At 53.2% G+C, this 122846-nt stretch overlaps 3 protein-coding genes across 19 annotated transcripts; all 3 read left to right on the top strand.

The window, feature by feature from the left end:
* The first annotated feature begins 20196 nt into the window (after positions 1 to 20196).
* Positions 20197 to 27498, top strand: AADAC (arylacetamide deacetylase). The gene is made up of 5 exons (XM_058812371.1): positions 20197 to 20367; positions 23627 to 23849; positions 24064 to 24133; positions 24457 to 24628; positions 25692 to 27498. The coding sequence occupies exons 1-5, from the start codon at positions 20230 to 20232 to the stop codon at positions 26298 to 26300; spliced, it is 1212 nt and encodes a 403-aa protein (XP_058668354.1). The 5' UTR covers positions 20197 to 20229; the 3' UTR covers positions 26301 to 27498.
* A 1270-nt stretch (positions 27499 to 28768) lies between these two features.
* SUCNR1 (succinate receptor 1) lies at positions 28769 to 32615 on the top strand. Its single transcript, XM_058811873.1, has 3 exons — positions 28769 to 28895; positions 31444 to 31511; positions 31668 to 32615. The coding sequence occupies exons 1-3, from the start codon at positions 28769 to 28771 to the stop codon at positions 32613 to 32615; spliced, it is 1143 nt and encodes a 380-aa protein (XP_058667856.1).
* Positions 32616 to 43906: 11291 nt separating this feature from the next.
* On the top strand, positions 43907 to 108342 carry MBNL1 (muscleblind like splicing regulator 1). 17 transcript variants are annotated; one of them, XM_058812107.1, is made up of 11 exons: positions 48107 to 48278; positions 63442 to 64331; positions 86732 to 86902; positions 89186 to 89386; positions 94017 to 94274; positions 95142 to 95195; positions 95995 to 96148; positions 101537 to 101572; positions 102262 to 102356; positions 105218 to 105292; positions 106078 to 108342. In XM_058812107.1, exons 2-10 carry the CDS (start codon positions 64158 to 64160, stop codon positions 105272 to 105274), a joined length of 1200 nt encoding a protein of 399 aa, XP_058668090.1. In that variant the 5' UTR covers positions 48107 to 48278; positions 63442 to 64157; the 3' UTR covers positions 105275 to 105292; positions 106078 to 108342. The 17 variants fall into 17 exon arrangements, with proteins under 17 accessions (XP_058668101.1, XP_058668105.1, XP_058668090.1 ...); XM_058812109.1 differs by lacking the exon at positions 48107 to 48278 and adding an exon at positions 48403 to 48511; XM_058812120.1 differs by lacking the exons at positions 48107 to 48278; positions 63442 to 64331 and adding exons at positions 52793 to 52907; positions 54388 to 54492.
* The last annotated feature ends 14504 nt before the right edge of the window (positions 108343 to 122846 follow it).

Raw genomic sequence — 122846 nt, 5'->3', positions numbered from 1 at the left:
TGAGCTCAAAATCAAATGTGAGCAGTGGGAGTTCAGCAGGGTTGGCAGGAACGGGGTGTTCTGTGTAGGGCAGTTAGAGCTTCACTGGTGGGATTTGCTGGCTGGTGTTTGCTGTCTCAGGGTTGGATGGTCTCACCTTGACCCAGCACGGGAGCTGGGCAGGAAACACTGCCCCACTCGTGTCACCGCACTGGGGGTCCCAGAAAAACGAACAACACCTCAACTGAGCCCTGCACTGAATCCTGAGGCGGCATCTTCAGGTGCCACCCTAAGAACAGGGGAATGTTAACAGCTCACGCTGAATTCTGTTCCCCTGGGTGCCAGAGAGGGTGAGAAGGCTGGTGTTATGTGCCTTTTCTCCATCCTAATTGCTGTCTGAAAAGCAAAGCATCAATTGCTCTCTTTCAGCTCATCAATTTTTTTCTTCTGGGAGACTGAGGTCAAGGCTTCTGCAGTGACACATTCCAATGCTGTGCTTCTGTGAGTTTAAACTCAAGGTAAAAGACATTTTTAAATTATTTGTACCAGTCTCCATAATTTGTAGACATGGTAGACAAGGAACTGAAGCCACTTCTGAGAATATTTTCCAAAATCACGTTTCTGAAAATCTGCATTAAAATAAAAACAAATGTTTTAAATGTACGTGGACCTTGTTGATATTTTAAGAGCAGAGTTTTCATCTCAGGATGTGCTGTCTGTTGTCATTAAGCTGCAGCTCCCACTGCTGAGAGGCAGAGCATTGCATTACAAGAGACACAGAGCTCTCCCTCCGGAAGGTGGCTGGGGAACATGTGGAATATTTTATTGTGATGTGGCTGGGATCTCCGGGGCAGCCTTACAGGGAGCACAGTGGTTGTACAAACCCCGGCTGAGCTCGCTGCTTTGCTGGCAATCCTGGCCCGTGTCTGACTGTGAGACATTGGTTTAGCTGGAATTCATTACAAGGGAGAATGAAGGGAGCTTTTTGTGAAGTGAAACTATATTTTGGCGAGAAAGTGTGACTGAGTGTGAGCTCAGGAGGGCTGGGAAGGGGAAAGCTGAGTGAGGGAGCTGTTTGTGAACTGCATCTGTATAGCAAATTGTATGCATCAAAAACGGAATTTCACAATTTCAGCTCATTTTTCAGCAGTTCAGTTCCTAATGTACCTTTCTGTGGAATAACCTGGCTTTGTCTGAGCCAGGAGGGCAGGCAGAGCTGCTCCACAGCTCATCTGTGAGGTTTGTGTGCTCCTGGGGCACTGTGGGCAGGGACAGTGGGCAGGTCAATAGAAATGCAATTAAAGGGGCAGCTTTGGAGAATGCCACCCTGGTGTGTTTCATGCATCAGTGTCGGCAAACGGGTTTTTTATGCAATTCTAATCTTAATTAGGTGCCTGAATTATGTACCTGGGTTTTGTTTGGTGATGTTTGGTGTTACATTGGTTGTTCCATTGCAGGCATGGGCTGGTCCCTCCCCGTGCCCCTGTTCCCCTGTGATGCTGTCCCTGCTGTTTCCCAGGCCAGCCCTGCAGGTGCCTCTGTTCCTGCATTCCCACTCTGCCTCCGTTTGTCCCTCCTCGCGCTCTCTCTTCTCTCCTCATTGCGCCAATTCTCCTCAAAGGCTCTGTGCAAAGTTTTCATGCTGTTCTTCTCCTTCGCAGCTTCTTGCTGGCCCAGCTCTCCCAATGCCTGGTGGGTGGCTGGATCCTCGGAAAGGAGGACAGGACCCTCCGAGCGCCGTGCTGGGCATTTTCACAATAGCACACCTAGGTACAGCTCTCCTGGGGCTAAGGCCACAGCCAGACCTTCCAGCTCCGCTGTAATGAGCTGGACAGGCTCCCAGCCAAGCAGCCAGTGCCTCTGGAGGCAGGGTCGGTGCTTGGAGCTGCTGGTGCTTTGTGCTAGCATTGCTGTGGGACAGTGCTGCTGTCTGCGCGGGCAGGGGGTGCTGAGCTCAGGGCACCAGTGCTGCCCTCCAGGAAGCCAGGCAGCCCTCAGAGGAGTGCAGGCTGTGAAGGGGCCTGGGCCGTGGCTGCCTTCCTGTGCCCTCCTGTCCCCAGCAGATTCCTTCTGTCAGCAGACTCCTCCTGTCCCCCCTGTGCTCCCGATTCCTCCTGTCCCCCTGTACCTCAGGTTCCTCCTGTCCCCCTGTGCTCCAGGTTCCTCCTGTCCCCCCTGTACCCCAGACTCGATTCCTTCTGTCTCCCTGTGCTCCAGGTTCGTTCTGTCCCCCTGTACCCCAGATTCCTCCTGTCAGCAGACTCCTCCTGTCCCCCCTGCACTCCAGGTGCCTCCTGCCCCTCTGTGCTCCCGATTCCTTCTGTCTCCCCTTTACCCCAGACTCCTTCTGCCCCCCTGTACCCCAGACCCCTCCTGTCCCCCCGTGCTCCCCCCGCCCCCGGGCTGGAGACAATCCCTCCTCTTGGGGAGGGATGGGCTGTCCTTGATGTCCACACCGGCTGTGAGGGGCCAGGGACCCCCGTGCTGGTGCTTTTGAACCCCCTGCAGCAGGGATGACCCGGGGCTGGGTGAATCCCCCACGGGTGGGCAGCCACAGCAGCTCCTCTGGCTGCCTCACCCAGCACGGCCAGCACCTGTGGAGTGGAGAGGGGTTCCTGCATTTTGTGTCTGGGACGCTGTGACCCCTCTCTGTGTCCTGGGCAGCAGGGAGGGGCTCTCTGTCCCTGCAGTCAGAGGAAAAGCCTGTTTGACCCTCGGTGTGCCCGAGGAAGGTCTGCTCTCCTCATTACTGAGCAGCTGGGTAATTCCATGTTTGATCTGCTCCCCCAGGGGTTCCTGTGCTCTCGGGGAGATCTTTAATCTGCTGTCAGGCACCTGCAGATCCACTCCAGGCCCTCCTGCCAAAGCACTTCTGCAGGTGCAGCCTGGATGCTTTCAACACTCGTCTTTTACATTAGTGGAGTGGTATTTCACGGTTGGAATTGCAAAAGCAGCACTGAACCAGATTTTGGAGGTCTCTGTCTTGCTCTCTGCAGTTGTTTCCTGAGGGTGATTAATCAGGCATGTTCCTGTTTCTGGATGGCCACTATGCATCATGGATTTACATCCACAGGATAAGGCAGCAAGCCTACAAATCCATAACCTATGGGTCTAATGCAGTAATTAAAGGAAAGTGTTCTGCAGTTCATTAACAAGAACCTGAACATCTCCCAGCAAACCAAAAGCTGATCTTTGCTGCGCAAGTTTTGCTTGTTCTGGAATAACAATTTGTCATCTGCTGAAGATAGCCCTGCACATTGGTCTTTAATTCAGCTTTTAAATTGTTGAAAAAACAAACAGAAACACCTAACAAAAACCCAACCAACCCCTGCCCTCACCCAAAGAAGCCAAGAGAAACCTCTGGGTAAGGGAGATGAGGCATGGCTGTTTATTGCCAAGTTACAGGTCACAGTGTGTTTCTGGATTCTGTTTTATTTCCCCGTGACAATGAAAGGAACAGTTTCACGGCAGAGCCCAGGTGTGAGCTGCAGCCTCCCCTGCCCATCAGCCTGTCCCAGCCCTGCTCGGGCAGGAGCTGCTCTGCTCTCAGGTGCCAGCAGGGTGGGGCACAGGTGCCCTATTTAGGTGCTATTTAGGGCAGGCACAGGGGCAGAGCCTGTTTGGCTGGGCAGGGCAGGGGCTCTCTGTGTCCCTGGTTGGAGGCTTGGGACTGAAAACCAGCAATGGCAGGGTGTGAGAAGCCTCATGGATGTAGGAATTACTGCATGAGCCTGTAAAAGTCAAGACTAGAAAATGAGAGCTCTTCTGTGCTGAACTCTGTTGAGAAAGGAGGCAAAGGTGCCTGTTCTGCAGGTAAGGAAGCCTCAGTGCCACCCTGGGGTCTTCATGCTGGCAGCACAGGGGGGAGGAGTGGTTTTCACCTGGGGAATGTGGTTTGCTGGCTGAGCTCCCCGTGGTGGGTCACACAGAACTGGATTTACTCTCCTCGCACTGGTAGACTTTCCTGCTGTGGCTGTGCCAGCAAACAGTCAATGTGGGCTCTGGGGCTGTGTGTGCCAAATGAGCACTGCTGGGCTGGTGGAGAACTGGCACTGGTAAGCTGATGAGGGCAGAGGGGATGCTCACTTGCTGGGCCATTTTAAAACCCTTGGTTCTAAGTGATGGAATAGCTTTTCTCTGGAAGAGCATGTGAGGAATTGTTTGGGAGGAGAAGGCATGGAAACTGTGATATGGATTGAAAAGTGGAGAGCTCAAACTTGTCACTTTCTCCTTTTTCTCCATTTGTATGCCCAGCAGAGTAGTTCTCCACCACTTTCAAGTAGCTGAGAATACCTAATTTAAAATCCTTTAAAAATTGTAATTCTCCTAATTGAAACAATGAGGTCATAGCTGGACAATGATCTCCCACTGTCTCTTCTGCCACTTTAGTCTAACAATATTTTCCTATGGCTCCTTGAATGGCTCACGGGGACTGCTGTGTGGCTGTTGGCTTCCCAAAGCTCTGGAAGTGGCTGTGCCCTATGGCAGATTAAGTGCTCATGAGCTGCTCTGCTTTGAGCTCTGGATGTGGGGTGGTTCAACATTTAAACCACGCTGGAGCTGTGGTGTCACTTATTAGACTTAATAAGCTTATTTGTGTTGTGGTTTAACGTGGATCACCCCAGGCAAAATCGAGATCTGGTCAAAAAGCCACTTCACAAACGTCTGCAGGTGAGGTTCTGAATCTGTGTTGGCCAGTTCTGCTCCAGCCCGAGTGAGGCTGTGCAGTGTCTGTCTGTGCTCTGCACTCTGGTTCTCAGGCTGAGTTTGACCTCAAACCCCTGCAGAGAAGTCTCTGAGCTGTCACACAGAGCAATGTGACTCAGTGGTTTAAAATGGGTGTTTTTAGGTGTAATGCTGAAAATGTCTGGAGCCTGCTGGAGCACAGGAGGAAGTTCAGTGTGGCACATTTGCACATTTGATGGCACAAAGGTGCCACATTTGATGGCTTCACGCCCCGAGTGAGGGGCATGAGCAGGAGCAGCCCTGCTGGACTGGAGGGGCCACCTGTGCCATTCCCAGTAACCCAGTAAAGGTGCTGGCCAGGGGCCTGGGCTACTGCCTCCCTGACTGCAAGGGAAGGGGCAATTCTGAATTAATTACATCACTAAAGGGATCTCTAGAGCATCTTGGGCTTTGTCTTGTTGTGGTAGCTCTGAGCTATGGATGTATTGGTAGTGGCACAAATCCAGGTCCCCTGGGCCCAGAGGCTCAAACAAACTTTTTTATCAGTGAAGTGAATTCCACTCCAATTACAGGAAACCAGGGCCAATCTCACACACCAAGGAAGTGTATAGATGTCTATTTGTGAGAGCATTTATTTACCTGTGGAATGCCTTTTGGTGCCATTGCAGTGCCAGGTGTGGGAGTGCCCTGGGAGGCGGTGCCAGCATTGCCCAGCGCTGCCCTGGCACCTGGCTCCAGGTGTGGGAGTGCCCTGGGGGAGATGCCACCCCTGCCCAGCCCTGCTGGCACGTCCCTGGTGGCGCTGGGCACCCTCAGCAGGGCTGGATGGAACAAAAGCTCTCTCTCTCTGTCAGGGGCAGTGTAAAGCAGGAGGGGGCTGGCGGGGGCACAGCCTTTCCTGCCTTGTTCCCTGGGGCTGCTCTCGTGCTCCCTTTGGTCTGGAGTGGGTTTCAGACTCCTCTGTGTGTTGGTTTGTGTCGGGGCTGTCGGTTGGATCAAATGTCCTTTCCATTATGAATGTAAGAGACTCTCCAGGGATGAATGCTGCAGACTATTCCAGAGCACTGTTTTCTTCCAGCAGGCCTCCTATGGCATATCCAGCTGCGGTGCTGGAGTCAGGAAATCCGATGCTTTTGTACATATCGAAGTGCAGCAAGCCTCCACTGCCTCACCCCACAGCTTGCTCTGGTTCCTCGCCTCCCTGTTGCTGTTGGCACAGCCCTCAATGCAAATTCCATCATTTGGGGGCTCGGGGAAGGGGCAGAGTGTGGGGCAAGCCCTGGTGCCAGGCTGGGGGGCACTGTGCTCCTCTCCTGGCGTTTCAGGGCTGGGGGCACTGTGCTGCTACCCTGGCACTTCAGGGCTGGAGGTGCTGCAGGGACCCTCGGGGACCCCCAGGCGAGCAGGGACCCTCAGGGACCCCTGAGCAAGCAGGGATCCTCAGGGCTCTGGGACCCTCAGGGACCCCCGGGCGAGCAGGGATCTCCAGGCTCTGGGGTTTGGGACCCTCAGGGACCCCCGGGCAAGCAGGGATCTCCAGGCTCTGGGGTTTGGGATCCCTTGTGCTCAGCCCAGCGTGATCTGGTTTTATTTATCCTGTCAGGGATGTGGGATAGAGAGCACTTGGAAGCGACTCGACAGCCGCTAAAATAAATGTTCTTTTCTGTTTATTCCTTGGCTTGCATCTGGAAATTAAATGTGCTGCATTAGGAATCTCAAACTCTGACTGTCTTCCTGAGTCCTTAATTGAAGACAGGTCAAGCCCAAAAGCATGACTGACTTCTGTTGCTGCACTGGGACAAATCACTGATTTTGGAGAGGCTGTGGGTGCAAGGCATTGCTGCTGTAGGTACAATCCATCACTGCTGTACAGAAAAGCTTTGCTTTGATCGGGACATGGCAATGACTCTGGTTTGGAATGGCTGAACCTCACAATAGGAAATAGATCAAGAAAGACTTTAATGCTGGTCTTGGTAAAACTACAGCAAGATGTGAATGCAGGCTGAGGGCTTTCTGTTTAAAGCTGGTATGTCTCTGCTAAAAACCGGTGAATTTTCCACAACAGTCAGCTTAATGCTGCATTGTTTTACATAAAGAAAATTGTTGAATCAAGCTGAAAGGAATGTGTCCTTAATTCTTTCAGCAGTTCTTGAGCCACACGTTCAGCAGCTCTGCTCACAAGCCCCAGCAATGTTGTTCTTATTTCTACAACATTTGCCTCAATTTCCTGAGTGGAACAGAGAACGGCTCTTTGCTCCGTGGTGTCATGTGGGTGCAGCAGTGATTTCCCCGGGGAGCTGAGCCCTGCAGGTGCTGGAGCCCAGGCTGGTGCTGTGCTGAGGCTGCTCTGGGTCCACTCCAGGGGTTTGTCCTGCTGATCTGCCCCTGCCAGCGGGGACTTGTGCAATTAAACAGCTTCTAAACCTCTGCCAGCGTGTTAATAAACCTTGTTTATGTGCAAAGACCTTGGACAACAACTCTAAACACCGGATTTATTTGCAGTAAATGTTGGACTTGATCGCAGGAGATTTTCTGCGTTTGCAAACCCGACGCACATTTGTGCTGTGTTTCACTGCACAGCACCAGGTTCCCTGCTGGCAGGGGTCGGTGGTGGCTCTGGAGCTGCTCCCTGCCCCTCCTGTGTTCCCTGTGCCTGGCACTCCCTGGGGAGCAGCCCTGGGCAGGGCTGGCAGCGCTGGGGCAGCCGCTCAAAGCCACCCCGACCCTTCCAGCAGGGCTGTGCCCCAGGCAGTGCCCACAGGTGGGAGAGCCCAAAGCTTACCTGGGCAAAACTACTGCTTTCCCAGCATTTGAACGACATGCAGCCTTTCCTTTCCTAGAAAAGGACTTTCAAAATTCCCTTTTCAGTACAAGAATGAAAAAGGACAGCTTGGCTTCCTTCCCTTTCTGAAAGACTCAGCTCATTTCTGAGTCCTTCCTGGAAAAACATTTTCTGATGTTGAAATTAGCCAAGACCAGAGTTGCTGCCTGGGAGTAGTTAGCTGTAAATTCACATGCTCTTGGCCTCTGGTTCGCTTTATCTCCTTGTGTTTAGCAGAAAGCCTTTGGCTTTGTTCTGGTTTTGCTGACAATGTGAGGTCCAAAGCGACTGCCCTAGAAGGATGCTACAGTCCTGCGATTACCATCGTGTGTGTTGGGCAAAGCTGGCAGCCTCTGTGCCCCACTGGTCATGGGATGGCATGATGCGCGAGTGAAAACTGGATTTTATTCCAGTTTGTGTCGGTCTCACTGCAGCACCAAGGGTCTGTGAGATCCCCTCTGGGAGCTGCAATTCCTGCACAGGGGAGCAGGGACAGGGTGGGGGGCTGCTGCAGACCCCAGGCCCAGCAGGGCTGGTGCTGCTGCTCAGGCAGCCCTGGGTGCCAGGCTCCCTCGTGCCACGCCGTGCCTGTGTGTGCTCATGGGGCTGGGTGTTGGCACATCCCAGCAGTGCCTCACAGGAGCACCCTGGGCCCCTGGTGCTGCTTTCCAGGCGCTGGGACGGCGCCTTTGGTGGGGCTGGGAGGAGCACTGGGGGTGCTGGGGGTCCAGGCCGTGCCAGGCTGTGCCAGGCTCCCAGCCCAGGCTGTCTCCAAAGGGCTGCTCTGGCCCAGGAGCTGCACTCTGCTCCCTCCATCCATCTCTGGTCTCAGAAGAAAAGGAAACATCTGGCGGAGAGGCCACGTAGCTGGAATCTTTGAAGTGCAGATGCTTGGGAGAGTTGTGTACAAACATGGAGCTGGGGTTTCCTTGCTGTTGAAACCTCTGGCACTTTCCCTGCGCTGAGCCCTGCTCTGCCTGGCATTCTCCTGGGCAGGGTCTCCTGCTGGCTTCCCCTCTCCCTGGTAATGCTGGCTCAAGTACAAGCCAAGCCCAGGGTGCCCAGGGCTCACTCTGTCCTGCTGGCAGCTTTCCCTCGTGACTCCCTGCAGAAAATACCTGGTTGGGTGTGCCTGAGCTGGATTCCATCTCTGGGTCGTGGTGAGCAGGGATGGGGGGCCAAATTCTGATCCAGTGATGACATGGGTAAACTCCCCCTGATTTCCAGAGCTGAGTTGGCTGTGGAGGGCTGGCTTTGCAAATCCAAGTGCCTCTGACAAACACATTTGGCTCCCTTTCTGCCAGCACTCCATTATTTTTTCCCCAGCTCAGATGTTTATGTGAGCGCTTGCTGGCTCGAGAGGCTGGATGTGTCTGGTTGTATTTGAGGAGATAAATGGAACTAAACACATCTGGCAAATGCCAGCAGCCCTGCTCAGCTGGAGGAGGCCTGCAGGGCCCTGGCACCCTGGTCTCAGCTCTGCTCCTCTGGTTCTCCTGGCTGGGAGGATGCAGGTTTGTTGTAGAGTTCCCACTGATGTGCACAAGGGCTTAACCCCCCTGAAGTGGTGTCCAGGGGAGCCTGAAATCCAACCAGGCTGTGGGAATGACACTGAGATTGTGGTGGGCAGAAATGCTCAGAGACAAACCCCTCGTGTCACGTGGATAAATGATTTTTTGCAGCATGAGAAGTACTGGTATTAGTGGCACATGTCTGTAATAAGAACAGATCTGGGGCCAGCACCTCTCCTGCAGTGCAGCATTGAGCCAGTGTGATTTGTTTATCCTGATTCTGAGATAAGCAGCTGCTGTGGTTTAAGCCCAGCCAAAGCCAGCGCAGCAGTGTGTGTGACAGATTTTACCATTTTATTCCATGTATTAAGAAGACAATAAATTTTATCTGTACGGCCATGAGAGGAGCAGCCACCTCAGTGAAATGTGCTTTCAGCAGCAGGAGTGCAGGAGGGGCACAGGGTGGGAGAACATAAAACTGAGCACAAACACCTTCCCAGAGCAGGCTGTGCAGGAGCTGCCTGACTGTGCAGGGCTCCGTGGGCCAGAGCAGCCCCGGAACGGGGCAGGGCTGGGAGGGCTTTCACCCCAAGCCTCCCCTGCCATGGGGTGCTCAGCAGCTCTGGGGCTGCACGCAGGGATGGAGAGCTTCACCTCCATTGCTGCGTTCCTCTCCTTCCCGGCCTGCCTGGGCAGGGCATGAGGAGCTTCTCTCTGTCCTCCTGGATGGACACGCTGCTCTTGGCTGATGTATTCACCAGCATTATGAGCTGTAACTTTGTGTTAAAACCAAAGCACTGCGTGGAAACAGCAGCCAGCAGGGAGTCAAGGAATGCTGGATGTAACAGCTCTCACAGTTGTTAAGCCATTGCACTGAGCACTTTGACTCATTGGTGTTCCTCCTCTCTGCTTCCTTGGACATCAAATGCTGTCCTGGTTTTTCTCGCAGTTCCTTTTCTTGCAGGAGGTTTTTCTTCCTTTTCCTCCTCTTCCAGAAAAACCTTTTCTGGTTTTTCTCCCTTTCCTCTTTTCTTGCAGGAGGTTTTTAGCTGCAGTTCCTTCCTGTGGTCACTGCCCCAAATGCAGCATTCTGGGGGTGCCAGCGGGCATCAGGTGCCCTTTGCATGGGCATCGGGTGCCCTTTGTGTGGGCATCTCCTGGGGCTCTGTCCCTGCCCCTCTGCCCTCCTCTGTGCTCTGGAGCAAAGCCCAGAATACCAGGAAGATTTTCCTTCCTGATCTGCTGGGCCTGGATGGAAGGAGGGAGCCTTTTCCACCTGCAGCAGCAGATTGTGTTTGAATTGTTCATCCGAGTCATTAGGAGGCTGTGACGCATTTCCAGGTGTAGTTTTTGAAATAGTTTTATTTCAAGACCAAGACAAGCCAGAGAGCCTGAGTAACTGGATGACATGCCTGACTTTTCCCTAATGCAGCTCTGGCTGGGGAATTCGGGAATTCTGCCCCATTTCCCAAGGCTGCTCTGGCTGGGGAATTCGGGAATTCTGCCCCATTTCCCAAGGCTGCTCTGCTGGGGAATTTGGAAATTCTGCCCCTTTTCCCGAGGCTGAGCAGCCAGGCTGCTCCTGGGCTGTCAGCTTGGGAACACCTCGGGATGAGCTGGCTCTGGCAGCGAGAGCCTGAATTTGTTCCTGGCCAGAAAGAATGCAGCCCATGGAAAAACCATAAACGTTTCTGGTTGTGGCAGGATTACAGCAGGGCTGACAGTGAAAGTTCCTGCTTGGAGCAGCATTACAGCAGGAATGAAATTGCTCAGGAACTCAGAGTTTCCACTCAAATGCAGACATTGATAATTTTATATTTGCCTCTTTGTGGCTTGAAGTCAACCTCCTCCTGAAGTTGATTTTTCTGTTTATAGAAGCTAAATTTTCTGTAATGCATTTTATAATTTTAAAAATCCTTTAGTTGTAAAATTGTCCTGCTGCCTGGGTGGGCGTGCAGCTCCTGCAGCACCTGCAGCACTCTGGGCAGAGCTGCACTCAGTTAAATGCCACAGGAAGGGTGCCCAGGCTGTCAGGGGCTGGGGCAAGAAACACTGATTGCTGATTGCTGGGGTTGTTTAAAAAGCAGGGGCTGTGGGGGTTTAGTCTGACGCCATTCACATCCTGAGGCTGTTTCTATGAATTTTGGTCAACCCTCTTGGCCAGTCCTTGGTAAAGTCCCAGCAGAAATCTCAGTCCTGTTAATATTCTGATATTGTTTTCCTCGGCTCTGTTGGCTATTGGCACAGGTTGTGGATTCTCTTGCAGCATTTTAATGGTTTTACACATGACACAGTGATGGGATGCACTTTCCAAAGTGCTTTTGTAAGTGATGGGGCCACAAAGGGAGGCTTTTCCAGGAGCCTGCAGGCACCGGCAGTCAGGTTTGCCTCTGTCCCCTGGACTGTGCAAAGCCAGGAGTCCATTTCCATCCCTGCTTCACCGTCCCACAGGCGAAACACAGTCTTGGAGCTGATTTAATATTTGCAGAAGTGGTTTGAGAGCTATTTGCTTAGCTTGCACTATTATTATTAAAGACAGAAATGGGTTTTTAGAGGTTTTAGTGAGTTATAATTGTAGATGGTTTTCACTTCAAATCACCCAGTGGGAGCCCTGGGCCTTGCTCTGCAAATGGGGAACCTGAGCAGCAGCAGTGATGGCCTCAGGGACGTGGGTGCAATGCCTGGCTGGGCGCTGCCCCACGGCAGGGAAACGGCCCCAGAGCATTTCCATCCCTGCACATTCCATCATTCCATCCCTGCACAAGGGCAATGCCTGGCTGGGTGCTGCCCCACGGCAGGGAAACAGCCCCAGAGTGTGGGAATCCACAAAATCAGAGGGTTTGGGAAAGCTGCAAAAGGCAGGCCCCAGAGACAGCAGAACTGTGATTGGAGCTAAAACAGCAGCCATGAGATTGGTCAGCAGAAAAATCATTTAAACTGTAGAAAAGCAAGGACAAATAGAACAATGGTCTGTGTATTAACGCTTGTCTAGAATAACTCTCTAAGCTGCAGAAAAGTTTATCTAGCAAGGTATTAGGAAGGTTGAAGCTTAATAATGGAGCTCTGTGCATTGTGCTTTAAGGATTACAAGCAGGTATTTTATTCAAAATAAGCAAGCATTGTTTAACCAAAGGTACGTGTGCTTATGTGATTGGATAGAACTACTGTCAATATAGAATATATACTATACAGATATAAATACTGTTAATGTGCTTTTGCTCCGTGTCATTGGTCAAGAAGCTTATAAAGTAAGTTGTAATATTAAGTTCTTGGTCTGCTGCTTGGAATGTGAGCTGCTGGCATCTTCCCATTGTCACAGCCATGTAATGAGACTGATGCTGGAAAATAGCTCAAGGCATGTGCTGAGCCCCCAGTTTCCAGTGGGAATAGGAGCAGTTAAGATCCATTTTCCTGGCCCTGCTGCAGGGATGGCCCCAGGGGATGGCACCTGGTGGCACAAGGGTTTTGGTTTAACCTTTCTCTCACAAATACACAGCCAAGTGTCTGTGGCCCTTTGGCCAAACCTCCTCTTGCATGAAGAAACATCCCTGGGGTCTTTTGTGTTGGTGTTTCCAGCAGCTGGTGAGAATTACTGCTGCTTGTTTCCTTTCCCTCTCCTATTCACAAAAGGAACAAATTAAGAAAGTCAAGGTTTTCTGCTTACAAAACAAAAGAAAAATCTTTGTAGAAATAAGGTCTGGGCAGCAGGACCTGCTTCTGCAAGGGAGAGCCTTTGGCAGGGCCCTGCAGGGAGGTGGGCCCGGGGCAGCTTTGGGAGAAACAAGCAGCAGATGAGAGACCTGTGGAGGGGGAAACGTGAAATGCACCTGGGGGGCACGCTGTGTCCCAGGAGCCCACGCTTTCCCCAGGACACTGAGCTCACTCAGCACAAGCCATGTGGTTATCTCCTAGCCAGTGGAAGTCCCAGTACTGCTGCATATTTGGTTTATTGAATGTGAGATCCAGTGCAAATGGGCACTTTCTGCTAGTGCTGTGGCTCTATCTGCTCAGCAGCAATATCAGAGTGTTCCCAGCACGTGGGAATCCCCGTCGCTGCTTTCCTTTTTCCTGATTTTGGAGGAGGGAACGTGAGCAGGGCCAGCCCAGCCGGGCAGGAGCGGGGCCGGGCTGTGCCCAGCAGCACGGGCTGTGTCTGGGCAGTCCCACACCCTCCCATCCCATTGCATCCCATTGCATCCCCATTGCATCCCCATTGCATCCCATTGCATCCCATTGCATCCCATTGCATCCCCATTGCATCCCATTGCATCCCATTGCATCCCATTGCATCCCCATTGCATCCCCATTGCATCCCATTGCATCCCATTGCACCCCATTGCATCCCCATTGCATCCCATTGCATCCCATTGCATCCCATTGCATCCCATTGCATCCCATTGCATCCCCATTGCATCCCATTGCATCCCATTGCATCCCCATTGCATCCCATTGCATCCCATTGCATCCCATTGCATCCCCATTGCATCCCCATTGCATCCCATTGCATCCCATTGCATCCCATTGCATCCCATTGCATCCCCATTGCATCCCCATTGCATCCCATTGCATCCCATTGCATCCCCATTGCATCCCCATTGCATCCCATTGCATCCCCATTGCATCCCCATTGCATCCCCATTGCATCCCCATTGCATCCCATTGCATCCCCATTGCATCCCCATTGCATCCCATTGCATCCCATTGCATCCCCATTGCATCCCCATTGCATCCCCATTGCATCCCCATTGCATCCCATTGCATCCCATTGCATCCCATTGCATCCCCATTGCATCCCATTGCATCCCCATTGCATCCCATTGCATCCCATTGCATCCCATTGCATCCCATTGCATCCCCATTGCATCCCCATTGCATCCCATTGCATCCCCATTGCATCCCATTGCATCCCCATTGCATCCCACTGCATCCCCATTGCATCCCCATTGCATCCCATTGCATCCCACTGCATCCCATTGCATCCCATTGCATCCCATTGCATCCCCATTGCATCCCACTGCATCCCCATTGCATCCCCATTGCATCCCATTGCATCCCCATTGCATCCCCATTGCATCCCATTGCATCCCATTGCATCCCCATTGCATCCCATTGCATCCCCATTGCATCCCCATTGCATCCCCATTGCATCCCATTGCATCCCATTGCATCCCATTGCATCCCATTGCATCCCATTGCATCCCCATTGCATCCCCATTGCATCCCATTGCATCCCATTGCATCCCCATTGCATCCCATTGCATCCCACTGCATCCCATTGCATCCCATTGCATCCCCATTGCATCCCATTGCATCCCATTGCATCCCCATTGCATCCCCATTGCATCCCCATTGCATCCCCATTGCATCCCCATTGCATCCCCATTGCATCCCATTGCATCCCCATTGCATCCCATTGCATCCCATTGCATCCCATTGCATCCCATTGCATCCCCATTGCATCCCATTGCATCCCATTGCATCCCATTGCATCCCATTGCATCCCCATTGCATCCCATTGCATCCCATTGCATCCCCATTGCATCCCATTGCATCCCATTGCATCCCATTGCATCCCCATTGCATCCCCATTGCATCCCATTGCATCCCATTGCATCCCATTGCATCCCATTGCATCCCCATTGCATCCCCATTGCATCCCCATTGCATCCCCATTGCATCCCCATTGCATCCCATTGCATCCCCATTGCATCCCCATTGCATCCCATTGCATCCCCATTGCATCCCCATTGCATCCCATTGCATCCCATTGCATCCCCATTGCATCCCCATTGCATCCCCATTGCATCCCATTGCATCCCATTGCATCCCATTGCATCCCCATTGCATCCCATTGCATCCCCATTGCATCCCATTGCATCCCATTGCATCCCATTGCATCCCCATTGCATCCCCATTGCATCCCATTGCATCCCCATTGCATCCCATTGCATCCCCATTGCATCCCACTGCATCCCCATTGCATCCCCATTGCATCCCATTGCATCCCACTGCATCCCATTGCATCCCATTGCATCCCCATTGCATCCCACTGCATCCCCATTGCATCCCCATTGCATCCCATTGCATCCCCATTGCATCCCCATTGCATCCCATTGCATCCCATTGCATCCCCATTGCATCCCATTGCATCCCCATTGCATCCCCATTGCATCCCATTGCATCCCATTGCATCCCATTGCATCCCATTGCATCCCCATTGCATCCCCATTGCATCCCATTGCATCCCATTGCATCCCCATTGCATCCCATTGCATCCCACTGCATCCCATTGCATCCCATTGCATCCCACCCCATCCCAGCGCGCCCCGGGGGTGCCCCTCAGCCTGGGCAGCCCCCGGGCCCTGGAGCTGTGCAGGGAGGAGCTGCCCTCCCTCATTCTGCGCCCTCTGCCCTCAGGCACAGACCTGCAGCGCCCGCCCTGGCCCCAGGGACAGTGGGGCTGCCCTGGAGCCGTGGGGTGGAGCTCTGCATAACCTTGTGTGTACCCTTCAGAAGCATCCCAAAGTGTTCATTTGGTGAGGTAAACAGCAAAGTAACCAAATCCTGGGCTTTGCTGTGCTTTTTCCTCATTTGCTATTGCAGTTCCATTTCAGAGTTCAATCCCCCAGTGCCGTGGCAGCTCAGCTGGAGAAGCTGTGAACCTCTGGTGTGGATAATGTCCCTCCTGTTCCTCATCCTTGGCCTGCCTGGTGGCCCTGCAGTTCCAAAATGTCGCTAATTTCAGAATTCAGCCTCCAACACGTGCTCCTGCTGGTGCACATCTGTGCATTCACAGAGCCAGAGACATGTTTGGGCAAACAGATCCAAGCCCCCTCTTGAGGCAAACATTTCCCAAATGGTCCCTTTCCTGTTCGTGGTATTTTGGATGGCCATTCCCCTTCCCAAGTGACTGCCTTGGGCTTCAATTTATCGACTATTTTTTAAAATTTACTGCTTTAACTGTGTGTAAGATTCCTGCTGATTGTCCCTCAGGTTCTTCTCTGCCTTATCTGTTCCCCCAGCATGGCAAATCCGACTCCAGCGAGCTGCTGCTGGTCCAGAGTTCAGGAATTGTGCTTGTTTTTGTAAAATGGGAAACTATATGAGAACCAGAACTAGATGGACAGTGAGAAGGTGGCACTGGGAGGTGTGAGCTAGACAAAATCCTTATATAAGTTTGGGTTCCATCATTTACTTTGAACCACAACCTTTAGAGTGAGGAGAAGCTCAGGGAGTGTTTGGGAGCGTGCAGTCCTGGCTCTGTGTAGGCTCCCTGAGGGTTTCTGTCCTCACCTGGCAGAGCAGCTGCTGTGCTGGTGCAGAGCAGGATCTGCACTCCCAGGAGCAGCTCTGAGCTGCTGCTTCGCCTGGAACAGAGAGAGTGGAAAGCAAAAGTGCTGCTGCCTTCCTGCCAAACAGTAAAAGCTGCATGTTTAAAAGCAAGATTTCAGTCTGAAAGCATCAAAGCAAAACACTGACTTATTTGAGATCCCCTGTTGCCTTATCCTGATAATAATGTTCTTTTTAGATGGAGTTGGAAGGTGTTTTATTGGCTGCTTTAATGCCTTCATGAACACAGTGTGTTTCTGGAGCTGCTGCTGTGTCTTGTATTCAGAAATACTGCATGTGCCATACTTCTGCTTACTGAGTTTCAGAGAATTGCTTTTTTCGGTTCAGGGTATGAACGCATTGTCAAATAAGACATTTGTTTCCATTTACACAACTTGCAATTTGGTAATAAGCAACAGATGAAACAGCAGTGTCCAAATTCTCTTGTATAAAATTTCTTGTGGATGCCATCCCTCCATTCCCCAGAAACAGGCCAGTTTGCAGTCCTGTGAGCAGCATTAAAAGTACAGATACCAACAAAGAAGAAAGCGGGGCTGCACTGCCGCCCGGCGGCCTCTCCCTCCCTCTCCTGAAAGCGTCCTTCGCACGGGAGCCCAGCGCTGCCGTGGGCACTGCGGTGCTGGCACCAAAGCGTTTCTGCCTCTCCTTCACCTGTGCGGGCACGCCTGTGCCTGGGCATGTCGGCATACCTGTGCGGGCACGGCTGTGCAGGCACACCTGTGTGGGTCCCCCCACCTGTGCGAGCCTGGGCATGTTGGCATACCTGTGCGTGCACACCTGTGCGAGCCCGGACAATGTGGGCACACCTGTGCGTGCACACCTGTGTGAGCCCGGACAATGTGGGCACACCTGTGCGGGCACACCTGTGTGAGCCCGGACAATGTGGGCACACCTGTGTGAGCCCGGACAATGTGGGCACACCTGTGCGGGCACACCTGTGTGAGCCCGGGCAGTGCGGGCACAGCTGTGTGAGCCCAGGCGGTGTTGACACACCTGTACAGGCAACCTGTGTGAGCCCGGACAATGTGGGCACACCTGTGCAGGCACACCACTGCCAGGAGCACCCCGGGCACAGCCAGGGCCACAGCAGGGACATGCCCGGGGTGCCACCCCTGCCAGGAGCACCCCGGGCACAGCCGGGGCCACAGCAGCGCTGTACCTGCACTCGAGGCAGTGCTGACACCTGCACCGCAGGGCAGGCTGAGGTGGCACAGTGGGAATCGATGCCCGCAGGCTGCCCGTGGCTGTGCTGGCGTCCCCAGCCTGGAGAGGCCGTGTGGAGGTGGCACCTGGGGACAGGGGCTGGTGGTGCCCTGGGCAGTGCTGAGGGCATGGCTGCACTCGATGGTCCTGGGGGGATTTTCCAGCCTGAATGACTCCGTGGCTGACAGACAAACAAGGGCCTGCGATGCTCTGGGGGTGCACTGGGGTGCCGGGGGGTGAAGAGGGACTGCTTTACAAACAGGCGTTGGGCTGTAAGCCTGGATTGCTGTTACAAACAAGGTGCAAGGTTATAAACTTACGCATATCTCCTTTCCAAACCACAGTCTGAAAGCTCAGCCTGATGTTGCAACACTTATTGTTTGCTGGTTTATTGAGGGGGCAGGTCAGTGCCTGACTGAGTCCCTGCCACTCTGCACGGCTGAGCACACCCAGGCAATCCTGGCTCGGATTGTCCGTGTTGTGGAGCACAGGGATGCAGGGAATGCTGGCTCTGAGCAGGGGCACACGCTGCCTGCTGCTCTTCCTACTGCAGCTTTTACCCTGGCTTTAGCCTGCTTAACGTTGCACTCGTGTTTTTCTGAAACATCGGCAGCCTGGACTGCATGGGAATGCAGGGGGTGGGAAGCAGGGCATGCTTCATGGCTCTTGGTACACTGCGTGCAGGAAAAGCAGCAATGTGACATTTCATCCTTGTATAACTACAGAATGGTTTGAGTTGGGGAAGTGGCTTAAAATTCTCTCATTCCTCCCACATGCCATGGGCAGGGATACCTTCCACTAGACCAGGTGCTCCAAGCTCCATTCATTTTATTGAATGAAATAAATAAGGAGGGAAAGGACTAAACGGAATGTTTGCTTTAGAAAGCTGTGAGTGGTGGGGAGCAGGTGGTGCACAGCAAGCCAGCAGTGCTGGTGTGGGCTCTGGAGAGCACTGGCAGTGCAGGGCTGGTGCTGGGGTATGAAGGGTAAGCACTGCGTGGGATGGATCTGGATTTTAACATCCATGTGCTCCATTTGGCACCCATCCCCTGTCTCACAGAGGTCTTGTGCTGTCCCTTTGACTGAAAGGGCTCTGACAAAATTGGTCCCTTTGACTGAAAGGGCGCTGACAAAATTGGCATAGGGGCATTTCCATATTGCACCTGGTGCTGCAGCTGGTGCTGCACGGTTCCTTTGGGTGCATCAGTTTATGATTTCCTCCATCTGGGAGTGCTGTGGGTTCAGGGAGGTTGCTGGGGTGGTTCACTGGAGGGCAGGGGAGTGGCTCTGCCATGGGATGAGACAGTGGGTCTTTCAAGGTTAAGCACTGTGAGCTCCTGCCCTAAGGCAAGGGTGACCTCGGGGCAGGAGCAGAGCCCCGGCTGTCGCTGCACAGCCACGCTTCCACCTGGAGACCAGCCTGGAAGGAGAGTGGGAAACCTTCCTTAAGTGCAGCAAAATAAAACACCAGTTTTGTGGTGGTTCCAGTCTGGCCTCCTCTTCCTCCAGTGCCGTCCTGGGGGCTCCTGTTCTCCTGGGAGGGACAGGGCAGGAGAGGACTTTGTCCTGCATGCCCCATCATCAGCTGTGCCTCATCTTCCCGTGCCACCTGAGATCTGCCTTCTTTACCTGTGTTTTACCTCTCAGCCCCTGACAAGAGACCTGAGCTGTGCAAAAGAGGACATGGGTTTGCTGCTCTGCGCCCAGCCCTGCGTGTCCACGTGTCACTGCTGGGACCCAGGCCACCCTCACCTGGGCCAGAGTGAGCTCACCTGTGCCCTGGCCGGCACCTGGCACGGCAGGCTGGGTGGAGTGGCCATGGAGCTGTGTTCTCTCTCGGTTTTGTGGGAGTGGGGTCAGGAACATTGGGCTTTCACTGGCTGTTGTGCTGCAGAAGTGCTGAGGACAGAGAGCAGGGATGGATTTTTAAAATACTTGAATAGTTTAGAGGCGCTCAGAACTTAAATGTCTGAAAGTCTGACTAAGGGCCAATCTTCATTTGTGTTTGGGCAGGTGGCACAAGGCTCGGCTCTCAGCTTTCTGTGATGTTCCTGCTCTGTCTGCTCCTCCAAAGGCTGCTCGGCCGGAGAGCGCGAGGCTGCGCCGATTTGCTGCTGGTAGAATTTAGCCAAAGAAATCGCCTACATTTTAATGCGAAAAGGTAAAACCGCTGTGTCGCAGGCTCTGCTCGAGCTCCTGCCTTGCAGAGCGGCAGCTCCGTGCCCCGGGACACCCGGCACGGCTGTGGGCACCTGGGTGTCACCGTGCGGCCCCGCCGCTCCCGTCCCGCTCCCTCCGCCGCCTGTCCCGGGGGGCTCGGAGCGGGGCTCGGTGCGGGGCTCGGTGCGAGGCTGGGGCAGGGACGGGGCGAGGTTCGGGGTTCCGTGCGAGGTTCACTGCGGAGCCCGGTGCGGGGTTCGGTGCGAGGTTCGGTGCGGGGCTCGGAGCCGGACCGGCCGGCTCGGCGGCTCCCGGCTGCTGCACAGGGAATCTGCTGGTGAAACCTGTTGTTTTGGAAGCTGCACAGCGGAGTAACCTCTGCCCCGGGTGGTAACACAAGAAATCACCTCCTGGCCGGGACCCAAGCAAAACACGGGATTAACTTTGCCCTGCGCTGGCTCGCTGGGAGGCGGTGGGTGGGTGAGAGCGGCTCCGGAGCGCGGAGAGGATCGTGCGAGGATGGGGGCCCGGCTGCTGTGCCTGTGCCTCCTCACCGCCCTGCTCGCCTACTACATCTACAGCCCGCTGCCCCCGGAGCTGGCCCAGCCCGGCACCGTGATGCTCCTCTCGGCTGCCATCAGGGCCCTGGGGCACCTGGTGAGCTCTGGGGCCGGGCAGGGGGGTTCTGTGGGCTCGGGGATATGGCACGGGGTGCGTGTGTGTGTGTGTGTGTGTGCGCTGCGTGTGTCACACGGACCCGAGGGCAGAATGGAACGCTGAACTGTGACTGTGATAGAAGGAAACGTAGGAAAGGTTTGGTCCTGCAGCCTTAGAAAGGGCCGTTCAGAGTAGCGAATGGGACATGGGACCGACAGGCACAGACAGGCTTGTCCTGCCGTGCAGGGCTGTGCAGCTCAAGCCCTGCTGCCCGAATCATCCCTGGCTCCTCTGCCCGGCTCCCCCGGCTGTCCGGGGAGGGGACGCTGCAGCAGCTCTCACATTCTATTGATTTCTGTGGTTTCATGGCAATCCACTGGCCAAAAGGCTTGAAAACCGCACAAAACAACATCTCTGTGTGAGACAGCCCTTGTTGGCGGGGGTACTCTCCAGGGCTCTCCTGCCTGCAGGAGCAGGGAGGATGAGGAGGTTTTTGTGCGTCAGGGACTCGTGTTTTGGTCTCGGGGCTGAGTGGTGGAAGATGAGAGCGGCGAGAAGGAAAGCAGCCGTGTTCAGCAGTGCTGGTGCGCTGCCTGCCCTGCTGAATGCCCTGCTGGAGGCGGGCACGGGCAGCCCCTTGCCCTGGCACGCCCGGTGCTGCCCGGCCACCCTGTCCCTCTGCAGGGAGGCCCTGCTGGCCGCAGCAGTGCTGCGATCGCCTGCAAGGTGGGGCTGCGCCTGCTGCTGCTCTCCTGCCTGCCTGGGCACGGCGGGGCTGTGGGCACGCCTTTTGTAACTGCGCTCTCATCTCCTGTGAATCCATAATCCCAAGGGGTGGGCAGAGCCACAGCCTCCTGGAGCTGCACTGGTGCAAATTAGAGTGAGGTGGCCCTAAATCGTCCCAAGCATATCCTGAGTGGCCGTGCAGTTGGAGGGCAGTGACTCGAGCTCACTGGGGCAGGGCTGGGTTTCAGAGGGGACCTGGTGCAGTCTCTCTGACTCCCTGGTGCAGGTTTGAGCACAGGGACACAGTGCCACCCTCGAGCACTCCTGGGCAGTAGAATCCTCTCTGGGCTCCCAAAGGGGGTGCCAAGAGCCCCATGCCACGGCACATGTCCATGCCCTGTTGTGGTGGCTCCTGGGGAGCCCCCAGCCCTGCTGGGTGAGCTCAGGGGCTCTGGGTGCCCCCTCTTTTAGCAGGGAGGCTGGGAACTCTCCCTGGCCTGTTGGTGCTTGTGTCCTGGCCCCATGTGCTGCCAAGCTGGGGAGCAGCCTCTGAGAGCAAACCTGCTCCACTTGCTGTGGAGTCTGAGCCCCAAATCCCTCAGGCATTCCAGGAAGGGCCCTGTGCCCTTGGGGAAGGTACAAAACACAGCAGGAGGGTTTTGCTGTCGCTGTGTGCCATCCCTCCAGAGCTCCCCCCTCCTCAGCCCAGCTCTGGAAAAGCACAGACCCAGCCTGGGCCCTGCTCATGGGCTGCCCCCCGAGGGTCCCCATCCCAATCCCTGCCCCTCTGGAGCCCTGGGCCGCTGCCCCTGCCCGGGCACAGCCAGGATCCCTTCCCCTGCACAGGGTGTGGGTCTGTCCTTGCCGTAGGGACTGGGGAAATGCCTTGCAAAGCACAAGGAAAGCACTCGTGCACAAGGAAAGTGCTTTCCAAAGCACACGGATCCCAGCCCCAAAGTGGCTGGCTTTCCTGCCGCTCCATAACACCCCATGATCTCACACTGGGACAATGAGGATTTTCAGATGAGGGCACCATTTCCTTTTATTGATATGGCCTGGAAACCGCAGGCAGCAGCCCAGTGGTTTTCCACAATGTAAATTGTCCACTTGTGGAAAACAGCCCTGAGAGCTCTGGAAACCCTCAGTGCTGGGGCTCAGGGAATTCCTCCCACCATGGGCTTTCACAGGCTCATTGGAGTCACAGCAGGACTCACTCTGACTGAGACATTTGTTTTTCCAAGATGTTAATCCTTGGGGGAAAAGCAACAACTGAGACATGTTTATGTAAACGGTGTCAATGTGGTGGCTAAAACAGCAATTCTGGCAGGGGCATGTGTGTTTGCTTGTTTTCATGGAGCTGATGGCAAGGACCTGTGCTTCCCTTTGCCGTGTGCCAGGGCCTGCCCACTCATCTCCCTCCCAGTTCCAGCACGCTGGGATTGGCAGGGCTCCCCTGGCATCACCCGCTCCAAGCCTGGAGAGAGGTGGCTCAAAAATGTGCTGACAATCCCTGTCAAGGGCTGCCAGCAGGGGCTGAGCTCTGTGCTATTCCAGCTCCTGAAAAAGAAGGTTATAGCATGGAATCCCAGAATCCCAGACTGCTTTGGGTTGGAAAAGATCTTAAATTTCATCTCATTCCACCCTCCCGCCAAGGTCAGGGACACCTTCCACTAGACTAGGTTGCTCAAAACCTGGTAATATATAGATGTTGATAAAGCAGTTGATTTAAATACAATTTGAAGGAAAAAACTGCACCAGGCAGGGTCAGACTGTATGGCTTCCACTATCAGAGTGGGAAGGCCAGAGGTTACACCTGTCAGCAGATAACCACTCAGTGTGGGGGTTCCACAATCTCCCTGGGGACTATAAAGCTTCTCTGCGAAGCCAAACTCCAAACAGGTTCTGCACCAGGCTTGGCTGTTTTCTTCCTTTTAAAACCCCAACCTGCTCTGAATTTCATCTGTTTTCACCTTCAGATAACATGTAAGAGCTTGGCTTTATTTCTTATTGTTTCAGCTGTGATGTGGTGAGGCTGGGGTGGGAAGAGGGTCACGTCCCATTGCCGGGGTGCTGGTGGAGGAGCCCAGGTGCTGGTGCCAGCAGCAGTGCAGGGGCTCTGGGTGGCTCTGCAGTGCTCCCTGGGCTGTCCCCACACCACGCTGGTGCCAGCAGCAGGCCAGGGGCTGTGGTGGCTCTCTGTGGGACAATGCTGGTGCTGGTGGCTCACTGAGCTGACACTGGGCTGCAGAGGTGACCCGCATGAACGCCGAGCACAAGTCTGGGTGTGGCACGGAGCAGTAGCCCTGGCTCTGGCCGGGCTCTGGCCTTGCTGGGCAGCTGGTGGCAGTGTGGGTGCATGCCATGAGTGCTCCTGGCACTGCCAGGCTCAGGTGGGGGCACTCTGCTCCGGCCTGTTTGTGTGACTGCCACAGTGACTTCACACACCGGCACAGAGCATCAAAAGGCTGCAGGGAATTCTATCTGGGAGTGAATAGGCTGCCCTGGAATCAGCTTGCCCTGTCTTGTGCTGCAGTCGGAGCTGGGGGAGCTGCTGGGGCTGATGCACTACATGGAGGGGCTGAGGCTGATCTCCACGGTGGAGCTGGTGGCTCCCACGTCCGACGAGAACGTCACGGTGACGGACACGGAGCTCAGCGGGGTCCCCGTGCGCCTGTTCCTGCCCCAGAGGCCGCCTGCGGGGCTCAGGAGAGCCGTGCTCTTCTTCCACGGCGGCGGCTGGTGCCTGGGAGACGCAGGTGAGCCCTGCACATCGCGGCTGGGTCTGTGCCCACGCCTCACTGCCCTGCCTTTGGTTTCGTGGCACTTGGCACAGGAGGAGCAGGGCACGGGGGTCTCACCAGCTGAAAACAGGGGAGGTTCGGGAAAGTCAGCTCCAAGTGCTGCCAAGGGGAACAGACTGGGCTCTGTGTGTGTGTGCCCGTTCTCACATGCACTGGGCTTCCATTGCAGGCATGCATGGCTACGATCTCATGTCTCGGCGGATTTCAAACGAGCTGAATGCTGTCGTGGTGTCAGTCAAGTAAGAGATATTCTCCTTCCAGATGGGATGAGGGTTTGGAGTAAATTAATCTGTTTCAATTAATCTGATTTTTCAATGTTCCTGTGTTTGATTGCGTGCTTTCCTGCTGACTTACACACATGTGTGAGCAGAGGCTGCCAGGGTGACAGGGGAATTGTGGCTGGTGGCTATTTTGGCTTTAGGGAGATGGGTGGGTAATAAAGCTGGGACAGACAGTTCCCACTTCTCAGAGCACAGAAACAAACATCCCCCAACAGGGAGATGGAGCAAACCCTTCTCTTTATTAACAGCAGGTGCTAACACCCTGCTCTTGCCTCCCCCAGCTACAGGCTGGCCCCTCCGCACCGTTTCCCCGCCCAGTTTGAGGACGTGTACTCGGTGACCAAGTTCTTCCTGCAGGACAAGGTGCTGTCCCAGTATGGGGTGGACCCTGCGCGGGTCTGCGTGGCCGGGGACAGCGCCGGGGGCAACCTGGCTGCAGCCGTGGCACAGCAGGTACAGCACCGACAGTTTGCAGCTCAAAGAGGGTTTGTGCAGCCTCACCACCACTGAGGAAAGCTGCTCTCATGGTCTGTCAGGGTGTCACAGCCTGCGGGATTGTCACAGGGCTCTGGGGACCAGGCAGCTGTGCCTGAGCCACTCAGTGCCATCACAGGAGCTTTATGCCATCCAGACACCTGTCCCCTAAAAAGGCTCCCTGCCCTCCAGAGTCAGGCCTTACATCACTCCAACCTTAAGCTCGTGTTGTCTGGTTTAGGCATGATGTTTGCAAAGGGAATTTTAACTATGTGACTCATAAAGATGCAAATAGCAGGGAAAACAAGCAAACAAAAAAAAACCCTCACTAAATTTTGCGGTGTCTGAGCATACAGTCTGGTGCCTTTTGCACTTCTCCTTCAGCTTTATTAAATAAAGTCAGCACCATGTTGTTGCTCTCTTGAGAAGCTGTTTGGGCTGCAACGAAACCCTGGGAATGGTGGTGAATTTACTGTGGATGCTGAAGGCAGAAGATGAAGGAGAAAATGGAAAATTTATTAGTGAAGAGGGGAAAAGATTGACATGTAAGAAATGTCAATGTTCAATTCGTCACATTTTGTTACATCTCTAAAATGCACAGAATTGCAATTGCTTGAGTTGTAACATCTCAGGGTTAAAAGCCAAACTGATGAACATGCTATAAATTGTGAGAAATGATAAAGAGACCCAGAAACATGAAAGCTTTATGATGTAATAGAAATTTTCAGTAGCTATAGAAAATTTTCTGTCAATACTTCAGAAAGCATCAAAATTTCAGAAAGAATATTCCCCCAAAATCATTATCCTTCAATATAAGAAATAAAATAAAATTATATTTGATGTTTGAGAATTTTTTATTACAGCACGCTGTTCTAGATAACCTGCCTATAGATTCGGAATTTCTTTATCCTGGTTTTATTGATAATCTTATTTTGCTCACGTTGCAAAACGTGCGTTTTCATTCTTCACCTCGGACGATCTGTCCGTGCGGGAGAATCGACACCTTTCCCGATTCTTTGCAACGGGTTCTGTTTTCCTGCAGCTGTCGGAGGACCCTGAAGTGAAAACCAAGCTGAAAGCTCAGGTTCTGATCTACCCCGCGCTGCAGGCGCTGGACCTGGACCTGCCGTCGTACCGGGACAACGCGCAGAAGCCGCTGCTGCCGCGGGCGCTGATGGTGCGCTTCTGGAGCGAGTACCTGAGCCCGGAGCCGGCCCTGCGCGCCGCCATGGCCCGCGGCCGCCACGTGCCGCCCGAGGCCGCGCCGCTGCTGCCGCTGCTCAACTGGAGCCGCTGGCTGCCCGCCGACATGCGGGGCGCCCACGCCTACGAGGGCCCGGCCCTGGCTGCCGCGGGGCCGGCGCGGCGCGTCCCGGGGCTGCTGGACCCGCGAGCGTGCCCGCTGCTGGCCCCCGAGGCGCGGCTGCGCCGCCTGCCCCCGGCCCTGGTGCTGACCTGCGAGCACGACGTGCTGCGCGACGACGGCGCCATGTACGCGGCCCGGCTGCGCGCCGCCGGCGTGCCCGTCACGCACCACCACGCCAAGGACGCCTTCCACGGCGCCGTGACCTTCCTGGCCTGGCCGCTGGAGCTGGCCGTGGGCCGGCGGCTCTTCGACACCTGCGTGCGCTGGCTGAAGGAGAGCCTGTGAGCCGAAGTCAGCCCCTCGCGTGCCCAGGCGGGACTGGAGCTCCGCTGCATTTTGGCCGCGATCGCCGTCCCCCTTTGCGATCCTCGCGGTGCTGGGGCTGGAGCGTTTCCCACCCTGTCTGGCAGGAAATCAGCCTGATCCCAACCCAACGTTCCTCCAGTGCTACCATCCGAACCTCAAACCCCCAGAGTGCCGGGACTGCCCCGGGTTCCTCCTCTGGCCCCGCAGCCTCTGGGATCTGCTGCCCGCTCTCTGCTGCTGCTTCTCTCTCCTGTCGCACCTTCAGTCCGTGGTGTGTGCCCGAGGCCAGGTGCCTGCGGGCACACGGGACGTGCTCGGGGCCGTTCCTTCTGTCCCCTCTGGCTCTGTGGGATGTGGCAGCGGGGCCCCGCTGCTGCCAGGGCTGCAGGGAAGCACCGGGAGCTGCAGGAGGCTCGGGGCAGCTGCAGGGACCTGCCCCATCACAGGCTGCTCCTGCTCTGCACAGCTTGAGGGAGGTGCTTGGAAACCCAGTGGGATGGCTAAAAATTGTGCAAGTGTTTTGGGCTTTGCTTGTTTGTTTCTTTTGGGGGGTTTGTTTATTTGGGGTTTTTTGTTGTGTTGGGTTTTTTGCTTTTTTTTTTTTTAAAGCACATATCTTACTCCTACTTCCTTTCTTTAATCCTTGCACTAGCAGGAATTAGTGAATCACACCAGCACTGGATATTCACTGGAAAAAGGAAGCTGTGAAGGTCCCAGACTTAGGATAACACTGCTGCGTGGTCTGTGCTCTACTTATCTGTTCAGTCTTGTACTGGGTATTCTAATTGTCCTTGAAATTTTTTATCAGATTTCACATATGATTTCTTAAAAGTAGAATTAGCTTAGAAATTTTATAGGCTTGGAAAAGAAACATAGTTCAGCTGGCTATGTGGAACAAATAACTTCTATGCAAATGTTTTGTGTGTTAAATATAAACCCTAAAACTTTTGACTGAAGCATGAATACAAGGGTTGGCTGTTGATTTAAGTAAATGAACCACTGGTCAGGTACTTCACGTATCCTCCTTTTCTTTTGCATAAAAGATACTGAATCTTCAATAATTCTGGGTTATTTTCCTGAGTGCGTGCAGCCTGTTCAGATGGCATGTGTAGGGGATGATTGCTGTTTTCCATCTTCATTCAGATGAATATAAACATTAAACTGGTTTTTGATTGCAGAGCAGTGTTCTGTCCCTTGGTGTCCCGTGCATCGGGAGCAGTGGCAGCCCAGGGGTGGCTGCTGCAGACAGCCCCAGTTCCAGCTCTGCCCCCAGCCCGGCTGGGCTGGGCTGGGCTGTGCTCGAGGGAAGCAGCCGTGCTCGGGTGGGTCTGTCCTGGCCCCTTTGCACACCCCCTGGGTGCACACCTGTGCTCCTGTGCTCAGTCCCAGAGGGTTTGGGGGCTATTCCTCAGGTCCCCCTGCAGCACTGCCAGCACAGCCCAGTGCCCACCACAGCCTGGGCTCCTCTGCTGCCAGACACAGCTCCACTGCCGTTTTATTCCTCCCACATTTGGGATTAATTAACAGCCTCTTAGTGCTCCTGAGGAAGTTGGGCTTGGGGGTTTTGCTCATTAACACCTTTGGTTTGATTTTCTGTACAGTTTTAGGGTCACTTCCACAAGAGTGCTCCCTGGGATGGGCATTTCTGGGTTGTAAATGCCAACGGAATGAGCCCAGCTGGGGTTTCCAGGAGACAACCTTGCTGAAGAGGCTGCTCAGGGGGATGGCTGTGGCTTTGGTTTGGAGGGGACGTGCCCACATCCCATCCCTCAGCAGGCTGCCCTGCTGTGAGCCAGAGGGGCGTTGGTGCTCTCCTGCCCGCAGCGCTGGGACGTTGCTGTTAGGGCAGCACTGGGCTGAGGTGTTGGCCTCAGGTGGCTTTGCCTCCCCTCAGGGCTGCTGGAGGAGCCTGTGCCAGCCCAGCTGGAGCACACCTGGGCCATCCTCCCCATCTACACTGCCACCTGTGACACTGCGCTTCCTCCATCGTGGCTCGGGCATCAGCGCTGCCAGGCACACTGCCTGTAAGGCAGGAGAGAAATTTGTGTTCTAAGGAACAATGCCAGCCAAAGATTGCCAACCTTCCCTTGTGTGTTTTTATAGGATGCTCTTGGAACCAGAAGTAAATGGCTTTTAAGCACCAACACCTAAATATGGGCTCATGATTGATTGGGCTGTGTGTTTTTGTTTAGGTTCCTAAAATAGGTTTTGGGATTGGAAGTGCCTGGTGAGGCACAAAACGAGGCAGTGAAAGCTGCACTATTGATGTTGCTGGCAGGAGAGGCTGGAGCTGCAGTAAGTTTATCCACACCAAAAACAAGACAAACCACCAGAAGGGAAGGCTCTGGTACATCTCCACAAGCCTTCCCTTGAAGGGAGGATGGGGTTTGGTGGTTGACAGTCAAGGACAAAGCTCAGCCTCGCCATGGTGGGTCCACAACCCCGTTATGAGCCAGCTCTGGGTGCAGAGATCAAACCCTCCAAGGACGCCCAAGCACAGGGACACTGGTCACAGATGCTCCTGCCACAGGGTGCAGTGGGAGCTGCATGAACAGAGGGGCTTCATGCTTGCAGGTGAGTCAAGGAGGAAATGAAGCATCCTCAAAATATCCCCACCAATCTGGGCTTCCCCATCACCCTTTTCTTAAGAATCCTTAACTTTTTGTTGCAGTACTACACCGGTTAAAAAACCCAAAAAATCCCCAACAAACCACCCCCGAAACCCCAAACCCCAGAACTGGACAGTGCTCTTGTGTTTCTGGTGGTTTTGGCAGTGTTGGTTGATTGCTCCTGGTGTGCTCAGCCGGGCCCTTGTTCCTGAGGAGGGCTCGGGGAGGGTCCCAAGGCTGCCACCACTGCTCACCCCATGGAGATCTGGGGTCCCTGCTGGTTCCTGGGCTGGAGCCTGGGCTGGAGCCCCATCAGAGCCCAGCAGCACCCAACCTGCCCTGGCAGGAGCACTGGGAGCTGCAGGCCTGCAGTGCCAGCCAGCACAGAGCCCGTGCTGAGCCCAGCTCAGGTGATCCTGATGGACAGGGCTGCTGAAAGGCAATGGAATGCCAGCGTGTGTGACTGGGACAGCCCCAAAATAACCAGGGGATAGAAAACTGCTTAGAAGTACAACCAACTGAGGCAATGGTTGCAGAGCTGTAAAGCAGGGACCAATCTAAGCCTACTGAAATGAGCATTTCTTGCTCCCTCACCAGTTTTCTGAGGAGTTACTGCAGCAGGAAGGAAGAAATGCTCCATTTCTTCAGCCCTATTTTATCCTTCAGCGCAACAGCAGTTGCCTGAATGAACAAGATATTTAAAAGGTGGTAAATGAGAAGCCAGTGTTGGTTATTAGCCATGGGGGAAATTTCAAATCAGCTTTGGTAATGCCTAAATATGAGCTGATTTATTGGCCTTGTCCACAGAGAAAAGCTACAATAACTTTTTATATATATTAATGAGGTTAATATTTGCTAACTGTGAAGTACATCACAAAAAAAGGGGAGGGAAAGGTGGAGAAGCTGTGGCTGCCCCATACCTGGGGATGCTCAAGGCCAGGTGGAATGGGGCTTGAAGCAGCCTGCTCTAGTGGGAGCGTCCCTGCCCACGGCAGAGGGGTGCAATTATTGGCTGTGGGGTGTGGTCACTCCGCATTAGCAGCATTATTGTATTTTTATCTTTGCCAGTAGTTTCTACAGCAATGCCAGTAGAGCAGGGAGCTGTGTGAGGAGCTGGTGCTGCTGTGTGAGGAGCTGGTGCTGCTGTGTGAGGAGCTGCTGCTCCTCCTGCCCCGGCCTGCCCTCCTGCAGCCCCGGCTGTCCCAGGGCATGGGATGGGAGCAGGGGGTGCCTCCCCCCGGCTGGTTCCCCACGGGTTCCTGCCAAGGGGAAGTGCTGTTGGCATCAGATCCGCCTTGCCCTGGTCGTTAATGATTGAGTGAGAGGCGGCGGCGCCGCGCGGACCACAGAGCTGCGCTGGACCCGCGGCGAGGCAGCACGGCCCGGCCATGGTAAGGCTCCACCATGGGCACCCTGCATGGCACCCACGCTTCTGGGGGGGCTCCAACTGCTCTTCCTTCTCGCCTTAAACTGATCCATTTCCTAACAACTTCTGAATTAATGCATCTGTCCATACCGAACTTTCAATTACTGCATCTGTCCATACCGAACTTTCTATTACTGTCGCTATTGAAATTGCTGATGTCTGGGATGTGCTTTCTAGACTAGAATCTCGCTAAGGTGTTGAGTTTCTCCTCAAGAACCGAGCAGACAGGGCTCAGCAGGTGAGGTCTGAGCAGAGTAAAGGCTCTCTGTAGCATTTCTGTCTCCTGGGGGGCACACAGTAAGTGTAGAGAGTTGATGGAAATGGCTTGATGGAGTTTTTGCTCTGCCTCATCATCTCCCTTCGAAATGAAATACAGCTGATCTCTGCTTTGAGGACAAAGACCTGTGAGCAAGTTCTTGACACCAAAACAGCTTTGGAAATGCTTAACCTTAGCTTGAGTTCAGTTTTGATCTATATCCCAGTTTCTGGCATTTGGTTTTCCCTGCTTTCCAGTTGTTTGCTGACACTTTATCCAAGGCTGTCACCAAAAGCTGTCTGTGTCCTGTGGCAGGGACAGGTGGCTTTGCTGAGGAGGGAGGGAGTAAACACTTGAGATGCTGCTCTGTTTCCTTCCCTGGAGATGAAAGCATTTTTTAACCAGCCTTTAGAAAGAAAGCAAGCTCATGTGTGGTGCAGCTTTGAAGGAAGCTTTGGCAGAAGGCACAGGAGATGTGCTCCATCCTCCGTGCAATTCTGGTACCCAGTTTGCAGCACAGCTCACAAAGCGCTCGATTAAGGGCTGGGTTAATTTAACAAACACATCTCTCCTGGCTCCCCAGCCAGTTCTGAGCAGCGCTGCTGCCTTCATCCCTCACCGGCCCCGTCAGCAAACCCCTCAGTGATGAGGCAGGACCCACGGGACTGGAGTTGGGTAACAGGGGCAGATGACTCCACGAGGCTCTGACAGGGCACCCACGGGCTGGTTTCACTTTCCTGGCCCCGGTACTGCCCTGGCTTTGGCCAAGCTGGCACACTGTGACTGATGCCTTCATTCAGGTGATGCTCCCACTTTGAGTTCCTCACACAGGTCTTTGCTCGGGTGAGTTTTCATCTCCTTCTGTAACTCTGATCAGCGTCTGCAAGTACCAGTCCCGTGTGGGAGAGATATTTGAGGTCACTTATCTACTTACCCTGTAGGCTGGAAGGAAATTGCAGGCTGCATTCACTGATTACAGCAATGATATAACAATAACTGTGCTATGGTCTTTTACTTGGGTTTGGTGTTTATTTCTTTTTCTTGTGATTTTCCAGGCTGTGAACGAGACCAGTGGCCATCTTCTGACAAACAGAGTACTGGAAAAGTATTATCTCTCCACCATGTACAGCCTTGAGTTCATTATAGGTGCCCTTGGAAACATCATCGTGGTGTTTGGCTATGTTTTCTGCCTGAAAAAATGGAAAAGCGGCAACGTCTACCTGTTCAATTTATCCATATCAGATTTGCTATTTCTGTGCACTCTGCCAAATCTGGTGAACAGCTACTCCAAAGATCAGTGGGCAGAGAGCACCCTGTGCCACAGCAACAGATTCCTGCTGCACGCCAACCTGTACAGCAGCATCCTGTTCCTCATGGTCATCAGCGTTGACCGGTACATGCTGATGAAGCACCCCTTCAGGGACCACATCCTGCAGAAGAGGAACACGGCTGTGGCGGTGTCTGTTGCCGTGTGGATCGGGGTGATCCTGGAGCTGCTGCCCCTGCTGTATTTCCTGGAGCCTGTCACAGCTGCCAATAACTACAAGTGCCTTGACTACGCCAGCTCTGGGGACCCCGTGACAAGCCTCGCCTACAGCATGTTCCTGACCGTCTTTGGCTTCCTCATTCCCCTCCTGACCATGGGCTGCTTCTACCTGAAGATGGTTTGTTTTCTGCAGAACAGGAGCGAGCAGATCCGCTCCGCCCTGACCCTGGAGAAGCCCCTGACCCTGGTGATCCTCACCGTGGTGACCTTCTCCCTGCTCTTCACTCCCTACCACGTCATGCGCAACGTGCGCATCGCCTCCCGAATCCCGGCCCTCAACGTCTCTGGGGGCACGCAGAGAGTCATCACCACTGCTTACATCATCACCAGACCCTTTGCCTTCCTAAACAGTGCCATTAATCCCATCTTTTATTTCCTGATGGGTGACCACTTCAGAGAGATGCTGATGGCCAAAACAAGACAGCTCCTGGGCAGGCTGACAGCCACTGGGAGGTGAATGAGTAAGCACACCCCTTGTGGTGGGAGAGGTCTGGGAGGAAACTCTCTGAGGGAGAGCATTCAGCAATGTGCCATTGTTTTAGATAACTTTATTTATGCAATAGAATAGGTATGAGCTGATTGTGTTCCTCTAAATGCACCTGTCACCTCGTCGTGCAGGAGATTTCTGCTGAGCTGCCTCCAGCAAGCCAGGAGGGATGCTGTGCTCGCTCCCACAGGCCAGAACTGGGATGCTCCACAGCCCACTGATACTGCCATCAAAAGCCATCAAGGCAGCTCTCTGAGGGACAGCACGCTGCTCTCAGACAGCTGCTCTGTGAGCCATAACCTGGGCCTGGGCCGGGACAAAAAGTGCTTCATGGGTCACCAGGACAGCCAGGCACGCTCACAGGGGCGCTCACACAGCCACTCACCAGGGTATGGAGCTACCTAGCCTCACTATAGCTGTCTATAAGTGCCCGTGGAACCTATAGCCTGAGGCAGAACTCAGACCTTAGTTCAAGTTCATTAGCAGTTGCACTAATGAACCAGGAGCTAATGAGGAGCCAGTCCCTGCCTGATCCCTGCTCCACACAGAGCCCAGCACCTCAGAGGGACTCAAAAACCTGCTGGGCTCTGGTTCTTCCCCCTTCTGGGACAGCCCTGGTTTGTACCTTTGAATTAGTGGCAACCTCTAAAGCTTCCATGACTTCTGTTTCCCTAAACTAATGAGTGAAACTTCTGATCATTACACAATTAACTGTGATGCTGCTGGTTTTGCAATTAAAAATGTGATAAAAAAGATAATATAAACCACCACATTCAAGCTCCACATGCATGTTCCTCTCTGCTTAATTCTTCTACTCCTGAGTGGTACTTGGAGAAATTTCAGTTAATAAAGCTCCAAAGCACCACCAGGTTCACCTGAGCTGGGCTAAGCAGGACCAAGGTGGGTGCAGGTTCCCCCAGGCAGAGCCACCCTTGGGCTGCAGGCATCAGCACAGCTGGGCACAGGCTTTGGTTCTGATTCAGACAGGGCCTTCTTGGTTTCATTTTGTTTTGTCTTTCCTTATTTTGGGTGTGGACTGAAAATGCCTCCAGAACAGGAATTCAGCTGTGAGTCAGCCTGAAAACAGTCCAAGTATGTTTTAGTGGCGGTAAGTGACCTAAAAATAACTGTTCCTGGGAAGAGGGTGAGGGCAGGGCAGGGGCTGGCCCCGGCCCTCCCTGCAGCCCCACAGACACTTTCCCAGGGCCAGCACACCGGGCTGGGCTCAGCCTCCCCTTCAGTGCGACCTGCAGGAGCCCGTCCTTGCAGGGAACTCACAGCCAGCTTCACACCCAGAGAGAACACGTGCATCTATTTCTTATTCGTTCCAAACCCTACCAAACCTCAGGTCCTCTGCAGCTTGGAATGTGTAAAATGTGTTTTTCCTGACATTTAGAGGGAATTTCCCAGGTTTGTTCCCATCACCTTTTGCCCTGCACTGCCCAACTCTGTGCTCAGCCGCCTCTGCTGCTTGCCCCAGCTCTCTGCAGTGCTCTGTGCCACAGCAGCTGCTGCTCTGCAGTGTGTTAATGATAATGATTTGTAAGAGAAGAGCAAGGCTGCCCACACAGGGGCTGTGGGTTCAGGGCAGTGCTGTGTGAGGGGCGGCTGCCCTGGGCACCTGCAAGGGGCTGGCACCAGCACAGGGCTCCTGACCATGTCACTCATTCAGAGTTTAACTGCTCACGTTGACAGTAATGAAGATACTAATTCAGCTGACTTCTGCTTGGTTTCAATTTGGTTTTCACTTTCTAAAAATACATGAGCTGAAAATAGTCTTCGTGGAGCCCGGGAGGAGCTTCACCCTCTGGGCAGCCTGTGCTCTGGCTGGTGAGGTGAGGGCAGCTCTGCAGCCCCCCGAGGTCTCTGGGCAGCAGCCAGGTGTGCAGGCACACTCATGGGAACACCTGGAGCTTCACCTGTTTGCTCCAGCAGCTTTTGGATCAGCAGCATCAGGGTCTGAGCAGAACGCACTACCACCTGGGCGCAGAGCACTGCAGGGCTGCCAGAGCAAGGCGCCTGCAAGACTCATTTTCCTTTCAGCTTTCTGTGTCTTATCGAGATTTTGACCCACATAAGTGAAGTGGAACATTTAAGTGCTGCTTTGTTCATTCTTGCACTCTTGCCTCACTTCCTGACACAGCCACTATAAGAGTCACAGGATGGAAGGTCTCACAACCGTCCAGATGAAGCAATTATTTTATAAATAAAGCAATCCCTCAGTTTGCCCACTGCCTTTTGAAATAAATCCTGTGCTTTTGGCTTCTCCAAGGCTTGGTCTTAGGAATTCTTTTTCCTTCCCAGAGGCCTGCCCTGTCTGGTGAATGCTGTTCAGGGGCAGACACAGCCCTCGTGCTGCTGGCCCAATTCCTTCTTTCTGATGGGACAGTGGGGGCTGAGCTGGCACAGCCCAGCTGGGGGAACAGGGAGCTGTTGCCCCCCCCCAGCCAGGTGATGCAGGGCTGGGCACGGGCTGGGCGGTGTCCAGGTGAGGGGCCAGAGGGGGCAATGGGTCCCACCTGGCCCAGGAGCCCCATCAGACAGGATGTGGGGCCCAAAGGGTTAAACAGGGGCTGTGGTGCTGCTTTCCTGCCTGCACAAGGACCCTGTGCTGCCCGTGGGCTGTGCTGGTGGGGGTCACAAGGAAGGAGCAGGCTGAGCAGGTAAGAATGAGGTGACAGTTCTCAAAAGTCTCTTTTGTAACTAAAGTTACAGCAGAAAAAATTACTGCAGAATGTGGCACTTCTTGGGGAAGGCTGGTTGGGTGATCTGCTGGAGAGAGAGCTTGTACGTGCATTGTGGTGTAGGGCTGTGGTGGGACAGCCAGGTGGAGCCAGGAGCTCCTGCAGAGAAATAAAGGGACCCAGTTTGGTTTATGGGAAATGAGCAGCAACGTGAGGAGAGCTGCTCTGTGCTGAGGCAGGAGGGGTGAAGGGAGGCCTCTGCAGGTGGAGTAACTGAGAGGCAATGTGCAAAAAAACCAACCCTTTGAGCTGGGTTACAAGTGAAACCACGGGGAAATGTCTCTGTAAATGGAGGTACGAGGAGCAGCTGTGAGCCCAGGGACCTGCCTGGAGCTGCCCCGGGCTCTGCAGGGACACACGGCAGGGACACACGGCAGGGACACACGGCAGGGACACACGGCACTTCTGCCTCTGCAGGGACACACGGCAGGGACACGCGGCATTTGTGTCCTCAGCTGGCCTGGCAAACGGCTGGGGCTGTGTGAGTACTCCCATGGGCTCCCTCCATCCTTGGAATGGTAGCTATAAAGCAATTGGGACTTTCTCTCTTTCTCTTTTTTTCTTCAGACAGTCCCCACAGCTCCTTTCCCCGGTCAGCCCATGGAGAGGCTCAGAACAAACACGACTTCACCCGCTGGGCCTTGGGCTGCTCGCATCGCCTTTGTCACTGAGCAGCCCCTGGCACTCGAGGGGTTTCCCACTCTCCTAAGGAAATGCAGCTCCTGGGGTGCCTGGTTGTGCTCCCTGGCAGGTTTACCAGCGGAAATCCTCCTCCTGCAGGAGCACAATGGCTGGGGGCTCTCCAGGGTGAGCAGCAGCCAGGGAAAACAAACACCATCCTGTTACAGCACATTTCTACGGGGGCCTGGATTTAAAAACCTCATGTATGAGGTTCAATTGCCATGATATTATATCTAGCAATACATTTCTGACAGGAGAGGAAGTACTTTATCACCCTAATGTTTATTTTTCTTTATGGTGTATGGGGATATTCTAGTTTCTGTGTATTTCAACCCAATATTTTTGCAGGGAATGTTTTAGCTATTGACTGCCCTAAGAAATGCTGGCTTCTCTGAGGTTTGTGTCTATAGTTCTGTCACAGAGAAATAAGCTTTCCCTGATCCCTGGGAGCAAATTACTTTCAGTGCCCATTTGTCTTTCAGGGTGTTTTTTCTTATTTCCTTTTAATTAGTTGTTGTGCATTTCAGGGCAATCATTACAAAATGGTGATGCTTTGTGCTGCTCATTGTGCTTCATTGGGGAAGTGTCACGGGACGCTTTAGATGGCTGGATTCCATAAAGGCCCTTTGGATGCAGGGTTTGGTTGTGTTTAGGAGGGGGCTGTGACCCCCGTGTCTGTCCCAGCCCCATCCCTGCCTTGCCACCAGTGCACCTCCTTCATCCTCATCCCGTGCATGCAGCTGGAGCTGACGAGCAGATGCTCTCTCCTCTGCTTTGATTTCTGTCATTTCCTAGAAGGATTTCAGTAGTAACCTCAAAGGATCCCAAAATGACTTTTCCTGTTCCCATCAGAGATTAATTCAGTCTTTGTTTTCTCCTGCCTGCAACACCTTTGGGCAGAGTGTTTGGTATAACTTGGCAAGGGAAGAAATAACATCAGAATTGACCTTGTACCAAAATAAATACAGAGGAATTAATGTTTAGTTACAATTATCCTGTTCTCATTAACAGTTCCTCTGCTTGCTGTGACATACAAACTTCCAAGGGGTTTGGTGTGACTTTTGCCATATTTATGAACGCAGCTTTTCCAGACCAGCTGCTGTGTGAGGAAGGATAAGCCTGCTTACCTCCTAAAATGCCTTTCAGACCACTCTATGTATTTGCTTTACACCGATAAAGATAAAAATAAAGAGAGTTAAATGGTTCCTCTTAGCTACATTATTCCTATATTGAATTACAGCAGAGAAATCAGTTTTTCTGAAAGCTGCTGCCTATCATTACACTGATTCAGCCTGTTGTACTGATAGCATCGAATGTAAGTTTCTCCAAAAGTATTTCTTAGCATGACAGACTTGATTTTGATTCCTTGGGCTCCTTAAATCTTATTTTAGAGCAAGTTTCTGGTTCATGCCTGTAACAGGCAGACTGTAAACCTGTTGAATGCACTCACTGTCTGGATGTGCCACTTCTTATTTATTTTTCTTTCCTGCTGTAATAGTATCTTTCATATTTTTCTTTATATACTTTTCAAAACCACAAGAGACAAAGGATGCCTTTTCACTAAAAATAACCCAATTAAAACCTGACCTAATGATTAATTATTTGCAATCTGATTTTTACGACACGTAACTATAGTCACTACTTAATTAGAAAGAGTGCATCTCCAAATACTGAGTTAGAGAAAGCAGCTGGTGTTTACAGAATGAGCTGATCATTAACCCCGGCCCTGGTGGTGTCACCCTGCATCCCAGTATGCCCAGTGCACCAATTGCTCTGTACTGGGCACTGCTCAGGTTTTCTGTCCGTGGCATGGCAGGCTGTGGAGGGGCTGGAACAGGGCCAGGAGCCCGGACACTGCCCAAGGGGATGGGTGCTCTGTGAACAGCTGTGCCATAGAACAGCGGCTCAGGGCAGCTCCTGGTTTGTGTCAGAGAGAAGTGTGAGGTGCATTCTGTCTGTCCTCTCTGGGGCTGTGCTGGTCACCCTGCTCTGCTTCACTGGGGTTCCATCATCCTGTTGGCAGTTCTTGAGCAATGTGTGATTTCAGAAGAAAACCCTGAAACTGTCTTCTTTGACTCGGCCTTGATGAGAGCAAGGCAGAACCAACACTCTTGTCACCTTCTTATATTTTTATTCAGATTATTTTGCCTTGGGTCTGACAAGATGGGGCTGGTGCATCCAGATGAGGGCTGTCAGCCAGAGAAGTTGCTCCACGGTAGTAACGTCTTTATCTGGTTGGTTAATTCCTCAGGCTGGGAAAATGTGCAATAAAATGCTTGTTTGGAGGGTGTCTGATAGCAGAGGATGTGTCTGAAAGTAGGTCTCAACTAGACCCATGTGAATTAGCAGTGTCTTCTCAAGAAACTGGGGACTGTGGTTTCCTGAAGAGACAGAAAGATAGATTGATTGGAGTGTTTGCAAGGCTGGAGGAAGCCTTTAGGCATCCCTTCAAAATGTGCCAAAAAGGCAATGCCTTCACCCAGGCAGGGACATGGAGAGTCTTGGCTGTCCCACACAGCTGAGCATCCTCTCTGTGGCCAGCATCCCCCGAGCCGAGCCGAGCCGAGCGGAGCCGTGCCCGGGCCGGGTTAGGGCAGCCGCCAGGGCTGGGGTGTGCGGCTCCGCTCCGGCCAGGCTGTGCCCGAGCCGGGTTCAGGGCAGCCGCCAGGGCTGGGGTGTGCGGCTCGGCTCCGGCCAGGCTGTGCCCGAGCTGCCCTGTGCCCGGGGGAGCCGCCAGGGCTGCGATGCGCTCCCGGCCAGGCTGTGCCCGAGCCGGGTTCAGGGCAGCCCTCAGGGCTGGGGTGTGCGGCTCCGCTCCGGCCAGGCTGTGCCCGAGCCGGGCCAAGGCGGGTCCTGCGGCCGCTCCCAGCCGGACCCCGCCGGCCGGCGCCGGCTCGGTGTGAGTGCTGGTGCCGAGCCCCGGCGCGGAGCTCCCGGCACGGCGGGCACGGCGGGCACGGCGGGCACACGCTGGGCCCCGGCCCCGGCCCCGCGGCGCTCCGGGCAGGGCGTGCCCGGCCCCGGCTGTCTGCGGGCAGCCTGGCGGCACACACCGCGTCCCTCCCTCCCCGCCAGGTGCCGCCGGGCCGCGGCCGTGCTTCGCTCGGCTGTGCCTCCGTGCCGTGCCCGCTGCCCGGCGGGGCTCGGCCCCGGCACTGCCCCCGGCCGGGCCCTGGCAGGGCAGGAACGCCGCTTCCCTCCTGCGCCCGAGCCCGGCGTTCGGAGAGGGGAGCGGCGCGGATTCGGCATTGCCGGAGCCGGTGAAGGGCTGTGGCGCTCACACCGCCGTGCAAGTACACACAGGGTGCTGTCAAACGGTGCCAGGCTGGGGCTGGGCACTGCTGGGGCTTGCTAAAACATGGGACAATATCACATGCTTGTTATTTGGCTAAAAATGCATGGGTCACTAAGTCACATCTGCCTCTCTCCTTATATGTAATATTTCAGTGTGGGCATAGGCCAAGTAGCAACAACCCTCCATGGCCACACAGAAATTAAACCAGACTTTGAAATGTAATTTTCATGTTCTCCTTTGGCAGAGGGGACTTGCTCCCTGTCACTGCCTGCTGGTCTGTGCCCATGCTGGAGCATGGCTGGGTTATACAGAGTGGGGCTGTACAAAAGGCTGTGCATTATTGCTGTCCTTTGGAAACATCTCCATGGCTGGAATTACTGTGTTCTGTGTGAAGGCAGACTCACCTTGTGCTTCCACTTGTGCCCCTTGGCAGTTTGACAGCAGAACACTTTTAAACGTGGCTGTTTTGGGTCACAGATGCACAAGTGGTATGGAAGCAAAAGGGATACTTTGGTAAAACTCCACAGCTTTCACCAGAGCAGCGTTTCCTGCCCAGCAGCAGCCGTGCTTTGGGTTAAATATTGAGAGTAACTAGTAGGTAGTTGGCTGTGGTTTTTCCCTGAAGAATTTCTTTGTTTCTAAATGTGGCTGTGAGCTGTTGATGCCTCTGTCATTTAGGGGACAGGCAGTGCCCCCCACAGCTGGGCAGCTCAGATCTGAGATGGCAGTTTGGAGATGGGATCAAAGTGCCCAAATCCTGGCTGTGCACTGGTTTGGAGATGCCAGCTGTGTGCTGAGGTGGCAGGAGGTGTGCAGGAGGTGGCAGGAGGCACAGGAGGTGCAGGAGGTGTGCTGAGGTGCAGGACGTGGCAGGAGGCACAGGAGGCACAGGAGGTGCAGGAGGTGTACAGGAGGCGCAGGAGGTGCGCAGGAGGTGCAGGAGGTGTGCTGAGGTGCAGGAGGCACAGGAGGCGCAGGAGGTGTGCAGGAGGTGCAGGAGGGTGTGCAGGAGGTTCACAGGAGGTGCAGGAGGTGTGCTGAGGTGGCAGGAGGTGCAGGAGGTGGCAGGAGGTGCAGGAGGTGTGCAGGAGGTGCAGGAGGTGCAGGAGGTGCAGGAGGTGGCAGGAGGTGCGCAGGAGGTGCAGGAGGTGCAGGAGGTGCGCAGGAGGTGCAGGAGGTGCAGGAGGTGCAGGAGGTGTGCAGGAGGTGCAGGAGGTGTGCAGGAGGTACAGGAGGTGTGCAGGAGGTGCAGGAGGTGCGCAGGAGGTGGCAGGAGGTGCGCAGGAGGTGCAGGAGGTGTGCTGAGGTGGCAGGAGGTGCGCAGGAGGCGCAGGAGGTGCGCAGGAGGTGCAGGAGGTGTGCTGAGGTGGCAGGAGGTGCAGGAGGCGCAGGAGGTGCGCAGGAGGTGCAGGAGGTGTGCTGAGGTGGCAGAAGGTGCGCAGGAGGTGGCAGGAGGCACAGGAGGTGGCAGGAGGCACAGGAGGTGGCAGGAGGCACAGGAGGTGCAGGAGGTGGCAGGAGGTGGCAGGAGGTGTGCAGGAGGTGTGCTGAGGTGTGCTGAGGTGGCAGGAGGTGCAGGAGGTGTGCAGTTGGTGCAGCCCCACCTGCACCCGCTCTGGGCAGTGCCCCAACGTGCCGCAGCACCACGGGCACTGTGCACGGCCAGCCCCAGAGCCTCACCCAGGGCATGTGAGGGAAACCAGCAACATTCCCAGGAGCTGATATTTGATTTGGCTGCCTCGCTGCGGGCAGGAATGTGCCATGGCTCTGGAAGCCCGGGGAGGCTGTGGAAGGCAGGGAAGGGGGGAGTTCCACTGGCGCTAGGCCAGGCACTGGGATGATAACAAGTAGGATTGAAAAAGAAAATTCAAAAATCCTAGGCCTGAAAATCTGCAAACTTCTTAAAACTATATTTTATTTTATACCTAGATACATTTAGTAAAAAAAAAAAAAAAAAAAAAAGAAAAAGGTAAAGAATACAGCGGGAATGTCTTTAGTAGCATCACTTGTTTGGGATCTACCTTTTGAAAGGGAAAAATGCCCAACAAAGCAGCAAATAAGTGTCTGTTGTTTCACCTGGTGCAGTTTGCATTTACATATGAATTTCACTTTTGGGACTTACATGTTTTTTTTTATTTTTGAGCCAACCTCCTCCTCCTTTATGCTGGACTCCAGCACTCCTCCCTGGGATGGAGCTCAGGGATGCTGAGATGCTCCCACTCCTGCCCAGTGCCAGCCAGGCCGGCGTGCCCAGGGCAGGTCTGCCTTGGTGACACAATTCCTCACGGAAAATACAAAAGCTGCCTAAACTACACAAGAAGGTACAAAAGGGTCAGTTTATTATTATTTCACACAGGGGTTTAATATAAAAACATGAGGATCCTGCTCCTGGTTCCCGTATCAGGGGAGAGACCTTTGTTTCCAATCTGGATCTGTTTGACACGATATCCAGCAGGAAGGCAAAGCTGTTATCTCCAATGCTGGGATGGAAATGAGGAGCATGGACACTTTATCTCCTAATGAGGGAGAGATGAGATTGTCCATATGTTTCCCACACTTCCTCTGATTCAGATAATCTCTTACAGATTAACCAGAGACTTCTTATCCTTTGCAAACAAAACAAAATGCTCCTGCCCCTGAAAACTTTAACAATCGTTATTTTTCAAAACAAAGATGTGAACAAAATTTGGAAAAATAATAAGACGGACAGAGTGGGGCAATTGGTCAGACACTGTCAGCTTTAATGAGAAAGAATTAAAGCTCCTGAAACGCTGGGAACAGAAACCCCTTCAGCAGCACCATGACACGGGCTGGCCTTGCTGCCTTTCTGAAGGAACTCATTATTTTAATAATTGCAGCCTAAGAAAAACTTGAGGCTTTGGACTCTTTAAGAATAATAACAAAAAAAGGAAAAAAGCTGGGCAGCGTTGTAATCTGTGCCACCACCAGTGCTCACCCTGTACATCTGGGGCTGATGACACATTTTATCTCAATTCAGAACCATCGCCACAGAGCACACCATGGCCTGAGTAATAACGTGCCAACGAGTGTGTCTGTGAGGAGCATTCAGTGAGCAGTTTTACCCGTGCAGCAGAGCACGGAGACTCCCCCTGCGGCACGTCGGGCACCGCGGGGAAGGCGGGTGGGCCCTGCTCTCTTTGCAGCCCGGCTAATCGTGTCATTACCCCATTAAATGGGGCTGTCTGCTGTTTGCAGCTCACTGTGCCTGGCAGTGCCACAGCTGCATCAGGAGAAAGGAGAAATCTGTCATTTCACCCAAGATTTTCAGATAGACATGGGCCCCTCTCCATGAAGGCCTCTTTTCTGATGGAGGCCTTGAGGATGTTGGGTTTCTGCACAGAGAGCTGACACCCATGGGAAATTTTATCTGTTGTATCTCCCTGGGTGAGATTTCTGGGTACCTTTCACCCTTATTGGGGGTTTTACTCTGACCAAGCTAGAGAATCTCTGGGAATCCCAGAGAAGGGACCAGGGTGCCTGTGCTCTGCTTGGAAAAGGCTTCAGGATGGGAAGAGACCCCTGATGCAGAGCATCCCTATCCCTGACAAAACACAAAATTCTGTAATAGGAATGGATGTTTCTCAGGTGACTATTGTAATTGATTTTATTATTTATTAGTGATTGAAATCAGGACTCAGGACTGTCTTTGTCACACAGGGCAGTTCTTGGGGCAGCCTCAGTGAGGAAGCTGTGCAGACACAGAGACCTGTTCCCCCCACTCTGCTGCCAGTGCTGGGGCCAAGCTGGGCCGTGCCAGGCTGTTGGTGGCTGGTACATGCCACGAGCAGGCTCAGGGACTCGTGGAGAGCTGTTCCTTCCACTCCTGCAGTCCCCCGTAGGGTGGGATGGTGAATCGAGCAGCGCTCTGCAGGGCAGGAGCAGAGGGGGACACCGGGGCAGGAGCGGAAAGAAATGACAGGAAATCCTGTGCGTGGCCGTGCTGGCTGCAGGCTCCCTCAGCAGCGCCTGGGGACTGCTCAGCCGCGCGCTGCACCTCCAGCTGCACCTGCAGCACGGTCTGAGCTCGGGCACTGCAGGGCCCGGCTCCGGAGAGGCCGCTCTGCTGCTGGCACGGGGGCTGTGGGTACGAGCCCCCTGCTCCGGCTGCGGGGCACAGCTGGCACAGCCGAGCCGCACGGCCCTTCCCCTGCAGCACTGCCGCACACCCCTTGTCCTGGGCCATGCCCACCGTGGACATGCCGGGCGGGAGCCGCTGCACGGTGTACCAGAGCTGGCATGGCCAGTGAACGTGGGGCACCATGGTGTTTCCCCCTGGTATTAGCGAGGGACATTTCCAGCTGGCCCTGAGCGCAGCAGAGCTTTGGGTGGAAGGGCGGCTGCCCTTGGAAGCCTGAAGCTGGTGGTAACCCCAGCAGAAAGAGCAAAAATGGGCCCGACAGCCCCTGGCTGCGAGGCCAGGCAGCCGTTATCTGCGGCTTGCAGCAGGAAGGAGTCCCGGGCACGCCCCAGCCATTGCCCCATTTCCAGGGAGCGCGGCCCATGGCCCGTGTCAGCTGCCAGCGGGCAGATTAACGGGGCACAGCGAGGCTGCAAGCGCGCGTCCGTGTCCCCGGTGCGAGTGAGCTCCGTCAGCGAGCGGGGCTGCAGCGCCATGCAAAGCACTTCCTCTGCCGTGGCCTTCTCTACCAGCAGAAAGGAACTTTTGCTTCCTTAAGAAAATACATGTGCAAAGCCCAGCCCGTGGCCAGCGCTGCAGGAAGGGCTCACTTCACTCCTTGGCTCCCCAGGTTTGGTAAGTGTCATTCTCCGGCCTGTCACCGCTTCCCCAGGCCAGGCCACCACTGCAGAGAGCTGCTGGCTGTCATTGGCCCCGGGGGCGGTGGCTGTGCCAGCCGCGCTGCTGTGCCCCAGCAGCACCAAGCAGCACCAGCCCAGGTGGCACCGAGCTGCTGCCCCGGGGGCGGTGGCTGTGCCAGCCACTCTGCTGAGCTTCAGCACCAAGCAGAACCAGCCCAGGTGGCACCGAGCTGCTGCCCCGGGGGCAGTGGTCATGCCAGCTGCGCTGCTGTGCCCCAGCAGCACCGAGCGCCAGCCCAGGTGGCACCGAGCCGCTGCCCTGGAGCGGGGCTCACCAGCGTGCCCAGAGCAGCAGGACACTGCGGCCGCCGGGACGGACGGACAGTGAGTTGATTGCAAAGCTGGACGGTTTCGTTGTAGTCTTTCATTGTGCTGCTTTTGCATGTGCGCCCCGCTATCTTGAGTTAGTGAAGACTTGAATAATTTATTAGAGAAATGAACAGTAAATGCTTTTATGCAAGGCATGAGTAAAAAAACTCTGTGGTTCTGAAGAGCATTAAAAGTTGCAGTCAGACCCACCATAGACCCTCTGTGGTGTGTGCTGGGGGTCCACTAGGACCCCTGTGGTGTGGAGGAGCTGCACCCTGAGTGAGCAGCAGCCTGCTCCCAGGGACACGTGGAACAAGCACTGCCATGGCGCCGGCATGCGCATCTTCTCTGTCTTCTGCTTTTGCTACGGTTTTATCCATTCATCATCTGTGGTGCTTACTGCGCTGGAAAAGTTGAGAGAGGTTCTCACATGCTTACAGGAGCCCTGTGAGCTGGTCTAACATCTGTTGAGTTCTGGCAGTAGAGGGGACACAGGGCTGGTGAGGCACCCCGCCATGGCTGTGCTCCGCTTTGGGTGCATTTCCCAGCGGGGTGAGTGCTGGCCCTCCGCATGGGTGTGGGTGTCCATCCCCGGAGCTCCTCAGCCCCGCTCTGGCACTCTGGAGGGCTGTTGGTTAAGCACATGGGAGGCTGAAATGACATTAATCCTCTGAGAGCGACCCTCGGCTTCCTACCGTGAAATCCACTGCTGCTGGTGAACGTCCCGCCAGTTTTCTGTGACTAAACACCACGTTGGATCACACGCAGCAGCCATGGGGCTGAGCACCCACACTGCTCCCATGGGGCTGGGGGGTGAACGGGTGCTGCTGGAGGGGCTCCAGCATGAGCTGCTGCAGAGAAGGAAAGACATTGCCTTTGTACAAAGTGCAAAGCCTATAATGGGTATCACAATTATTTGCTAGGAATTGCACTGTGGATTTTTCTCATTTGTGCGCTTGTAGACTAGGAGAGATTATAAGTATCTTATTGCTTTCAACAAAAATAATATCACACGGTAGTTGTGGGAGGCTTTGAAACAAAAGGACAAAAGAGTGTAAGGGCCAAGTCGTAACTGTGTGTGCTATATTTACAGAAATGCAGATGCAGATGAGCTCATTAAAAGAAACCAGTGTGCGGTGGCCTGGCGGGAAGCGTGTGCCGTGCAGAGCGGCGGGAGCGGCTCCGGAAGAGCAGGGAGGCTGCAGGGCCTTCTGCGGCAGCAGCACTGCAGCTCGTGTCAGACCTTTTTGGGGAACTTGAGCTTCGCCCGTGTTGCACAAATAAGGGCATCAGGAAGCAAACGGCTTCTGCAGGGCTGCAGTCGTGTTCAGTCCGGGTTTGAATCAACTCGTGTGGCTGCCTTTAATAAAGGCTCAAGGAGGGAAGGAAGATCAGAGTGTAGGTTGACTTAGTGACTGCTGTGTTGCAGCTATTTGGTGAGATAAAATGATGACACAGGACACGCTTGGAGCTCAGGTGGTTTCTGTCGGTGTGTAAGGCCAGGTACAGAGCCCCTGTGCTCCCGACGGGTGGGAGCCCTGCAGTGAGGAGGTGTGTTTGTTCTGCTCGAGGTGCAGCTGTGACGAGGATGCCCACAGGCACCCTGGTGTCAGGCTCTGGGACACACTGGTCCTGTGCCACGTCCGGGTGACCACTGGCCCTGCTGCCTGCCAGGCTCAGAGGGAAGGGCAGGCACCAATTTCAAAGGTCAGCTTCTCACCTCAACAGCACCAGAGCTGCACGACTCAGCCGGGAGAGCTCCTCTTTCTTGCTCCACTTGAGTTAGCAAAAAGGGACTCTAGAACACAAAGTAGCCCTCAAAAAACTTCCTTAGCACACAGTGTTTCTCTTTGTCCTCTGGGCTGAGCAGCACACAATGCTGAGTGTGCAATGACATATTTCTTTATCTTTGCTGTAAGACAATTAGTCTGTTGGAATCGCAGGTGGTGATTGTTGTGGGAGACCCCTGGATCTGAAATTTCCTCTCAGTTTTCTCTTGACCCTGCCCTGCCTGGACATTGTGTTATGAGAGAGCTTGTGCCTGACATCCATGCCCTAGGGTTTGATCCCCTGTGACCTGCATAAACCGACGTGAATGGAATGCATTCACTTTTCAGGATACAGTGAGAAATGCCCCCACTGTGCCCAGGATACAGCTCCAGTCTCCCAGCACCAAGACACTGTCTCATGCCATTATTTAGAAAGAATTTGGGCAAGGAGGAGTTTGTACAAAAACTTTGTGAGCAGAACAAGTGCTTTGAAAACGCCCAGAGCGGTGATGTCGGTTCTCAGGGAGGAAATGGCCCAGGGAGCTCTTTGTGCTTGAACGGGAACAGGAAGAGCACAAATGGCCCAGTACAATGTTCACTCCCAGGGCCCATCGGGGCCGTGCAGCCAGGGACACTGCACTGCCCCACAGTGAGGCAGGTAAATATTAAATACCATGGCATATCAGTTGTCATGGATTTTGTTCTGATCTGGATTAAACTTCATTGAAATGCAAGTGTAAGAACACAACATTTTTCTGAGAGAAAATTGAATGCTTTGTCCTTTCAGTCTCCCGTTTCTAGCACAAAGCCACCAGAGCCAGCCAGCAGGTATCAGAAAGCTCTCCCAGCCAGTGAGGTGCCGGCACTCCCTCGGGCATGTGGCACACCTGGATGCTCCCCAGGCTGGGCGGCTCTGAGGAGGGATGCTCACTAAACCCATCCTGTTTCCAAAGTGCTGCCTGCTCCGTTGCAGGGGTGATTAGAGCACAAGAAAAGCAAAGTTAATTGTATCCCCTCCAGGCTGCCAAATAGAACAAAAAGCCTGATGAAGGAAGCAGCTGGAGTTAGATCTTGAGACCAGGTAACAAAATCTGTCTCCCAAAGTAAAGTAAGGAATTATTTGTCATTACTTCATCTCACAAAACATAACCCTCTGCTCATGTGTCTGTGTTAAAAGATTTTTAACATATGTGACACTGGAGAGAAACTCTTTGTCACTTTCCTTGTCTCTTTCCTCGTCTCTTTCCTTGTCTCTTTTCAGTTTGTTTGTCATTCCTAAAGTGTGGCTAGCACCACGGGGGTTCGACGAGCCCTTTGCACATGGCCCTGTGTGCGTGTCCTGGCAGGGGACACACGGATACCCCTCTGGCTCATCCAGACTACTGGGTGTCCTTTTCTGCACCCTGCGGCCGGTGTCACCCGCACGGCAGCACCGACACGTGCCCGGTGCCGGGGCACAGCGGACCTGTTGGCCGGGCGGTGGGCTGTGCTGCCGCTGCTGCTGCTGCTGCGGAGGGCCGGGAGCGGGGAGCTGCTATGGTGGGTGCCGGGCGAGCCCCGCCAGCCCCCGCAGCAGCCGGCACAACGCCGCTCTGCATCGGCTGCTCCCGCTGAGATGAAGGAGGAGCGGGAGCCGGGAGGAAAGCAGGGTCCCTCTGCCTGCCTTGGGAAGCAATTCCTTAGAGGATCGCGTCCTCAGGAACGGCGTTGGGGGGGTCCGGAGCCATCGCGCTGGGCGCTCTGCGGACACGGCCGGGCCCGGGCAGCGCCGCCCGCCCCCAGGCCGCCCCTGCCGTGCCTCCCCCGGCCGGAGGCGGCGGGGCCGGGCACGTGTGCGGGCCCGGGCTCGGTGACTCATGAGGCGCCGGCCGCTCCGCCGCGGGGAGGATGAGGGAGGGCGGCCCCGGGGGAGGGCAGCCCGCCGCGCCGCCGCCCCGCTCCGCGCCTTCCCCTCGCTCCCGCGGCGCCCGGAGCGCGGAGGCCGCACCGGGATTAGGTGAGCGCGGCCGGGCCGGGGCCGGGCCGGGCGCCCCGCGGGCCCGGGGCTGCCGGCGGGCCCGGGGCCGGGCGGCGCTTCCGGGCGGGGCGGGGGCGGCGGCGGAAGCGGGCCCGGGGCTGGCGCGGGGAGCCCGGGCCGCCGCTGCCTCCGCCCGCCGCGCCGGCGGCACCGTCAGCATGAGCCGCTGAGCCGAGCGGGCCGCGCCGGCAGGGCCCCGCCGGCAGGCCCGGGTGAGTGCGGCGGCGAGGCCGGGCCCGCGGCGGGGGGAGGCGGGCGGCGGCCCTGCGGGGCGGCTCCGCGGCAACGGGGGCTCCGCGGGGAGCGGGGGAGCGTCGCTGCGCTCGGCGGGCCGGGGACAGCGACCGGCCTCCGCCAGGGGCCGGAGCGCGGCCGGGGCGCGGCCCCGCTGCCCGCGCGTCCCTGCGGCAGCGCCCGCTGCGGGGCTCCCCACGCGGGTCCCCGCCCGGAGCTCGGAGCCCGACCCGCCCGGCCGCGGGGCGAACAGCGGTTCCGCAGCGCCGGGCCGGGGCTCGGCCGTGGGTCGGGGCTGCCCGGCGGGCGGTGGGTGCCGCGGGGCCGGTGCCGCGGTGCGGTGTCTGAGGCCGGCGGGAGCTCGGCGGGGCAGGAGGCGCACACGGCGGTGCGGGAGCAGCACACGGCGGGGCGGGAGCAGCACACGGCGGTGCGGGAGCAGCACACGGCGGGGCGGGAGCAGCACACGGCGGTGCGGGAGCAGCACACGGCGGTGCGGGATCAGCACACGGAGGTGCGGGATCAGCACACGGCGGTGCGGGATCAGCACACGGCGGTGCGGGATCAGCACACGGCGGGGCGGGCGGCAGCACACGGCGGGGCGGGCGGCAGCGCCCCGTGCGCACTCACCGCACGGCCTGGCCCCGGCGGCTGCCGCGGTAGCGTGACGGAAAGAGAGCTTTTTGTTTCATTTTTGGAGAAAGTTCTTGAATTCCGAACTTTGGTTTGCAGGTGCAAACAAGTCAGTTTGTTAAGACGTTGGTATAGCGGAAGAGGAAAATGCAGGGATGTTTGTGTAAAATGGTTGTCTTGGAAAAATATGTGATTGTCTGGCTTAGAAAGAAATAATTTCTTTTGGTGATTTTTTTGAGGTGAGGAGTTTATGCCCCAGGGAAAGGGAGAGGCAGGACACGGGTGACAGAGGTAATGAAGTGCAGGAGAGCAGGTTCACGGAAGAGATGTTATGGGAAAGAGGGATGGAAGTAATGAATAGTGATGGTGAATAACTTAACTGGGTTGTATTTTTTTTGGCACTACGGAGAAGGGGTTCTAATGAAACGACAACATATTCCAAAGTGACAAGAAAATTATTTGCATAATGAATAATTAAGCGATGGCACTTGTTGCTGCAGGGGAGGTTTGGGGTGAGCGCTGAGGAGAGGTTGCAGGCTTCCCTCGGGCTGGCTGCATGTGACGCTGACCCTGGGCAGGCCCACTGGCACAGAGCAGTATTATGATAATTTAAAGTAGATAAAAGAGGAAATGAAAGGCTTGGTAACCCCGTGCTCACTGCAATGGTGACAGGACTGCTGCAAGTGGAAGGTTGGGCTGCGCCACTGCAGGAACCAGAGGTGTTGGGCGTCTCTCTGCTCTGGGCTGAAAGCAGGCATGGGCAATAGCCAGTTGGGGTGTATCCCACAGCTGCCTCCAGCCTGGTTCCCCCTGGGTAGGAGGATCTGTAATGCACTCCTGCAGCCTGTCCTCTGAGGGGTCTCTGGAGGGCAGGTGAATGCCCCATTCCGTGGCCTTGGTGTGATGTCCCAGCCATGTGCGGCTCCATCCCTGCATCGGGTGCTGCTCTGACTGTCCTCGAGCCGCCTGTGCTGGAAGCCTGCAGCACAAGGGTGATGCCCAGGAGATGGACACGGGTGCCAGCAAACACTGGAGCCCGCCCTGGCCGTGGGAGGCTGCTGCCCTGCAGGGCCAGGGTTTGGCTGCCCAGAGCAGACAGGCGGTCAAAGCCGCATGGCTTCACCTCGCTGTCCAGGGGGGTTTCTGTGGCCACAGGATGGTTCTTACACGTGTGGTGTAGATGAAGATCTGATGGTCAGCTCAGATTAAATCATAGGCTTCCCTCTCTATTTTCATTTCCTTCAAGTACTTGTTTTATTCTGCTGCTTCAGCGTCAATGGGGAGGTGGTTTTGACACAGAGATGCCTGTAATTAGGGGGATGAGCCTCAGCACCTCTTGATTCCTAAATAGTGGCTGATTCCTGCTCAGGAGCTGGTGGATAATAATCTGCAGACATCATTTTCTGACACTGAGGAAGTCATGCGTGTTGGGTTGTAAAAGGCCTTGTGGTAACTCCGTTACTTTCAAAGGCTTAATGGGTGTTTTCCTTAGGCATATTTTCGATGGGAATGCTGTAAACAGCATGTTAGCTAAGGCCAGCTGCTTAAGGTAAAACTGCAGGAAAAATTCTGTTCCTATTCCTTGTGATTTATGTTCATGCCAAGAATGATTTTTGCAACTATGAGTTTATCAGCAAATTCCTGCTACTACTCCTGTCCGGAGGGAAGGGAGAGGGAGGATCTGGCAGAGTTCAATTGCTTCCCTGGGAATTCCTACACTTCAGTGTGTCCTGCTGTGCTCAGCCCTACACAGGGACTCTCCTTTCCCTTGCATGACTTGTGGTCTCCACTGTTTGTGTGCCTTAGGGATTAGAGCAGTTGCCTATGCTTATTATTTTTAAATTTAATTTTATTAACAATTATATACTGTAAACTTAGTTTCCCAAGTTATGCAGCAAAGTAAACAATGTTTCTTTCCTCCTACCCCATAGTTATTTACCAAAAGAATAAACATGTAAATATGTTTGAGTGCTGTCCTCAGTGACATTTGGACATATCTGCTCTGCTGTGAATATTTGCAATTGCAATTCCATTAGTGTCAAAGAGAGTTCTCAGCAATTAACAAGGAAAGAGAAGGGACTGTTAAAACCATGTTGTGGTTGTGGTGAAGCTTCAGTACATCCTGAGCTGAGCAAATACAGGTAATGTACCGAGTGGTGGGGTGGAGGCTTGCTGTGGTTCCTGTGAGGATGCTGGAGCCCACTCTCCCTTCAGCAGTCTGTGCAGGGGCAATGGCCTAGTCAGTACCTTGCTCAGAGTAAAGAGCCAGAGACAAATGTTGCTCGCCCTGATCTGTGCATTCAAGACCAGCAGTAAGCTCTGCTGTTCTGAGGATGCTCTGAAGTCTGTTCAGCAGTTTCAGAGGCAGCAGCAGGAGAGCGACAGCAGCACCCTGAGCTGGGGCAGGCTGACAGATATGAGGTTTCCTATGCCCATTGGGCGGTTTGGGCGCTGGGTTTGATGTGTGCTGACCTCAGGGTGAAGTCCCACTATCTATCAGAAGAATTGCTTTTCCTAAGGGATCAATTAAATTTTTAAATGTCCACTTTGTGTCAACTTCTACCCTGTCAAACAGTCCACGTTTCAGATTATGTGCATGTAATTGTTATAGAAGAATATTTTAATCCAAAATATCTTTATTCAAAGTAGCTGGGAATAAAAAAAAGTTTGCAGTAGGTATAATCTATCCTCAGTAAAATCTGACTTGAGTTCTTACAGTTCAACTTGATTAAGTTTGAAATTTTGAAGGTAAAATTGCTGTTGGTACAAATTAGTAAGAGCAGAAGTGGTGTGTAAGGTGACAGCACTTCTGTCAAAAGGGGGCAAAATCCTGCAGTTTGAGTTCATTTTGGTTTGAATATACAGGTTATACAGGGAAACTGAGGCAGCCAGGCCTGAGGAAAATGCAACTGGGCCTGAGTTTTGTGTATCCATATTATAATTCCCATAAGGCAAGTGCACGACCAGCATTAGTCCAGCCTGGGGAATGGGCCAGCTCAGCTTGGGTCTGTCTGTCCTTCCAAACCCCCTCCTGGAGCTGCCCTGATCTGAGCGCTGTGATAAAATGTGTGACTCCTGTGTGCTCTCTTTGCTTTGGGCAAATAGGCCAAATACTTGTTTTCTCAGAAAAAATATTTTGGTACATAAATACGCAAGGTGTATATGAATAGCTGAAAGGAGTGGATTTCCACAGAATAAAAAGCAGTAAGCACTAGATAGGTTGCTCTAAACACCAAAGGGCTGGGCGTGTTTCAGAGCTCCTGCACAGCCTGCCGCGGTTGGCCTGGCTGGGCTGGGCTCCTTTTATCAGCCCCTCTGGAGAATGTGCAGGTGGCAGCTCCAGCGCCTGCTGAGTGCCCAGGTTTTCCTGTGGGAAGTGTACCTCGCTGTCCGCCCTGGGGCACGCTGCTCTCGTAAAAGGAATTTCTTTTCCCTTATGTAACTTGTTGGTGTTACATCCAGAGTCGGCTCTTGCAAAAGTGCGTCAGTCTTGCTTGCTGTGGCGCTGAAAAAACTTAACAGAGCGTGCACTGAATTCCCCCTTATCTCTCTATAGCACATTTTATGTATCTTGTAGTGAGATGTTTTGTTTCTGCAGTTTCAGACTTCGTGTTTCAGAAGATTAATAGACTTAGCAGCCCTGTTTGCTCAGCTTAGCAGCGATAACAATGTAATAAGTCATGAGACGGTCGCAGATCATCTGGCAAGGCAAAATAAGCCTTGGACTTGAACTTGGAGCGGGTATTATTTGCAGAGAAAAGTGAAATGTTGAAAGCATTATAAATAGCGTGTCGTGCCTGGGGTGGCCGTGGGTTCAGGTCTGCCTGCAGAGCCGGCACGGGAGGCGGCTGCTGGCATCTGCGTTCCCGCTCCGGATGGCCCGGCCGGCCGAGGGCAGCGTTTGTACCGTACATGGCTGCTATTTACTGCAGCACGTACAGCCCTGCCGGGCTGGGCCCGGGCTGCCGACCGTCCCGCAGCACCCCGCGCGTTCCTGCTGCCCGGCTGTGTCCCGGCCAGCGAGTCCAACTGCGGGCGGTGAGTAAGGACTGGGGAACCCAGAGCATGTTTGGGCTCCCGGCCCAATCCTGCTTCCCGAGAAGTTAATTGGAATTTTTGCCTTCTAAAAAAGGGAGAGCAGTCAGAGGTGCCCGCTCAGCCCCGCAGGGCCCTGGGCGCTGCCGTGAGCGGGCAGTGCGGGCCGGGCTGTCCCGGGCTGCCCCGGGCTGTCCCGGGCTGTGCGGGCCGGTCTGTCCCGGGCTGTCCCGGGCTGTCCCGGGCTGTGCGGGCCGGTCTGCCCCGGGCTGTCCCGGGCTGTCCCGGGCTGTGCGGGCCGGGCTGTCCCGGGCTGCCCCGGGCTGTCCCGGGCTGTCCCGGGCTGTGCGGGCCGGGCTGTCCCGGTCTGTCCCGGGCTGTCCCGGGCTGTGCGGGCCGGTCTGCCCCGGGCTGTCCCGGGCTGTGCGGGCCGGGCTGTCCCGGTCTGCCCCGGTTTGTCCCGGTCTGCCCCGGGCTGTCCCGGGCTGTCCCGGGCTGTGCGGGCCGGGCTGTCCCGGTCTGCCCCGGTTTGTCCCGGTCTGCCCCGGGCTGTCCCGGGCTGTGCGGGCCGGGCTGCCCCGGGCCCGGCGGGGACGGGCTGCGGGCGCTGCCGTGAGCGCGCAGTGCCGGCCGGAGCCCCGGCTGTGCTCCGAGGCTGCTGGGGCCGTGGCGCTGCAGTGGCGCTATCTGCACTGCAGTGACGGTACCGGCGCTCAGGAGATAAGCGTTGCCTTGAGATGTGAGTGCCCTGCTGTGGGAGCGCGCCGAGCTTGCCGTGTCGCACGCACCCGAGGCGGGGAGCCTTTGCTCCCCGGGCAGCGCGCAGGAGCGGCCGGGCTGGCTCAGCCTTTCCGAGCAGCATGCCGAGCTGCAGGCACAGCAGCGGGCCTGGACTGGCCCTATAAAGGAGGTGTCGGGTGCTACCAGGCCACCCGCCCTTCCTCTTCCTCACCGCTCCCCGGGGCCGCGCTCGCCGGCGTGTCGGTGTGCCTCTGGCTCCCGTGGAAGGAAGCTCCTGATAAACACGGCAGCGCTTTCTGGGCAGAAATAAACTCTGCCTTTTTCTTCTGTGGCTCTTCCAATCTTGGAATAAAATCCGAACAAAAATGTTGATTCTAGTGTCTGGAAGAGTTTATTAGTGCCTGGGCAGCATTCCTGACTTCATGTGCCCGCCTCTGGTTTTCAGGGGAGTCTGGTACTCTTTACCTGGGTCATGAATCCTTCCATGCTCCAAACGTAGGCACAACTCCTGTGGACTTTGAGCCTTCTTTCAAGCAGTGAAAAATCAAAGGTAGTGAGTATGTGATCCTCATAATGTCATTATGTATTTTTCAGCTTTTTGATGTGTAGCAGTTTAAAATGTTGTTTTGGGAGTGTGGGTGCTTGCTGTGGTGCTGGAGCTCTGCAGGCTGCTGGGAAGGAAGTCCCTGGGCAGATATCTTGTTTGCTGCTTATCAACGTTTTATTGAGCTCCTGTATTTATGTGCAAATATATTCAATAAATAAATCTTTAATGATGGGATTTTTGTTGTGAAAAGTAGACACAACTCTGTTCAATTCTTATAATTAAATACAGCTAATGGTGGAACAGAAATATAAGCACTTGAACTTCTTTCACTAATTTTTCTGCATGACTGACAAAATTGCTTTGGATTTGGTTTGTTTTCTACAACTTCTGAGCATTCTACAACTTCTGCCTTTAATCACCATTTTTATAAAAGCTAGGTTTTCTTAAGTTATTTCAGAAGCCGTTTTCCAAATATCCCTATTTCTGTTTTCCAATATCCCCATTTCTGTTTTTTGTGTAAGAGTAGAAATTTAAACTTTCATTCTTGGTGTTTTAAAATGGCTTTTAGAGGTAGGAAGGAAAATACAAGGAAAGCAGTGATCTTTTGAGGTTTTTCCAAAATGCCTTCATTGGGTTTAACTCGGGTAGCTTGCTGTGTTAATGGAAAAGGGACACGTTGAGGAGAAGCCGAGCAGAGGAGAGAGTGTTCCGTGTGAGGAGTCCCAAGGGGCAGTGGCAGTGGCAGGGACCAGCCCAGCTCAGGAGCCCCTTTGTGGTGGAAGCTCTGCAGGCTGGGCTTGTGTGCAGAGAGGCTGTTCTGAACAGGGGCTCTTAGAGCCTTGTTTCTCATGGTTATTGTTAGCTGTGTACATGCCATAATTCAAAATGAACAAGCGTAACAATACACTGAAGCAAATACTGATTAAAAACGTGTCTCAAAGATATTTTCCACTTATTTCCTAAAATAAAAGTCATGCAGTTTTTATTACTTCTTTTTAATACCAGTGACTAATTTGGAGCTTTTGCTTGATATCCGAAGACGTGTGTATTTGTTTAGTTTGCGTGAGATTGGTCACGATCCAAAACTGATCACATCAGTAAGTGTGTCTGTGCTGCTGAGCATTGTATATGTAAGGATCTCTATTAAGTCAAGGAAAGCGTCTCCTAAACAGGTTTAGTTTTGCTGTGTATGGAAAAAACATTTTATATTTAGTGTGTAACAGTCATCTCTGATACCTCAGATGGTGACAGGGCAGAGAGAATTAAAAATCCCATTCTCTGTGGTTTAGATTCTCATGTAACTCATTAAATAAATTACATAGATTCATTGTATTTTCTGAGAAGTTGTACACGTTTGTCTCATCCTGGAAGGATGTGATGATAAACATAAATTAAACGTAAGGCCAGAATGAATCAAAGCGCAGAAAGTGCTCTGTTTTGGATCTGAGATTCCCTGAGAAGCAGGCAGCTGTGAATGCAAATGCGGTCGGCTGTGTCTCGTGTCTCACAGCAGACGCCGGAGTGTTTTCAGGACTGTCCTTGCCGCGATTCATGTTGGTGACCGAGTCGGGCAGTGTCGTCATCGCACTGAGCTGGCAGTGCCTCCCTGCTCCAGGTGTCCCCAGCGTGGCGGTGCTGCCTCTCCGTGATGCTGCCGTGGTTTCAGGGTGTGGGACTCTGGTCCTTCCTCGGGGGTGCTGTGCCTGGCACTGCCTGGCCATGCTGCAGAGCCAGGGCGCTGGTTTGCCACTTGGGCAGCAGTCCTTCAGTCCAAGCTGGAGTGCTCTGCTGTCCCTCATTCCCAGGTAATTTTAATTGGTGGCTGTCCCTGCATTGCCATAGCTCGCCGTGGCTGAGCTGAAGTGACCAGGTCTAAGGGCTGCTGCAAGCAGAGCTCGGTGTAACGAGTTCCTCATGAGCTGGACTCGCGTCCCTTTTCGGTTGCCCTCAAGGCAGATGCAAGATGAAGCAATCCGTGGTGGGCCTGCCTGGGAGTGTGCCTGATAGGCAGAGAGCAGAGAGCAGCAAGGCGTCCCCCATGGAATCGTGCCCCACTGTGCTCCTGAGGTGTCCTCAGGGTCAGGAGAGCTGCTGGCATTGTCACCAGGAGCAGGACCACACACCAGCGTGGGGCACGTGACATGAATGGCTGTTCTATTCCTGGTAATTAGGTTCAGATTTAATCTTGCTAGTTAATTTGATGTGTGCAGGGATGTGGTAGCCGCATCCAGACACCTGACTCGAAATTATTGTCCTAACAAAGTGGTTGTCATGTGAACGGGCAAGAGCTTTGAAATCTGGAGTTTTTGATGTGGGCAAAGGTAGGAGGAGTGGCCCAGCCGTGAGTTAGTGAGGCCAAGGGGAGGAGCTTATTGTCCAGAGGAAGTGGTACTATTAATTAATTAATAGTGTTAGTAGTGACCATGTGTATGTCCTGATCCATCAGGTGCTGTCTGCAGTGCTCCCTCGGGACTCCTTTTGCCCACTGCTTTGTCCAGCTGTCTCTGGGGAAGGAAAAGCCACCCTTTGCACCAGGGCCATGTGGCAGCTGCAGGAGGAAGGGAAGTGGGACCTGAGCAGCACTGAGGTGTTGGTCTGTTTTCCCTTGCAGTGCTGGAGATGTTCAGGCATCAGACCCGTGGGAAGCCGGGGTTGGTGAATGCTGCACCTGTCACCAGTGAGAGCTCCTCCGGGTCACTTCTGCTGAAACCATCAGCATCAGCTGAATTTGGTGTCAGGGGGAAGTGATTCCTTCCCTTGCTGAGTCATGGATGTGGTTTTGTTTTTTCTGTAGAGAGTCTTCTTATGGATGAAGCTAATCATTGTGTTTTATATAAATTCATACACGCACGTGCAGCTGGAAATCGCCTGTCCCTATGGGACAGTTTCTGCCTCTTTGCTGCTGCTGCAAGTGCCTCCTGGCTCTGAGCCTGGGCTGTGGGACTCATCCTGGGGTTTGCCATGTGGCTGTTCTTGAGGACAGCATCCCGCAGCCAAGACAGGCGAGAGCAAAATTACAGTAAAACTGCAGTCAGCAATGCTGTGTTCCTAGTGAGCCTGAGTCACAGCTGCAGCGTGTGTTTCACAGGTGCAGTGCTCTGTTCATGCACCCTGTGCTGCCCGGGGAGGCCCCAGGGCTGGGGGCTGCTCCTGGGCTGACCCCGCTGCCGTGGTCATCCTGCTGCTCTCCTGCCTTGCTGGGCTTGTGTACATTTGCAGTTAATCAAACAAAATGTGCAAGAGTCGGATTAATAAATAGCTTGTAGTTTTTGGAAGGGTGCGTACTTGATTTATTATGGCCTCTCAAAAGCCTTTGTATAGAAACATGTTTAAAATTAGTATTAGAGCAAGAAAATTAAAACCACTTTAATAAAGCAGGTTTTGTTTTTTCAATTCAGTTTGTTACTTCTTGGAATTTTAACTTAAATCACTAGATTACTGTTATTTTTAAAGATAAACAACTTCTTTTTAGACTTGCTTGGGCAATGTCACTTCTTTTACGGTAGGAATTCCCCTGTGCCAGGATAATACAGAACTTCCCATTTCTAAAATGCACTATGTGAATGTTATGGCAAGGGAATTACAGTGCAAATATGTTTTTATTACCAGAAGCGGTATTTGTGACTTCAGTGGTGGGTGGGGATGGATATGTAAATGCTTTGTAATACATAAATTGATGAAAAGTGGATTAAAGGCAGAGTAGTCCTTGCCCATTTTGTGTCCCTGACTTAAAGCTGCAAGAACAGAATAACATCTTGTGTGCCACGTCCTCGTCGAGAGACAGGGCCTGGCCCGTGCCTGTTCTTGCTCATGAATACACATCCAGCTAATGCTGTCAAACTGTGAATCCCGTGTGTCCCTGAAGTCTCAAATTTTGTAACAGGGATTAATATATACTCCAGGTTATTTAAAAAAATCAGCAGGCATGTTTCTTGACTTTAATATTTTTAAAATTACAGCAAGAGCAGTTAATCCGTAACTGTCTGCTCCTTAAAGGTAAGAGGGTTTATGGAATTTGCAATGTAGCTTTCTGACTTGAAAATAGCATTACTGTAATCTAAAGTAAGAGAGGATTGGGCTGTGGGATTTGTATGTCAGTGCCCGTGCGCTGCTGGTGGGAATTGGCTCACAGTTTGATTAGGGATGGAAATCTTGGGGCAATACCTGATTTCTGCGCATGGCCGGGGCATGTAGTGTACAACATGGTGCCTCTTTGTTCATTATTTATCAAGTTTTCATGAACCGAGTACTCTTGCGTGTGTTAAATTCAGATGGAATGTCACAGTTAGGTGGTTCTGCTAAAACAGTTTCAGAAACTGTGAAATAGACTCAAGATAAAACCATGTCTGATTGGGATGTGCTGGAGGAGCCACTGAAGTCAGTGGGAGGTTGCACCAGGAAAGTCTGTCAGAGCTAAAACAGTACAGAAAAAACCTTTAAAACACTACTACTAGCAGTAGTAGTAGTACTAAAACTATGTATGTCATGCAAAATATCTGCGTCACAGAAGCAGTGTTGGCAGGTTTTTTACTAATCTGGTGTGGCACTTGGTAGCTCAAAGCCAACATGTGCTTGCAGTTTTACCAGCTCCCAGTCGCAGGCTGCTGTGAAACCCAGCCCAGGCTACAGAACCCTGGCAGCCCTGCTCTGGGGCTGGCTGCTCTCTGCTCCTGCCTCTGCCCTCCCATTCTGGCCTGAAACACACAAAAGTACAAAATTGTAAAAGGAATCGGCTTCCATTTCCCTGCTGTGCTATGGGAGCAGCGGGTGCAGCCCGGAGTGTGAGACAATCTTCAGCTGCAGTTTACTGAAGAATATTTTCCTTTATCCAGTCCTATACTGTTATGTGACAAGACGTTAATTAGCTCATTGTTTCAGCTTAATTTTGTGACAGTGCTATAATTATATCCCTCAATTGTGCCATGGAGTAATTGCTGTATCTCTTCCAAATTTTATATTGAGATATGTTATTGGTAAACTTTGAGTTTGGCAGAGGTGTTTTGAAAATACTGTAAGGAATCAGTAATTTTGTGTTCCTTGATTTAAAAGACAGCCATTTGGCAATTTCAAGCTTTGAGACTGCCCTGTCAGTGTAAATAGAATATTGATTTTATTCCATTTCCTATCTCATTAGAGTCATTGTCATGAGGATGAATTCACGTTGTGTAATTATCTGTTCTTGCTGACAGTTCTCATGTCATTGAGACTGGTGTTTTCAGCTTCCACTTTCTCTAAGCATAAAAATAGCATTCTTCCCTGCCATCTTCTTCTTCAGAGCTGGGCTTCCTGCCTGCCCAGCTTTCCACATCTTTGAGAGATGTGTGTGAATTGAGATAACCAGGGATGTCCAGCAACCCCAGTTACAGGAACAGTGAAAACAGTGCCTCTTTGGGAGCGATTCTCAGTGCAGGGAGTTACCTAATTTTTGTGTCAAAGACTGTAATGAGAGGGGAAAATGCATTGCTAATCTGTCTGCACATGTCTTAATAGCAATAAGGGGAAGTAACAGGAGTCTCTTCTGTGTCAGATTCACTTTCTTGGACATTTCCAGGTAACCTTTCCATTGATTTGTGAGGCTGTTTCTTAATCATTTTCATTGACCCAGCTCAGGAGACAACTAAGTCATCTCTGTTACCCTCCTAAGGAATGACTCCTCGGTGTTATTCTCTCTTTTGTCTCTTCTGAGAATTACTTTTTAATTTGCTTTCAATCCTTGTAGCTCAATATTCAGTCAAGGCAAGGTTCTGCCTTGGCCAAACCACTGCTGCAGTATTCCCAAGACAAGTGGCAAACACTTCCAGATTTCAAAAGGTGAAATTTAAAACCCACCTGTGGATCACAAGAATCTTTAGTACTGACTGCTCTGCTAGGTGGGGTCTAGAAACTGTCAGCCCCTAAATCAGTTTTAATTGAATGAAAAATAAGAAGTTCAATCCCTTTCCTGTCCTGTTCCTATGGTTCTCCCTCTGGATTTGTTACAGTCGTTCCCACCTTATCAGGGACAGCCCCAAGGAGACATCACATGTATCAGCTGGGTTTTGCAGACAGTGTATCTTCTAGCATGTGAAGCTTGCTGGGGACTCCTTAGTGACTGAGCTAGTATCACAAGAGAATTTTCAAGTGATGGGAAAACATTTATGCAGATAAAAAAGGATAATTCTATGCTAACATCTTCCTTTATTTAGTGGATATTGAAGATGAGCTTCTGCTCTGACGTCAGGCTTTATTTCTGCTCAAAGGCTATTTTTAAAGCTGACATTTCTGGCTGTTTTCAGGTAGACAACAAACTATGACAAAACACTTTTTCTTCAAGCAACTGTTCGTACAATATATACATCTAGTATTTTTTTGTGTTCTGAAGATTTACCTTCGAGGCATCAGCTCCTTGGAGTAATGCTTTTCTTTTTGTGGGTGGCAGCCTGAAGAAGGAAGGGTGGAATTAGTTAGTGCAGTCACAAGTGTGTCACTGACCTCAGCAGGAGCAGGATTTCTCTCTGAGTGGGTGATTGTCCAAACCCTAACAGAAAACTTCTTACAAACCTGGGAGTAGAACACGGTTCGGGGAGCCTTCCCAGGGATATTTCTCCTGTCAGTATATGAGAGCACAAAAGCCAGTTTCATCTGTTTTTATTTTGGGCACTGCCTTCGTGCTCTCTTTCCTTTCTTGTTAGGGGTGACTGCTTCTGTAATGAGAGTGAAATGTCTTGTTTGGGAACTGTGGCCTTTAACTTGCATTGGCTTTGGCATATAAAATGCATCAATTTGCTGCTCTAACTCTTCTTAGTGTTTGGAAAAATCAATGCTTGGTATGGATTGGTTACCAAGCTGATGAGCAGGAGAAAACCCTGCTTAGAGCTGTTCCACAGCTTTGTGGTAGAGCCCTTCTTGCTGGCAGTGGCAGCGCCCTGTCCTGAGGGTCTAACAGGGAACAGATGTTCCTAGCAAAATAACACAAGTCATTTTGTGCAGTGCAGGAGTGATGGTGGGAAGCTCTTTGCTGTGGAGGATGAGTTGCAGTGCACCTTGGCTCCGGGCTGGGGGATGTGTTTAGGCTTCCAGGAGTGCTCTGATGTGCTGGTATTCCTGCACGAGGCTGCAGGGAGGCCTGGTGGATCTGGTGGACCTGCTGGCACACGGCCCCAGCAGCACATCCTCTGCTTTCAGATCTCTTGGTGCTAATCTGTCACGGCTGGGAAGTGCAAGAACCAAACTGGTTTGCCTGGACATTTGTTACAGAACAAGTTTTCGAGACCTAAGAATTCAGTATACGGAGCACCGAGGAGTAGTGACTGGTGGTGCAGGATGACCCCGAACTTCAGACTTTTAGGCAGTTGAAGCAAATGAGTATCTGTGTTTACCACAAAGACACTTAGCTGTTAACCTGTGCTTGCAAGTAATTAGGTCGTTGTTTGTCTCTTGCTAGCAGGGATTAAAAACGTGGCATGATTTCAAGTGTCCTGGCAAAGAACACACGGTGCCTGTTGTAATCTCATTAGCTCTGTTAGGTGTGTTTTCCTTCCCCTGGAGTTGGTTGTTCTGATCACTGTGTCCCTAGAAAAAGACTGTAGCTTTTTCTCATCTGTTGGTTTGCATGCACGCTGACAGCATTGCTTCCCAGGGTGTGATTCTGGGGTCTGTGTCAGTGACCTGCATTGGAGGGCGGTGGGAAATGGGAAGATGATGAAGCAGCATCTTTAGAAAGACGGGGATGGGGCTAGTGCTCCCCTCAGCAGAGGCAGAGGATGCTGCTGGGGCTGCACTGCTGGCAGAATCCCCGTGGCTGGTGCTGCCAGTGTGTCCCCGCAGTGCCACCAGGGTCCCGCTCTGCTCCGTCCTCTGGGCACTGCGATCCTCAGGTGGGACAGGAGCTGTAGTTCATTATAGTGGATTTGCATTTGCAGGTGGCACCAGCTTCTGTGGCAGAGCTGGGCATGTGAGCGGCGGGTGCAGGGAAACCCCTGCAGCCCCCCGGGCATCCTCGGCGGCGTTTGCCCCGCTGCCGGGCGGTGTCTGCAGTGTTAGCCCCGGTGCCGGGCGGCGTTTGCAGTGTTAGCCCCGCTGCCGGGCGGTGTTTGCAGTGTTTGCCCCGCTGCCGGGCGGTGTTTGCAGTGTTAGCCCCGCTGCCGGGCGGTGTTTGCCCCGCTGCCGGGCGGTGTTTGTAGTATTTGCCCCGCTGCCGGGCGGTGTTTGTAGTATTTGCCCCGCTGCCGGGCGGTGTTTGCAGTGTTTGCCCCGCTGCCGGGCGGTGTTTGCAGTGTTAGCCCCGGTGCCGGGCGGTGTTTGCAGTATTTGCCCCGCTGCCGGGCGGTGTTTGTAGTATTTGCCCCGCTGCCGGGCGGTTTTGCGGCGGCCGGCGGCGCTCCCGCGGCTCGCCGCGGTTCACAGCGCTGCTCCCGGCGGCTGGGCCGCTGTCCCCGGGGCCGCGGCCGTGTCCGAGCGGGCGGGCGGGCGCCGCCGGGACCGAGCCGCTCCGGGGTCAGCGTGTCTCGGTGTGTGCTCACGCCGGGCGGCCCGACGGGGCGGTGCCGGTGCCGTTCGGCCGCCGCGTTCCGCGCGCCGCGGGGGGAGCCGCGGCGGGCGGTCAGGCTGCGCCGGGCCCGAGCCGCTCGGAGGGCCGGCGGGCGCTGCCGGTGCCGTTCCCGGCGCCGTTCCCGGCCGCCTCCGCTCGCCGGTACCGCCGGGCCGCACGCGCGGCCCCCGGCGGGCGCGCTCGGGGCAGCGCGGCGCGGCCGGCGTCTGACAGGCGCGACCTTTCATAAGACGGCCCCCGCCATTGGCTCCCTGCCCGGAGTGTCGCTGCAACGCTCGCCGCGATTGGCCCGCGGCGGTGCTGCCGCCCGGCCCCGCGCGGGGACGCGGCCCCGCCGCCCGCAGCCGTGAGTGCCCTGCGCGGGGCGGCGGCTCGCGGGGCGCCCGCGCCGCCCGCTCGTAACGTGTCTCTTCTCTCCACAGGTTGGTACTAAGAAGTGCCTTTCCTGACGTCGCTGCTGCTTGGGACCGCTTCTAGAGCAGCCGCTGCTTTTGCCTTGCTTGCTGCCAGCTAGACTGCGACGACAGCGCTCCGCCGCTGCCAGCCCCGCGCCGCCGGGAGGAGGGTCCGGCGCCGCTCCCCCGCCGCCGCTGCACTGTGCACTAAAGTGTGCCGCGAAGGTCAGAGCTCTGCTGCCCGAAAGCCGAGGAGAGGAGGAGAAAAAGCCCAGCCTAAAGCCGGTGTCGGTCGTTGCTCTAAACTGCTGCATCTGTCTATGCCAAACTAATCGATCCCGGTTGCACCGCAGAGCCCGCTGCGAGCCCGCTGCCCGGAGGCACCTGCCCGCCGCCGTCCCCGGGAGCAGCTCGGGAGCCGCTGCCGGAGCCGCCACGTGCCCATGCTTGCGGCGGCCGCCCTCAGGACGGGATGCTGAGCGCTGCGCGGGGCTAGTCCGGCCACGCTCCCTCCCGCTGCCCGCCCGGCCTCCCCAGCCCCGCTAACGGTGCCACGCTCCCAACTCTGTGACACAGCTCTTCTCGGGATCGCAGCCACCCGGTTTTACACGCACTTGTTTTAAAATAGGGAGCGGGGGAAAAAAGTGTTCTAGAGGTGGCACTTTTGTAATTTTCAGTTTATCAGTTCAGCTACCCGTTTGCCCGTTTTTATTGGAAATTTTAACTACCTGTAAAATCTAAAGATGGCTGTTAGCGTCACACCGATCCGGGACACAAAATGGCTAACGCTGGAAGTGTGTAGGGAGTTCCAAAGGGGGACTTGCTCACGACCAGACACGGAATGTAAATTTGCACACCCATCGAAAAGCTGCCAAGTTGAAAACGGACGCGTAATCGCCTGCTTTGACTCATTGAAAGTGAGTAAATATTACATTATTTTCAAGGATAAATGGTTAATGAAAGAAGCAGTTGTAGCCAGAGAAATCCTGCAGCCGAGCAGGAGCAAGTGCTGGCTGCCAGCAGTGGGGTATTTTGCTGCTTTTATTTTATTGATGCTTGTCGATTTGTGTTGCTGCTTTCCTCAGGGGAAAGGGAAAGATATAGGGAACGAAGTGAAAATACGTCTGGCGGGGCTCAAATCCTCAGTATGGCTACAGGGGCTCATTCTTCGCCTCCAAATTATTCCCTGCCTGTAGCTGGAATAAAGGGCACTTCACGTAGAAACAGCAAAGTCACTGTGAGGATTCTTTGTTTTTAATAGCACAAACCACGTAAGCAATATGAGGATTTGTTTCCATCTCGTAACTACCAGCGGGTTGTTGGTGTCCCTGGACAGCTGATGGTGAACCTTAGAAGAGTGTTTTCCTCCCTGGGTTATTCGGGTGCCTGTGAGCACCATGCTTGCCTTTCTGTGTTGGCACTGGTGCGGTTATCCCATCTTTCTCCCAAGTGCACTCGCTTAAGGGAATGACAGCACTTAGCAGAAGCAAGGTGCCTCTGGATGTTCAAGCGTGGCAGGAGCAGAGAGGGTTTTCAGGAGGTACATCCCATCTAGGCACCATAAATACAGGCCTGTTGTTTCACTGTAGCTGCGGTGCCAGCAGTAGGTGTTAAATGTGCAGGTCCCAGCTCCTTCCCTTGGGTTTTCATGATTTGAGTAACTTCACATGTAAAATACTCGTACCACAAACAGTACAGAATTAATCCAGCGGAGTCATGAAAGAATCAAAACTTGGGAAGCAAACATTTGTCTGTCAGTTTTTTCTGCAGTGTGATTTTCTCCCCAAGAAGGGGAGCTGGCTGCTGGCAGGGCCGTGCTGGGAGGGAGCTGGGGCTGGGGCTGGGGCTGGGGCAGCTCGTGGCTCAGCCGGGCCCAGCGCAGCGTGAGCGGGGCAGGAAGTGGCTGACAGCAGGTCTCTGTAGATCCTCAGCATCCCGAGCTTCACTGTGTGTCCTGTCTCTGGTCAGGGGATGGGGTAAAGCTCTACAGTGCTCTCAGGCCTGAAATGCTCCACCACCCCCAGCCATGGCTTAACTTGCAGATACTGAAAGGGTTGGTTTCTCTGTCGTTCAATGTATTTTTGAATACAGCAATTACAATGAGTGCAGGATATCAATTTTAAAATGTGGAAATAAGATGTTTTTATGCATTAAGCAGGTGCTGGAGGTAGGAGCAGAGCCAGGGCTGCCCGTGGTGCCAGTGGGGAGTGCCAGCCCCGTGTGCCAGCGCGTGTCGGCGTGGCCGTCGGTGGCTGCGCGGTGTCACCGTGGGGATGTTGGTGCTGCCGGAGCACGGGCCTGGCCCCGGAGCCTCTCAGCCGTTGCTGTGACTGCCACCGTGGGTTTGCTGGTGCAGCAGCACCCGCAGTGTCCCCGGCTTGGTTTCCCAGCAACGTGTGTCTGGCCACCGCGGCCTGACCCCGCTGGCCTTGCTGCTCATGGCGAGGATCTGCCGAAAGGCTGGAAAGCAGCCGCTAGAGTGACCCGGACATGATGTCAGTGCTCGCTGGAAGTGCCTTAAAATCTCAGTGCAGGACGGGGGTGCTGCTGGTGCTGGAGCCGGGCGGCGGCGTGAGCTGGTGTCTGTGTGAGAGGGGATGGAGCAGGGCCTGGCCTGCTTTCCCCAGCCCCGGCAGCGTGACTGGCCCTTCTGCTGCCGTCAGCAGGGCTCTTCGCTTCCCTTTTTAATGCAGGAGCCGAGGCTGACCTTTGCCAAGCCCGGCAAGGTCCGTGGGTGATAACCGTGGGTAACGTTACAGCGCTGCTGCGGGCCCTCGGAAAGGAGTGTGCTGCTTGCCCTGTGGAGTCAGCGCAGGGGCCGAGCTGGGAGCTGGGAAAGAATCTGCTGTTTAAAAATACACTGCTGACCAGAGCTGTTTACTCGTGCTCATGCTGAAAGGTTTGCCAGTGGCTGAGCTCTGTGTGCTGGAGAGGCTCCCGGGGATGCGGGGCAGGATCCCGCGGTGTCCCGGCGCTGCGGCTCCAGCGGCTCCCAGCCCCTGGGCAGGGCCCTTAGTTAAGGAGCTGTGCCATGCACGGGAATACCCTGGGGAAACAGCACATGGAATATCCCCCTCTGGGGAATTCCCAGTCCAATTCCCCTTGTTGAAACTATTGCTCAGTTTTGGTTTTGTTTCAGCTCTGTGTCAGTTTTGGTGTGCGCCAATTTCAACCAGCTCTAGTCATTGAGTTACCTTGTCTGCAATATCCCAAACTTTAGATGTTCTGCAAAAGCAATTTAGGGAGATGCTGCACCAGCTCTGTCTGGACCTTATAAGGTCAGTCAATACTTTAGTGCAGATTAAAAAAGATTTTTGGTTAGGACATTCAGAAGTAATTTTTAATTTTTCAGTAATTCAATATGGATGTAATGTCTTGTTCTTTACTAAAATAGCAGCACGCTGAAAAATTGACCTTAATGTTAAAATATTTGATTTCTTATTAATGTATATAGTATTAGTATTAATTATACTGCTATTCTTGCATTATCTCTTGAACATGAGACAGATACTTAGTCAGTGAATTTTTCTCTGCAAACTCCTGCATGTTGGCAGAGTTGAAATGAGGCGACCTTTAAGGCCCCTTGCAGCCCGGCTGTGCGATGCTGTGATGTGTCGCTGCAAGGCTCGGTGTGCCTTAGGAGTGACTGCTGTGCGAGCTGACGTCAGGCAGGTGTGAGTGCTGCAGAGCTGCAGCCCTGGGCAGGCCTCCTCGGGGCTGGAGCTGGCCCGTGTGCTGGGCTATTCCTGGAGCGGATCTCGGAGGGACCCTGTGCGTGCAGTGCCCTTCGGCTCTGGCCCCGGCCCAGGTGTCCTCTGCGGGCGCAGGGACAGCGCAGCCGCCGCAGCCAGGCTCCACTGCCCTGCCCTGCCGGGAGGAGGCAAAAATAGATGCCAGAAGTGAAACTTGCAGCTTGGCTAAAGCGCGTTTTTTTTAAATTACTATTTCCCCCTCCTGTGAAATGAAGGCACAAGCTCTGTGCAGGGCTAGAGCAAGGAGAGCAGTGTTGCCTCCCGAGGTGCCCAGCTGTGCTGTGTGGGAGCAGTGGCACTGGGCTCTGGGCACCGTCTCTGGTTGCAAACACGTCCCGTGGGTGCACCTGGCAGCTCGTCCTTACCTGAGCAGAATGAGCTGGCCGGTGGTAATTGGGAGCGTGGGGAGCAAGAGGCAGCCAGGCCGGTGGCTGTGACCTCTGAGGTGCTGCAGGAGGTCAGGGCTGGGACAGCCCCAGCGAGATGTTACCGTCCTGCTGCCTAATGAGCCTAATGGAACCTGCGGGGCTGGCCTAGGGGAGCGCGTGAATCAAGATGAACGTGTGTGGGATAATCTGGCCCTCAGATATTAGCAGGATAATTTTAAACCAAGAATGATTATGTAGTGTATTCAAATTATGCACTGGAGCGGCTGACTCAGCTCCAGCTCTGGCTCTGCCTTGTTTAAATGCCGTAGGATTTTTTTCCTAAATTTGGATGCCTAAAAGCCTGTTAGACTGTCTACAGCAAAAATAAGCTCGAGTTCCTAAATCAGGAAGCTGGTTTGCAACAGAAATTTGATTTTTACCATAATTTTGAAACATTTTTTCTTCTTTCTTTTTCTTGGAAAAATAAGCCGAAGTAGAACTCGTTTTTGAAATTACGTTAGCTTCGTCAGATGTTCCGATAGATGAGTCATCCGCGTTTCCTGAAAGCTGAGATAAAGATGTCTGAACAATGGGGAGATGGATGTCAAATGCAAATTCTGGGGGAGCTGCAGATGCGCCGAGGCCACCGTGGCCAGGCTGCCACGCGGCCACTGCCAGCCCTGTGCTGGGCAAAGTGTCACACAGCAGGAGGGGCAGGGGGCTCGGGTGTCCCCGTGCTGCCTGTGGTGCTGTCCCAGTGCTGTCCCAGTGCTGTCCCAGTGCTACCTTTGATGCTGCCCTGGTGCTGTCCCAGTCCTGTCCCAGTCCTATCCTGGTGCTGCCCCCGTGCTATCCCAGTGCTGTCCCAGCAATGTCCTCGTGCTGTCCCAGTGCTGTCCCCAGTGCGGACCTGGTGCTGTCCCAGTGCTGTCCCCGGCACTGTCCCAGTGCTGCCCCAGCGCTGCCCCGCTGTGCTTGGCCCAGCCCCACACCAGCTCTCTGCAGGGTGGGGGCTGCTGTGTTCCCAAACCTGCTGCTTCAGAGTGATCTGAACCTCACGTGCCTTCGGTGGCCGCGGTGAGCACAGGTCCCAGCCCATGGCTTTGGAGATAACGTGCACCACGCGTGCTGTGCTTCCAAGTTGGCTTTTGGTCTCCTAAGCTATGCTCCCACTGAGGCGGCTCCTTCATGTTCAAGCTGGGTGTCCCAATGAAGTGTAAAACCTTTTTCTGCTCTCTCTTCAACAGCTGGAAAGTCTTAAACTTCCACATTTCTCTGTTTTTTTTTTTAATTCTAAGAAAAAGCTGGAAACCAGAAGTGTAAGTGACTTAGTGACAATGTCTGAGGTTGAAACTCTGGTGCCTTGTGTCTGAGACCCATCAGCACTTGGTATGATAGTATTTTATCTTCTGATGTAGAAGTGTTTATTTTTTTTTAATAGAACACCTGAAACATCTGTAAAAGTGACTGCCACTTTTTCCAAGAAGGCTTAAAAATACATAAACTTATTCTTATTGCTGAAATTCACGAGCATCTTATTTCTTCTACTTCAGAGATGTAATTGTTAGTTGTTCAAGTCTCTCTACTAAAGTCCCTCTACTTTGTCACTGCTTTAAAAAATACTGATTTTTTTGGCTTGTTGTTCTCCCTTCTGTGACGCTTTCCTAAGGGTGTAGAGTAAGAACTCTTTCATTTATTACAAAGAGAAGAAAATCCCGTAAGCTTATTGCACTAATCTTGTTGAGAGTGGCAGATCATGGGTCTGATTCCTCTTCAGTGAAGGCAGAATAAGAAACCCAGAGCACCTGAGCAGGTGATTCCTGGGTAGTTTTACCTGTGTGGTGTCCGGCATCCCTGGGGCACGGGGCGGTGGCAGGGCTGGGGGTGCAGGGAGGAGGTGAGGCTCAGGGCTGGGAGGCAGAAGGACACATGGCTGATTTCAAGGAAGCTCGTAAAGCAGTAACCCTTGGCAAAAAATGAAAACATAAACAATGTTCAAATTCCTAAGGTCTGATTTGCCATTTTTCTCCTCTCCAGCCTGTGTGTCTGCCAGCAGGCTGAGCTCCAGAAGAGGAAGCAAAGGGAAAAGTGGCAAACACATGGAGAAAATGGGGCAATTGTTAGGTGGAGTGGCAAATAGTCCATTAGCAAACCAAACAATTGAAAGCACGTGTGTTCCTCTGTGGGAAGATAGATGGTGTTTTGAAATCTTATCAGGCCTTTGGACAGAGGAGTCACAACTAACTCCAGCCTTTGCAGCTCATTTTACAGTTTCAACTCTGCCTCGGCAGAAAGGAATTAAGTAGAAATTAAAGCATTGCACTGCAGCATTTGCACTGTCATTTCTTAAAGGCTGTGCATAATAGAAACCAGCGTGGGCTCCTGTTACAGTCAGGAACTCTGCTGGGCATAGTCAAAATCAGTACAATTCTCAACTGGTTTGTAGAGAAGATGTAATGAGGCAAAAAATAAGAAAACCTCATGTCAAGAACATTCAGACATTTGTCCCAAGTCCTAACTGAGTGATCAGGAGCAGCCTGTGAGGCCTGTCTCCTTCCCAGGATGACCCCAAGTGTCTGTTTTTCCAAATACAGATGCCTTGTTGCCAAGGCTCACTGAAATTTGTTGGAAGCAACAAATTACATTCAATAGCGAACGATCACATCTGTTTTTTGACTTTGGAGAAATGCTGGTGTTTCTTTGCTGGGACTGCAGAGCCTGGTGAGCCCAGCTGGATGTTGTTTAGGAGCTACTGCCCCGGGTGCTGCTCGGGAGCGTGCGCTGCGTGCCAGGAGCTGCTCCCGTGTCCGTGCCCGGGAAGGAGCCTCTCCTGCAGGTGAGCCGCCAAAGCCAGGGCGAGAGCACAGCCCCACAGCCCCACAGCCCTCCCTGCAGTGCTCAGCCCCGCATCCCGCAGAGACAGAGCAGCAGGGTTTGGGCCGTCCCTGCTGCCCTGTGCTGGGCTGTGCTCCCTGCGGTGCCTCACACTGCTCCTGCCCCAGGGCTGCTCAGCAGCGCTCCAAACACCCCCAGGAAACCACGAGAGCTGCTTTCATCCTGATCCAGGGCGCTGCCTTGTCCCCCGATTCACAGTGCCGCTAGGAGGATTACTGCTGTTGAAATAAGATTTAAGTCAACGCTGAATTGTCAGGTCCTGAAACACAGGATTATGCTAGTAAGAAAACCTTTGGGTTCATGGTTGAATTTATTGAAATACTTGTGACTTATCCTCTTCATTAGGAAACATCTCAGGATTTAACTGATGCAGAACACACATTGAGGTAGTTGAAAGCAACTGCAATATTTGATCAAATAAAGAAAAATAGGTCTGATGAAGTGGATTTTTAAAGAAAAAGAAGAAATCCAGTGTAGTGCTTCTGGAGGGCTTCACCCTGGCACTAGCAGGCTGCTTCCTCAGATTGCCTTTTTGTTATACTCCACTCCCTGGACAGGCTTCTCAGCTCTCAGCCCTGGAGATCCCAAGAAGCTCTGTGTTTTCAGAAGGGGCTGGTGGGCTCTGATGGGAGAATGCTGATGATGCCTCCCAAGTTTGCTGACAGGAGCGGGAGGAGGAAGGGGCTGGCTGGGGAGCAGGTCTGGATCCAGCTTCATCTCAGAGCACTTCAAGTCCCGTCAAGTTCCCGGAAAGACTCTCTTCAGCTCCAGATTTCTCTGGACCATTCCTAACTTGGCAAAATAGTACCAGAGTTAGCAAAAAGAGAGAGAGTGCTGCTTGAAAAGAGGAGCAGTTCTGGGAGGGAAAAAAGCTGGTTACTTTTTGTTGGTGCCATTTCACTGAATTTGCATGGGTTAATTCCAGGCTTACATCAAGACATAAATGGTTGTGAGATTGAGATTTAAATTTGAAAGAGAGGAATTGCAAAGTATGGAAATTGTCCCACATGTGCCCACTGGAGCAGGCGCCAGCTGTCATAGACAGGGAGCTGTGAGGATGTGGAGGGTGGCTGGCTGCAGGGCCACCTCTGTTGGGGGGACATACCTGTGGGACCAGGAGGAGCAAACATTCCATTGAATCTGGGATGGAACAGGGCAGTTTGTGGTTGGGGCAGGTCATGGGCAGGAGTTGGCTCAGCCCTGGGGGACAGGGTCATTTGTGTGTGGACATGCTTGAAAACCCCAAAGCCAGGGCAGCTGCAGGTGTAGTAGGTAACTAGCACTTTGCAGGAGTAAAACTCGTTGTTTTCTGCTCGCTCTTTATCTTTAGGCTGGGATTCAGTCTAAAATCCTGTAAGGTTCATTGCTGGTATTCGATACTGGGTGAGGAAGAGGTTGTGTTTTGTTAATTTGAGAGCATCTTTCCAGCTCTGTCTGTCTCAGGGAGAGGTTCTCACGTCCCCCAGGAGCCCAGCAGGTTTTTAGGTGTGCAGTAGGCACCACAGCAATGTCAAACAGCACAATTTTTCTTACTTGGTTCTGTTATATAGGAACAAGAGTGTGCACATTTAACTGAAGTCTTTTGAAAAGAATAGGCAGAATGAAATGTTTTCTGGGTCTTTGGGGCTCGCTGTAAAGTGACATTGGTGAAGCAAATACTGAGTGCAGAGGAAGAGCACCCTTGGCAGTGTGTTTGTGCAGAATCCAGCAGGCAGCAGCTCGGAGCACATTGTGCCATCAGAGACAGGCTGGGCTGCAGCTGCATAGGCTGCTGGGGCTGCTGTCCCTGCCCCTTTCTCACAGTGCAGTCACGGTTTACAGCCTGCTGTAGGTGGGAAACTGTGCCTGCAATTCTGGTTGCTTTCTGCTTGTAGGGTGGATGATTTTTTCAGAAAATCATCTGCATTGACATACCATTGCTTGTCTGGTGCCCTGGTAAAATTTTCCCTGCAGTGAGCTGAGTCAGGAGACAGCCCAGATGTCTGCAGTGGCTGTAACCAAATAAAAATGCAGCTGAGCTGGGAAAGCCCCTGCCTGGGCAAACTGAAGGGTTAAAGAGTTCCCTTAGAGGAAACAGAAGAGTCAGTACTTTGTGTCTACTAGCTGTTATTTACTCCTGTTGTTGGCTGATTGCTGGCTGCACCTCCTGTCTGTGGAGCAGAGTGAGGTGCTTCCCTTGGGCTAGGCATGCAAGGGATGGATGGATGGATGGATGGATGGATGGATGGATGGATGGATTGGATGGATGGATGGATGGATGGATGGATGGATGGATGGATGGATGGATGGATGGATTGGATGGATGGATGGATGGATGGATGGATTGGATGGATGGATGGATGGATGGATGGATTGGATGGATGGATGGATGGATGGATGGATTGGATGGATGGATGGATGGATGGATGGATTGGATGGATGGATGGATGGATGGATGGATGGATGGATGGATGGATGGATGGATGGATATGGCAGCTTTAATTCCCAGTAAAGTACCTTAAAATGCAAAGCTCTGTTGACAATGGAACACAAGGAATTGTTTCATAGTAAAATAATTAATTTCTGATTTAAATTTCCAGGTGATAGTGGAGGGCTGTGGTGGGGTTGGTGAGTCCAGGGAGCACCTCACCAGGCTGGGCATTTGCTGCAGAAGTGATGGTGTGTGGAGCTGCAGCTGGCAAAGCAGACATGCAGCACAGAGTGAGCTCACTGCAGCCAGGACAGGGCTTGGGATTTTCTCCAGGGCTGCACTGGGCAGGAGGAAATGGGATTTTTTATGAGAGTGGTAAAGGTGATTAAGTCTCTAAGTAGAAGAGAAGACAAGGCAGAAGAGAGAAAGAAATTAAAGGGAGGGACGGAAGAGAGACAAAAGGCTGAAGAGGTCAGATGCTGTTATAGCACCTGGCAATAACACAGGAGAGAGGGCTCTGTGTGAGCAGATGGGAGGGGAAGGGGAAGCCAGAGCAAAGCACAAGCCCGGGAGATCGGGAGATATCAGAGGCTGTAGTGTGCAGGCAGGCTCCAAGATTCCTTGACACAATGTGTTTGTTCCCCACTTCTGCCAGCTTTTTGCAGCAGGTCTTTTGCACCTAGTTCCAAACATGGTTACTGGCGGGGTTAAATATATCTGAAGAGAAAAATAACACTTGGTGATGGATTTTTTTTTTGTTCTTGTGGAGGAAAGCACACCTCTGTTTTGCCTTGTTGGAATCCTTTAGCATTTGGCTTCATTAAGTCCAGCACTGAAAATCAGAAGGGAAGTGAGGTCTCCTGTCCCTGTTTAGTCCATTGGCTGAAGACACTGCTAATGTTTGTAACAATGTGAAATATTTCTACACAGCATTTGTCACATATTTATGGTTTAGATGTTTCCGGTAAATTTAGATACCTAAGGAATTAGACACTGACAAAGTAGCAACACTGGAAGGTTGAAGTTATTTGTTATACTTGTCAGCTGTTCTGCTCTGGGCTACACACGCACTGTAGACTGTTTGTGTATGTGTTTGTGCTCATTGTATTTTATATATAATGTATGCCTGTGTGTATATGACTCCTCCAGGTTTTTTTCAGGCCGTGTGTTTTGTGTGTTGACTTTACCCAAAAAGGAGCATTCAGAAACTGCAAAGACCTTTTGTGAATTAAGAAGCTACTTTTGTAAGAAGCTTAAAAATACTTAAAATCGTAGTTGCTAAAAATACACTCGTATTTAATATTTAAAATTTGGAAGGCATTGCTGGATTTTATCGTTGTCTGGAGTGCAGCCATGGGTCAGTTGTCCAGCACCATCTGTAGTTGTTCCATTCTTTCTTCTCTGTTCTGTTTAAATCACAAATAATTAAGTGTTTCTGAGTGACTGCTCAAGTTCTGTTTTGATCACCTGACAGATTACTTGGTTCAGCTTCTGCTCCTCAGTGTTGTGTAAAAGCTGTCTGAGCCCTGGCAGCTGCAGAGGCAGGGATTCCCAGAGGCTGTGGGGCCAGGGAAGAGCAGGATCAGCTGTTGGGAGCAGCACATCTCCATGTCCCTGGAATGCTGGGGTTCTGAGCTCTTGGGCACAATGGTGGCCAAGGCTGTCACTGTCAGCTTGTGTCTTTGTAGGGAGGTTGTGGGGTACAAAGTTCTCATTTTCTATTTCACTACTTTGCTGTTTTACTACTTTTAGAGCGAGTCAGGTCTCAGATAAAAAAAGGTCATGAAAAAGAGAGGAGTTCAATATTTATTTCCTTTTAATACTCACAAACAAGTTGTTTCCTCTCATAGATCTAAGTGAAATATATTAAAAGAGAATTGAGGTTTTTGAAGAGCAAGCACCTGTAAGGCGGCCCTGCAACCCAGCCCCGAGGCTGATGCTCTCATCTCTGGAGCTTTGATTGTGCCTCACACATGCTGAACTTGGGGAAAAAGTGCTGCAGTGAGATCATGATACGCCAGTCCTCCCTCTGAATGTTCCTGTTTGTTTCATCAGCTCAGTTGGCTCCCACACATGGAAAGTTTTTCATTTCCCACCAGCTATGTGGCTGAACACTTGAAGTGAGAGTGTTTGAGTCTGCAGGTCACACACACACACAGAGGATCTGCAGAGGTGGCATTTCCTGCAGCTCAGCGTGTGCACCAAGGCGGTGACACTGCTGAAATGTCCTACAACGATATCGGACTGCCAGGAGCAGAAACCACAGGGTCATTTAGGGTGGAAAACACCTCCAGGATCATCGAGTCCCAGATGTACCCAATCCCCACCTTGTCCCCCAGCCTAAAGCACTGAGTGCCACCTGCAGTCATTCCTTGGGCACCTCCAGGGCTGGGGGCTCCATCGCCTCCTGGGCAGCCCCTGCCAAGGCCTGACCACCCTTTCTGTAAAGAAATTCTTCCTGACAATGCTGCTTCCCACAGAAGGTCTGCATCTGTAAAACAATGCTGCTCCTCTTTCCTTTTTGCCACTGGGCTGGGGTTTTGTGTGTTCCTCCTGCTGGGATGGGCCGGGAGCCGAGCTGCCCTCGGGAGGAGCAGAGCCCTGCACAGCTCTGCTTTGGGACAGGACATGGCAGGGGAAAATAAACTATCAAAGGGAATTCTGACCGCAGAGCAGTGCTCGGCATGTTTTGTGGCTATTTAACTTCAGAAAAATAAATCCTGCCACCTGTGTTTGTCACGAGTCCACGTGCACTGACCTGCTCTGCTCACAGCGTGGCAGGGGCAGGTGGGTCTGCACCTCTGTTTCTGCATGCCCACGAGCTCTGCAAGGCCTTACAGACGCTGAAAACACCTTTCTGCTCCTCTGGTGTCATTGTCACCTCTTTCATAAGCCTTTCCGAGCGTTTTTCTCCTCAGTGTGTGCCTGACAGAGTTGAGCTTTTCAAGACTTTTGCATCAAATATTCACCCTGCATTTCTGAGCGCACAGAGAATCTCACCTGGTCCTGCTCCGTGTGAGTGTTTGTTCTAGCAAGGAGCTGCATTTTTAGAAGGAAAGCCTATGCAGAGGCTTTAACAGAGAGAGGCTGGAGAGCTCCTGAGAGCAAGCAGTGTTTCCTGGTAGCTGTAATTGTATTTGCACTGCACTGGTGCGGACAGAGCAGATAGATACTGTCTTTATTTGCACACTGCCTTACAGTAGGTCTTTGTTCTGTCATTTTGCTGTCATTTTGCTTCATGTGGAAAGTGAGCAAGGCCAAACCTCTGGGGTAGAGGGTAGCAGGGGTGCAGAGTGTGTAGTTACAGCAGCACTGCCTGTTAAGAGATGCTTAAATGAGTGCACACATCCATCAGACAGCTTTGTCTTTGTGAAATATTGATCTGCAATATCAATGTTAAGAGGCCTGGAAAGCACTTAGTGCAGGAAATTATTCCTGAGCTGCATGAGAAAAAAACCTGTGACTGATATAGGGCCTGTTGAGCTCTGTGTCCTGCCTTCCCCTCCTGAGCAGTGCAGCGCAGAGCTGAGCAAGGGATTCAGCATTGATGTGGGCTGAAACTTCCAGTGTTGGTTGGTGCTTCCATGTGCAGTGTTAATGATTCCATGTGCAGTGTTAATGATTATTGGATCGTGTCGTGGGCATGTCAGGGGTGGGGCTGGACACTGCCCCGAGGGCAGGGAGGCTGGACCCTGCCCTGCCTGGTTATCCTGGGGATGGCTGAGCCCCCAGGTGAGAAATTCAGCACCCGCTGCTCGTGCCCTGCGTGCCCCTCTGTGCCCTGCCCTGCTGGCTGCCGCAGGACACGGAGCTTCCTGCCCCTGCTGGGGTGTCCTCTGCTCCTGCTTGGTTTCCAGGGAGCTGCTGAGTGCCTCAGGGCCGGGCTCGGTTTGTTTTGGTGACGGAAATGTGACAGGTGTGTCCCAGAGGCGCAGTGGAAGCGGTGCTGCATGTGAGCTCCCAGTGCTGCTGCAGCGGGGCCTCCAGCCCTGCCCTGGCTCCGCTGGTTCCCGCAGGGACTGCGGGGTGTTTATTTGGTTAGGAAGCTTTTACTGGGCCTCATGCACGCTTGCAAGGTAAAACAAACCTGATGTGTCACCCTTTGTTTACCCACGACACTTTCCCTTTCCTACTCTTGCTTGCTTCAATTTGTTCTTTGTTAAAGACTTCTAACTCTCTGTTTGCCTTCTAATGTTGAATGCATCAACATTTTCTGGTATCATTTTTTTTTGTCCCTGAAGTCTGAATTACTTAGATTGAGTCTCCCTGTATGAATTTTTGAACTATAAACAAAGTTTTTTTATTTATCTTCTGCTGTACCCTTTGTTATTTATATCTTTTTCTTTCCTCATTTGCCTGAGCAGTAAAAAACTGTTACTCAAGCTTGTCATCAGTTGGCCATGGTTTGGTGGCTTTCTTTATCTGGCTTCTGATTATTTCAAATTTGTCTTTTCTCTTGCCTCTGTGGATGATGTAGTAAAGTCTTGGGTTCGTGTTTTTCTAGTCCCTTTACCCAGTGCTGTTATCCCCTCATCAGTGACGGGCAGACCATATTTCAACAGTAATGGGTACTTTCCTTGCCATCAGGGAAATCTGATCTTCCTTTCAGCTTTCCTCCCCACTCCTGAGGCTTCTGCAAAGTGCCTCTGTGATTGAGTACCAGCTGGCCTGAGAGCCGCCAGACCCACGGTAATTCCATCACCAGCACAGCGTTCTCTGGGGGCTGTTGCTGGTGCTTTCTTGTCCCCAGACCAGTGTTCTCCATGCTGAGTTGGGGTGCTCTCCGTGCTGGGGCTGGGTATGTGGGTTAAGGGGTCACAGTTCCCCTGGGGGAGCCTGTGCAGGACCCTGCTGTGTGTGTGCAGGGTTGGTGCAGCAGGGCACCCAGGACAGGGCAGTGCCCATGGCAGTGTGTCTGTGCAGGACCCTGCTGTGTGTGTGCAGGGTTGGTGCAGCAGGGCACCCAGGACAGGGCAGTGCCCAGGGCAGTGTGTCTGTGCAGGACCCTGCTGTGTGCGTGTGCAGGGTTGGTGCAGCAGGGCACCCAGGACAGGGCAGTGCCCATGGCAGTGTGTCTGTGTGTCTGCCCTGCCCTGCCCTGCAGGACCCTGCTGTGTGTGTGCAGGGTTGGTGCAGCGGGGCACCCAGGACAGCCTCCCCTGCCCAGGGCAGTGTGTCCATGCCGCTCCTCTCCCAGCCCTCCCATCCATCCCGGTGTTCCGCTCCCCTCCGCCCCGCTCACATGCTCGCTTTTTTTGTCCAGAAGTGACTAAGCTTCCTGTTATTCCACTCTGTCAGTTTTTCCCCAATCCTGCTGTCGCGTTGGGCAATATTTACTTGCCAGCAGCTTCCTCTGCCGCTGTCCCACTCCGCTCCGTCCTGCTCCCACTTGCCTCTTAATTTGTTATTTGTGGCCCTCAGGGATGTTCACTTTCACTCTGTTGGGCTTATTTCCACTAAAGCCAGGATTTATAGAGAGCTGTGAACCCCAGGAGAACGTTACCTGGATGCTGCAGGAATGCACTTGGACTGTTTGGTCTGTGGAGGGAGAGCTGCACTTTGGTTCACAATGTGAGCACACCTGGCACAGGTGCAGCCAGGGTGGCATTGCAGCGCTGTCCTGAGCTATCCCTGCCTGATGGGTGTGCACAGAGGAGTTGTTCCTGCCTCGTTGGAAGCCACAGGCACACTTTGATTTAGCAGGGCTTTCCTTTGGATGATGGGAGATGGAAGGAGCAGCTCAGGAGAGGTTTTCCCTCTGGAGCTCCGGGGCAGCCTGGAGGCATTGGCGATGCCGTGGGGAGGTGGAGGGTGACTCTCCTGTGTGCTGGGCACGGCTGGCAGGGTGGCAGCGGCTAAAGGCATCCCTCACGGACCTGTCCCAGCCCCTGTGCCCCAGGCAGGGCGGGGATGTCCCCACTCCAGCACCATGCCAGGCTGGCGCACCTGGCCCCACCACGTGCCTCCGCTGGGACCCGCAGCAGCAAACAGCCATGGCCACCCAGTACTCCTGGTGTAAAAATAACACCTCAGGAGGAATAAACAAGCTATTTTTGTGCGTTAGGGCTGGCCATGCAGAGCTGACTCGGGGCCTTGCCCTGCGCTGCCACCGAGGGCTCATTCAGACACTCAGAGCAGCCTGAGGCGCTTCCCTTGGTGCTGGGAGGGTGGGATGGTGCCACTGGAGGTGTCCCTGTCCCCAGAGGGGCTGCTGGCTGCAGGCGCTGCCGCTGTGTCACAGGGCAGGGCGCAGCCCAGTGCCAGCTCCTCAGGGCCCCAGCAGCACGGCCGGGTCCTGCTGGAGCTGCTGCTGGCTCGGGTGGTGCTTGTGCCCAGGTACAATTAATTACATGGGATTGCAGCAGGTGGGGAGGGAAACTTTATCTGGAAGCGAATAGGGACGGGGCTGGTAGGAAATGAATAGTGCCTGGCACAGATTGGGTGTGAAAACTGACACATAAATGTCACAGCATGTAAAATAGTTTCTGATATGTAGAATTAAACTGCTCATGACCCCAAGGCTACAGCAGGGCTGGGTACGCCAGGGAAAGAGCATCTCTCTTTTGTTTTACTCTTTTATGGCACTTTAGCGCTACAACAAGTAGTAATTTTGATTGTTTTACTTTGCACGTGCTGAGTTCTGTCAGTTGCCGAATTCCAGGGTGATGTACCCATCAGGCTCCATGGGTTTTATGGTGGCGACACGTGCAGAAACAAAGGCCAAGGCTAACAATTTCTACTTATGTGATAATTGTGATATGGTGGAGAGTAAAGGGAGAAGAGCTGTGTTCAGTCTGTCTTGCACATTTAAGGAAAGATGCAAGGCTAGTTTTCTGTCAGCCCAATATTTATCTTTTAATGATTGTTCTTTGATTTTCACTTCAAACCAGACAGTATGAGCTATTAAAAAAAAGTAAAATTCAAAGTGACCAGGGGTACTAGATTGCTAGGCAACCGAAGGGAATAGGAAAGGTGTGGGACGGGAGGGTGCTTTGGGGTGGGAGGTGGTGGTCCCTGGCAGGGGGATGTGGCAGTGCCCTGGGGTGGGCACCACGGTGCTGGAGGCTGCTGCTGATCTGGGGCTGCCTTTGGGCACGAGGCTCGTGTGTTGCCCTCGTAGGTGAATGTGGCTGGGTTCATTAATTCCTCCTGATTTGCTGATTAAGGGTCTCCTTTCTGCTGCTGGTCCTGGCAAGCTGCGCTGACTGATTTTAAAGGGTGTTTTGTAGGAAATCAATATCTTGTCAAAAGTTCCCTCTTGTGGAAAACAGGTGGAATTTTTTCTTAGAAGTTGTTAAAGATTCCCTGATTTTGTTTTGGTTGTTTGTTTTTTTTTTCCCAAAAGATAAATTTTTCTACTTTGTTTAGTTCCTAAAATTCTTGTTGGACGGTGGCAGTGCTTTCCGCCTTACTGAAGTGCATTTGTGGGCTTGTCCTTTCAGTCACAGTGGGATTCTGGCTGGAAGAGGCATCCACTGGCCTGATGTGTCCTGTTACTGGAAGCTCTGGCTGGTTTTCCTTCCATTCCTGTGTGAACTTCTCGCATTCTTTGGGTTTGCAAGGCAGGGCAGCACTGGCCATTCCCCACATGGCTCCAGTCAGTGGCACTGTGGTGGTGACAGCCGTGAACCTTCACTGTCACACCTGTGGGTCACCCCATGCTGCTCCAAGGGGTTCAGTGTCCACCTTTCACCTGCTCTGATGGACTTCAGTGCTCCCTCAGCCCCCTGTGGAAGGTTAGTGTTCAGTGGTGCAGTGACATCAGACTACACTGCTTGGAGCTCCAGAGCCGTGAGGGTGATGTGCACCCTGCCTCCCCCAGCAGCCTGTCCTGGGTGCCAGGTGTGCTATATTGGCCTCTCTTTGCTTTTATTACTGTCTAGACTGAATGGCCTTCATTTGTTTATCATGTAAGCCAACCGTACAGAAAAGCCAGAAGTGTGAAATTTTTGGTGGCCAGAGGCAGAACTTGGTGTCAGCTGCCAAAGGCAGCCTGTCAGTGGGCATGGCACCCACACAGGGGTCCCTGCTGCTCTGACAGGCTGAGGGCTCTGTAGTGCCCAAAAAGCTCTGTCCCAGCCCTGACAGCTCTCCCTGCTGCCTCCATGCCACTCTGGGTTATTTTGGCAGTACTGGAGGTGTGTGGTAATTAAGTAGAAAGGTTTGGATGTCATCAAGCAGTATGATTCCCTCTGAGGCGGTTTATTGTGTTGTAAAATGTCTCTTGCATGTGTCAGTCAGGGACCTGGAGCTGTTTGCATTCCTGAAAATCAGGGCACCTCTCCATGGTGCTTTCAGGGGTTTCAGGGGATGCCCTGCAGCCCCTGGGTTTGTTTTGTCAGGTGCCAGCAGCCCGCACAGAGCCAGCAGAGCGCGCGGCTCCGCGGAGGTTTGGGTTTGGCATTGCTGAAGGGAGTCAAGATCATTTCTCATGCTGCTCATTCAAACTTGGGTCCTTTGTACACTCTGGGGCAAAGCTCCTCACGCTGAGACAGCAGCTGTTGGCTTTTCCAGGTGCCAGCAGCCCCTGCTCCCCCTGTGCCATGAACCCGCTCTGTACCTGTGCACAGGTACCTGTGCCCCTGCCGTGCACCTGGGCAGGGCTCACTGTCTGCCTTCCACATTCTGAGAAAAGTGGCATCTCGGAGCAGGACTCAGGGGATTCATTTGAAATCTTACCTGCAAGCTTTGGCATTGATCCCCAGAACAGTTCCCATTTGAGGCTGACCTTGGTTTCAGAAAAAAATGTTTTATTTATCTAAAAGGATAGGTGCAGGCAAATTTGTTCTTTGAGCAGAAATTCTTCTCTGTGAGGGTGGTGAGTCTGGCGTGACCCTGGCACAGGTGCCCAGAGCAGCTGGGGCTGCCCCTGGATCCCTGGCAGTGCCCAAGGCCAGGCTGGACAGGGCTGGGAGCACCTGGGACAGTGGGAGGTGTCCCTGCCATGGCAGGGGGATTGGAACTGGGTGATCCTTAGGGTCACTTTCAACCCTAACAAGTCTGTGACTCTGTGGTGCTATGAAATTTCACGTGTGGTGCTATGAAATTTCACCACTCTGTGGTGCTATGAAATTTCACGCTTTTCCTCTCAGAGTGCTTCGTTTCACCTGTGCTTAGTTGTATACTCAAATCCTGGTTTGAAATGAAGTTTAATAAACTTCCCAAATTTCAGTCAGAATTTATCGTTCAACTTCACTTGAATAAAATAATATTTTAATAATTACTTTCCCCAGTAGTGTTGGGGAATTAATTATTTTTCAGTCAATAATATATTTGCCTGACAAATGTATTCTAATAATGTTTAAATTGTATTGAAAACAGCATGTCAAGGTACTGTACTTGCTAAAAATAAGGGAAAAATACAACTAAAATTATAACAAGAAAATCAGGAAAGGTATAATTCTTATATAAACTCTTGTAAATAAAAACCCCAAAGATGTGGGTGTGCTGGCATTTCAGGATTCATTTCCAGTGTCTGAAAATCCAGCAGTGAATGCAGCAGTGATTTCCAGCTGTCAGGGTGCCCAGCTGGGGTCCCTGTGCAGCGGGTGCCCGTGATGGGCTCAGTCCTGAGCTCTGTGCAGAGGGACTGGCACAGTGGTGGGGCCTCACCCCTCTGCTGCTGCTCGTTTGCTCTGCCTGCTCAGGGCACATTTCTGGTGAAGGCTCTGAGTAGCGCTCTGTGCCTGTCGAGTGCCTGTCAGGGGTTACAGCTGTGAGCAGGATTTGGGTGACAGCAATCCCAGAACCTGCTCAGCGTGCCGCTGCTGTGCCCCCTTGCAGCTGGGCACCACGGGAACCTGCGCTGGCACACAGATTAAACCTGCCCTGTGTTGTACTGATCCAGACACAAAGTCGTGTTCGTTCTCCTCTGAAACCGTGGCTCCCTGCACGCCTGGGTGAGCACGGCATGGATTAGCAGAGATTGCTCTGCAAGGATCTGGCAGCACTGGCACTTCAAGGAGCAGCTGGGGCTCTCCTGGGAAGGGCTCTGGTTCCCAATGGTTCCCAATGGTTCCCAATGGTTCCCAATGGTTCCCGGTGGTGCTGGGAGCCCCGGGCTGCCCCTCAGGCTGGGGGAGGCTGCTCCTTCTGCACCTCTGGAAAAACCCAATTCCCTCATGTCCTGGAGTACAGCACTGGCTGGGGACACGTGGAGGGCTGCTTGGAGGAAATGGAGTGTTGCTCCATCCCAGGCTGCAGAGTTTGTGTGTCCTGGGAGTGTCAGTATAAATACTGGTGGATTGATATATACGTGGTGTCCGTGCAGACATATACAAACATTTGTAGTAATACCGAGATCAACCACACATTGCATTGAATATTTATATAAATGTAAAAAACACATAAAATTTTAAATAGATAAATATAAAAAAAAATGTAAAAGTTAAAGAATTTATGTAAGTACTTGTATGTCCATATGTGGTTGATGCATTTGCTGATGCTGTTATGAAATGAGAACTGGGCTCACTTGGGGGTATCCCAGCAGCCACCTTACCCCGGCTCGGGGTGGCTGGGCTGGACAGGTGCTCAGTTGATATCACTGTGGGTGCAAACTAAAGTGGCACAGGTGTGAATGTCCCCTTATCCCCATCCTCATGGCACTGTTGTGGCACTGGGGATCGTTCTGTGCTCCCTCGGGGCTGAGGAGGAGGAGGAGGGACCCACAGACAGCAGGAGCACAGGGAGGGTTTTGCTGCTGAGCTGGTGTCTTTCCTTCTGTTTGGTGTGCTGGCAGTCTGCTTGCTCTGTTTGCTTTTTTCTTTCTTTTTTTAAATCCTGTTGTATTTCATGGCAGTAGGACAGCTCCCGTAGGAGTGCTATTAGCTGTGCAAGCCAAATGATCCATTAGAGGGGTTGAGGCTTTTATGTGCAGGAATCACACACAAAGACGTCATGAAGTGGTCACTTTGGTGTGTTTTCACATGAAAGCATTCACTTTAAAAAGTGTCTGCAGAGCGCTGCCATCAGTATCGTGTGCCCAGCAGCCCTGGGGGAGCTGAGGGGGCTTCACAGGGGCGATGCCCTCACTTCTGTGCCCCGAGGTGTGTGTTTGCCCCCAGCTGGCATTCTGCTTGCTCCGAGAGTTGTCTGGGGGTGTCCAGACCCACAGCCCCCCACGGCAGGCTGCTGGGCTGCGGGCTGGGGGAGCTGCAGGGTCTGGGGGCGAGCACTGCCCCCGCTGCCTGAACCAAGGTCTGGCTACGGCGTGGGACCAGCTCTGGGCAGAGGGGCCCGTGGTCCCGCTGCGAGCAGTGACCCCTGCAGCGGGTGTCGGGCTGGTCTGCAGGCAGGCTGTGCATCAGCCCGGTGCGTCAGCTCGGAGATGGCAGCCCTGCCCCTGGCTGGCCTCGCAGGTGTCAGTCACTGACTCTCGGCTGCTCCGAGGCAGCCCTGCCGCCCTGTGAGATATTGAAAAGGTTTCTCTGAATGTGGCAGGCAGCCTCAACACAAAGCTCCTGCAAGCAGTTTATTTTTAAAAAGGAAACCATAGCTTACGTGGAGTTAAATGCTTTCCTGTAAAACCCCTGGGCGTCAGGATAAATAGTTTTCCCATTTTCAGGCAATAGTTGCTGGTACGTAGCAGCAGAATCCTCCTTGTCGGGTTCAAACGCGCCGGGCCACAGGGATTTGTGCTCCCTGACAGGGGGAGGTGTTTGTGTGTTTGCTTTGGACCAGAAGCGTTCCCTGAGCTCCAGCTGCACTGCTGAGCTGTGGCTGCTGCTTCTGCAGCTCTGGCATCCCCAGCTGGGGCAGGCAGCCCCAGGCAGAGCCCCTGGCTGAGGGGACGCGCAGCTCCAGCAGCGGCAGTGGGTGCCACAGCACCCCCAGAGCACCCACACGTGTTTCAGTACTGAAATTTCTGTCAGTCATTAAGAATTGTACAGTAGTGATGGGCTGGTGTGTGTTCATGCAGGGCAGGTGGGATGTGCAGCGCTCACTGGAGTCTCTGTTGGCCACAAGGAGATTTTTCTTTTGTCTTTAGGAGGTGGCCTGTTAAATGTTAGAGGGTTGTAGGTCTGACCATGAATGGCCACTTCAAATTACACAATCACAGACTCAGCCAGTAAAGGAGCTTGCAGTGTCAGAAGGGAATCCCAAGAAAGCTTTTCCATTATTAAATATGCAATTCGCGTGTTTTCTGGAAGGAGATTATTATCATAGAAGTTGCACTTATATTCCTAACATATAGTGTGGGATGTTACAAGCAGGGTGTGCTGTGCTGCCCAGAAAGCTGGTGGTGTGTGGAAGAGTCTGGTGGTGACAACACAGAAATGGGCACACTCCTGTTCACCTGTGTGCAGGTCTGAAAAACCCAGGTGTAGTGTCATGATCCAACACACCTGTCAGAGGATCCAAGTCTTCTAGGAATACCCTGGATTTTCTGATTGTAGAATTTGGGAGTGATTTTTCCAAGGCAAGATTGGTCATTTTCTTTAGTCTGAGTTTGCCACGTTTTCCACAATTCTGTAAGTGTTCACCCAAAGTGCCTTGTGCTTTGTGGGGAGTGAAACCATGGTGAGTAGCTGGGGATGCTTGTGCCCTGTGGGAAGGTGCCTGGGGACAGGTACCAGTTCCTGCTGCCCTGAGGGCAAGGTGAAGAGTCCTCCCAATGCAAGGCCTGATCACCAGACCATGCTGAGCCCTGTGCTGCACCTGATGAGGTGTCACAGGAGGCTGAGCACAGCAAGGTCAGGCACATCCTGCTCCCATCCGGAGCGGATGGCATTTCTTCATTTCTTACTGTGAAAGTGAACTATACAGAGTAGGAAATAAATCTGTGCATTAAACACCAAAAAAAGAAATGGAGGGGCAGCATGCGATTAAAAGACTTACTGCTGCAAGGAGAGCAAAGCAAACGTGTGCTTGCAGCCACACTTGCAGTAAGAGTGAGGAGTTAGTGTGGCACTGCAGCATCCCCTGCCACCTCTGAATTTACTCACTTACAGTATTCCCTTTGTAATGGTTGGAAGAGTTCAGAGCAGGTTCAGAGGGATGAAAATCTGCCTTGCCCTCTGCTGATGCCGTCAGCAGGATCCAGTGGTGGGGTAACTGGGAGCTGCTCGCTGCAGGGGCAGGGGGTGAATGCTGCCCGTGTTCTGGGCAGATCTGTGCCACTGGTTTCCAGCCTGCAGCTTCCAGCTCCTGGGCACTCTGTGGGTAAAGGTCCGTGGAATAAAAGTGAGACAAGAAACCCTGCTCCCAAACAGACGAGTCTGCACTTCTTCTGGGAAATTGGCTAAGATCTGTAAATTAAAAGAGATTGAAGGTTAAAGGTGTCCTGAGCTCCAGAGCTACATGCAAACAAGGAGGATGTAAGTGTTTGGATGGTAGCTGGTGATAGCAAAGCATAAGCACAATTTACCTGGGGCTGTGGTGTATTCTGGTAGTCTTTGAGTAGACAGCTTTCCTTAAAGACCATCTCCTAGGTGGATAGAGATGCTGGTGTCAGTGGGGAAGCAGTGAGGCTCCTTGTTTCCTGGGAGCCAGAGGACATTGCATTAGATCACAGGAATTATTTTTTATGGCTGTAAAGCATTTGAGTGTATGAAGTACATTAAGTGGTTGGGATGTACAACACGTACTGCCGGGCTCTGGATCTCATCCAGAGAGTTGTGGAACAGCCTAAACCCCAGCACTGAAGTGAGGACATTGAGTTTAGTCTGGATTTCAGAATCAGCTTGGTTAACTGCTCCTCTGATTCCAGCCACACATGTTGTAGTTCCATGTTACCATTTTAGCAGTAATTGGCTCTGACTTTTACATTGTGCTCATGTAAGGTCTCATTTTCCAGATATCTGGTAAGTGTGTCTGCTTGTGTTTGCTTTAGCCCATGGCATAAGGAACAAAGATGCAGCTTCTAATCCTACTGTGTCCTTTCTCTCCTTCAGGGTCGATGTTCAAGGGAAAACTGCAAATATCTTCACCCACCACCACACTTAAAAACGCAGCTGGAGATCAATGGGCGCAATAACCTGATCCAGCAGAAGAACATGGCCATGCTGGCCCAGCAGATGCAGCTGGCCAATGCCATGATGCCCGGAGCCCCGCTGCAGCCCGTGGTAGGTGCACCCCAGGGTCGCCAGGAGCTGGGCTGGGTGTGGCAGCACAGGCTGGCACGCCAGGGAAACCCCACAGAGCTCGGGAATGGGAGAGGAGCCCACTGAAATGCCCTCTGAAATCACTGAAATGCCCTCTGAAATCACTGAAACTCCCCTCTGAAATCACTGAAACGCCCCTCTAAAATCACTGAAACGCCCCTCTAAAATCACTGAAATGCCCCTGTGAAATCACTGAAATGCCCTCTGAAATCACTGAAACTCCCCTCTGAAATCACTGAAATGCCCCTGTGAAATCACTGAAATGCCCTCTGAAATCACTGAAATGCCCTCTGAAATCACTGAAACTCCCCTCTGAAATCACTGAAACTCCCCTCTGAAATCACTGAAATGCCCCTCTGTATGTCTTGGTGTTGCTTAATTCTGCCTTGCCTGAAGTGATATTTTTAATTATTTCAGTAATCTTGGGTTCATTTATCTTTCACAGCTTTATTCTCAGAGTTTGGTAAGGGAGTGATCTGCATGAGATTTTCGTTTCCTTTGCAATATTACGTGCTCTAGGAAACTCCTGGCTCTGAGAGGATGCCCACTGGGTGTTTTCCCTTCACTCAAGGGAGCTGTCGCAGAGAATTGCTTGCTAGAATTGAGCTTTAGTTTAGGGGCAGCTAGGCTCAGCTTGGCCATGGCTGGTGCATCAGTAGTGTGAGCCCATGCAGCAGCAGAGAGCTGGGGTGGCTCTGTGCCCTGGCCCAGCAGTGGCCGTGTGCTGATGGGGCTGTAGGACAGGGGGGTGTCCCCACTTAGACTGTGCAGCACATCCCCGTGTCCCTGTGAGCTTCAGAGCAATGCCAGCTGGCTCTGATAACATGCTGTTATTCTGCAGTGCTCAAAAGGCTGCAGGATATTTATATTGCTAGAAAATAAGCTCAGTAGAAAGTAAATGGGGTACTCTTATTTGCTGTACAGCAGGCACACAGGTGTCTGTTTGAGTGTATTGGGCTGAAATCAAACACCAGCATCTCTTAAGTTACACACTAACAGACTGGTTCTATTTTGAAGTTCATTATTACATAGCTGATAACCCAGTAATGAAAAGTGCAGTTAATTAATAGTGTATTTAAGGGTAATATTTAATTTCCTGTAATATTTACCTGGTTGTTTTTCATTCACATGGATGAAGAATCATAAGCATTACAGAAATTATAACCATTTACACAACTCTCATTCTGTTTTCTCCAGTAATCCCTGCATGGTTTTGTTCATTATTTCCAATGTCTCTTGCTTCCAAACAATTCAGTCATTTCCTCAGAAATACAGAAACATGTGCTGTTCTCTGCTGTCTGCCTTAAATTGATACGAAACAGAGAAAGAGTTGTGTTAACTCTGTAGTTGTTTTTCACTCTAAAAATTAGTTGGGGAAAAGAACCTAAATGCCTTGAGTAACTGCCTTATTTAGATAGTGAAAGACAAACACTCCTGGCTGAATTTTATTTGGCAGTTACACTGCATTTGGGGGCAGGAGAGTTATTTAATCCTTGCCGCAGTGTTGGGTTTTCACAGCATTATTTGGGCTCTACACCCAATTATCTTCTCACCCACAAGGGTGCTTGACTCTCTTTTGAAAACTTGCAAACAAAATAAAATCATGTTTGCATGTGCTCTTTCTTCCACTGGTTTAATGTTTTGGCCTAGCTAAAGCATCTCCCTGATGCAGTGAGTGTCGGATTATCTGCAAGGCCAGCCTATTTGTAAAATGGCAGGATTGTGGCTGTGAAACCTCAGGAGTTCTGGGCCAGCTCTAGCTGCACCAGGGTCAGAAGAGCTTTGCCTGTGCCTGAAGTGGAGTGTGGTTGGTGCTTTGTCAGGGCTCTCAGGTGCCTTTCCCCAAGAGCCAGCATTGTGCTGGTGTGCCCGTGTTCCCCCGGTAGCCCCAGGCTCTGTGTGACCCCACAGAGCGTCTGTCCTTCGTTATGGCATTGCAGGAGTGTGGATCCCCCGTGAGTTTGCTGCAGGAGCTGCCACGTGCTGTGAGTGTGCAGGGAGCAGGAGCAGGAGCAGGAGAGCCAGCAGAGGCTGGTGGGGATCCCTGTCCCGTGCTCCTGCTCATTGCAACACCTGCACGGGTGTTCCCCACGAGCCACAAACACAGCGAATGCTCCTTTCCAGTTAGCAGCAGAAGCTCACCTCATTCAGTTCCAGAGCATGCTGAGCAGTTGTTTTGGTGACAGCATGGCATGCTGCTGCACAACAAATGTTAAATGTCTGTTTCCCTGTCTCCACTTGCAGCCAATGTTTTCTGTTGCGCCCAGCTTAGCCACCAACGCGTCAGCCGCCTTCAACCCCTACCTGGGGCCCGTGTCCCCAGGCCTGGTCCCTGCTGAGATCCTGCCCACGGCCCCGATGCTGGTGACAGGGAACCCCGGCGTGCCGGTCCCTGCCGCCGCCGCCGCCGCCGCCCAGAAGCTGATGAGGACAGACCGGCTGGAGGTAGGAGCTGCCTGCTGGAACTTACCTCACAAGTGCTACCATTTATTATGTCTTCTAGGTGGGAAATACTTTCCTTGTGCAAGCAAATAATGCAGGTTTCACTTGGGCTGGTTATGTGGTATCTGTGTGACGGTAAGAACGAGGAGTGGTTGAGTGGTTGTACAGTAACTTCAGGCTGCCACTCTGCCTCTGACCCTCGCTTGCAGAGGGAAATGGGAATATTCAGGAATGATCATGGCAGCAGCAAGGGTGCCCCGGAGCCGTTAGTGTGTGCCCTGGAGGCGTTGGCATGGTGGGGGCACAGCCCCTGGGCACTAGGGAGAGGTGCAGAGCTGCAGCTGCTGGGTGCAGATGACTCGGCCTCTCTGCTCGGGCAGACGGTGCCCACGCTCCGTGCTGGCCTCCCCACCTGCCTTATCACCCCCGCGACAGCCCTGACAAGTGTCGGTGCTCTCGAGCTGCTGCTCTCCCTCGCTCCGAATCTCACTTATCTGAAAGGCCTGACAGTGTTTTTAGCACCTTATCGGTGCTGCGGCAGCGTGGGCGGGGAGCCAGGGAGCCAGGGAGCCAGGGACGGGCTGCAGGCTGCCGTGAGCTTGGGGCACAGCCCGTGGGCACAGCCCGGGAGCACAGCCTGAGAGCACAGCCCGAGAGAGTGGAGCACAGCCTGGAGCACAGCCTGGGAGTGTGGAGCACAGCCTGAGAGCACAGCCTGAGAGCACAGCCTGAGAGCATGGAGCACAGCCCATGGGCACAGCCTGACAGCACAGCCTGAGAGAGTGGAGCACAGCCTGACAGCACAGCCTGACAGCACAGCCTGGAGCACAGCCTGAGAGCATGGAGCACAGCCCATGGGCACAGCCTGGAGCACAGCCTGAGAGAGTGGAGCACAGCCTGACAGCACAGCCTGAGAGCACAGCCTGGAGCACAGCCTGAGAGCATGGAGCACAGCCCATGGGCACAGCCTGGAGCACAGCCTCAGAGTGTGGAGCACAGCCTGACAGCATGGAGCACAGCCTGGGAGCACAGCCTGAGAGCACAGAGCTCAGCCCATGGGCACAGCCTGAGAGCAGGTGCTTGGCAGCTCTGGCTGGGTTAAAAGGCAGTGAGGAGGGAGACTGAGCAGCCAGGGTGCCCTGCTGTCACCCTGGCGTGTGCTGGACACAGCAGGGTGAGGGCTCAAGGCTGCTGTCTCCTGCACGGCTGCTGCTGTCTCCCTGCTGGCAGTGGGTCTGGGGCTCAGGGGCACACTGGGAGGAGCAAGAAGGATCTCTGTTTTATGCAGCCTGCTGTATGTGTAACTCTGTTCTTCTGCCTGTGCACTACCAGGGTTTAACTCTCCTTCCAAGGGAAATGAATTCCTTTTCCTTAGCTGCATCCCAGACTGACGGGCTGCTGCCCAGAAGGGGCGAGCTGGGAGCAGTGTGCAGGGTCATCTGGCAGCCAGCATTTCCCGCTGCTGCTGTCACTATTCTCAGAGCTCACATCACCGCAGGTCACCCTCCTGTGGGATCACATCGCTTCCCTTTTTAGAGATGTTTTCCCCGAGGGAAGCGTTCCCCAAAGCACGCTCAGGTTGCAGGGAGGCAGCCGTGCCGACTCCGAGCTGGCACATGGGGGGCTGCTTGGAATCACCCAGGGAGGATTTTCCCTTGAGGACTCTGTTTAAAGATGGACACCTGCCAGGGGTGGATTAAAACCAAAATGCAATTAGGTAAATTCATAAATAAATCATAATGGATTTGGAAATGAGTTGGAGAGGAGGATGCCTATGGTGGGAACCCTTTGGGGTGTGCTGCCAAGATCAGCTGCTGTGTTTATTGTGCTTCCAGCCCTGCAGTGCCCATGGATGGTCACGGTGGGACATGAGGGCTCAAAAGCATCCTGGTCATAAGCAGGATGTACCATTGTCCCCAGGCAGCCAGGGAAGCAGCAGCACCCCTTTGTGTGCCCCTCCAGGCAGCCCTGGTGCTGGCCACAGGCTGTGACTGCTGTGCACAGGGAGCTGATGTCGTCTGTGACCTCGGTGGGCAGGATTTGTCCCTCTGGATGCTGCATTCTCTTGATACCGCTGTTCAGAGAAGTGCTGCACTGCTGAGCCAAACTCCTCTGCATGAGAGTGAGATGATAGAGTAGCACTTTCAGGGTCACAATACTGTTTTTCCCTTCTGCAAATTCAGTTTAAACAGTGAAACATGTAGGTGAGAACATAATTTGCAAATGCTTTCCAGTACAGTGGTCATCTGATCTGGAGTATCCAAATTTAGTATCCAAACACTAAACGAGCATGTAGTTTTTATGAACAGCAAAATATTTGAATGTACTTTATAGGCTACAGAAATGCGGAATGGATTTTGGGGATTCTGCATGACCTGGCTATTGCCTCCCAGAGGAGCCAGCAGTGTCTACCTGCCCTTCCAGGGAGCTGCAGCTGTGGCATTGCCATTTGTTATGGCATGGTCAGAGCTTTATAAGGCTCCACTCACTCTCCCTTGGAATGAACTGTCCTGGAGAAAAATAACCACAATGATGTTAGCATCTAATCTTGGAGTATGATTGGTTCTGCTTAGAATTTTAAATATTTATTTTCAAGAGTGATATACTCTGGCAGGAATTAAGTCAGCACACGTTCTGGCATACAGAGCCAGGCTGTTCCCAGGCTGAAAGCTCTCAGCAGGCACACCTGGGGTTTTCAGGGATGCAGGCAGACACCACAGCTCTGTCGGGCAGCACTGTGTCTCCTGAATTAATGTGAGTCTTGGTGAAGTGAGGTCAGGGACTGACACTAGCAGTGGGATTGCTTTCATCTGGATTTCACGCTGACAGCGTGCAGGTGTTGGGTGTCCAGTGCTTTCAGCCACTCCTGTAAGGAATCTGCATCTCAGGATGGAAATGTCATGGCTTCAGGCTTTTCCACAGCTTTCCTCACACTCCTCCCCTGCAGGAAATAGCTCGAACAAAGTGTGGTTCTTCAGTGAACTAGAAAAGAAGCAAGAAGGACAGGAAAGTGAGAGAAAAATGAATTGCCTAACACTTTATCAAAAACAGCTGTTTCTGTTGGAATGCCATCATTTTCTATTAGAAGTGTTCCCAAGTCAGGAATGACCACAGCCAAGCTGCTGTTTCTTGCTTGGTTCTTACAGGCCATGCTTTGCCAGAAAGAAGCAGCTTAGAAGTTCTTGGAGCTGGTCAGCTTGGGGCAATCAGGACTGTTGTGCTGGCTGGCATTTGTCACTGCAGGGGACTGGACCAGGGAAGGGATCTGGCTGCAGGATTACCTGGCAGGCCAGTGGATCTTTTCCAGCCCAGGAATTTGCCTGAGCTGTTTCTGGCATGCTGCAGAATCTGTTCTGTGAGCCCTGAGCAAGAGGGCACGGGATGAGCAGGGGCTGGGCCTGGCTCAGTGTCAATACACACCTGGAGCCTGTCACCATGTGGAAAAAGCCCATGAGCAGGGTCCTGCAGGAGTGGCCCTGCACAAATGTTTTCACAGCTGACCTGGTCCTGGTCCTGCAGGGGGTCACTTCATACCCATGGAGGCTTTGCAGGTGGCACTGGCACGAGGGTTAAACAGCAGCCACAGGACTGGTGTGAAGGGAAACCAAACCACCACCAAATCTGGGTTGTTGCAGGGATCAGAGCAAGGTCCTTGAGGAAATACTTATGATCCAAGCTCACAGGCACCCACCTTGAACAGGAAATTCCATCTACTAAAGGGTTTTATTTTTATGCAGAACCGGTTGCTTTTGTCCCCTTGTTTCCGATGGCCTTTGGAAATCTGGAGTGCAAAGTGTGTTTTGTTGCACTTTGGGGAGAACTGACCATGACAGGAGCCTGTGTCAGTGTGTCAGTCAATCTGTCAGACACAGGGCTGGATGTGTGCAGAGGGGCTGGTGTTTGTCCCGCTGGTGGCGCAGTCTGTGTCTGTGGTGCTGGAGTGGCTGGGGGTCTGTGTGGGCTCAGGGCTGGCTGGAGCCCACGGGGACACTGCAGGGGCTGTCACCCACGCAGCTGCAGTGTGTGAGCCCTCAGCTCCATCTGGCTGCTGGCGTGTGACAGCGAGAGCAGTGGCTGCTCCAGCTGTGGCCGCTCCAGCTGTTCCCCACCTCCCCAGGGTGGCTGTGCCACCACCGTGGGCTCGGCTTGCTGTCTCCTGCAGGTGCCTGGATTGTGGGGGCACATGGACACAGAGTGCCCACCTGGTTGGGCTCCCTGGGGGTGGCCACACACCAGCCACTCACCCTAATGAGCACATGGAGCATATCCAGGTCACAGGAGGGCATGGCTGAGCACCTTGGGGTGCTTGGGTGGTGACCAAGAGCAGCCACGGCACATTTCAGGAGACAGAAACAGCCCCCTGGGCAGCTCAGTGGGAGCCAGAGTGACACCTGCTGTGTGCTTGGCTCTGGTCACGGTGGGGTTTCGTGCTCCTTCACATCAGAAGTGGCTCTGGAGAAGCCAGACCTGGCTGCCAGGTCCCTGAGCCCTCCATCCCCCTGCAGTGCACCACCTGGGCCAGGCCCCTTCCTCGTGGTGCTCTGGCAGATTTTCAAAAAGCTTTCTCTGCTCCAAGCCGTGCCTGCAGCACCCATCACCCAAAGTGAGTGTCTTTCTTTTCCTGGTGTCACAGGTGTGTCGAGAGTACCAGCGTGGGAACTGCAACCGGGGAGAGAACGACTGCCGGTTCGCTCACCCCGCCGACAGCGCCATGATCGACACCAACGACAACACCGTCACCGTCTGCATGGATTACATCAAAGGGAGGTGCTCCCGGGAAAAGTGCAAATATTTTCACCCTCCCGCACACCTGCAAGCCAAGATCAAGGCTGCCCAGTACCAGGTTAACCAAGCTGCAGCTGCCCAAGCAGCAGCGACTGCAGCTGCCATGGTGAGTGTGGGAGCCCTTGTGGACGTAGCCGTACATTGAGGAGAGGCAATGGTGGATGCGTGTTTGTCCTTGCTGAGGAGGGTGCGTGTGCCTGGGGACCCGGTCGCTACCCGGTGCAATGAGCTTTCTCAGCGTGCGGTGCCAGATGTGCTGTGAAGTGGTTCCAGACCATTGAGGTGTTTGACTAATTTTGCCTGCTGATGTCCGGAGTTCCTGTGTGTACCTCTGTGCGTGCATACGTGTGTGCGTGTCTGTACGTGTGGGCTCCTTGTGTCTCTGGTTGGCTGTACATCTGTGTGTGTGGGCAGATGTGTATCTGGCCAGCTGCACAGCCAGATAAACCCGTGTTTAGTTCCTGTAAGTCCGTGTTTGTAGAGGTGTGGTTCGGAGCGGATTACCGTGTTGCTGCTGTCCCCGTCCCGTGTCCCCGAGGGCTGGCGGTGGCTGTCCCGGGCGCGGTGCAGGCCCGTAGCCGTAGCAGGCAGGCCTGGCCCCGTGAGGAGCTGGCGTGCTGGCGAGGCGAGGCAGCGCGGGGGGCTGTGGTGGCAGGGGTCCCGCCTGTGCTGAGCCCGTGGGTGTGGGAAGCGGAGCACCGAGGGGGCGGCAGGGCCGGCGGGGCGAGGCGGTGGCCGCGCGTGAGCCCGGCCGTGCGGGCACCCCCTGCCGCCCCGCTGCCCTGCCCGCCGGCCCGTGCATGCCTAGTCTTGTTACCGTTGTACACGGCATCCGGTGATTTGTTTTTATTTGTTTTTTCTCACCTCCCCAAATGCACTGCTGCCCCCATGACGCACCTCTGCTTGCTGTTTATGTTAATGCGCTTGACCCCACTGGCCATTGCCATCATGTGCTCGCTGCCTGCTAATTAAGACTCAGTCGGCTGTCAAATCACTGAAGCGACCCCTCGAGGCAACCTTTGACCTGGTACTATGACCTTTCACCTTTTAGCTTGGCATGTAGCTGTATCGTAGAGTCGAGTTTGGGGTTAATGTGTAGCAATGGAACATCCCGGTTTCCCTGCCCGCGTCCCCGGCACAGGGCGTGCGGGCGGCCGGGCCAGGCTGGGTGCCCTCCCCGCCGCCCCCGCGCCCCGCCGGGCCCTTCCCGTCCCCTCCCCTGTCCCTGTCCCTGTCCCTGTCCCTGTCCCTGTCCCTGTCCCTCCCGGGTGCCGGCGCAGGGGCGTTGGCATGGCTTGGTGGCGCGGAGGCGGCCGGGGCCGGCATGCGGCGCGCTCTGCATGCCCGGGCAGCGCTGGGGCCCGGGGACTGGGGTGTCACCGCGGCCCTGCCATCCACTCCGGACGGTGACTATTAACATGGCTTCTACGTGTGATCCTCATGGAGCTAGCAGTGCTGCTTCCCCAGAGCCTCGCTCCTGGCCCACCCGAAGCTTTCCCTGGCGTGGCACTGATGCCGGTGCCCGCAGCGGCCGTCCCGCCGCTCCCTGTGCCGCTGTAGCGGTAGGCAAACAGTGCTCCCTGGAAAGCTGTTCCCTCGCCTTTTATTTGGTAGTTCAGTCTGCTATGCCGCTTGCTTGCTCATGGAGAAACATGGTGCTGCCTGGTTATTTTGCCTTCTACTGATTTTTCTTTTTTCCTTTTTCTCTCTCCTTTTCTCCTCCCTCCCCCCTTCCCTCCCATCCTCCTCCACACCCCACCCACTCCCTCCCTTTTTTTTTTTCTTTTTGTTACTGGACTTTATTTTTATACCCATCCACCATTCAGGGAATTCCTCAAGCTGTACTTCCCCCCTTACCAAAGAGGCCTGCGCTTGAAAAAACCAATGGTGCCACCGCAGTCTTTAACACTGGTATCTTCCAATACCAGCAAGCTCTTGCCAACATGCAGTTACAGCAGCATACAGCCTTTCTCCCACCAGGTAAGTGCATCACTGGCCTTTTCAGGGGCGGGAGCGGGGCGTTTCTGGAGCAGCACACCACGAGGCAGCTGTAGGTCCCTGGTGGTGGGTGCTGAGGCCGCTGTGCCAGGCACAGGCAGCCCCTCCAGGCAGGGCACAGCAGTGCCCCTGGGCACAGGAGGGGCTGCCTGTGGGCACGCTGCCTTCTCTCTGCTCCTCGCAGAAGCTGGGTGGGACTTTTCCAGTCTAACACAAAATCAGCATCATGCTCTCTCACCCCAATCAGAATTTGAAATCTCCTCTCTCCTTCCTCTTTCCCTGGATTAACTGCTCTTCCTTCCACATTCCTCATGTGCTTGTTTCCCTGTAAGACCCCTTGGCCTTGGCAGTGGTGGCTCTGAGTCACGCACACGAAGGGGTTTTTTAATGAGGTTTTAATGGGGTGCAGTGATCCCAGGCAGCACAGGCAGTCTCAGGTGGAGAAACACAAACCTACACAAGCAGTCACAGTTTGGGCATCCACCACTGATGTCTCAAGGCTGGTCTTAGACTGAGTAAAGCCAAGTGCTTTGTTCTCAGCCAAGAGTCCTCGTGTAATTGGTGAGGAGTTGATGTCTGTACTATGGACCAAGCAGAAATCCTTTTGGAGGATTAGTGATGGGACATAAAGCTGGAATATGTGCTTTGGTTCTGCTGATGGCACTGCATGAGAAATGATCTCCACTATGTCCTGGGAGCTTCTGCCCTTGGTTACACAGCTGAAGTAGTTTGTTCCACTTGAACCCACACTAAAGCAGCACCATCATTCCAGGAGTGTGCAGAGCTGATAGATCTGTACTCAAAAATGGGATAGAGTCTGTGAGGACAGCCCTTCATAATGCAGACTGGGAAGGGGAAGAAATACAGCTAATCAGTCTCTACCCAAAAATTTAAAGGATTTTATCCAGAGCATCTTTGGCAAGTATGTTCCCAGGAGATCAGTACAGTGCCCTTTACTATTATGTCTTGATCTGGCATGCAACCAACTTGTGTACTTTAAATGGCACAAAATCAGTTTCTTGATCTAGTGCATTTTAATAATGCAAAAATGCATTGCAGCCACTGAAATGTATTGGTAAATGTTGCAAGGCTTTCTGGAGTCAATAGCAAGATGGGCTGGGCAAGCTGCAGGTCAGATCCCTAGCCCTCATATTAAAATCCATATAAAAATGCATAGGCAGTCACGGACTCATGGAACCACTGGATGGTTGGGGTTGGGAAGGGCCTTAAAGCCCACCTCATTGCAGATCCCCTGCCCACCTTAAAGCCCACCTCATTGCAGATCCCCTGCCATGGGGAGACACCTTCCAATGGACCAGGCTGCTCAGAGCCCCGTCCAGATAGACTCAGAATCCTTCCTATGAATGTTAAACTATTCACAGATCTCTTTTGGCACAGCATGACCAGTGGAGTCTGTAACCTGCAATTTTCTGGCTTCCATGAAAGCAGCAAGGGGCTGGATGGTTTCTGGAAGTGCTGGAGCTACAATTATACTTCCCCCTGGAACTCAGGAGCTGGGGTTGTGGTTTGTGTGTGCCAGACCCCATTTGCACCTCATCATAGACTGGGGTCTTTCCCACTGGCTCTTGACACACCTTACCTCAGCTCTTCCTCCAGCAGATCCACACTGGAGCCTCCAGGAGCTTGGCAGTGGTTCTTGAGCTTCATTAGACCTTTCCTGACCACTGGAGTTTAGTGTATGTTACACAATAAAAGGGAGTTTTTAGCCTGAACTATTATGAATTCTCTCTTTATATTTTTCAGATAGCTGCAATTTGAGCTTTCCAGTAGTCCAGTACTTTCCCAAAAGTTTGAAAAATGTCTTTGGCTTCTTGCCGTTTTTAGTTTATCCCGCTTCAAATGAGCTGGGATCAGTTCCTGTTTGGGCACAGTCTCGTGGACACGGAGTTTCTCCATCTGTCCCTGCGAAGCCACGGAGGGCACGGAGCGTGGGTGCCCCCAGCTCCACGGCCACGGAGCAGGGCCAGGGCAGCTCAGTGGCATCTCAATTAAAGTGACGTTTTTCAGGTTCACACACCCAAGGTGTGAGTGCTCATTTGTGTTCCTAGTTGCTGCAGGCAGAGTGTGCAGGAGGGCTGGAGGGCAGGACACCTGCAGAAAACCCACACAGGCTGGGTGTGCCCTGGGCAGGACCCTCCCCTCTGCAGGGCACCTCGCTGCTCATGTTCTCCCTCTGATACTGCAGGAAACCTCAGATACCTCTTGTGAGCTGTAAGGCATTGTTCTGGCTGCCTGTGTGCCAGGGATGTGATCACATCCAGGGAGCATCCATGCCTGGGAGTGGGCACTGCATCCAGTACGCCTCAAGTGATGAAATGTTCCTCAGACATTCACATCACCTCTCTCAGCTAAAGCTCCCTCTGTGCACAGCTCCCCTCTTGAGGTGTCCCCAAAACCATGGCTGCTGGAAGCTGCCCCCAGGCTGAGAGGGGGTTCAGGGCAAGAAAGAACCAGGAGCATTTGTGCTGTTGAGATAAGGGCAGTTAGTGTGCCGAGTCAGGAGGCTCTGCATGCCTGGCTTTGGTCCCTGGGTCCTGGCTGCCAGCTGGGGACACCTTGGCAGATTGGGTGACCCTCTGTGAACGTGCAGAGCTCCAGGTCCTCAGACCTTCAGCTGCTCCTTGTCCTGCAGTGCTCCTGGGGCTGCTGTGACATCCTGCCCCGTGCCTGGGGCCATGCTGTGCCTCAGCTCCCTTCTCCTCAGGGGAGTGAGTGCAGCTGCTCTGCCCCAGGTGTGTCCCCAGGTGACCAGGCTGGCCTTGAGAAGCGAGAGCCTCCAGAGCATGGGGTCAGGTTGGCAGGATGCTCCCAGGAGTGGGGTGGTGCAGCTGCAAGGGGCAGGATTGCACTGGCAGCTGAACCCCAGAGCCAGTGAGGAAAGGCTGCAGCTGCCTCTGTGTCGTGTTAACTCGTTGTGTATTTGTTCAATTACTGCAGCTTTAGCACCAGAGACTCCCTTGCTCCTGCCTGGGACAGTGCCCAGAGGCTTTCCTAAAGGGGCTTTCCTCCCTGGGGCCGCTGGGCCTGTGCAAAACCACTGCTGTTCCCCAAAACATTGGGGAGGGAAAGGCCGCACACCACTGCTCACCTCCACAGGAGTGCGTGTGCTGTCTGGAGTGTTGTTTTTAATTAGGCGTTAGATTGGGCAGAAAAAATAGACTGAGGGGGATAATACAAGGGAGAAAAGAGAAAAAATCATTAAAACAACAGTAAACCTAGAATATTTATAGAAATTGCTTTATTGTGTTGCAGAAATAATCTGGTTATGAAGTTGTGGTCATTTAAGTCGGAACATCCTCAAATTAAAAATCTGCCTTGTGCCGAACAGCCAGGGAACATTGAAAGTGAACATTCATTATTCATGTGTTCTCATTAGTAAGTCAAAGCGTCTGAAGTCAAGCTGAATATTAGGATCATAGCAAAAATTATTTTTATTACTGGTAAGAGGGTCATAAAGCATAATATCTGTTTTTGGGAATTATGCCACCCCAGCAAGCATTCCACTTTCTGCCTCATGTTCATTTGCTTTAATTCCCTTTCAAAACTGTGGGCACTGGTCATAATGTTAATGATGATCATTCAAACTGGAATTTGGAGCTTTTCACTGAAGAGTGTTACAGGGATGTTTCAGAGTGGTTGTAACACCCAGCCCATGTGTAGCAGGTGTAACATACACTTGTGCATGGGGTGATGGACCATTGCAGGGTGCACAGCCGTGTGCATGGGGCACCTCTGCAGAGCCACAGCTCAGAGCTTCTGCTCTGAAACCCCATTAATGCCACGGAGAGCCCACAAGAGGGACCAAGAAAGCAGTTCTGCTTACTGTTTGTACTTTTTAGCCAAATTCTGCTCCATTTTTTAAGCTTGTGGGTGATTCCCTTGGCTTCAGCCGTGATTTGTGCCAGGGGAGGTCAGGAGAGACGCCCTTCCTTTACCCTTTCTTTGCCAGTGTGCTCAGTCTCTTCCACGACACAGAGGAGTAATTAGGGAACAGGATGATGCCCTTGCCTTACAGATACAGCAGTGACGGAGGATAACCTTGGCCCCAGCAGTAATTAGAGTGGCCTGACTTCTCCCCTGCATAGTGAAATGCTCCTGAGGCTGTGCATCACGGCTGGGGCCATTTCCCGTCCCCAGTACAGCCTGGGATGTCACAGGGGCAGCCTTGCCTGGCTGCCTCTGCCAGCATGCTAGGATGTGTTTCCATTCCCACTGCAACCTCATTCCCAGAGTTCAGGGGTTATTTCTGTTTCTGCTGTGTCACTCATCATTAACAGTGTTAATAAATGTTATTAGTTAAATTAAAAAGTAAATAATTTATTAAAATGAATATTCTGGAAGATCAGTAAATGTTTATCATCTTGGAAGCAGAAATAGAAGATTGTGAGATCAGTCTGGTGGAAGGCGTTTTGCTGTGTAACTTAAAGAGAATTGCCAGCTTGGTGATACTTTAAAATGATGCCAGAATGATCCTAAAAACACCTTCCTGCTGTGGCTCTGGTTGCAGGGCAGAACTCTGCAGGTGTGGGGCCTGAAGGGAGCTGGGGCTGTGAGCCCAGGCACCAGCAGCTTAAAATACATCCTACAGTGTAGAACAGAAGGCTGAGCAGGGCTTGTGGGGTGTCACTGGGAGCTGCTCAGGGCACAGGGACCATGAGAGGAGAGGAGAGGAGAGGAGAGGAGAGGAGAGGAGAGGAGAGGAGAGGAGAGGAGAGGAGAGGAGAGGAGAGGAGAGGAGAGGAGAGGAGAGGAGAGGAGAGGAGAGGAGAGGAGAGGAGAGGAGAGGAGAGGAGAGGAGAGGAGAGGAGAGGAGAGGAGAGGAGAGGAGAGGAGAGGAGAGGAGAGGAGAGGAGAGGAGAGGAGAGGAGAGGAGAGGAGAGGAGAGGAGAGGAGAGGAGAGGAGAGGAGAGGAGAGGCTCTCTCTGTCCCACTGTCCATCTGCCTGGATGGCTCCAGCAAGGGCAGCAGGGCCTGGTCCCAGGTCCCTGCACTGGGGACCGCAGGCACCAGGCAGGGTGAGTTGGAAGCATCTCTTTTGATCTGAGAAGACAAGCTTGTGTCCCAAGGCAGGAAGGTTCCAGGAGCTGCGAGTTGGAGCTGAGGAAGGCTTTCCTGGCCATGCAGGGCCCAGCAGGGTCCCAGCACAGCTCCACCTGTCCCCGAGGCCTCGTTCTAACGGATCACTGTGCTATTGTGTGGTTTGATTGTGCTGACAGTTACATGCCGCTGTGCCCGTAATAACAATTTTTCTTCTTTGTTCAATGAAATTTCTAATTACACGTGTGATGGGTTGTTTTAATTCTTTTCCCTTTCCAAATCCACCTTCCTGTTGCAATGCATGATGAGCAGGCTCAATATTGTGCATGACACCCGCTACAAGTGTTGGTAGGTGCCAGCTTTGTTTCTTGATTATCTTAAACCTGTGGTGCAGCTCACAGACCCTCAAAATCCACTGCTAGATTTAACGTACAGCGCTCGTGCCAGTCCATCTCCCCGAGCCTCCTGCACTAACACCTGTCAATTAAATGCGATTGTTTTATTTAATTGACACGGACACGTAGATGTTAATTTTGTACAGCAGTTTTTTATTGCACATTGTTCCTTGGTGGATTTTGACTGGCCTATGAGTTCCAGTGTTTAGAACCTATCTTCTGTTAACTAAAGACTGTATCTTACCATAACCACGTAGCTGCATTCTGTCCTTCTACGAGATTAATTTCTGTTAGCAGTTAATATTTGGGTTGAATTTCTAAAGGACAAAAATTTGTAAATGTAAGGGCATTGAAAAAACTCTCCTGTTGTTTTTCATATTGAAATGGTTAAGCTTGTTTGTGTCGATTTTCTTGATTTGATGGTAACAAGCATTTTCCCCTTTTTTTTTCTCTTCCGTCTCCCTCCCCTCCCTCCTGGAATGCTGTCCTGCTTTGCACTGTGGTTGCATGTCACGCGCTGGCAATGGTGTCTCGGGCTTTCTGCTGTGGTGAACCATGCTCAATGACCCTCCCACGTGTCGCTCTGGTCCCATACTGCTACACTCTTCTGTACGTTTGCTTATTTGATTTTCCTTCCGAAAGTTCCCATGGTGCACGGTGCTACGCCAGCCACTGTGTCTGCAGCAACAACATCTGCCACAAGTGTTCCCTTCGCTGCAACAGCCACAGCCAACCAGGTTTGCTAATTTACAGCTTTGTTCCTTACAGACAACTCGAAATCGGTGCTTTAATGAGCATGGGGGTTTGGATCTGACCTCTTGTTGGCCTACACATTCTCTCAGAGAGCTGCAGCACAGCCTAATCAGCCCTTAGCTGTGCTCCAAAGGTGCTGCAGTTCCATTTCTGATGCTAAAAATAATTGACAATAGAGTTTCTGACTCAGTCTTGACATTTATAGGCCACGCTGCTTATTTCTGTTCTCAGGGATGCAAAGAGCAAGGGATAATACACAAACCCATGATTTATTTCCATTTCTGTGGAGCCAACAGCTCCTTTCAGTGCAGAACTCAGGGAAAGCCAGGGGAGTCTTTGTGCAGAGGGGTTGCAGGTTCTTACAGTGTGAGTTTAGCAGTCCAAACATGTTCTGACTCTCCTCTTCCAAGCGTAAAACAAAACCCTGTGAGCATGGGCCACACACAAAAAGGCTTCCTTGAAGCCTTCATTGCAACCTTGTGATTCTCCTTGGAATGGCCCGTTGCTCTGAACAGAGCTCAGATAAGAAAATGCCCATTAGAGTCTGGGTTTGTTTCTCAGTAGGCACCCCAGTCATTGCCGTGTTTGGATGTATTTCAGGAACATGAGAGTAAAGCTTTACCACGTAAGTGATTAGAAGTCCTGCCAGGAAAGCCAGAACCAGTGCTCTAAAGATGAGTCCCTGGGCCAGAGGAGCGGCTGGAGATTTCTGCACAACACCTGGCTGAAACAATAAAAACGTTTTAAAGAGCCTCCTGTTCCTCTTCTAAAAGCTAATTGTTCTTTGAGATTTGCTGGGCAGTTAGTTGTCCATGCCAGGAAGTTGTCAGTCCTGGTCTGATGTACAGTTCTTGCCTCCAGCTCTGTGGGATCACATGTGTGCCCTTTAGAAAAGGGAACTCCAGGTTCTCCTCAGCGTTGTGCAGGTGTGCTCCTGTGCAGGTAAATGTCAATGTTAAGGCAGGCTTACCTGATGCACTCTGCTCCTGGCTCAGGACAGCCAGAGCTGCAGAGTGAGCCCCAGGGCCTTTGGCTTCGAGCCTTTGCACCTTTACCTGTTGAGCACTACCATTTTGTGCTGCCCCAGCTGTACATCCCTCATTAACCTGTCTGCTTCCTCATCTCTCAAAAATACAATTCCAAATGGCATCATTGCAGTGACACCTAGGCATGCACATCCCAAGCCTCCAAAGGGACCTGGATATTGTAGAATGCCAAAACCAGCCCAGATTAGTCTGCTCAGCAGCTAGCTCGTTCTTCTCTTGAGAAATGTTTGCTGAATGAACAGGGCTTTAAACTTGGCCTAAGAATTTGTGTTGTGAAAAGCTAGTTCATAGGTGGGGCTACCTCTGCATATGTGCCACCTCAGCAAGCAACCTCCTGTATGCCCAAAGTCTCTTAATATTGTAGTTATTGCACCAGACAATTACTTTCAGTGTGTCTCTGTATACTGTGCATGTCCTGAGGGTTGTTAGAACAAGACAAACCACAGAAAAAAAAAATATTTTTAAATCCTCTCTCTGTTAGTAACCATGCACTTCCCAGGGAGACCACAGGGAAAGCCTTCTGCTGTAGAATCTGGTCATTTCATGCCTTTCCTCCCCAGAGCCTCATAACACCCTTAGTGCAGTTCTGCAGCCAAACCTCCATATATACATATATGCCCATATATGTATATACCCTGTGAGCAATGCTGAAGGTATTTAATGCCACCCAATGCCGTGTGCCTGCATGCCAAAGGCTTATAAAGGTGTGGCCCTTCATCTGCCCGGGCTGGTGTGGAAGGTCCTTGGTCTGTTCGACAGCACTGCCCCTGATGCTGCTCCTGTCGGGTGCCGCAGCCTGTCCTGCAGCAGCAGGAAAACATGGTATGAGAAGCTTCATTCTGCTCCGAGCCCATTTCTGTGGAGTTGGCAATGCTGTGATGTGTGCGCTGCCAGGGGAGGAGAGGGCACGCAGGTGGAAAACAGCAGCAGGACCTGCAGTGAGTTAGCTGAGAAGAAACCCCTGTTCTCTTTACTGGGCAGATTCGAGGCCAGCCGTGGTGCCCGTCAGCAAAAAGGGTCTTTCCAAGTGCCACAGCCATTTGGGATGGTGCAAATCCACGCTGTGTCCTAGGCCCCAGCCCAGTTCCCTGTGCCCGGGCACGTCTGCTCCCCTGGGCGCTGCAGTGTCACCGTGCCCCGCGGCCAGGGCGCGCTGTCACCTGTCAGTGGCACTGCTGGCACTCTGTGTGATCCTGGATTGTTAAACGGCACACTGGGCACATGGGCCCGTGAGGGGAGCCCCGTGCTCAGCCCTGTGTGTGCAGCCGAGCCCTTTGGGGTTGTTCCCTGCTGGGAGGCTTTGCCTGCCGGCCGCTCCGCGCGCTGCCGCGGGAAGGGCAGAGCCCTTCTCTGCCAGCCATCTTCACCAGCTCAGGGCATCGGAGGCTTGGCATTCAAACCCCAGGACACCGATGGCAGTGAACACTTCACAAAATCACACTGAACCGAGGCCACTGTACAGTTCATCATCTGAGACACTGAAAGCACAGAATTTTGTGTAGGCCAACAAAAAGGGCTATTTTCAATTACTGCACTGCATGACTTGTAGATGTTAACTTCTCCTATTTCCTGAACAACCAGTATTAATTATTTCTATTTGTCCAGTAGTACTTAACCCAGTTTTCCAATTATAAGTTGCTATTGTAGTACTTCAGTTGACTTTAACTCATAGTTACAATATAAAATCCACCGACTCACAGCTGATCCTCCCTTTCCCAAACTATGTTCTGTAGCAAATGCTGTGCCTCTGGGTGGGCTCATTGCACCTGTCACTCACTGTTTACATTTCTTATCTGTAGATACCCATAATATCTGCCGAACATCTGACTAGCCACAAGTATGTTACACAGATGTAGACATTTGGTCATCAAACAGTAAGTTCCCAATGAGTTGTTGCTGTATTTTTTCTTACTCTTATGTGTGCAATTTCTTGCTGTAAGGGACAGAATGTTTTTAACTTCTTTCTAATAAAACCAGTAAGCTCTGGGGGTGGAGGCTCTGACCCCTGAGGGGCCATTCCTCTCTGGGGGAGATCCCACGGGTACCAGTGGCCACATCATGTGTTAGTTTGCACATGCCCGCCCAGCAGAATCAGGGTTCACAGAGGTTTATGCTCTGTCTGTGGTGACCTCAGCACTGAGCTGAGAGCATACTTGGGGGGAAGATAATTCCATCAGGTTCTCTTCTGAGAAGAAGAGAAAGAATGGCTTTTAAATCTCAAAATTTGGAACTCCAGCATTTCCTGGGTTTGGAAACACTTAATTCTCCTGTTGTTGTGAGATTCCCACCCGTGCAGCCATCCCATCCCAGGATGGTTCCTCTTTTGTGTTACCTTCCTTTCTCCTGTGCTCCATTCCTGCCGTGTTTTTATTGAATTCCTTGGCCATAATGGAATTATTTCTGAGGGTGAGGAATGACCCTTTGGCCACAGTGGGTTTGTAACCACAGCTGCTCCTTTCAGCTGAGCATAGACATTGTTAAAGCGCTGGAGTGATGCAGGGAGGGTGGATGGCACAGGCTGGGGTGGGTGGGATGCCTCGAGTGGGATGGGACGGTTCTGCTGCCCTGCAGGGACACAGCCCCTGTGCGGAGCTGGGGCTGGTGTGAGTGACCCGAGTCCTGGCTGTGCCCAGAACGCTTTGTGCTCTTCCCTTCCCAGATGGTATCGGCGGCGAAGAGGCCGGATTGGGGTGGGAAGAGGCCGAGCTCATTAGCCATAGTGTATGTAAATACTGTCCAGCAGCACTGGGAACCCCTCAGCAGTGACATCACACATTGCATGTTAACGAGACGAAGCGAGACCGTGGGACTCCACTGCACACTGTTGCCTATCTACTTTGTACATTGAATTGGTATTTGTGCTGAGGTGATTCTTGTCCGGGCCCGCAGCATCGTCCGCCTTTCCCGGCGCCGCCGGCGCCGCCGGGCTCTCCCCACGCCGCCCGAAAGACCGACGATGCTGTAACCAGACATCTGTTATGTATTGGTACGTCTGTAGACCAAGATATAATTTTTTAAAGTAAGTTTATTTCTTTCAAGGTTTACAAATAACGAAGGTGCACCTTGTATTTAAAATTGCCATTATAGACGAGAGCGTGCATGCACAGTAATTTTTTGTTTAAGAGTAATATTTTTAATGTAATAGATTGTAAGAAATGAGAAGAGAGGAATCTGACAGAGATGAATGTGCCAAGCAAAACCACAACTGTGTATATTTTAAAGCACATCAATGGCTTTAAGTACCACGTTGTTAAGGATTCTCATGAAGTGCCATAGACTGTACATCCATCAGAGTATTATTTCCGCAGTGTTATTTTCAGAACCACGTTTTCACTGACTTGATGAGTACTGATCAGTCAAAGGGCACCATTCTGTTTCAAACCAAAGCTGTCTCAGAAATGGCCAATTGCTCCTCACAGCCAGTGGGCAGCAGCAGAGAGATGCTCCAGCTGTGCATAACCCTTACGGACAATATTACCTATAAACTCTCCCAAGGCGTTGTATGTCGTATTTATGCATAGTTACTGTATAAGGTGATCTGCAAAGGGAAAAGCCATTTCTGAGACACAGTAACAAATGTTTGAGGAACTTCTTTTGCTCTATTTATAGCCTCTGTCTCGAGTCACAAGGACTATAAATGTTTTGCAGAGATGGGTTTCACTTTAATTCATCAAGTCCCGCGTCCGCGGCGACTCTAAACAAAGACGCAGAAGCACTGACAGCAGATGCATGACAAACCAAAATAGGACAAATGAGACGTTAATTAGTGTAGAAATTGGGTGGGTTAATACTCGGGTGAGTTTTATATGTGATTTTTTTTTTTGTTCAGATTAACTGCTTATAGCCTTAGAAAGCCTTTACAAAATAAAAACAAACAAATAGATGTGCATTCAAGTTCTAAGAATGGATTCATCCAAAGGAATTCCTTTTTGTGGTTTGGATGTTGCAGCCAGTAAAGGATATTTTTGCTCTGTTCAGCCAGGGGCTGCCTGGGGCCAGGCCCCGGGCGGGCAGGGAGGGAGAGGCGCGGGTTCGGTTCTAGAACTCGCCATACTCCGAGTTTACCGTGAGTTTTTATGCTTGAGAGAGATGCTTTATAGATAAGAATGATGTATTGATTTTCCTGATTGTACTGTACATCTATTAAAGCCTTAGATTATTACATTACGGGTTAAAACCCATACCAATGTAATTTCAATCGTGTTAAGAAAGTATAGGTGACTTCACATGTTATTGTAGTGACTTACCATAGAGAATTTACTTATTTTTTTCTTGTTAAAAGTGTAGTTTTTATTTCTTACATTTATTAGCTCGTTTTCATTTTCTATTACCAGTTGATAACCATTTCAGTTCATAGAATTTTGTTTTATTAGAGTTTACTGATGACTTTTTCAAAATACAAAAAAAAAAAAAGTAGTTTTCTTCATAACATACTCAGTTTGGAATCTATATGTAGTGTCTTATGAGTATTCGTATTATTGTTAACTAAATGATTTCTATTTTACTGATCTAATACGACAATGTAAGAATGTCAGTCATTGTTAGTTCTTGTCTAGTTTTCATTCAAAGAACAAAGATCTTTTATATGGATATCTTATAATTATATAATCATTGCTAAGTAAGAAGTTAAGTTGTTGCTATGGCAACAATCCTGGCAGACAATTGAGTAATATTTTGATGATTTATTTTGTTTGTAATTAGTTATTATGAGAAAAAAAAAATCTAGTTCCTAGATATTAGAATAAAATTTATTTTCTACTGTATCCATTTCAAATGTTAAAATATTGTTTAAATATTTTTTGAAATCCCTGAATATCAGGCCTTGTTATAAATAAGCTGCATAATCAATAGATCAAGGGACTTTTTGTTGATAATCCAAATACTCAAAGTTTACGTAACAAGAATTCTAGTGTGTGTGTGCAAACTCTTGAGGGTTGATTATGCTGCAGTTGGGACGTCGAGAGCGAAGGTTGACTTTTTGCACTTCTGTATATAGTCAAAAAAGAGAGAAACCTGTATAATAGTAAGATCTTATTTTGAATAAAAATGTCTATAATTACAAGGAGTTTTGTTAAGGCTAAATAAAATGACAGGCTGAACAAAATTGCTTGCAAAAGTGGCACAGAGTTAGCACTCCATCCCCCTTCCAAAAAGTTGCTTTGCTTTATGTGGACAGCTTGTAGTTTGCCAGGATTTTTTCAGCTGGAAAGATCTGCCATCCTTCCGAGATCTCATGACTGACAGAAGCTCCACTGGGTCAAATCTGCCTGAAAATCATTAAGAAAAAAAAAAAAGGAAAAAAAAAAAAAGGAAAAAAAGAAAAAAAAAAAACGCAGGTACTTCAGCCCATCCAGGGAATCATGGCTCAGATATTCCGTACATTATTCAAAATCTACTGCATGTTTAAAGTATCAAAATATATTAAAGATATATGCTATTCAAACCAGTTTCTGACAATTTCAGTGGTTTCTTGTTCACAAAAAAAGATTCTTCAAAACAAGTACTGACATTCACAGAGTTCAACCATGGACAGGCAAACGGATCAGCACCCGTAGCTGCAGGGTAGGGGATCGTGTTCTCTCGCAGCGGTCCTGTTCTTTCAGCAGGTGAGCAGCAGCCTGGGAGATGTTCCCTTGTCATGGAAGCCGTGCAGGAGCCCGCTCGTGCTGTGGTGCCAGGGCTGCGAGCTGCCACAATCAGTGATTAATGAATTAATGAATTAACGAGCTGCAGCCCCCGGGCCATCTGCTGGAAGGACGGGCGCGCTTGGGTTTGCTCTTACGTAACCACAGACTTACTTTGCTTGTAGTTGCTCCAGTTACGTACTCTGTCCTGGGCTGCAATTTGGGTTTATGCTTATTTTATTATTACTGCTATAGTTGACCTTGCTGTATGGAAAAAATAAAGTGAAATTGCCCTAATAAAAGTTCTCTTTCTTAATTATCTTTTCCTCTACCAGGTTAAAAGCGGCTCCACTGCGTTACGTAGGCTCAAACGTGTCTGTGCGCTTGTGGGACTGCCCACAATTTATTTTATTTGGTACCGGGGCTTCTCTGCACCAGCACGTTCCACCCACAGATGTGTATTAAAATGCCACCTGTTGAGGATATTCCTGTTAGATCCTGGGGGTAAATGCAAAGCACCAGGATCTCAGAATCGGCCCCCGCTGTTGTTACCCTCCTGTGACAACACCTTTGAGGTTCAGGGACACACTGGGACCCCAGGCCCTCCCTGCAGGGAATGGGGCACAGGGAATGAGGGGCTCGGGGAGCTGGATCCTCAGGGAACTGCAGAACAGGGGGCTGGGCGTGCAGGGAATTGAGGGTGAAGGGAGTGAGGGGAGCTGGGGTTTGGGTTTGGGTTAGGGGTGGGGAGCAGAAACCTGGGGGTGCAGGGAAAGGGGGAGCAGGGAACGAAGGGAACTGGGAAGGGAGGTGAGGGAATGGGGCTGCAGTTGAGCGCAGCCAGGCAGCAGCTGACATTAGAGGGAGCTCTGTTGCCACGTGTTGCAGTTCCTCCAGTTTCCCACAAATCACTGATTATCAAAATTTTTGATCACAACGTCACAACTTTAATTGATTGAAGGAAACACCTCGGGGCAGTTTTTTTCCAGGGGGATTGCGGGTGTCTCCTGTGACCCCCAGCACGAACCGGCCTTTCCCAGACAGGTCTATTGGCCCCGTTCCCCAGCTCAGCACACCTGGACACTCCGTTCCTCCTGGCCGAGCACCCCGGCCCCTGCACTCCCTTTGTGCCATGCTCAGGATGGCACCGGCATCTCATTTATCCCCACATTTGGCTGCCAAGGGCAAACAGCGTGTCGAGCAGTGCCGGTGTTCAGAACTGGCAAAAAGAGCCCAGCTCGATTTTCCTCTGTAGCTGAGGCTGCGGTGGCGCCCGGGTCTGTCCCGGGTCCGTCCCGGGTCCGTCCCGGGGCTCTGCGGGACCCTGGGCCGGGTCTGTCGCGGGGCTCTGCGGGCGCAGGGCAGCAGCTCTGCCCGGGGCTGTCGCTGCCGGAGGATTCAGGATCCAGAGCTGGGGTGCCGAGCAGAGCCACGAGAAGGAGCTGCTGCCAAGGCGGCTCGGGAAGTGCGGCTGCGGCACCTCGGATCCCCGCCACCTCTCTGAGATGTGGCGCCTCAGTGTCCCTGCCATCCTTCGGGCATGTGGCACCTCGCTGGCCAGTGCCAGCACAATGACAACCACGGGAGCAGCAATGACAACTGTATCAGTGGTGAAAAGCAAAATAAACGGATTTTGTTCCAAGGATCACCTGTGTTTGCAGCTGGGATGCGTTTCTGAGCTGGGGGAAGGTTCTGGGCCTTCAGGGAGGGAGGAACAGGAACCTGGGGAGAGTTCAAATCACCTCTGCTCCCTGGGCAGGAAATGGTTGCAGGAAGAAGGAAGCAGAATAATTCTGAGGGTGGTTTTGCTCCAGGTATTGGGTGCACCGGGCATTTTGGGTGCTGGCTCTGCCCTGAGGGGTGGCAGCGCTGCCACGGCCAGGGCTGCTGCCGGGGAGACCCCGACTCGCGGTGGCCAAGGGCTCTGGCTGTGGCCACCGTGCCCGTGGCATCGGCAGCCGTTAGCAAAGGGGGGAAATGTGCCCAGAGTGCCTCTTACCAGCTCTGCCAGCTGCTGCTGGCTCCAGCTCCTCAGCTCGTGGTTTCTGGTGCAAAAAGGAAAATGATGTGAACATATCGTTACTGCACAAAACCCTGTTCTGAACATCTGTGCTGAAGTGAAAACTTCATCCTAAAATAGATGCACAGATAGAGAGGAGCAGCTCATAGGAGAGAGCTGGAGGGAATTCACAAAATCCAACTTGGCCTATAAAACTTTTTGGGGGTCCCTGAGCCTGTACCAACATTCCCTTTTAAGGGTCTCCCTGCCTGCCTGTGTCCACCTCTCCCCACACCTGGTATCAGTCACTTTGTGCCTGTTCTCCAAAACGCCTCCACGCTGTTTGGAGGATGTGTCTCTGCTGTGAGACGCACACCCTGGGTCTGGGCTGCCCTTTTGTGGGGTTATCCACCAGTCATTTCCTTTGGAAGGGCCTGCCGTGGCCTGGCAGTGCCGGACACCTTCCCCAGTGAGCCTGTTGAGCCCATTGCTGTGAGCCCCCGGCACAGCCATCAGTGCCAGCCCCTTCCTGGCCGTGCCCGTGTCACCAGGGCAGGCTGGGCTGGAGGTGCTGCTGCCCGGGGTAGCTCTGGCTGCAGTACCTGGCCAGGACTCGGTGCCCAGCCCAGTGCCCTGGGCAGTGGTTCAGAGCCTGGAGTGCCAATTCCCTGCAGAGTGAGGGGCTGGTCCCCCCAGGGTCCTTCCCTGCTGCCTCTGTGCCTTCTGACTCACCAGCAGGTGCATTGAGCAATCCTCTCTTTCCCAATCTGTTTTCGTGCTCAGGAATCCAGCCACCAGGTTGCTTCGAGGGCAGCAGGAACCCAATCCAGCTGCGAGTTCCCACACGCAGCTCGCAGGTGCCGGCACAACCCCGCGTTTTCCAGGGAAGGGAGGCAGGGCTGTACCCAGTGCCCACTGCTGAGCCCCAGGGGCTGCCACCGGCTCCCCTGGGCGCCATCCTGGTGCCATCTTATTGCAGGGGTTCCACACTGTTGTCTGCTTATCACAAAAGTTTCACACCTTCTTGATATTGTTTTGTGGGCAACTCTTCAGAACGCTGATTGCTTCTTCTTCACAAAGCACCCAACTGACTCCAGTTCCCCCCTCACCCAGCCACCCCACTCTTTTGTAGCACTCTTCTTCTCATTGGGTACAGTTGTGACCTGTTAGAGTCAGGCCTGTTCCTAATCTTTGATAATTGGCCCAGCTGCAACCCTTCAGGGATGAGATTACTTTCTACACGATCTTTATTTTCTATTATTCTATCCCCCTACCCCATCCTGCAGCCTGAGCCAGCCCTGGGTGGCTCTCAGGGCGGGCAGGGCAGCTGGGGCTGCCCAGGGCCAGCTCTGTCCCCTCCTGTGGGGCTGGCACAGGGATCTGACAGGAGGGGACAGGATGGGGCCAGCCCCATGCCCCGAGGTGCCCTAACATGGCAATGACCCACGGGCAGCCCCCAGTGTTAGAAACGGCCAGAGCCCCGCTCTGTGTTTGACGTGCCTCTGCCGTGTCATTCCACATTCACTGCCGGAACGTGGCCCTTTCCTATTCCTGGACATCTCCAGGCATTTTCCTTCTCCCTGCTGCAGCTCCTGGCCCCTGCCAGCCCCAGCCCCTGGCAGTGCCCACCCCCGCTCTGCCCAGCAGGTCAGTGTCCCTCCATCCTGCAGCCAGCCACACACACAGCAGGAAGGGACATGCTTCCAACCCTTTTTCTTTCCTTCCCTCCTTTTTCTCTCCCCACAGTCCTGGGCGAGAGTTTGTGATGCTGCACTTTGAAGGTTCCCACTCAGAACAGATGGGCAGCATTTTCTTGTACTTGGTTTGCACATCCTTTCCACATGCGGTGAATAATGATCACACAAACCAAGCTGCTGCTCCCAAGGGGCACCAGCTCAGACTCCTGCAGGCCAGGAGGGTCGGTGAGGGGCCTGGCAGCCTGTCTGAGTGTGCTGCGGCAGTACTCCTGGGCAAACACAATTCTGTATTATTTTTGTAAGCCCTCCCACCCTCCCCTCCTGAGCCGAAGCCTCATTCTGGGGAGAAATCTGTTAAGCCCAGCACATGATATCTGTCGGCCTTGCTCCGACGCAGTTTTCAAAGGGAACGGGAAGAAACGTGTCAGCGGCTTCGTGTCTCCTCTTGCCTCGGAGCAGGTCCCGTGCCAAGCCGGGGATGCCTTTGGCAGAGCTGCTGCCTGCCGAGCATCCCGGTGCATCCCGGCGCTGCTCCGGGGCCGCGCACCTGGGCCGGGCTGCGGGGGCACGGGGCTGCGGGGCACCGGGCTGCGGGGGCACCGGGCTGCGGGGGCACGGGAACCACAGGCTGCGGGGGCACGGGAACCACAGGCTGCGGGGGCACGGATCCCCGGGCTGCGAGGGCACGGGAGGCCCGGGCTGCGGGGGCACCGGGCGGCGGGAGCCCCGGGCTGCGGGGGCACGGATCCCCGGGCTGCGAGGGCACCGGCACCGGGCTGCGGGGGCACGGAGCCCCGGGCGCGCTCGGCAGCGCCGGCAGCCGGGGCTGAGTCAGCCCGGCCCTGCCGCTCCGGGGGAGGCCCAGCTGTCTCCTCGGCAGCTCGGAGCGGCTCCAGCCCCCGTGCGCGGTGCCTGCCCACCGCCCGCCGCCGCCACCGGGAACAGCGAGTGCCGCCGCCCGCTGCCCGGGGACGCTGCGCGAGTCTCGGTGGGGCTGACGCGGGCCGGGCTCCGCCCTCTCCCCGAAAGGAAGGGGACAGGAGCGTCGAACCCGCAGTTTTGGAGCTGCTGCCGCGTCCCGCGGCTTTGCCAGTGGGGTCTCTCGCGCCCCTTCTCCTCTCGGGTTCTCTCCCGGGTCGGACCGGGTGGTTCCGGGACAGAGGGCGCGGCAGGGACGGGCTCGGCTCGGAGCTGCGCCCCGGAGCTCGGCGCTGGGAGAGCCGCGGGGTCACTGCGGTCCCGCCCCCGGCCCGGACCCCAGCGATGCTCTGGGAGCAGCCCCGGCGCGCACGGAGCCAGCGGGCGCTCCCGCACGGATTCCCCGCACAGAGCCGGCCCCGGTGCCAGCGGTGCTGATCCCGCACGGATTCCCCGCACAGAGCTGGCCCCGGTGCCAGCGGTGCTGATCCCGCACGGATTCCCCGCACAGAGCCGGCCCCGTGCCAGCGGTGCTGATCCCGCACGGATTCCCCGCACAGAGCCGGCCCCGTGCCAGCGGTGCTGATCCCGCAATGCCCCAGCCCCTCTGTGGGCACCACCCCGGCCGGGGGCTGTCTCTGCAGGCAGGTTGTTGTCTGTTTGCGCAGGGTAAAGAACTAACGGAGATCTGAAATTGTGCTCTTGAGCTTTGGAAGTGGGTGGGGATCACCACAGCATCGCGCAATCCATTAAAAATATAATTCTGCTGCGCTGTAATTAAAATAAAAATTGTTTGCAAATCACGCGGGGATTTGCTGTAATTAAATGTTCATTGTCAGGCTCCCGCTGGGTTGCAGAGGCCTGAGAGCGAGTGGATCTGTCCGTGGAGCTCAGCAGCTCCATTTGCTGCGGGAAGCCACCATCTGAGAAACGCCAGAGCAGCCAAAGCAGCGCAGGGAGAGCCCGGCCCGGGCTGGCGGAGGGTGCCCGGGAGGAGCAGCGAGCGGGGCCGGGCCCGGGTGGTGCTCACCGGGCACCCAGCGCTCCCCGCCGCGCGTTCCTGCGTCGCACCGGGGCAGGAACTGCGCGATAACGCCGAAATGTGCCGTGCTTTATCGGGGAGCACCCAGAGCCACTCACCGGGGTGCTCCGGGGGGCTCGGGCAGCTCTTGGGACGCGCTCTGAGCCCAGGACGGGGACGGTGCCGCTGGGGGACGGCCCAGGGACAGCCCCAGGTACCAGCGGCTCCGACTGCCCCACTGCTATTTCCCCACCCAGGCTGAATCCCATGTTTGCCTTTATTTCTCGCTGGCAAGGGAATAAATGCAATGAGAGAGGAAAAATTCTGTCACTCACTCTGCAAAACTGCAAGGGACTGGAACTATTTTAAGAAAGAGGGGAAAAAAGGGTAAAGTTTCACCAAAGGTCTTTTAAAATCAAGGTTAAACAAGGAAAGACTTGGAGATGAGAATTAAGGGACTCGGATAAGCTTTGCTGAGGAGAGGTTTTCTTCCCTGTTAGTTTTGCTTATGGGTTTATGTCAGTTTTATGGAGCCGTACAGTATAATTTATCCAGTCTCTCCTATTTATGGGTACATTTCAGAGTAGAATGCTGTTAGCAGCTTGAAGCACTGCCATGCTCCAGCACTTTGGGTTTAACACTACTCAATGTGAAAAAAAAAATTAATATTTCGACTCAAAATAGTGAATAGCAGCTATGAACGTAAAAGCTTCGCAGCTCCCTTCAAAGCTGTCAGAGCTGCCCAAGAGGAGCAATGCTGATGGGCAGCAGCTCTGACGGGGCCGGGCGGGCTCTGGGTGAGCGGGCACGGCCCCGAGTCTGTCCCGGGACACCCCGAGCCCTTGTGGGGACAGAGAATCGCCCTCGGGGTCTCTGGAGGGGGCAGCGCCTCCAGGTGAGGCTGTCCCGGTGCTCTTCGTTCCCGACAGGCACAGACAGACAGGAGCTGTGGGAAAGCCCAGCGCCCGTGACTCTGAGCTCGGGGTCTCTGTCAAACACCCGCGGGTTTTCCATGGCTGAGCGCTGCTCCCCAGAGCTGCAGTCTTTAACAAAACGAGTGAATTCCAGCAGGAATGAACTTCCTGGGAGCTGGCTCTGCCCCACGCCCACGCGGGACAGAGCGCTCATCCCCAGCTCCCCTCCAGGGCTGGGTTCCTTCAGTGCACCTCAGGAATCCATGCCGGATTCCAGCAAATGCAAAAAGTCGTTAATTATTAAGCAGGGCTGTATCTGGGGGAAGTCTGATAACACAGCACGGGAGATAGAAGTGTTTGTGTGGAACAGCTGCTTGTGCAGAGCAGCCCGCGGTGGAGGGAAGGGAATTTATAAATAAAGAGTTACAAATTGTCAACAAAGGCCTTGGCACGAACGGCCAAGAGTTCAGATAAAAGGGGAGCTATTGAGGGTCATTTTCCTCAGGCCTTGAGGAGCATTTGGGAACTTGCAGGAATGAAGATTGTTTGGCCAGGCCCTGAACCCCAGAGAGCTCCTGGAGCCGTGCCAGGGCTGGGGATGCTCCGGGCTCTCCTGTCCTGAGGCACAGCACCCACGGCAACCCCACTGAGGGGCAGGGAGGAGCAGAGCCCTCACCTTGTCCAGGTGCCAGGTGTCCTGGCTGAGGGCAGTGCCCCTGAGCTCCTGTGGCACCGAGCAGGGGTGCCGGGCAGGGGCCGTGCCCAGCTCGGAGCCCCAGGGCAGCAATCGGGCTCCCCTTTAGCCAGGAAAGGCACGGGACGGTGCTGTGGGATCCGGGCTGCAGGCAGGAGGAGGAGAAGCTGCATCTCAGTGCCTGGGGAGGGGGAAAGCCCCAGAGCCCCAGCCCAGTCCCCCTCCCCATTCCCCACTCCCCGCTCTGCTCAGCACGGGCCCCTCTCAGGCCCCCGCAGCCCGGGCTCAGGGGCCTGGCCCAGGGCACAGCAGCAGCTCCCAGAGGAAACGGGAAGGGACACGGAGGAGTCACCCAGCAGCATCTCCGGGTGTGGGAGCGCAGCGCTGCGCAGCCCAGGGCGCATTTCTGCCCTCTCTGAGGGCATGGGCTCCTGCAGGCCGGGTGCCAGCTCTGTGAGGAGTGCAATCTCCTCTTTATTGTTGAAGTAATAAACACGATGTGCTTACACCCCAAACCAAACAAAGCACCACCCCAAACGGTTGCGCTCCTTCACCTGGGATGGCAGGGGAAGAGCAGAGAGCACAGAGGCTCCGGTTCTGCTGCACCAGCTTGGCTCAAGCCCCAGCTTCACCCAGGCTGTGAGGGGGAAGGAAGGTGGCTCCTGGGCAGCGAGAGCTGGCTGCGAATGCACGGCACATCCAGCTGGTGTGCAGAATGAGGAGCAGCTCCCAGCATCAGCCCTGTGCTGGCAGCACTGGCACACCCAGGGAGAGGAGATTGGGATCCTGGAGGTGCTGAGGGGACAGAGATGGGCTGCGAATGCACGGCACATCCAGCTCGTGTGCACAACGAGGAGCAGCTCCCAGAGTCGGGGCTGTGCTGGCAGCGCTGGCACATCCAGCTCATGTGCACAACAAGAAGCATCTCCCAGCGCTGGCATATCCAGGGAGAGAGGGTTGGGATCCTGGAGGCGCTGAGGGGACAGAGACGGGCTGAGCAGCGAGTTCAGCCCCCTGGCTCCTGCGTGCCTGCTGTGTTTGTGCCCGGGTTCGGCTCATTGACAGGGGTCCTGTCCTGAGCGAGCGGCTGGTGCTGCTCACCGGGCAGTGCCTGCCGGGAATTGCTTCTGACCCCCGCTGAATTTTCAGGGGGCTGCGGGGCCCCCAGGGGTTTTTGGTGCAGCTGGCACAGGAAACAGATGCTGCAGCAGATGCTCCCCCCGTCCCCGTGCCCCCAGCTCCGCTCGGCGATTGCGGCCGGGCTGCGGCGGGGCCGGAGGCACCGAGCCCGATCCGCTTCCTGCCCCTGCCCCTGCCCCTGCCGGCCGCGGCCTCTCCGGACGCTCCTGCGGGCACCCAGATCAGCGGAGGGACGCTCTGTCCCAGAACATTTCAGCGGAGCTGGGTCCCGTCATCTCCTCCCGCCGCTCGTCCCCGCCCGCAGCAGCAGCAGCAGCAGCGGCGAGGCGCCGGCACCCGGCACAAACCCAGAGGATTCGGCTGCTCACACCCCGAGGCAGCCAAGGAGGGTTTGAACGAGCTGGCAATGCCGTTTCCTTGTTTTCAAAGCGCACTTGCGAGGATTTTTGCTGCTCTGCTCCTTTGTGGCCCCTCGTGCTGCTCCTGTCCGAGCGCTGCCCGAGGCACCCACCGCGACCCCAGACCCTGTGTGCAGCCCTGAGCCTTGGGACCATTAACAATCACAAGGGAATCTCGCAGTTCAACACTCCTGCAGCGATAATTCAGGTCTCTGACAGCCCTTCCCAGTTCTGCATTCCCGAGCGTTTTACCGGGGTGTAAATTTGGATCATCCCGTTTGCTCACCAGTTAACTGCAGCAGGGGCCGGGGTTTGCTCCCTGCCATGGCCAGGCTCCCTCTGGAAGCTCCTGCCCTCCCACCAGCGCTGCCGCCCCCACTTCTCGATTGCAACAGCCTTCGTGGCCAGCCCCACTGGAATTAATTCTGCTTTCCAATGAATCATGCTGAGAAATGTACGGTGTGGGAGCAGCAGGATTATTTTTGCTTCTGTCACGGACGCTGGCAGAGTGACCCCCGCTCCTCCCACTCGGCTGCAGCTCAGCCCGAGGCAGCGAAACCCGAGCTGCCCCAGGGAGCCCCAGCCGTGTCCTGTGGGGCTGTGGGGCTGTGTGCCATGGGGCTGTGTGCCATGGGGCTGTGTCCTGTGGGGCCATGGCTCTGTGAGGACCCCAGCCCAAGGGGAGGCTCTCAGACCCTGGTTTCAGGTACAGCTCAGCCTTTGCTCTGACCCCGCTCTCTCTGCCCCGGGGGCACCGCGCTGCAGCCTCAGGGGCAGCAGGGAATCCCAACAGGCAGCAGGATTCCAGCAGCAGCCCCTTCCTGACCCTGCTGCTTCAGTTCTGCAGAAATCTGGGCAGGGAAGAGGCAGAGCTGCCGAGAGCTGGCAGGAGTCCTGTGCTGTGCCCTTCCACAGCACATTGCCAGGGCAAAATGTGAATGGTTTGGGTTAAAATCCAGCTTTTTCTTAATCTGCCCTGGCAAAGAGAACCGGCTCCAAATAGATCTTTGTTTTGATTCAAGAGTAAAATGGTTTCTCCAAGGAAAAAAGCAAACCAACCAACAAACAAACAAACAAACAAACACAGCCACCTCCACAGCTCCTCCTGCCCAGGGGTGGAGGAGCATGTTGTGGTTTGTTTTCATAGGAAAATCAGCCTTTGTTGGGAGCGTGATTCAAACGTGTAGGGACTGGGACTTGGATCAGTTTCCAGGGTTTAGCAATAGTTTGCAACACGTGTGTGATTTCTGGTGAGCTGTGTGATGAGGAGTGGCCAGGCTGCAGCAGTGGGGGAAAAGGGCTGCGCAGGGTTTGCCACGGTCCTGCCCCAGGCAGAGCTCCTCGGTGTCAGAGCTGCCTGGGGCCTGGAATTCACATTGCAGGGAACAGCGTCATTGCCTGGGGAGAAAGGCCTGCGTGTACCTGGGGAAATATTCCACCAGCATTTAAGGGGAAATGTTTGTGTGGATGGTGTGAGTGGGGTCCCAGGGGAGCTGCCCTGGGGTCTGTGTGCAGCCTGTTCTGTTTGTGGGTCTGTGGGATCTGTGTGCAGCCTGTTCTGTTTGTGGGTCCCTGGGGTCTGTGTGCAGCCTGTTCTGTTTGTGGGTCTGTGGGATCTGTGTGCAGCCTGTTCTGTTTGTGGGTCCCTGGCTGTCCCTGGGGTCTGTGTGCAGGCTGTTTGTGGGTCTCTGGGGTCTGTGTGCAGCCTGTTCTGTTTGTGGGTCTCTGGGGTCTGTGTGCAGCCTGTTCTGTTTGTGGGTCTGTGGGATCTGTGTGCAGGCTGTTTGTGGGTCTCTGGGGTCTGTGTGCAGCCTGTTCTGTTTGTGGGTCTCTGGGGTCTGTGTGCAGCCTGTTCTGTTTGTGGGTCTCTGGGGTCTGTGTGCAGCCTGTTCTGTTTGTGGGTCTCTGGGGTCTGTGTGCAGGCTGTTCTGTTTGTGGGTCTCTGGGGTCTGTGTGCAGGCTGTTCTGTTTGTGGGTCCCTGGCTGTCCCAGTCACTGCAGCAGGGTCCCCTGGGGCCAGGCTGGGCCCGTGCCCACCCCAAACCATGCCAGGGGTCCCGGGGTCCCTCGGGGCAGGCTCTGGGGGTGCTGCTCATGCCCCTGGCTCTGTCCCTCCCGTTTCAATGTGGTTTGAAGAGGATCCTGCCCCCGGCTCCTGCTGTTCCCCATCCCAGCCCTGCTCCCCAGCCCTGGGTCTGCCCATTCCCAGCCCCTCCAGGGGATGCTGCTCCTGCTCCTCCTGCCCCCCTGCTCTGCGCAGAGCCCAGGTGCCACCCTGCAGCTGCTGCCTCAGAAAAAGCCAATTTCCAGCCTTTCCTGACAGCAGCACTGAAGGAAGGAAGGGAGTGGATGAGTGAGTGGCCTCCCACCTGGAAAATACCTTTTCTGCCTCCTGCATTGAAACCATCCCGCTGTGAGCATTAATACTTCTTCTGCAGCTCTAGGAAATACAATAATAGGTTGCGCATTCAAACCAGCTGCTCGCTTATTTTTTCAACTGCCTCTGAAAAATGCCTGTAATTAGGAAAAATCTATAACAAGAAGTACAAACAAATCAATGTCTTTCATTAGCCATAAAGAGTCGGCACTCTGCCTTCACTGCGGCTTTATTAAATTAGAATAATGAAGCAGAAGCCATAGAAAGCAAAACAAGAGCTTTGGAAAGGGCTGAAAATACACAGATGTCAGGTTAGAAACACGTTTCAAATTTAAGCGTGAAGCTGTAAACACATTTGCTTGTGCTGTTCTGATGCCTCCTCTGCAAGGCTGTGGGAACCTAAAAGAGTATATATATATAGGAAATACATATATATATATATGAATATATGAAATATATATTTATATATTCAAATATATATTGATATATAATTTTATATATTTATACACATTTACTTATTTATATATTTAAATATTTAAATATTTACATTTGTATTTACGTTTTCCCTCCTACTTCTCTGTAAAGGGTATTTAATCTCCTCTGCCAGGACGCTTTGCTGGTGCAGGAGGGTGTCAGGATGGGCACCCAGGAGCCTCCCCCAGGTGTGATCCCTGCCCACATCCTCCCCTCCTGGCCTGGCTCTGTTCTGTTCTGGGCACACACAGGGCACTGAGGATCAGCAGTCCCAGGACAAAACACGGACAGGCTGCTCAAGGACCTTGCAAGCACCTGAATAAACCAATTTTGATGCATTTTACTGCTTCAAAGATCATTGCCTCCCATTTGTTTCTGCCATGTGGTAGTTAGCTACTTTGAAAAGCAAACCAAAACCAACCTTTTCGTTATCAGCAGAAAATACTTTCAAAAATCTTCACCTGTGTCTTTTCTAATGCCGAGCTGTGAGCTGGAAAAAGAAGTCTTGCCCTTAATTTCCCTGAAATGGAAGAGCCGTGGGGCTGGGGCAGGGTGGGCACGGCAGGTCAGCCTGGCAGGGCTGGCTGGAGAGCGGCTGTAAATTGCTTATTGCTGGCTGATTTAAGGCTGTAAATTGCTTATTGCTGGCTTGTTTGAGGCAGGATTTCTGCAGCCCGGGTGTGCGGAGCTGCGTTTGTGCCCTGCAGTGCCCTCAGCACCTGGGCCGTGTGGCTGAGTCCTGTGGGGCACCTTGGGGCTGTGGGGAGGGGCAGGACCTGACCTGGCCTTGGAGCCCGCGCCGAGCAGGGGAATCTGAAATCCTCCACCTGAATTTGTCCTTGCAGAGCGTCCCTGGGGCTGGGAAAGTGCCCAGCCTGGCCTGAGGCGCTGCAGGGACGGAGCCCTGGCCAGCCTGGCCCCGAGCAGCCACGCCAGGACTCAGCTCTCCCAAGGAATGTTTGTTTTACTGCTGTGGCACGGGCTGACAGCGCCACAAACCCCCCCAGCCCAGGATAATTGAATATTCATCTCCTGCAAATTCTATTAATTCCGCGTCTCTTGTTCGCAGGAGCAAAATAATTGCTGTAATTTCATTTCAAAACCCAAAGTCAATAACCACGAGCCTGTCATTTCTCTGTGCTTTCACTGAGGATTCGCTGCCTGCTCCGTGATCCCTGCTAGAACAGCACGTTTATTTGTGCATTTCTCTCCTAAAGCCCATTTGCTCTAAGTGGCCCAGTTAACACCACCAGAGAATTCTTTGCCCTGGTTTTAAAAAGCCTTTTAAAACTCTGCCTTAATTTAAACGGGAAAATATAAATTAAATTATGTGGTTTGGTGCCCGTTAGTGTTTCCCCACCCCCCTCACCAAAGGTTCTGCATTTTTTTCAACAGCCCCAAAGGAGATGTACTTTAATATTAATCAGCGCTAAAAAATAATTTTTTAAAAATCAGGTTTTACCCACTAAAGAGAAGCACAGAGAAGGGATGAGGTTTAAACACGCGGCATTGGGACCTGGCATGCAGGGCAGGCACGGGGAAGCTGCTAGTCACGGAGCTGTAAAAAGCAGGTTTGATGTTTTCGGCACAACCTCCACCGCGACAGAAGGCTCTGGACCTGACCTTCCTCCTTGCCCCCTTATCTCCCATCAGTGTTTACAGATATGCTGATTTCTCATGAAAGAGCAGCTGCTGCTCCAGAAAGCAGGGTCACTGGGCCACGGGGTACCCCTGCCACAGAGGAATTCCTTTGGCCAGAGGCTGCTGCTGGGGCTTGTGCACCGGGGAGAGGGCGAGGGAGCAGGGACAGGGCAGGGACACAGCAGGGACACCACAGGGACATGGCAGGGACACCACAGGGACATGGCAGGGATGCGGGCTGGTCTCTCTGCTCTGCTGCCCAGACCAACGGGAGCAGCCTGGAGGGCTGCAACCTCAGAACCACTGCCCTGCCCTGGAGGGGACTCGGGAAAGGCTGAATCGAGCAACCCTGTGGGGTGGCTGGGTCCAGGCTGACGTGCCAGGCAGGGGAGGTGCTGCCATCCATCCATCCAGCCATCCATCCATCCAGCCATCCATCCATCATCCATCCATCCATCCATCCATCCATCATCCATCCATCCATCTATCCATCCATCATCCATCCATCCATCCATCCATCCATCATCCATC

Source organism: Ammospiza caudacuta, chromosome 11 (assembly GCF_027887145.1).
Source record: "Ammospiza caudacuta isolate bAmmCau1 chromosome 11, bAmmCau1.pri, whole genome shotgun sequence".
NCBI classification, from domain to species: Eukaryota; Metazoa; Chordata; class Aves; order Passeriformes; family Passerellidae; genus Ammospiza; species Ammospiza caudacuta.
This window is presented reverse-complemented; position numbering and strand designations above follow the sequence as displayed.

Excerpts from the sequence above, each read along its gene's own strand:
- AADAC (XM_058812371.1), top strand. The coding sequence starts at position 20,230 with ATGGGGGCCCGGCTGCTGTGCCTGTGCCTCCTCACCGCCCTGCTCGCC. Across the intron at positions 20,368-23,626 it reads TCAGGGCCCTGGGGCACCTG|TCGGAGCTGGGGGAGCTGCT; the intron begins GTGAGCTCTGGG and ends CTTGTGCTGCAG. Across the intron at positions 23,850-24,063 it reads CTGGTGCCTGGGAGACGCAG|GCATGCATGGCTACGATCTC; the intron begins GTGAGCCCTGCA and ends CTTCCATTGCAG.
- MBNL1 (XM_058812107.1), top strand. The coding sequence starts at position 64,158 with ATGGCTGTTAGCGTCACACCGATCCGGGACACAAAATGGCTAACGCTG. Across the intron at positions 86,903-89,185 it reads GAGCCCCGCTGCAGCCCGTG|CCAATGTTTTCTGTTGCGCC; the intron begins GTAGGTGCACCC and ends CTCCACTTGCAG. Across the intron at positions 102,357-105,217 it reads CAACAGCCACAGCCAACCAG|ATACCCATAATATCTGCCGA; the intron begins GTTTGCTAATTT and ends TCTTATCTGTAG.
- SUCNR1 (XM_058811873.1), top strand. The coding sequence starts at position 28,769 with ATGAGCCAGCTCTGGGTGCAGAGATCAAACCCTCCAAGGACGCCCAAG. Across the intron at positions 28,896-31,443 it reads GAGGGGCTTCATGCTTGCAG|GTCTTTGCTCGGGTGAGTTT; the intron begins GTGAGTCAAGGA and ends TTCCTCACACAG. Across the intron at positions 31,512-31,667 it reads TCTGCAAGTACCAGTCCCGT|GCTGTGAACGAGACCAGTGG; the intron begins GTGGGAGAGATA and ends GTGATTTTCCAG.